Source organism: Hibiscus syriacus, unplaced genomic scaffold, assembly GCF_006381635.1.
Source record: "Hibiscus syriacus cultivar Baekdansim isolate YM2019G1 unplaced genomic scaffold, ASM638163v2 tig00116954_pilon, whole genome shotgun sequence".
NCBI classification, from domain to species: domain Eukaryota; kingdom Viridiplantae; phylum Streptophyta; class Magnoliopsida; order Malvales; family Malvaceae; genus Hibiscus; species Hibiscus syriacus.
Genome location: NW_024063483.1, coordinates 866,390 through 987,866, shown reverse-complemented (window position 1 = coordinate 987,866; position 121,477 = coordinate 866,390). Strand labels below are relative to the sequence as shown.

Sequence of the window (121,477 nt, the reverse complement as noted above, 5' to 3'; positions counted from 1 at the left end):
TCTTTTGAGAATCCGACGATTACAAGAGTTGTTTTATTTTTTATAAATTTTAATCAAATCAAAATCAATTACATACATATTAAAATAGATCTCTTTAGACATTGAATTCAAATGATCATTACACAATTATGAGAAAAACATTCAAGTCCACAGTTCTAACTGATAGATCTAAAGTGTATAAGATTCAATTCAATTTTCAAATTTTTTTTATAGTCAATCGCTTTTGGATTGGTTGACATAAATTATCAATTTTATTCACACTAACTTCGGATTTTGAGATTTTAAATTTTATTTTGAAAATTAATTTTATTTTACAACTTCTAAATATTATTTGATGAAAATTTAAAATATTTTTCACATTTTGAGACTCGTGAGAATCAAATTCATAGTAATAACGCGCGCATTTTGAGAGATAATATTGGGATGAACACATTTAGAGAATTAATGATTTAATTTCCCGAATGGTAGAGAGAACATATTTAGTTCTTTTAAAAACACTCATTTTTTAATGTACATATTTTTTGTTACTCTCCTATAATATTTATCTAAATTATTATAAAAATTGACCATTCTAAAAATTAAAATCTAAAAATCATATCCACTTAACACTTAAATATTTTCAGTGCTGAACTTGTAATCAGTTGACCAAAAAGGCACAGATTCGGTAGACTACACAGTGGTAAACACTATCAAATCCCAGTGTTGGGATTGTTACCAGCAAGGATAAGGGAAATTTCCAAGCCTCGGCTGAAAGCTTGGTTGAACATCAGCCTTGTCTGGAATGTCGACACGAACGGGAACCAAGAGAAGAATGCTACCGGAACAAATATTAGCATTCCCATTCCGGCATCGTATAATCGCGCTATTGACCGAATTGATTTCCACAACCCTATCTTTTTCACCAATGGTTTCCAAGCCTCAGCAATCTGCAATTTATATTATATGATTCCATTGTGAATAAAAATAGACGGAAATCATTATCGGGATCTCAGTGCGCGGCCCGGTGTTTAAATGAATATGCTAGGAGAAATGTGAAGAGGAACTTACAGAGGATTCCCCATCCGGTCGGTACAAATGCTAAGATGCAAGCAAATATGTCAGGGATAGTCAAAGGTGAAAATACAACTGCAGCAGCTAAACCGGCTATTGCAAGCAAGAAGGCGAGCCCTTGGATGAAGCGCAGCAGCAGCTGGAAATTAACTGAAATCTTCTGGCTGAAGGTGAATACCTGTTCAAATCGGAGACAAAATGCATTTATGAACCGAAGGGCATTCATCAGTTCGAAAGCAACACCGATTATGAAGTACAATTGTATGTGTATGATATATCACGAACCTTGAAGAGGAGTAGAAGAACAGCAAGTACGATCCAGGAAAAGCCATAAACCTACAGAGTTACAGGAAATTCAAGTTACACAAACTAATCCTCTTTATATTCTTCAAATGGTTCAAATGTTCTGCAACCGATCCCAAAGCGCAAGCATTTATATTCGACAAAACATAAAACATACTGCTCTTCTGATCATTTTTCTACTCTTTTATGTTTGTGTTCCGGTCTTTTCTTCACAACCATGCATTTATTCACGATAAATCCCTCCCGAAGCCATAAATAAGGAACATATATAGACACGAAAAGTACATCGACCACGACTTCATTGCCAAGGGCACATCTTGTGCCTTCCAATGTAGAAAATACAAAGAATTTAAAGTTCTCTGAGACTGATCTCACAGAAATGGCAATGGAGAAACAGGTCAAGAAAATTTACAGCACAAAGTGGCAAATAAACATTTTAACAATCAATAATGAGTATAGCTGTTACCGTCAATGAAGTATCTGTTCCTTGTACATCTAGCTTGTAGACAATGCCATACTGGAAGATGAAGAATCTCAGACTCAAAATAGTCTCCAATATTCTTCCTCTCAGGGTGCGAATGTGCGACTGTAGATGCAAACAAAAAAAGCTGTTACTCCAAGAAAAGTTGGATTTATGTTTTCTACTCTTTGATAGGCTGAACAAATTCGACACTGAAAAATTAAGAACGGATTTCCAAAATTTAGTGAATTTATGATATATAGTTTGGTATGGTACTTAACTAGGGATGAGAATTTCATAACATGTAAGAAATTTGCTTGCATAATATATGTATTTTTGTACCAGATTTCTATACATAACATGCATCTATGAAGTTATGTATACAACAACATAATTAAGAATTTATATTTGAGAAATGACATGGTACAGAACAGATGCTTGAGCTCCGTGTATCAGAAATGCAACCAACATCTACATGCATCTACGACATAATGTATTCTATGAGCATAATGCATTTTGTTACGAATCAGCTGAATATTTAATCATTGTTGAGGAAACTATCACAGGTTAATGTTTATGAATAACTAACACGTATTGTCTAAGCATAAAAAATAATACCAGTTCTTCATCCCACCAAGCTTCCCAGCTTTCTTCTCCCTTTACTCCAATTCCACCTCTGTAAAATAGCCAATTTGTCCAATCTCTGAAGTCCTCCACAATCCTTTAAAGAAAAACAGGCAAAAGAAGTAACGAATTAGGTATGACCCCACATCCAAAGAGAGATAAATAAAGGAACATTGCCTACTTTTGCCACTCGAATCCAGAAGGATTGAACAAATAGGGGGCAAAAAGCCATGAAAGAGCCATAAACCAACTGCTAATTGAAAGAAGAATGTAGGCCAATGCACCATCATTATACCCATATGCAAGGTATACCACCAACAACAGCACAACTTCTAGCCTGAGTGCACCACAAGAGCTTAACTTAATATGGCTCGTTCAGTAAAATAAACATACACGCAGACAAACATATGTAAGAGAGATATACCCTTTAACAAAATGACTGCGAGAATATAGTCTGTAGTTCTCAGAAAATTTAATATGGCGTACCACAAAACCCCTACCAGTAGCTTGATACTGTCAAGAAACAAGTAATCAAACATATCACTCACAAGATCCTTTTTTTTTTGTAAAAAATGGAACGGAGAAATCAGGTACAGTGAGACAAAACGTACCCTGGCACCTCCATGCAGTATTGTCCGACCAAAATAATGAGTTCTTGTACCCAGAGAGAATGTGAAAAAAACAGTGCAAAGCTGTAACTGCATTGTGATAAAACTGACAACGGCCTGCAAAATCAAGCATATCATTGTTTCACTAACAAATAAAATATATTAAAAAACATGTTCTGCAGACAGAGTCTAACTACTTAATCCATAAAACTGACATTAGAATGGATTCATTACTAGTGATTTAGGATATAAAAATTTATCATATTAACAAGAAAATAGATATCAATTAAATGGAACATATAAAGGCATATAGAGGCAACAATAAGAGAGAAAAGGAAACAATCTAACAATAATAGGAAAACTTTCAAAAACATTAAGTTCATTATAACAAGTCACATGGGCATCCAAAGGATTGAGGTACAAGAGGATAAACCAATTACCCTTAAGAAGCCTTGCTCTAAGATGAAGCCCAAAATCATTGGCACAGCCGTGAAGATACCAATTTGAAACAGAAACTGAGTACTTAGAGCAGCTTCAAGAGCAGTGTTATCAGTTATCCGAGCTCTTATTTGCATTGTTTCACCAACTCCAGAGAGAGCCTGGAACAAAAATTTTGGATTAATACCCAGCTAAGCAACCATACATGCATACACATACAAGCGCACTGCGCATATACCCATGTAAGTGAAAACAACCACACAATATTGAAGAACAACTGAAAAATAGAAAAAACAGTAAAGCCAACCGCTACAGTGAACTTAAATAAATAAAACACAGCTTTCAGACTGAAAAATATACATAAGGTATAATTCCAGTATAGAAGGAAAGACATCACCAACAGACATCTAGATTTTGCATTCAAGGAATCACCTAGTTTGAGTTAATTGTAGTTAATACTTGTAGATTTAGTTATATGGCAATGTCTATGGGTGTGATTGGGCTTTAACTATAAGTTCGTTAGCTCACAATCCTTTGTTTTTTTTTAAAATATAATTGATGTGTTTTGTATATGTGAACAAGAAATTTTGTAAATTGTACATGGTAGAAATCAAGTGAACTATGCTAGTTCAAATCTAGCATTTTAAACCACCCGAAGAAAACTATCATTTACTTTCAGCCTTCTCTCATTTCCTAAATAAAAAAGATTTAAGTTTATCAATCAAGGAAATATCTTATTTCGATTCAACATGTTTGAAGCTTGACCAAGGGAACATAAAAATGTAAAAGAGAGAGAGAGAGGGACCTTGGACGTTGAAATGCAAAAGACTTAAAATGATTAATAAATCTAAGATCACATACATGCTATGATTCCAATTATACAATCATATGAAATTGAGCAGAGAGTACATCTGAAAATCTTACTTACCAAATAAGCCCTTCCATAAAGGAAAATATATATAGTCCATACAGTTAACTGCAAGAAGAAAAATAACCTTGTTCAGCAATGAAAATACAAATTTTAATAACATAGATGCATCATGATGCATGAAAGCATTAACTGCATTAAGTTTTCTTGCATGGAGGAAAGCCCATCTATAGCCAACATTTTGAAGAGAACCAAAGCATATAAGAAAGAGTGCATCAAAAATTAAATGGCACCAAAACTGCATGAAACTCTTAGCCTATAACAGGCACATATTTTTTTATTAATAACAATGTCCCATTTTTACAATAAACCCATTTTGTAGGGAACAAGCATGCATAGAACCAATATATAGAGCTAAAATACGCTGAGGACAAACATTAATATTACAACATGAACATTGAATCATAAAATTCACTTTATGTAATATATATACGTGTGTACTTGTAATAAACACATGTTTATACATGGCCCAGTTAAAATGTAACAGTCGCATACCATTGTACAAAAATAGTATCCCACGGTGGTAAAGTAGAATGACAACATTCTGAAAAAGTCAAAGAGCTGCCCAAGCCTGTATACATCTCGACTAAGAACCTGTTCACCATTACCACCAGCAACCTTCCCTTCAAACACAGCAATCTGATTGAGCCCAACATCTCTTCCTTTGCCAACCTACAAATTCAAGTCCATAACTCACATTTCGATGCTGTGTAAATTGAAAAGAAGATATGATATAGAATAAGTATTCTAAAACTTAAAACAGAAAGAAATAATCCAAATTCTAAAATATCAAAATCAAATACTAAAAATACCAAAAAAATAATATAAAAAAAGACCATAAATCCAAGAACACCCAACTAAGATGGCATGCATCCTAACTAGCCTAAGAACCTAATGAGATGCAAAAAAGAGAAATACAATCCTAAAGCCCTAATACTAGGAAAAGAAATGATACTAATTAATATAAAAATAACCAAGATATTCTAAAACATAATAATAGTTAAGCAACAGAAGTTCATAATTTAATTCCCCACTTGCCATATGTCCATCCCCGTAGACACCAGGGTGAGGGGAAGCATTTACCTGAATATACTCATGATGAGTGATATTCCCTTGGCGTAAAGTTGAATTGAACCCTACAAATGAATACCCCACGTTTATTAAGTAGAAAATGACCAGAAAAAATTCAAACCAACCTCAAATAATTGATACATAGTATACAAGATACCACACGACTATCTGACTTCTCAAACTCAAACTTCTTCATTTCTGATCTTTATCCTAGATACTTTATTGAAATTTTTTTAGTAAAATGTCAGATTTAAAGTTTTTGAGGATGTATTATGAAAATTAATTTAAAAACAAAACGGAAATAAAAAGGCAGATATGAAAAAACTTGACGAAGAAAAGTTATAACTGGACTAATATTTGGAACATAACAGAATATGAAGCAATGGTCAGTTTCCGATAGCTTCAACCGTTGGAACAGAAATATAGAGAAGAGGGGTTGTTAAAATTCATCCCACCCACACCATACAACACCAATCGTTTCGCTTCATGAGAGGACTTAAAAAAATACTATCAAATATGTTGCCAATAGTGCAGAGACTTAAATTTGACAAGATTCGTTTACCAGTCTACTATATCATTTCTTATTGGGTAAAAAGTGCATACCAGCATAGATGTCTTCACTTATGTTTATGATACGAGAGGCCTTACTGATACCACCCTTGTGATATGGAAAACCCTATCAAAACATCTGGATGGCCATAATGCATCCGAACCCTGAAAATTAAGTGGCATATCAATTTCAATTAGCCCGAAGTTGGAGTCTAAAATGTTACGCAACAAACCACTGGTACAAATATTCACTTACTTCAGAGGAGTTGCCAAAACACGTTGACCTAGAGTTACAAAGCTGCCTTCTTGGTTGGACATAAAAGAAGCTAAAGAGGAGACACTGTAAATCAATTGTAACGTAAACCCGTTAAGAAAATCATAATAACATTTAAAAAACAGAGAAGATTAATACAAGCTTACCTTCCAGTAAATACATGTTCCCGGACACCAAGATAGTAGCAGGACGTATGCCATGATCACGATCAAATTCTTCCAAAAGGTTTCTCACCTTCAAGGCTTCCTCAAAATAGTTATCCTGTATCAAGATAATAATAAAAAACATAGAATCAAACGATCACAACAATTGCAAAGATACTTTCCAATTTTTATAACAAAAAGTGTAATATGAATATGATTCACATTGTAATAAACAACATTATTGATTTATTATTTAACATGAACTCACTAAAACATCATGGCTTTTTCATAAATCTAAAGAAATGCAAACTATCACTTAATATGTGAGTGATGCACAATCAAAACGTGTAAATTTAGATCCTATGGCACACATAAAATCTCTAACGAGCTCCTGTCAATATTAGAATTTAAAATTTGATTCTTTCACATTCAGGTAAAAAGAATGCTCTTAGAGCAAGAAAAACTGTCTGAGAAAACCACAATCTGTCACCTGATTCATGTCAATTGTCTGAATCGCATTGCCTCGAGTAAAAACAACTGCATGGTTTTGATTCTCAGGTTTGCCTTCTCCAAGTTTTGGATCTCCGGGCAATTTTATAGCATAGATTTCCTGAAAAACCAAAAAACATGATCAAATTATTGATATTAGTCAACTAATTAAACTTAAATTCACAATTATTTTTCAACTAAAGCTTCTGTGTTAACAAAACATACCAACTACATTAAATCAGAACAGCATATTAGTAGAGCGGAAATACTACATCAGCGCTCCAAAGAGTTACCGAGTGTGACAAACAAAATAGTCTCTGACAGAAACGGAAAATAAAAAAAAAAACAATGGTTGAGAAAGCCATCTAACCTTAAACATCCAGGTTTGTAGAGAAGTAGGGTTTAGGGTTACTAAAAATATGGAAATCAACCAAGTGAAATTTTAGGGTTTATGTTCAAATATGTTAAGGGCAAAATAATAATCAACATCAAAACATCTTATAAACAAGAAAGATCATTAGGTTTGCGAGCTGCTAGATTCAAGTATTAAGATACTTTTTTTATAAGAATTTCAGGCCTCGTTAAAAACCGCCTTCTTGATTAATGGAGTTTATATGAACTCCTTAATCAGTGGAAGGAGAAAAAGAGTGCCTTAGGATTTTATTGAACCATAAAATTACATAAGATACAACCATCATACACCCCACCAACCAAATAAACTTGAAACAACCATAAAACACCCAAAATATAAGAATAGAATAGAATCAACTAATTCATTCTTTAGCTAAGGCATCAACCTCTAGATTGGCTGACCTATTAACCCATCTGACAACACCTTCTAAAACATTAAGCCTATGAACAATATCTTTGATATAAAACGCATAAACATCAGGAACTAGATCCTCTTTCTTAATCCAGTCTACCGCAACTTTGCTGTCGCTTTCAATAATCAGACGACCCTTCCTCTCTCGTAAATTCGCATAGAACATTAGACCCTTTTGAATAGCTTTTAATTCCATAAAAGTTGGAGGGCCCGGACCAGCAGTTTCCTTGAAAGAACTAAAAGTCAAACCCGAGGAGTCCTTTAGAACACCTCCTATCCCACTCTTCTTCCAATCTCTTGTAGTAGCCGCATCAACATTTAACTTTACAAAACCTTGAGGAGGAGACCAAGGAAATATAGATACAAGCCGATTAGGATAAAGAGAGCACAAATCCCCTAATGAAGGGTCTGAAATAAGAGAATCCTTAGGAATAGACACCTCTTTGTACTTAGCAAGGAACCAAGAAGCTAGTCTAAACCTTGCTAGGAAAAAATATTCAGCCAAATCCAGCTTTCCCCCTTCAAACACAATGAGATTCCTAGCTTTCCAAGTAGTCCAAATAACTGCCCCAGGAATAAAAGACCAAATTGTAGAGGAAGACTTCAAATCAGCCCAAGCAAGTAGGAATATTTTCGCATTAACATGCAAAACAGACTTAATCTTCCAGAAATTCAAAAATTTGTTCCAAATCATCCACACCACCGAACACGTGAAAAACAAGTGCGATGGAGACTCCACCTCCCTCTTAAAAAGAGGGCACATAATGTCTACAATTGCTTGTATTCCCCTTTTAACAAGTTCTGACCTAACAGCCAGCTTCCCTAACACCACCTGCCACATAAAGGACTCCACTCTAGGTGGAATCTGGCCCCTCCAAATAATCTTCTTCCAGAAATATACCTCTTCCGAATCCGAAATAATGGCTGAACAAATCTTAGTGCAGATTTAACAGTATATACCCCATCTCCAGTACCTTTCCAAATCACCCCATCACATAACTCCGTAGATAGAGAAACATAGGAGATAGCATTCATCAAGTTAACCCACTGTTCTACTTCCCAGTCGTTTAAATTTCTTCTAAACTGCACATCCCAACTCCAACCAGATGAGCTTTAATTCCCAAATTCAACCAGTTTACCCATTCTGTTTGTGGAAATGGAGAACAATCGAGGGAAAATAATTAGAAGAGGAAAGTCCAACGCCCAATTATCCTGCCAGAACCTAATCAATCTGCCATCCCCAACTCGGAAAGAATACAAACTTCTAAACTTAGAGCCAATACTGTTTCTTTAAAGTGATTCAAAACCACCAATCTCCAAATCCAAGATACTCTTTGTGGGACTTTTGTTGTCAAACATTAACCAAGATGGATCCATATTGTATTTAGAACAAATGAATTCCCTCCAAACAGACCCCCTTTCATTAGCATACCTCCAATACCATTTTGCTAGAAGAGCTCTATTCATGAAAACAAGGTTTCTAACACCTAAACCCCCCTCGAATTAAGATACTTGAATTCATCTTTCTTGATAACAACAACAGAGTCGGAACTTAAGTTTTGGAGTCATACTCGAGTAGCGTGCAAAGACAAGTGTCATGTCTACACCTCTATTCATACATATCAGCCTAAGCCTCACCCATTTAATCCTTAGGGTATAGTGTTTCTCGTCAAATTTCTATCAGCAAAATCATATTCCAATGAAATCTCTCAGGCCCACTATGATTACAGTACAATTTTTTTTAATAAGTAGAGACCTAGTTAAAAAACCCCTTTGTGATTACTAGAATACCATAAGGAGTTCCAGAAATCAAAGGAAGGAGGAAAAGAGTGCCTCAAATTTTATTAATTAAAGAGTAGTACAATGCATATGATTATAACCAAACTTACCCCCATACACTAGATAAAACCGAGAGAAAAAAAACAAAACCCAACCAAAACTCCCTAACTTAGCCAATTCCATACTTTGCTAAAACGTCTACCTCTAAGTTTATTGGCCTAGCAATCCAACGAATAATGCCCTCCAAATTCCTCATCTTTTCCGCAATTTCTTTAGAAATTGAAACATACAAACTTGGGCATTTATCCAGATTCTTAATCCACTCCACATACAACTTAGTATCACTCTCAATAATCAGCCGTCTCTTAGAGCACCAGCTAGAAGATTCAAAGAAAATTAAACCATGTTTAATGGCCTTTAATTCCATTAAAGGAGGACCCGGACCAGCAGCTTCTTGAAAAGATCCTAGCACTGTGCCAGACTCGTCTCTTAGAATCCCACCTAAGCCGCTAGCCTTCCAATCACCTTTGACAACAACATCCACATTCAACTTTAGAAATCTCACCGGGGGAGGGGGCCAGGAAATTTGATTTGCTATCTGACTTTCTGGAACAGAACATAAATCTCCAAGAGATGGATCACTAATGAGGGAATCCATCAAAATGGGAATATTAGTGAATTTAGCTAAGAACCAAGATGCTAATCTGATCCTTGTTGTGAAGAACAATTGAATCGGATTGAACACTCCCATCTCGAAAACAATGGCATTCCTACACTTTCAAAATGTCCACAAAACTACACCAAGAATAAAGGTCCAAATAGTTGAATGAGGCACCAATTCCTCCCAAGCTGAAAGAAAGCAGTGTGCATTTTTATGTATGACAACTGATATTTTCCACAAATTCAGAAATCTATTTCACAATCCCCACGCAACAGTGCAAGAGAAGAATAAATGTGAGGAGGACTCCAATTCCAGCTTGCATAAGGGACACAATGGATCCAATATCCACGATACACCTCTCTTTTAATAATTCAGCCCTTACAACCAGTTTTTGATGAACAACTTTCCACATGAAAGTCTTCACCCTTGAAGGCACTAACCCCTTCCATATGTAACCCTTCCAAAAATGATCTAAATCTGAATCTATGGAGCATATTTTCATACAGGAGCCGAGTAAAAACCATCCCCATTTCCTCTCCAAATTAGACTCGCGAATTTTCAGAGAGAATTATATTATTAATTGTTGCCAACAAATCAGCCCCATTGATCAAACTCCCAATCGCTCAAATTCCTTCTTATCTCAATATGCCAAAACCAGCCTGAAGTTCCAAATTCACCAAACTCCCTAAACTTTCCATTTTAATTAGTAGTGATGGCAAAAAGTCTACGGAAAACTTCTTTAAGGGTGGATTCTAAAACCCAAATGTCATGCCAAAAGCGAATATTCTCACCATTACCCCAAATATTGCTTAATTGATTCTCTCTAAAAACCCCAAATATGTCAATGAACCTTTTATTTACAAAATGTTCTTTGACTTCAAAAATGCTATCATCCCAACAACTCAGTAAACCTCCTGCCGATCCTTCAACTGGAGAGACCATGTAACCCTAAAGATTTTCCCCCCGATTCTTCTTAAAATCGATTTTGGTAAAATGTCCACTTTGGTTTCTTGTAGAAAAAGAAAGGACAAATTCTTCTTGGATACCAAACTCTGTATTGCACGTTGTTTCTCTTTTCTTCCCAGGCCCTTTATATTCCAAATGATGAAAAATATATGAAAAACCTACTAACAAACATGGCATTGTCCTCCCCTAGCTACTCCCGATCCTTTCTCCAGGCTAATTATTTTTTCCAGAAAGGCCTCATTCGTCCCATCCTTAAAAGAAATTCCCAACAACTTATTAATTTCCCATGTAGCCAATGCTTCCTCCAAGTACATCGAGAAGGAAGAGGAAGACATTGTGGAATTACTGACCTGGTCCAACGCATCCCTTATTAATGTTCTTCTGTTTCTTCTATTCTCTTTCCCATTGGCTTTACCAGTTCAACAACCTGCCAATGGACTTCCTTCACAAGGATTTGATTGAGTTCGGTGCTCTGTTAGACCCTGAGAATTAATATCACCGTTTTCAACTATGTCAATTCCTTCCCCCGATTCTGCCAAAGAGTTATTATGACCCGTACTAAATTCGTCTACCTTCTCCCATGTTCAAAGTCACCCACTGCTTGAACAGGTTTCCTCCTGTCTCTGATCGAAGCCATATCCTCCTCTCTCTAGATCTACTGTACACTCTGTTAAAGAATCCTCTCTCCCTCCTCCCATTCGGGGCACTCTATGGATAATCGGCTTGAAGAAGGGTACAACGATCTCCACCGAAAAATATCCCTTAAACGTATCTCCTGGTTACCCTCAAGTATTCCTTCTTTTATCGGCTCCACTGCAACTAATCCTTCTTCTGCAACGTTTCCTCCCCCACGTAAAACTCCTTCAGAGTCGTCCTATTGCAAATTTGTTTGAGACAAGGCCCGATCGTCACTCTGTTTAACAAACCCATACAATGTTATGTTTACTGCAGGCCTAGAAGGTTTAATTCTCAAAACAGGGGAACTGGGCTCACAATTTTCCTCAGATTGGGCTTGAACATTAAGATCCCGATTTACAACCTTCATAATATCGAGACCCTCATAATCCCCGATGTCGATGGTATTTCTCCCAATAACGAGATCTGACACCCCATCATTAATATGTTCCTTATCTCTACTCTGCATCAATAATTGTTGTCCTCCTTGTTCAATCCACATGTCCACCCTTAAACGTGCTTCCTCGATTGACTGTTCAATTTCATCTCCTGCCAGTGTCATTCGACCGCCTTCATCTTCCTCCGACGATGCATCCTCAATGAATTAGTCATCTGAGACTCTCCGATGTCTTTCCCAGAAAATCACTCGACTTTTTGAACACCAAACCTATCTTACCTTAAAGGATCTACAAAACGATATTATAGTAATCATATTCGGAACGTCAAAAGGGCTCGCCACCCTCACCAACAATTTCGTCGCCGACAAATCCTCCCTATTCTTTGTCTACTCCTAAATGCAGACCATCGTCCCCTACCTCCCATCAAGCCTCTCCAAGGATGATTCGTGCCAGCATAGAAGAGGAATTCCATATAATTCGATCGAACAATACGCCATTGGGACTCCATCTTCATTCAGAAGGGGAGCTAACCAGTCAAACCAGAAAAGTAACTCCTCTTTCTTATTCGTCCATACCTCCGATAGCTCTTCAATCGACTTGAAAATGATGATACAGGAGTTCCATACATAACCCTAGCTAGCGATCTTTGCTTCAAATCCCTCACTAGCCAAAGCATGTTGCACCAAGTCCAACTCAAAAGATGATTTGACGATCCATGTTAGGGTGCGTTTGGTTCACGGAATGTAAGATTACCAGTGGGAATAAAAGATTACCAGGGAATAGGATTACTGAGAATGTTGTATTTTGTGTTTGGTTGGTTTAGCAGGAATGTAAGATTACCGTGTTTGGTTAAAGGAATAAAAGATTATTAGAATGTATATTTGACCAAATTGTCCTTATTATATATTTGTATAATATTACAAATTGTAAAATATTTATATATTTTCTTTAAAAAATTAAATTCATAATATTTATATAATTTTTTTTACAAAATTAAAAATATAAAAAAGGTTTAATGAAAGGATAATTTTTTTTTAACCCCTGAACTTCATATAAAATTTTAATTATAGACTTTTCTTTTGTAAATCTAAAATAATTTAAGGATAAATTTGTAATTTAACCTTCGTAGAATTTTTATTATTCAATGACAGAAGAAGGATATTTTTGAAAAAAATAAAAATTTAAGGACATTTTAGTCCAAAACGCCGGTAATGTTACAATACCTAAGGGAATGGAGGTAATGACATTCCCGGTAATATACCCAAAAAAATCTACTATTGGTAATAAAACATTACCGGGAATGAGATTCCCGGCCAACCAAACATGGGAATGTAGGATTCCCATCCCATGGGAATCCCACAATCCTTGAACCAAACACCCCTTAGAGAACGTTTCATCCAACTCGATTCCTCTGAAGGGATACGCATCTCTCAAACGTTCCTCATCCCTGTTGCAGCTTGCATAATGCCTTCCCCATTCTCCCTAGTTTCAAATTCACCCCACGACCTTCTATCCGAGATCAATGCTTCTTTGAAAGATCTATCATCCCTTGTGCTTCTCGGAGACTCGACTCTCTCTGAACCTCTTTTTTTCATCTTTATTCGACTTCTTAGCATCCGCCTGGGCTCTGCCTGCACCCACTGCCCTTGTTCGAGAGTTTTGATACTTTGCAGCCCCCACTGAGACTCTCCTCCCATCAATCCACGTTCCATTAACATTCTCAATAGGCATCCTTAGACCAACCTCATTAGCAAACTGAACAAAAGTGAACGTGGAGGTTTTGTATTTTGGTTTGTTCGTTACACTTGGATGAAGACCCTTACGACTAAACCATGGTAATGGAAAAGTTCCCTTAAAGCTCGCCTTGAAACTCTCTTACTCGGATTATCCACGAACGCTGTCTATTCCTCACCGGAGGAAGAATGACCTATCAAATCCTCTCTCGCTCCACCTCTACCTCTCTCAGTCATGTTGTACATGGGTCGTAATCCTTTGTTCTACTTGAAATAAGAACATATGATTACAGTACAATTAAAGTCGCCACTTCTTCTAAGTCTCATCCCAAAATTGTCACTTATTAGTATCATCTAAGCCTATTTGTGGTTGCATAAGCAGTAATGATATTTAAAGGCTTGTCACCTAATATGAGTTTTAAGGAGCTAAGATCCTATCTCCCTTCTTATTCATATCTCTAATTACTCCATTCCTCTTCATATCTCTACCTCTATGAAAATTTTTGACCTTATTCACCTATGGTTTAGCTTTATCCTATGTCCATTGAGTATCTTGAAGGAATAAAATGTAGATATTCCTACTAATCATAGCCTCCACTACCTCTATATACATGCTTAGAATAGACCTTAAGTACCAAGTTGCTAACTGCAAAGAACACTCAATCATTTTCTACACATAATTAGTTAAAAGCAAAACAGAAAAATAAAAACAAACCTTATCTTTCCCATTGATATCGGCTTTCACAAGCTTCGAATGGTACTCTGTGTGTACTTCACCGTCCTTTAACGTCTCCACAACATCAATGAAAGCAACACGAAGGGCTTCATTTCTAACATCAAAGAATTATGAGAAAAATATAACCAGACATAAGCAAAGAATTCGCTGCAGAATAAACAATAAATGCTAGAAAAGAAAGAATAACTATATGCAACTCATGAATGAGAAAACAAAGATGAATAAAATACAACCCACCTTTGCATCAGCAATGCAATATCAGCAGCTTCAGGCTTCTGCTCCTCTTTTTGTTTTCCATATATTTGACATGTGACAACATATGTAAACTTCAGATCTGCCCGTGCACGAGCTTCGGGGGATAGCTCAAAACCTTGGGTATTGGTTGTCTCCAACCTAGATAGGGCAGCCTCCGTATCTGATATTTCAAGGATAAATATATAAACAAAATGCAAGGGGGGAAATCCTGTTATTGTTGAAGGGACTAACCTAGAGCTTTTTCTCTCTCCAAATAGCTTTGAAGCATAAGAGCTTTTCTATAATACATCATGCCACGAACTGCAGATCCCAAACAAATATAAAGTTGAATGTAAAAATATGATTACACGAACTTATTTTTACTCAAGAAAAGCATCTAGAACGAAAAAACAAAACAGATTGATGGAACCAAGAAAAAAAATCCTCAACCAAAGAATCAAATGTTGGAAAAGAATATTCAAAAGAAGAGTCGTGTAACAAAATCACAATCGCAAACTTCGTAGTCAGGTAGTCGGCGGATGGTAACAGAAACTGATGCATTTAGTGATATACATTAAAGAAACTAAAATTCAAGGCTTAAACAAGTTAGACATAAGTGAGAACGGGAAAGTTTTACCAGTTCTTGCCAGTGTTTGACCTCGATAAGAGGCCCAAAAACGAAGTTCAAGGATGTCATTAGGACTATCATAAAGTTCAGTTTCTGCTGCATTTTCATCACGACCAATCCTAGCGAGGAAATTCTTCCACTCATCTGCAGTAAATAAGAGAGTTCATCAAACCAGCATATTATAATCTAGAATAAGCTTCGATACCATAAAAAATTCATCACTTCGACTACAACATTGAGACAAATGATTATAAGAATGAACTGACTATCAAATCGGCATGAAGAAGGTGCTAACAAAGTGTAAGAAAAGAAAAGAAATGGGTTGACTTCAATTACGTAGACCAATTTGCAAATAAATAAAAGATGCCAAACAATTGAATCTTGAGAAAGAATAAATAGGTGTTATAGTCTATATTTAACAATTACAAAAATGTGTGCCACTTGTTTTTGTAGGAGGGTGCAAGTAGTTCAATCCTGATAGAATGTTAACTCATACATCTAGATTATGTATTTTATTAAATTTTGAATGAATATAAAATCAACATGCAATTGAAATTCTCCCACTATATAAAATTTATTAGAAAATACACTGTTATTATAAATCCTCATGGAAAAACATAAAATACAGTAATTTTCAGCTTGTAACATGGAAAATTGATATGGAAAATACCTGGATATATCTTCTGGAGGTAAAACAAAATAGATATCCCATCCTCATTCTTCTTTAACAGTTCATTCATGCTATAAAGCACAATCTCAGAGTATGGGGTAAACACACTACAAAATTTTATTGAAAATAAGAATGAGAACAAGGAATCAACCAAGAATATATACAAATACCTCAAAATGCAAAACAGATGAATAAAGAAAAAACTATAACCTGAACGACAGCATCTCATGGACAGGTCTTGCAGGGGGCATATCCATGAAAAGTGAATTTGTGAAGAACTCTAGTCTACGCCTAGCCTCCAGATTTTTAGGAACATTTGAAGCTGATTCTTTGATTGTTAATAGAGAATACAATCTTTTCACTTGTGCTTTCTGTATTAACGGAAGTAGTGTAATATCACTAGAAGCAAAACACAAAAAACAAAAGTTATCTTAACACTAACGGTCTAACATACCAACTCAGGATCTCTAGGCCAATTCAACTTTGCAAATAATCGACCTTCAGTCCTAGCTTTTAATATGTTCTGCCACTGTTCATAGTGTTCCCTGGAATGTTCAACAAAATTTACATATTAGCAGAAAGCACATCATCTATGGATGAACAGACATGAAATCAGGTACAACAAGGATGAGGCGACATAAATCTCCAAAAAAATGTAGGACACAACAAAGCTGGGTTACGAGAACTAAAATATAATAAATATATATGCGTATAATAAATAATTTTATTAATTTTGAATGGAAATATATCCAATAAGCCCTAAAATTTTAAACTTAATCGATATCTGTATTTGGTTTATAAAAAAATTAGCCTGATAATCGTTAAACTTAAAAGTTATTATCCAACAGAATTTTAAGCCGTCTAATAAAAACCCATTAAACTCAAATCCATTTGACCCACAGCTCCATATTATACCCAGGTTCCGTCCACTTTACATATTATTCACTTGCTTCCTAACAATGTGGCAGCCGGAATCACCAGGTTGAGCAAAAGAACTACTCATCTCTTTTCACTTCATTAATGCATTATCTTTTCCTCAGCTTTTTATCACTATATAGTCTCAACAGCATAGATCTAAGGCCCCAAGGAAAAAACGTAGCTTAGTTCTCCAGGCTTCTTTATATTTTCATAGTTGAGGTGTTCTTTAATTTCTGAGAGGGGCTATGGGAGTTAGGGCTCACTTTCGGAGAAAATTTAGGCAAAAATTCCTTCATTCTATGTCTGTTGCATTTTTCCCATATCAAAGAGTGTATTGACAATTTCCAATTTTTATATCTGTTTGTTGCGTCTCTGAGTGTCCAATATGCATTCCGGGGACACTAATACACACAGCACTGTCGTGAGAAGGAAGCTGTGCCCATGCTTCATAGCATGTTAGATATCCCACACCTAAGCAAAGACTAAGATATTTGACTGACCTCATATTGATGGCAAGGACATCATGCCGTACAACATCATATAAATCTTGAACAGCCTTAACAGCACCTTTTTCATGCTCTGGCTTTTCAGCCTGATTCTGTTTAAGCCACAATGAAACCAAAGGAAAAGAATAAGTATAAAAAATTCCAACAACTAATCCAGGGAAAGCCAAACATAAAAAAAAAATCCATGTTCAGATCACCCAACCCATCTAGAGTCAAGTTTTCTCAACCATGTTTTTCCATCATAATAGAGAGCAGAAAAGTATGAAGAGAGAAAACCAAAAAAAATGACAATGAAAACTAAACTAAAAGAAAGTAAATCACTGGCATAAAAGGAATAAAGCAAAACCATGACTATAATTTTGCTTTTATACTACAATATATCAAGCATAGAAGAAATAAAACCAACCAGAATTCCAAGAGAGCAGTAACACGTGAAATAACCAGTTGCAGCTTGTTTAGCTGAAAATCATCACTGATAGTCTTCTTCTCTATACTGGCTTCAATGCCCTCGTATATCCTCTCAACCCTATGAGAATAGAAAATAGATACAATATAAATACATTATAAAAACATAAATTCTTCACAAAACGCTAACAACTTGTAGAAACTTACCACGTCCTTCCTTCAGCTTCAAGTATTTCTGTCAGTATAAACCGAAGGGCATGATAGCATTCCTGAACTGCATACTTCATATACTCATCCCTTGAAATCCTTTCCCAGAGCTCATCTTGCAAATCTCTACTCTCAGCAGCAATATCTTTAGCCAAAAATATCTGCAATAGAACATTGAAGATGAAACCAGGCACAAGTTTAGTAAATCTCTATTGAAAACAATTAATCATTTTAACACAATAAAAGAATAAAAATATAACATAAAAGGGATATAATATTATGACAGAAAAGTATGACCTTGCTGGAAAGAAGAAAAAGGGGCCACTGAACCAAAGGGAGACTCCCTGTATTTTTAGGCATAAAAAGTAATTCCATTTCACTGAAACAAAGGAAAAGAAGTGAATAACCAGAAACAAATTTCATACAGAAGAACAACTGCATATCAACAATATGGACCCTCCAAATATGCAACCACCTACAAGCCAATGCAAATGAATATATTATACCAAGAAGAAATAAATCAACAGCACTCACAAGTTAGTTAAATAATCCTCTTCCCTCAGATTTTTTATAATTTCATTCCAAAATGGAGAGAAACGAGCAGCATCGAACTTGTTCTTCTCCACAACCTATACAAACACAAATCAGTTACCTAGATTAAAGGGAAATCATGGATGAACAACAAAACCCTTGGTCCTCTAGATTAAAAGGAAACCATGGTGTGAAGCAGCAATATCACCAAAGTTAAAAGGGAAGTTGGATCAAACTAATTTATTTTTCTTAGCTAGAGTAAGGCTTGCATCTTGGTTCCTAGCTAAGTTTGCAGATTCGGTCATTTCCTTGGATTCCCTTATCAGTGACCCTTCCCTTGGGGATTCATGTTTCCCTCCAAACAAATAAATTGTCTCTACCATCCCGTGGTCCCTCCCTCCTAAGGGCTTTGTTAAATTGAATGTGGATGCAGCTACTAGTTCTGACTGGAAGAGCAGTGGAATTGCAGGCATCCTAAGGGATGAAGAAGGTCTACTTTTAGGTTCTTTTAAGACGGCTTCTGGTCCGGGTCCACCTATTCTGATGGAGTTAAAGGCTGTTAAGGAGGGTTTAAATTTCTTTCACTCAGTGAGAGGAGGTATTAAGGGTCGGTTGATTATAGAATCAGATTGTAAAATGGTAGTGGATTGGATTAAGGATGGATCTTGTTGTCCTGCTGTCTATGCCTCCATTGTTAGGGAGGTAGTTGTTAAACTCAAAGAAGTCGAGGGAGTTATTAGATGGGTGGCTAGGACAGCCAATATTGAGGCTGATGGGTTGGCTAAGTCTGGTATTGGTTAATTTTTCTTTGTTGTTGGGATATCTTATTTTGGGTTTTTAGGTTGTTTGTAAGGGTTTTATCTTATTATTGTATCTTATGTTTCTTTATTAATAAAGTTTAAGGCACTCTTTTCCTCCTTCCTCCGATTTAGGAATTCAATATGAGTTCCTTAAATCATGAAGGGGTTTTTTAATGAGGCCTCAATTCCTATAAAAAAAAACACAACTTCTAGACCATCAATAACTACGAAAAGCATAGTCATCTTCAAAAACTAATATTCTATTGTTTCTTAGTTATAACCAATTATGATAAGGATACGATGCCTTACCTGGCTAGAAGAGGATGCTGAAGCACTGCAATTTAAAAAATCCATTTCAATTAAAAAAAAAACCCTATATAAATCACTTCAAAAGAACTGCAATTGCTGTAAAAAGTTTGAGGCAGACCTAACAGTATGGAGTCTCTTCATAAAAGCTGCTGGGAACTCCTCAAAAAGCTTTTGGACAGCATCCAAAGATCTAATCTGCAATTTCATGTTGATGCATCAGTGCACAAGAAGTTATAGATGCACAAAAAGGATCTTGAAAACGGTAAAACGTTCATACAAAATAGATATAGGTTGTTTGAAAACTACATACCTCCCCGAGACGATCTCGTGCCCCAAGAAGGAATCCCCACACAGCAGATACAACGGTATAAAAAATGTAAATGTCTAACAGGTACATCTGTGAAAAAGAAGGGGGGAAATACATAGATAACGCTAATACAAATGGGAACTATTCGAGGGAAAAAAGCTGAAACGTATCCATTATATATTAACAAGGCATCCACCTAAAATACAACCAAATCTAACACATATATTAAAATTTTATTTAGAGCCCTCCTAGATATACATGTATAATTCATTCCCATTACATCATTAAGTAAATCCCTTTCTATAGCTTAAAATGACACCATGAGCCACTCAAGACATAACTATCAAGTAGCTCAAAGTTTGAACCTAATCAAGTCAACAGGTTTTGTCATCCTACTTCAAATTTAATAAATATAATCCTTACACTTATAATGTAGGTTTGAAGACAATTGGCAACAGTTTTAAAGCTGTGAACGCTATTTTGGATGGCATAGCACTTTGGTGAGAACGCAACATGCAATGATGTTTCTTTTTTTTTTTGATAGAATAAGGCCTCATTAAAACCCCCCTTCTTATCCTCCATGTTACAAACATAACATGAAGGACATTGGAAGGAGGGAAAGAGTGCCATTAATAGGAACAATAATACACCTCCACATCTCTACAACAACAACTTCTTACACAACAAAACAACCATAATTCTGAAAGCATAAAACACCCTAATACACTTTTAATAGTAACAACCAAGACAACACCTTAACAGTTACACAACTAAAATCAGCCTATGCCAGCTTTGGCTAATTCATCAGCTTCCCAATTAGCTGCTCTCGAGATATGCCTTGTGATAATACCCTTCATCTCCACAGTAGAAGCTATATCCGTTACCAAGGATTGGAACAAAGTAGAACTAAGGATCGGATTATTAATCCACTTCAGAGCATTTGAAGAGTCTGATTCCAAAATAAACCTCTGTTTTGAATAGAAATCAGTTTCAACTTCCTCAATAAGAATCACCCTCTTTTAATAGCCAAAAGCTCCGCGAGCAGAGGAGGACCTCCCCCAACCTTCTCTGAAAAAGACCCAAGCACCAACCCGCTGCCATCCCTAATCAAGCCACCTATACCACCCTTATCCCAATCTTTAACCATTGCACCATCAACGTTTACTTTTAAAAACCCTTCCGGAGGAGGACTCCACCTGGAAGAAGGAAGATTCTTCTTATGCGAATTGCCCAGTTGATCTGCAAGTTTTAAATCACCCATCAAGAATTGAAATGAAAGTGAACATCCTTAACTGATGTTTCAAACCAAGAAACAGTTCTGAAACGTGTAATGAAGAACAACAACACTGGATCAACCTTCCCATTCTGAAAAATCACTTCATTCCTACATTTCCAAACAGACCACAATACTGCTCTTGGAATAAACTTCCATATGTGAGATCGTGGCACTAGATCATCCCAGGCCATAAAGAAATCCATCAACGAACCAGGAACCACAAAGAAAACATTCCATAAATTTAAAAACTTAGCCCACAAGGCCCATACCACTTCGCAGTGAAGAAACAAATGAGCGACCGACTCATTAAACTTCCTGCACATAGGGCAGACAGAGTCTTCAACCCCAGTTACTCCTCTCTTCAGCAGTTCCTCTTTCACCGCAACTCTATGATGAGCAAGTTGCCAAACGAAAGATTCCACACGTGGTGGAGCTATTCCTTTCCAAACATATCTTTCCCAATTGCTTTCTAATTCAACATTACCTTCTCTATCAAAATAAGCATTCACACATGATTTTGCTGTAAACAAGCCCTCTCCATTTCCCAACCAAATCCAACAATCTTCCTCAACTAGGGACAAAGAAGAGTTGTTCAACAGAGAAATAATTTACAGCCACTGTTCAACCTCCCAATCTACCAAATTCCTTCTCGTTTGAATATCCCAAACCCAACCCGCATCAGAATGCAATCTGAATTCTGCAACCTTACCCTCTTTATTATTCGAAAGAGCAAATAACCTTGGAAACCTATCTTTAAGAGGAACCGAACCCAACCAAACATCATGCCAAAACTTAACTGTTTCTCCATTTCCTGCTCTAACACACAAATTTCTCCTAAAACAGTCCCCAAATGCATCACATGAGAAGAAATTCTTAACATTCCTCTCCAAATCCAAGAAGTACGAGCTGTCCAAGAATTCCGAATCATCAAAGAATTAGGATCCAAATTGTAGACACAGCACAAAACAGATTTCCACCAAGAGTTTTTCTCTGCAGCAAATTTCCACACCCATTTCCCCAAAAGAGCCCTGTTTAATAACAACAGATTCGGGATCCCTAAACCCCCCAACTTCTTAGGCTTACACACCAAATCCCACTTAATCCAATGAATGTTCTTTTTCTCTGATGCTCCCCCCCATAAAAACGATGCCATGATAGAGTTTAATTTGTTGAGAACGCTACTAGGGATTCGAAAAATAGAAAGGTAGTATATTGGAAGAGAGCACAAAACGGATTTGACCAAGACAACCCTTCCAGCCAGAGATAAAGACTTGGCCTTCCAACCAGCCAAACTCTTATAAAATTTTTGAACTACCGGTTCCCACATGGAAAAGGAATTCCTCTTGGCCCCCAATGGAAGACCTAAATACTCCGATGGAAAAACTCCCTTTACACACCCTATTTCCTTTGCCCATGAAACTAACTCCTCTCCCACGTTAATTCCAAAAATTCTACTCTTGGACAAATTCAACTTCAAACCCACCAGCAGTTCATAAATTAGAAGCACCCTCCTAATATTCACCAAGTCATGACTAGAAGCCTTACTAAAAATTATTAAGTCATTCGCGAATTGCAAATGAGATAGCATGAAAGAACGATCATTAAAGCCTAATTGAAAACCCGAGAAAAGCCCCTTGTTCACTGCTTTCACCAACATTAAATGTAGCAATTTCCCTCCCAAATTAAACAACAAAGGGGATAACGAGCAGCCCTGCCTTAGACCTCTAGTAATGTTGATTTTCTCCGTAGGAGTGCCATTTACCAAGACTGAAATAGAAGCTGTTGAAACACATTTATACATCCAAGAACTCCATCTAGCTCCAAATCCCATTTTACTCATTATTTTCAACAAGATCTTCCAATCAACCGAATCAAAAGCTCTTTTGAAGTCCACCTTAAAGACAACTCCCTTCAATCCTTTTTTCCTCCAACAATCAATGCCTTCATTTGCTATAAACGCACAATCTAAAATATGTCTCCCCGGAATAAATGCGAATTGTGATGGACTAATAACATCATTAATACACAAGCTTAATCTTCTAGCTAGAACTTTTGAAAGAATTTTGTAGAAACCCCCAACAAGACTAATAGGCCTAAAGTCTTCAAGCCCCTCCGGATTGTCCCTCTTTGGAATAAGAGAGAGGAAAGAGTGGTTTGTTTCTATGTCCCATTCCTTACCCTCATAAAATTCCTTAAAAAACAGCAGCAAAACTTCCTTCAGATTTGGCCAAAACTTCTTAAAAAAGCCTAAATTCAGTCCATCAGGACCAGGTGCTTTGTTACTATCCGAATTAGCGATTACACCCCAAATTTCCTCTTCGGAGAAGGGCTTCTCGAGGGCCATACTCTACTGTTCCGAAAGCTTTAAAAAATCCAAGTCCAGTTCTTCAACTTCCAATGTATTGTCCTGGTTTAACAACCCCTTGAAAAAGTGAACCACCGAATCTTTAATTAGATTTGGATCTGAACTGTCTTCATTATCAACTTTGATGGATTTGATGTTATTTCTCCTCCCTCTACCTCTTGCACACTGATGGAAAAATCTGGTGCTTTTATCCCCATTCAAATTCCACTTCAATCTTGACTTTTGAAACCAAATCAGTTCGTCTTTTTTATACAAGTCCCACAGCTCTTTCTTTGCTACCACTAGGTTCTTCATAGACACCAGGGAGAGACCTTGTTGCAAATTAAGTTCCATCACCTGAATTTCTTTTTCCAACCTATTTATTTTCCCAGGAATCTCAAGATAGCCCTTCCCAGACCATTTCTTCACTGCTCCCTGCACTCCTTTAGTACACTAGAGATTGGTTGCCTATTCTCCACATCACAAAGCTTGACAAGTTCTCCTTCCATCATCTTACAAAACCCATCCTCTTCCAAGACATAATTAAACAATTTGAAAGGTTTAGGGCCCCAATTCCAGCCCCTATTTTCCAGCAAGATGCTGTTATGGTCAGAAACAGACCTTTCAAAGAGTCTTTGAGAGATCATAGGAAACAAAGATAAAAATCTTTGGTCCACTAGGAATCGATCTAGCTGCTCATAAGTTGGGATATCTCTATTGTTGCACCATGTAAATCTGCCTCCAACCATAGGCAAATCCAGAAGATTAGCTTTGCTCACAAAATCTTTGAAAGCAAACATTGTAGCTAAGTTAACTGCACCTCCGATCTTCTCTTCCTGTGACATTACCACATTGAAATCTCCTCCTAGATACATTGGACAGTCTATATTCTCTAAGAATGATAACAGCTCCCCAAAAAACGCCTCCTTTTCTGAATCAACACTAGGACCATACACATTTATGAACCAACATGCTCCTTGTGCCTCATCACTAATACCTTTAACTGCTACATATCTCCTATGGATGACCTCCTCTATACCTTACACTCTACCTCATTCCACAAAGTATCAAACCTTCAGCAGAACCTTCAGATGCTGAATTACCGATGCTGTCAACAAATTACCTCCCATTTTCCTCACAACCGACGGGTCAACACTTCCTTTTTCGATTCCTGAATGAAAAAAATTAAAGGCTTTATCTTATCAACAATCCTCCTTACAGCTCTAGCCTTTATCCTCCTACCCAAACCTCTAACATTCCAAGTCAATAAATTCCAACTAATCATCTATATCCTATCAAAACCTTGTAAACCATCCCCCTTAATTTCCCCCATGTACTCCTCTCCCTTAATCAATGGAATTGCTCTGTTCATAAAAGCTTTTTTCCCCCCTCTAAATGTGACCCCCAACAATTTACTAACATTCCAGCTCTCTAATGCCTCTGTCCCCTCCTCCTCCTCATTGCTATTTACATAATCCGAACTTGTACCTAAACAGCTCCTAGTTCCCCTTGACCTAGATCTTGAATAAACATGTTTGTATATGCCCCTTCTCAATTTACTCCCATATACAGTCCCCGAATTCCTTTTGGAGGTCAGGGAAACAGATCCCACTTGCACAGAAGTTTGCCCTTGCAGAGCATTATTTTATGTTATTTCGAAACAGTCACCCTTGCTTAGACTCTCCTCCTCTTGCTCCAGCCCACTCCTGAAATTTAAAACCGGGCCCCTAATAGGCCCATTTTCGCAGTCAACTATATCATCCTCCCTAAGGACATCTCCCAAACTTTTCTCATTTTCTCTCCCCTCATTAATTTCTTCCGACTTATCCCGCTGTGTAGAGACATCACCTACTTCTGTCACTTCTTTGCACAAGTCAATTGTATTTTCCCTTCCTATGTTTAAATTCAAACCTCCCTCGGTAGTTGTGTTTTTGCCATGTTGAGAACTTCTAACCCCATAATCCTATTTTTGGTTACTGACAACTCCTGAACTGCCTCCTGCTCTTCTTGCCGAATCTGCACGTCTTCATTGCTCCACTCCGAAGAGCTTTCCTCCCATGGATTCTCTGCAGCTTCTTCTATCTCCATATCTGATAATTCTGGGAAAAATTCCTCAGCACCATCAACTTTAATTTTAATCATGAATTTTCTCCCATACGTAGTGATGATGGTTTGATTTGGAATGTCAAAAGGACTCTCAACCCTTAGTAGCAGCTGCGCCACTCTGCAATCCACTCTATGCGCAGTTTGATCTTGGATTTTTACAACCTTACCCCATCTGGATTCTAAGCTAGTAAAGAACGGGACCGACCAGCAATTTAATGGGACACCAATTATTGAAATCGCACAATAAGCTAATGGGATACCCCCCTCCTCTACCACCGGCTCCAATATATCAAACCAGAACGTTAGAGCATCCCATTTTTCTTCCATTGCAATTCTTCTCTCATCCACCGACTGAAACACCACCAGACACGCATTCTTCGCACATCCCCACCTTATCACCTTAACTTTGAAGCCCTCATTTCGTAAGGCTTTCTGCACAAATTCTACTTCAAAAATCTCTTTGCAAATGCCAGTAAGTGAAGATCTCAACCATAATCTCTCTTCCATCGGAATAAAGACATCCAAAGATTTCTTCTCTTCCTGTGTATTCTTTTGACTGTTTACTTGATGACCTTCTGGAACTTTTTTCACCCCAACCACAATGTCTCTATAAGTTCTTCCATCATTGAACTTGTTCATTCGTTCCATTTTCTCATTCACTTGCGCTGAAGAAGCCATTCGACTGCCCTTCCACTCTCCTTTTTCTACCCTTTTGAAGCCCTCCTCAGTATTCCCTTGACGATTCTTCATCCCAGCTAACTTGTCATATTTAGCTACTGAAACAGAAACTATCTTCCCATCAATCCTGACATTGTTCATTTTCTCCACCGCATTGCACAGATCCTTCTTGCTAGCAAAATGGACAAATGCAAACGTACAATCCTTGTATTTTGGTCTGTTATTAATAAAAGGAATAAACACCCTAATAACTTTTCCATGATAACTAAAAAGTTCCCCTAATGTTTCAGATCACAATAAATAATCATCAACAATTTTTTTTGGATTCTCATTTCATAAATAAGCATCAATAATTTTTTTTGGATTCTAGAAAACAATTTGTTATATTTTCTATTAATAATAAATGCTTCTTTCTGCTAACCTGAATGGCCTAGCTAAAAGATTAAGGTTTGCATGCCACGTCAAACATAAGGACACATGGTCAAAACTGATGACACAAACATGAGCGAGTCTAGAAGCCAAAGAGTCGGAAAGCTCCCCATTAAAAACCTCATTCTTAGTTGGCTCTTGTGAAAGAGGCAACTAGCGGAAGGAGGAAAAGAGTACCTCATCTTATTGATAAACCATAATTACATAAGATTACAGCTTACATAATAAACATCCCGAAATAAAATACAGAACAAAACAAAAATAAAACTCTAAACATCAAACAATCCCCTCCTTAGCTAACTTGTTTGCCTCCCAATTACAGCTCCTAGGAATCCATTTAACAATAATACCCCTAACAGAAACTAAGGCCCCAATTTCCCCAACCAAAGTACTAAAAAACATTGGGGCAGAAAATGGCATAAAAATCCAATCAACTGTTGTTTTACAATCACTCTCTAGGATTAGTCTTCCCTTCAATGCCCATTCAGAAGAAAGGAATACATCAATTCCTAGTTTAATAGCTTTCAGCTCAGCAAACGTAGGAGGATCAGGTCCCACAGCAGTAGAGAAAGTGGTTAAAGTAGAACAATTCAAATCTTTCAAAACTTCTCCAATTCCACCCTGCAGCCCATCACCTCTTACCGCCCCATCAACATTGAATTTAAAAAAATCAGAAGGAGGCAGAGACCAACAGTGAACCTTCTTCTTCTTCTTAGAGGATTTAATAGGAATTTTGTCTGCAAGCGATGGATCCCCTACTAGTAAATCAACCTGAATATTAGCATGAGGGAATTTAACTAAAAACCATTTAGCCAGCCTAAATCTGGAAATGAAGAACAGATATGAACTGTCAAATTTCCAGTTTTCAAACACCACCGAATTCCTAGCTTTTCATAAGGACCACAAAACAACTTCGGGGATAAACTTCCAAATAGTAGAATACTCCCTTAGATAAGACCAAGAACAAAGTAGGGAAAAAGGTTCTTGGGGCAAAACTGAAGAGATATCCCAAAACCTTAAGAATCTATTCCACAGCTCTTCTGCAACCGAGCAAGAGATAAAAGATGTTGAATTGTTTCCTCATACTTATGACATAAAGGACATAGAACATCTTCCAGAGTAACCTCTCTTTTCTTCAGTTCCACTCTAACGGCCAATTTCTGGTGAGTACTCTGCCATAGAAATGTTTCCACTCTAGGAGGAGCCAATCCAGACCACACCCACTTCTTCCACTGAAAAGTACCTCCAGTTCTGCAGGAAAAAGTCATTCTACAAGACTTAACCGAGAACAAACCGTCACCTTTCCCCGACCACGCGAGAAAATCATCCACTGATTCAGACAGGACTATATTATCAATCAAAAGCATTAAAGAAATCCACTGATCCAATTCCCAATCACATAAATTCCTCCTTAGCTGAATATTCCAAACCCAACCATTATTTTCAAAGCAACCAAATTCAGCCACTTTTCCCCTTTTATTAGTCGATAGAGCAAAAATCCTAGGAAATTGATTCTTTAAGGAAGAGCCATTAACCCAAACATCATTCCAAAATTCAATTGACCTACCATTCCCCACTTGGATCTTCGAATTGGACCTCAAGTACTCTCCTATCTCGTCCTTTTTCTCATAATTATTCAGAATACCTCTCCATATCCATGAATCTTGAGGAGAAACGACCTTGCATATTGATAGAGATAAATTACTGACATTATGCTTGCAGCAAAGTAATTTTTTCCAGTGAGAGTCTTTCTCATTTGCATACTTCCAAACCCATTTCCCAAGCAAAACTCTATTAACCAAACTCAAGTCTAAGACTCCCAAGCCACCCTCTTCATAAGGTTGACACACCGTACTCCAATTTACCCAATGAATCCATTTCTTGGTTGTTCCTTCACCCCAAAGGAATCTATACATTAATGAATTTAGTTTCTGGTTTACCTTTAACGGAATTTTGAAAATAGAGAGGTAGAAAATAGGTAAGGAGGACAACACCAATTTCACCAACACCAATATTCCAGCGATAAAGAGGAAACTTTCCAACCTGCTAATCTGTTGTAAACTTTCTGCAATACTAACTCCCACAACAACTGAATTTTTCTTTGCGCCTATCGGTAAACCAAGATGAGTCATAGGAAAATATCCCACCCCACAACCTGCTTCGAATTTGTAACATCCCGAAACAAGAGCAAGTGACTAAAATGGAAGTTTTGGAAATTTTAAGTCTGATTTTGAAAGATTTGAAAGATTTATTTTATTGTTCAGTAAATAACTAATGGAATAAGGGGTATAATGGTCATTTGACAAAGAAAGATTTTTATCTTCCCTTATAAAAGAAGTAGACACGTGGAGAGGAGAAGAAAAATTAGAAGACTCTGGAGATGCTTGGTTTTCTTCTTCCTTTCTTCCCGTGGCTCCATTGGTAACGTAAGATTATGTCAAGTGATTGTTTCCTTTCAATTTGAAGTTGAGTTTAATTCTTGAGATGATAATTAAGCTTAACGAAAGCTTAATTCGTCTTAAAACCATAAGATGAAGGAGTTAAGAGAAATCAAAGACTAGAAGTTTTTAAATGAAATTTTGGAAATTAGAATTTGAAGTTAAATTTGACTTGTCAATAGTTGAATTAAGAGATTTCGAGTGATAGAATTGAATTTAGAACATATAGAAAATTTGGTATGATTCTTGAATTTCATTTGGAAGATAAGATTTCGAGGATAAAGATGTGATAAATGAGAATAAATGAGTTTAAGCATGAGTATGTAAGTTAAGAATAAGAAAGGGGATGATATATGAAGCAATTAAGCTGAAAAGACTGAATTTTCGTGCATAAAATGGAATTTCTGGGTTGTGTGCGTCGATGCATCTTCAATGTGTATCGATGCACTCTCAAATAAATAAACATCGAATGCAATTAGTGCATCGATGCATAAGGAGTGCATCGATGCACCCCCTTAAAATGAAACATCGAATGTAATTTGTGTACCTATGCATGGATAGTGCATCGATGCAAATGTTAAGGAATGCATCGATGCACTGTAGAATGTACCGATGCACTTCAAGGGGAAAATAGAATTAGACCTTTCTTTTGGTCCAAGAAATGATAGATTAGAATACATCAATTGGATACTGATATGTATCAATGTATGATTATGTAGATATCAAGCACGAACAAGTTCCGTGACGACTATCATATTAAGATTCGATCGAAAGAAATAAATCATAAAAAGGGGATTGGAACTTAGTGAGGCCAAGGTGAGTGCATACGGATATTAAATATGACTCGATGGGAAATTAGACTTGCGATAAGTATGTTTCCTACATGTTGAAATATATGATTGCATGAGTAGAATAATGATTAGAATTGATATTGTGTGATATGACAGACACAGTTCAGATTAAGGCTCATGTCTCGGATTATTTCAAAAAAGCTTATAATACAATTAATAAGCTGGAAGTGGGAGAATTTGAACTTATTTTTGCAAAGCTATCTGCTGTGCAAAGGGATTGTCTTGAGGAGATTTTTAAAGAACAAGAAGTTTGGGAAGCAATTTCTTCATCAGCTAGCGATAAAGCTCCTGGACCATATGGTTTTACTATAGGATTTTTCAAGAAGTATTAGCCTATGTTAAAGGAGCAGATCATGAAATTTGTCTTATATTGGAAGAAAATGGGACCATAGGGTTAATCATGCATTCATTTCCCTAATCCTTAAGAAACTTAATCCAGAAAGTTTAGAAGATTACAAGTCAATTAGCCTTGTTTTTTTTTTGATAGAAGATGAGGCCTCATAAAAAACCTCCTTTTTACCCTCCATGTTATGAAAGTAACATGAAGGGTAATGAAAGGAGGAAAAGAGCGCCTATAATTTTATTAAACAGAAGAAAAGTACATTACCCACTCTACAACAAAATAAACCTTCCCAGAAAGCATAAGACTTAAAAACCACTATCAGTTGGAAAACGTAGACACAAATTACATAATACTAAGAACAAAAACCTGCAGAAACAAAATGAAACATACACTCCAACTCCTCAAATACAAAGGCAGCTAATCAACCAATACCATCTTTAGCTAAATTGTCCGCTTCCCAATTGGCAGCCCTCAAGATTAGCCTTAACATAATATCCATCCCTTCCATAATAGAGACGATCTCCTTCACCAATCAATTAGCCTTGTTGGTAGTTTATACAAGATCATTTCTAAAGTTCTATCCAAAAGATTGGTTTCTTGTATAAAAGATTGGGTTAGCCTTAATCAGTTCACATTTATTCCTGGTAGGCAACTACTAGATTGTGCATTCCTAGCTAATGAAGGTATAGATTAGTATTATTATTATAGTTTTACAAGCTTGAGCCATGGTGAGAGAGAGCGTCTTAGGAGGTCCGTCCTCCGACGAGGATTGGACGGTGTTTGTAGTTAATCTTAGCAAGAGAGTCACTTGGTGAACATTAAAGGATATTTTTAGTCAACAGGGTAGTGTTATGAGAGTTTACATCCCGAATAGGTCTAACAAGCCAAATTATAGAGATCATACGTTTGCGTTCGTTCAGTTTGCGAAGGAGGATGAAATGAAGAAGGCGATTGAGAATGTTAATGGTATTTGGATTGATAGGAAGAAAGTTTCGGTATGTGTAGCTACATATCGGAGGCAGAAGCACTTGCAAGTAGTTGGAAGAAAGTCCAGAAAAGATGAAGATAAGTTGAGTGAGGGAGCGAACTGGAGGAGTAAAGTTGGATCTCAGTCTTTCAGTCGTTTGAGGGATGAAAGGTCTTATAAGGATGCTTTAGTCTCGTCTGATGGGATGAGGAAAGGTCCGGTGGAGGAAAAGATTAGGGTGGGTCACCCTTGTAAAGATGTTGTAATGAGAAATCTTTGGGAGATGCATATTCCCTCAGATGAATGGGATTGGGTGAAGAGATCATTGACTGGGATTATCAAACCACACTTTGATTTGGAGTTAGTGTTGAAGGGATTGGCAAGCGATGGGATCAAGGTTAAGGGAGCTAAGTGGGGTTATGCGTGGAACTCTTGCATATTGACCTTTGATTCGGTGGAAGATTTTAAAGAGGCGTGGTCGAGCAGATTAGAGGAATTATCCTTCTGGTTTGATTGGATTGATTCTCTTGTGAATGATGATGGGGTACCGATGGCGTTTTGTTCGGTTGAGTTAGTTGGAATCCCCTTATTATGCTGAAATCTCTTTTATGGAGAAACTTGTCTCAAGGTGGGGGAAGCTAGTCTGTATCAACGATTCGACGGTGCAAAGAGACGACATGGCGGTGGCAAGGGCCTTGCTGAGGGTGGCCAGTCCCTTTGATGTACAGGAGTCTGTTATTGTGGGCTCGTATGGGAGATCTTTCAAGGTCAAAATTAATGTGGGGTCGGTCTATATAAAACGGGAAAGTTTCTCAGTAGGAAACTCAACGGTGGCCGGCGAGGATATGTTCAGAGATGATGAAGTTTCAGAGGAGGAAGAAGACAGGTGCTCTTATGGGGTTGGTAGACCAGACTTGCCAGCTGTGGATACTAGGGACAGTGTTGATAGATGGTTAGTAGGGGATGTGAGTACACCTGTATCAGGCGGCAAAGGGGGTCAAAATTTAATGTGGCAGGAGGGAGGAGGTCAACATAGTGGACTAAAGATTTCAGACTGTCTAGCAGAGGATTTGAATTTGAGAGGGAATTATCAGGGTATTGGGATTAGGTGTAATTTTTCCAATGAAAGTGATAAAGCCCAATCAGAGGACTTGAGTGAGCCCATTAGACTATCAACTGCTGGGCCAGTTGTCATTTTAAATCGACTGGGCTGTGGTAGACTTATAGAATCTCGGGTGGAGGAACTAGGAGACTCACAGAAAAAGGAGATGGACAAATCAAATAGGCAGGATCAGGATATAGCTTCGTCTGAATCCAACTCAAATTTGCTTGTTGGGTGGAATTAACGTCAGTCTACAGGCTAAGTTTACAAATGAGGATATGGTAGAGGAAAGATTAATTCGGGAGAAGGAAGTTGGTAGTGTAGAAGGAACAGAGGTGGAAAGGGTTGAAATTCCAATGCTATTGGCTGGTAATCAGGGGCGGAGTATTAACAAGGAGTCCATTTCTTATGGTTTAAAAGAGGTTTTCTTAAGAACAAGATGTTAATTTTGTTTCCATGATCGAATTTATGAAAGACTAGATAGAGGTCTAGATAGGGAAAATATGGATCAAAACAGTGATAATTCTGTGTCCCGCACAAATCTGTCGAAGCAAGATTGGAAGCTGCTGCTACTAGGGATGTGTGATATGTGGGGAATCTCTTCAAAGGGGGTAATCATGTTTTGGAAGAGGAGATCTTGAAGATGGAGCTAAAAGGGCCTCTTAGAAGCTCTTGACTGATTTACAGGATGGAAAGGTTTGGTGCTATTGTTAATTATGTCACAAATCAAATTGATTTCATGGAACGTTAGGGGCTTGGTAGAAAGGAAAATCAAGAGCAGTTGCAAGATTAGTTTCAAAAATCAAACCGATGATTATGTTTCTTCAGGAAACTAACTTGAATAAATGCCAAAAAAGATTGTTGAGGAAGTTAGGGGGTAACTTCTTGAAAGGTTTTAGTTTTCAGCCGGCTACTGGTTTTGCAGGGAGCTTAATATGTTGTGGAATGAAAATATGTTTGAAGTAAGCAGGGATTTTAAACACAATAGATTCATTCGTTATCAGGAAAGGTTAAGAGTCTCAACTTTGATTGTTGTTTTATTATGGTATGGACCGTCGGTTGAGGCTGATAAAGAGGAATTTTTAAGAGAGCTGATGTGTTTTATACAACAACTTGATTTGCTTGTATGCCTAGGAGGGGATTTCAACGCTTATCTTGATCCTGAGGAGAAGATTGGAGTTGCTCAGAATTGGCATTCAGTGGAGTTATTCTCCAACTTTGTCCTAAATTTAAACCTTATGGATCTACCTTTAGTTGGAGGGAGATTTACTTGGTGCAATAATAGAGAAGCTCTCACGTGGATTAGATTAGATCGTTTTCTATTAAGTGGTGCGTTTTTTCAGGTATTTCCAAAGTTATCCAGAAAGTGTTGCCAAAATCTATTGATCATAATCCTATACTACTTGAAGAAGATCTCAAAAATTGGGGCCCAAACCTTTCCGGTTTTTAACTACTTACTAGAGGAGGATGGGTTTAATGGGTGGTTCAAAATGTTGTGCATGATCTAAAAAGGGAGAATGCCCGAAGGGGTATGCTGAGTATTCTTCAGGGAACAAAGAAAGCGATTAAAATGTGGCCAAATAGTAACAATATGGGAATTTCAGAACAGATATCAGAGCTGGAAAACAGGATAAATGACTTGGAATTAAAGTCTTAGGGTAGGGGAATTTCTGCACAAGAAAGGGGTCAACTATTATCTTGGAGGAATGATTTGTGGAGTTTGCATAGGAAGGAGGGAATATTGGTTCCAAAAATCACGTCTTAAATGGATTAAGAAAGGGGATAGAAATACCAGATTCTATCACTATGTGCTCTTAATAGGAATAGAATGAATGCTATTTCGTCTTTGAAAGTGGCTAGGATAGATATCTTTGATCCTACTCTGATTAGATCAGCTATCTTTGATTTTTTTTCTCTGATGCTCCCCCCCATAAAAACGATGCCATGATAGATTTAATTGTTGAGAACGCTACTAGGGATCGAAAATAAAAGGTAGTATATTGGAAGAGAGCACAAAACATTTGACCAAGACAGCCCTTCCAGCCAGAGATAAAGACTTGGCCTTCCAACCAGCCAAACTCTTATAAAATTTTTGAACTACCGGTTCCCACATGAAAAGGAATTCCTCTTGGCCCCCAATGGAAGACCTAAATCTCCGATGGAAAAACTCCCTTACACACCCTATTTCCTTTGCCCATGAAACTAACTCCTCTCCACGTTAATTCCAAAAATTCTACTCTTGGACAAATTCAACTTCAAACCCACCAGCAGTTCATAAATTAGAAGCACCCTCCTAATATTCACCAAGTCATGACTAGAAGCCTTACTAAAATTATTAAGTCATCCGCGAATTGCAAATGAGATAGCATGAAAGAACGATCATTAAAGCCTAATTGAAAACCCGAGAAAGCCCCTTGTTCACTGCTTTCACCACATTAAATGTAGCAATTTCCCTCCCAAATTAAACAACAAAGGGGATAACGCAAATTAAACAACATTAAATGATTCGGTTGAGTGGCCTATCTTATTCAGAATTTTGAAGGTTATGGGTTTTGGGGAAAAATGGATCTCATGGATTAAATGGTGTTTCTTCTGCCTCTATTTCGGTGTTAGTTAATGGTTCACCTACTGAGGAATTCAATATTAGCAAAGGGCTGAGACAAGGGTGCAGTCTATCCCCTCTCCTGTTCAATTTAGTGGGGGAATTATTAAATCTTATGTTGACTAAGGCTGTTAATATAGGTCTGTTTCAAGGGTTCAGTATGGTAGGGTTGTAATTCCTTTCAGTTGTCACACCTACAGTTTGCAGAGATAATGCAAATTCTAAATATTAGGAGAGTATTGAGGGTTTTCGATGCTATGTTGGGTTACACTTAAACTTGTCTAAGTGTTCATTATTTGGGGTTAATATGGAAGCTGACAGAGTTAAAGATTGGGCTATGAAAGCGACCTGTGGAGGGGTCTTTTCCAATGTCTTATCTTGGTTTACCGATGGAACTAGGAAAAATTCAGAGGGTATATGGGAACCGGTTTTCAAGATCCCTCTAAAAGTGACTCGAAGTTGAATCGTTGATGGCTAACCTTTGGGTGAAGATCTGAAAAAACGAATTCACTGGGTGATTGAATCGGTTAGTAAACCAATTGAAGAGGGTGGCCTGGGAATTCTTGACTTAAGGTTGATTAATAGGGTCCTACTTGGGAAATGGGTTTGGAAATTTGCTAATGAAAAATATAGTGTGTGGAAGAATATGATTTGTTGCAAAAACAACGTGAGCAGTATGTCTCTTTCAATTTCAAATGCGGCTTCACCTTTAGACTCTGGATATGGAGAGGTATCCTCAGTAACTATGCTAAGAATGATCAGATTAGTGATGTTTGAGACAGAATTCAAAGAGAATTTGGGAAATGGTCGGCGATTGCTTTTTGGGTGTGATGTTTGGATTACTAATATGCCTTTAAAAAACCATTTCCCCAGAATATTTGCTTTGTCGACGAATAAATGGGGGCTGATTTCTGAGTTTGGGGAGTATGAAGATGATGTCTGGGTTTGGAACATTCAACTTAGAAGAAATTTGTATGATTGGGAATTGAACCAGTGGATCGCTTTAATGTCATTGATCGACAAAATTTCGCTGGAACGATCTGTGGATGACTTCATGGGATGGTCAGGAAGGGGGATGGCATGTTTTCGGTCAATCCTGTAGACAGTCATTACAAGGTAGGTCGAAGAGAGTTATGAGTGGAAGAAGTGGGTTTGGGATGGATTGGCACCTCCTAGAGTACAAACTTTTCTATGGCAGATCTGTCATCAAAAATTAGCAGTTAGAGTGGAATTGAAGAAAATAGGGATTCAGATTTCGGATGTTTTGTGTTCATTATTGCACACCTATTCCTATCGTGCACTTTGCCTCTGATTTGTGGAGCAATTCCTAAAGTTATGGATATCTCTTCGTTGTTGCCTCAAGACCCTTTGCTATTCTGTGCTCGTGGTCGAACCTATGTCATAATTCACTTATTTGGAGGTTTATTCCGGCTGTCATCTTCTGGTCTATTTGGAAGGCAAGAATTTTGGTTGTTTTTGAAAACGTCAGCGTTGACTCTAATGTTTGTTCTTTATCACTAAATTTAGATTGGCGAAATGGTTCTTAGCTAAATACCCTGGGGTTCGGATTCAGACCGACCTTCTAATAGGGGATCCTAAGCGGGTGATAAACTCCTCCATAGTACGATTACTAAGAAGGTTATTGGCTGAGTCCTCCACCATCGGATATGTTCAAACTAATGTTGATGGGGCAGTGATTGGAGATGGTGCAGGGGGTATTGTGGTTTTGAGAGACTCCTTTAGTTGCTCTTTAGCTAATTTTTCTGCAGTTTGGGTCGGTCTCCCTATAGTGACTGAACTGAAAACTATAAGAATGGATTGGTTTTTTCTTTCTTCCAATTGGGCTAACAAGGGTAGACTATTTTGGAAAGTGATAGCAAATGTGCAGTGGATGGATTTTAAAGCTACAACCTGCTCCTACTTTTTTCAGTGATTTGGTGGAGGAAATTGGAGTTCTTGTTATGCTAAGGGCGTCGTTCTTAGATGGGTTCCTAGGAGTTGCATGGAGGCGACAGGATAGCTAAGCAGGGGATTGGTTGAGTGTTGCAGGCTTTCTGTTGAGTCTGATGACCTAGCTGAGGATGGGTTAGGCTAAGGGGTCTTTGTTTCCCAACGCTATTTGTATTAATGTCCTGTTTTATTATCGAGGGTTAGAGTGTTATGTATATCTTATGTTATTCAGGGCTAGAATGTATATGTAATTCTGGTCTATTAATAAATTGAGGTACTCTTTTCCTCCCTCAATTAGTTGCCACTTTTCAAAAGTCAACTATGAGGGAGGTTTTTAATGATACCTCCTATTCCTATAAAAAAAAGTATAGATTATTGGAGGAAGCAAGGTAGGAAGGGGTAGTCTTCAAAATTGATTTTCGAAGAGCCTATGATACGGTTGAATGGTCGATTCTTCTTAAAGTAATGAAAGCTATGGGTTTTGGAGAGAAATGGGTTTCTTGGATTGAATATTGTCTATCTTCTGCCTTAATTTCGGTTTTAGTAAATGGTTCTCCTACTGAGGAGTTCCCAATGACAAAAGGGTTAAGACAAGGCTACAGTCTTTCCCCTCTGATGTTTAATCTAATTGGTGAACTCCTACATCTAATGCTGATTAAAGCTTCTGATTTGGGACTTTTCCAGGGGTTTGATATTGGTAGATCAGCTAATCCTTTCCTTTTGACTCACCTACAGTTCGCTGATGACTTGATTCTGTTTTGCCATGACTCTTACTAACATCCAGAACATCAAAAGAGTGCTCAGAATTTCAGTTTAATGACAGGGTTGCATTTAAACCTATCTAAGAGTAAACTGTTTGGTATAAATGTTGAAGTTGCTACCTTAAATGAACGGGCGAATGATATTGGATGCTCAGTGGGTTGTTTTCCTATGGATTATCTTGGCTTACCTATAGGTGCAAAGAAAAACTCTGAAGTACTTTGGGAGTCGGTTTTATAGAATTTTAACAATAAGTTAGCTGATTGGAAGGCTTCTTCACTGTCAATGGTGGGCAGATTAGTGCTTATAAAATCGATATTATCATCGTTACAGATTTTTTTCTTATCCATTTTCAGAATGCCGCTCAAAGGCAGAAGTTAATACATTGATGGCCACTTCTTTTGGGGGAAAGCTCAAACAAAATCGAATGCACTGGGTTAGTTGGCAGGCAGTTTGTAAACCTTTGGAAGATGGTGGATTGGGAATTTTGAATTTGAATATCACAAATAGGGCTTTGTTGGGTAAATGGGTGTGGAATTTTGCAAATGAGAAAGATTCACTTTGGAAAAGGATGATATGCATCAAACACAATGCTAGTACTTTATCTCTGTCAATTAGCAACGTTGTTTCGACTCAAGATTCCTGGATTTGGAAAGGAATTGTGAACAATTATTTGAAAGATGATGACATTGGAGAATGTTTGAGATCGAATACTAAGACTCAATTGGGAAATGACAAGTCTATTTCGTTTTGGAATGATGTTTAGGTCAATGATCTACCCTTGAAGATTCAATTTGCCAGGATATTTGCATTATCAAACAATAAAAGGGGTAAGGTGGTAGATTTTGGTTGCTTTGATGAAAATGGATGGGTGTGGAATGTTCAAACAAGAAGCTTATGTGATTGGGAATTGGACCAATGGATCGAACTAATGGCAACACTAAATTGTTTTAATTTATCTGATTCAATGGAGGATTTTCTTTCTTGGTCAGGAAGGGGGATGGTCTGTTCTCGGTGAAATCCTGCAGGGTGGTCTATCAATAGTCAAGGAGTGGTTTTCTTGGAAAAGATGGGTTTGGTCAGGTTTCGCTCCACCTAGAGTAGAAACCTTCCTTTGGCAAATTACACAAGAAATTGGCAGTCAGAAATGAGCTGAAGAAAAGGGGGTTCCTATGGAAGACACACTATGTCCACTATGTAAAAAGAATGAAGAAACAGTCCAGCATCTTTTTTTCTCATGTTCAGTTGCAGGGGATATTTGGAACAGATTGTTGAAGATTTGGGACATCTATACAGCTTTGCCTAATGATCCACATGTTTTGCTAAGTTCATGGTCTGATTTAAACAAAAACTCGAACATATGGAAATTCATTCCGGGAGTAGTTCTTTGGTCTATTTGGAAAGCAAGGAATTCAGTTGTGTTTGATAATTCTAGCCTTGATATGACCTCTTTTTCCTAATAAGATTTAGGTTGGCTAAATGGTTTTTAGCTAAGTTTCCCAATATCCATACAAGTTGATTTGTTGGTAGGGGACCCCTACAGATTTTATAAATTTAATGTTGATGGGGTTGTCAAGTCTGATGGGATGGCTAGAGGAATTGGAGGGATTTTTTAGAGATTGTAATAGCATCATCCTATCGACTTTCTCTGTTAGTATTGGTCCAGGCCCTCCCCCGTTGGCTGAACTAAAAGCTATTAAGAAAGGCTTAGACTTTTTTCTATTATCATAATGGGCTGTAAAGGGAAGATTGATCTTAGAAAGTGACTGTAAATCTGTTGTAGACTAGATTTTGTTGCCTAATTCTATTCCTAGTTTCTTCAGTTCACTTGTTGAGGATATTGTGTCCTTAGTTCAAGAGAGGGCGGTTATTATTCGATGGATTCCTAGGGGATGTAATTGGGAAGCAGATAAATTAGCTAAGGATGGGATTGGTTGATTGTAAGGGTATTTTTATAGGGTGTTTTAAGATTATAGTTTTATTCTGATGCCCTAAATGTATTGGTGTACTTTATTATAATAGTTTCTCTATTCAATAAACTAAGGTACTCTTTTCCTCCTTCCGCTAGTTACTCTTTCCTAGAGGTAACTAAGAGGGAGGTTTTTAATGAGGCCTATTATTCCTATAAAAAAATATTGTGTGATATGATTATATGCATTAATATTAGTATATGTTTGTCATGATATATGTGTGTTATTGGTTATTGCATACGTTATATGATATATGTGAATATATGTTATGGTAAATGTGGATGAATATAAAGATACATATGTATTTTATATGTATATGAAAAGATATAAAAACAAGAAACAAGTCAAGTGATAAAGGAATATGAAATTGTATGAAACGTGGCATAAGTTATGTGATTAAATGAGAAATGATATGAGCATATGTATATGTGATTATGAATGACAGGAATATGAGAAAAGGTATATGTGACACGTAAATTATATGGAAGTGAACTACGTGACTATGTGATCATATGAAATGTGATAAGAAGCTATGTGCCTATGTGATAAGAATATGTGAAATGATATAAAGATAATGCCCATGTTATATGTTATGAGATCTAGAGATATAGTTGGCATGCCAAGAGTCGAGGGATTAACAGTGGTCCTTCGGTACACAGTGGTCCTACGGGACAAATTCTACGCGCCCCTAATGGGAATTTTACGAGCTGTGGTGACAGCATAGTGCACAACCTCTATGTACTCACGTATCTTTAGCTCTCAGAAATGTTCATGGGCTAAACAAAGATATAGCAATAAATACATTGCATGTGAAGAATATGCTTTTGTGATATGATGATATTTGTATTGTTTGGTTTATGAGTCATATATGCTGGTGGAAAGATTAGGACAAGATATAAACTTATATAATGTTAATAATTGGTTAGTGAAATAAGATTAATGAAGTAAATGATGAGTGATTTGTATCTTTGTACATTTAATTAAAGAAATGTTATATGTTTTGTGATAGCATGATATGATATTTCATGCATGGTTAAAAAGTTAAAGTTCTCTTATAAGTTTAATGCCTCACTAAGTCATAGACTTAGCGTGTGATTGTTTACACGTAGGTTACAGAAGCGAGAAGAGAAGCGAGGAAGAGCAAGACAGGTCAGCATCTCCCTTACAAAGTTTCAGATCAGAAAATAGATGATTTAAATGTATTTGATTATTTTGAATATAGTTGGCATGTACTAATTGATTGAGTTGAATATGCTCTGAATGGTTTGTAAAACAATTTGATAGTATTAATTACTGTAAAGTAATTAATTTTCTCAAATGAGGAAATTAAGATTTCAGTGGCTTTGTAAACAACAGAGTTTTGAAAAGTCAATGTAACAACTCAAACTCGGATCCGGGTCGGATACGGGTTGGGGTGTTACAGAATTCCCATCTTTTAAAATGTCCTCTTCCATATTAACACCAACAGCTTACTCTTAGACAGATTAAGGTGGAGCCCTGATATTAAGCTAAACACCCTCAACACTCCTGATATTGAGAATTTGAGTTGAAGAATCTCTGCAGAATATGATTAGAACATCTGCAAACTGTAAATGAGTCAAATTGAAAAGATTATCTTCCTTACCAATACTGAACCCTTCGAAAAGACCAAGATCAGTAGCCTTACTCAACATTAAATTCAAGAGTTCCCCACTATATTAAACAGGAGAGGGGACAAACTACAGCTTTGTCTCAACCCCTTGCCCATCTGAAATTCTTCTGTTGGAGATCCATTAACTAGAACCGAGATTGAAGCAGATGAAATACAATAATCAATCCAAGAAATCCATTTGTCCCCAAAACCCATAAACTTCATTAATCTCAATATAATTGGCCATTCCACTGAATCATAGGCTCTACGAAAATCAACTTTGAAAACAACTCCTTTCCTTCTTTTTTTCCTCCAAAAATCTATGGATTCATTGACCATAAGCAAATCAAGCAGTTGCCTACCTGGAATAAAGGCAAACTGCGAAGGGCTAATTAAACCTTTAATAACTGAAACCAGCCTTCTCGATAAGATTTTGGAGATTATTTTGTATAAGCTGCCAACTAGGCTTATTGGTCTGTAGTCTTCAATCCTTCAAGATTAATTTCTTAGGAATCAATGTTATAAATGCATGATTGACCCCATGCTCCAACTCCTCCCTATGTGAAAATCATCCATAAACTTCATAAGATGATCCTTCAGGACAGGCCAAAATTTCTTAAAACCCATCGTGAAACCGTCTAGACTCGGGGCTTTGGCACTGTCCGAATGAAAGACTACTTCCCACACTTCCTGTTCTGAAAAATTTTCTCAAGACCATTCTTCTGCTCCTCTGTTAATTTCACAAAATTAAGATGATTTCCTCCACTGGAGCTATCTGGTCTGTGTTTGTTGATAATCTTAGCAGAAACGTTCATAGGAGAACATTATGGGAACTTTGTAATCACCATGGAAAGGTTACAAAGGTATATATCCCAAGTGTGAATAACCGAGGTACAAGTTGAACACCTTTGCTTTCGTCCATTTCGTGAGGGTGATCTGCTCAATGCTGTTAAGAAGTTGACCAATGCCATGGTTGACGATAGAGAATCTCAGTGCGAGTTGCAAAATATCCTAAACCTCATGATCAGAGCAGATTGGAAGCAGTCAGAGCGGGGGATTGATTAGTCAGAGAAACAACTCTTTAGGGCGTCTTGAAGAAAGGAAAGCGATCTTCGATAAATTTTGTGACGGGAGATATATAGAGACATGGTGGTTGGAGACAAAACAAGGAAAATGGAGAATCAAGTAAAGGGTAACGACAGTCCAGGGGGTTCGAAGGGCCAGTTGAATGTCTTCATTCCCTTGGAAGAAAGAGATTGGATTAAAACGTCAATGACTGGTATTTGCAAGAACAATCATGGAGTGGGGTAAGTTCAAGATCCCATGTTTAATGATGGGGTTAACGCCAAGGTGGCCAGATGGGTATTTGCGAAGAATGCATATATAATTATGTTCCCGTTGGAGGACGATCGGAATTAAGCTTTAGAGAAGAAAAATGTTCTAAATTCATGGTTTGATTGGTTATCTCATGTTATTCAAGAAGGGGTTCCATTAGCCTTTTGCATTGTTTCGTTAATGGGTGTTCCCCTCAATTGTTGGAGTGAAGGTTTTTTCTCCAGTTTAGCGAATAGATGGGGGCCGCTGGTGAAGATAAAAGAAAGAACGTTGAAGAAAGCTGATTGTTGTGTATCCCAGATGCTTCTGAAGTGGCGAACGTGTTTGATGTGCCTAGTTCAATCTCGATCACAACTAATGGGAGATTGTACTTGATAAAAATAAAGGTAGAAGCAACAGAGGATTTTTTTTCCAGACACGTGAATAAGGAGGAAGAAGATGGCTTCGATGATGGATGGCAAGAGGAGTTGTCGGAAAGTTATCGGTGTCTGGGGACAGTTGGGGAGAGGGCGATGGAAGATCAACGAACAAAGATGGTTTCTAAGGAAAAGGTGGAGACATGGATTAATGAAAATCTGATGGGTGGCAGCCTTGGGAATGATTGTGTTGTTAATGATGCTGGTGGCTCGAAGGGAAAAAGTTGGAAGCCTTAATGAGCAATGAGCTAGATTCTTCTGGGGTCCACACGAATATGGATGTGTTGCAGATGGGTATGTGGGCGGGAACAAGGAATTGAGGACAGTAGCCTTGATGGGCTAATTATTAATAGACAAAAGAATGGGCCTCTTCGAGTTATTCAAACAAAGCAAATATAGTTCTTCTTTGAAGGGGCAAGTAGGGAGTTAAGTCAAAGAAGCTTTTCTCAAAGTGACGTGGAGCATGTGCAAGAGAATCGAAGCTATTGAGTGAAAACAATGGTAATATGGGAGGTGAGGAAAGAAGTGCTTGATCAGGACATCAAAATGGGTTTCTACACCGGATCGTGGTCGACTTTCAAGAAGAAGTGCTTCCGATGCATGAAGGAAACTGTTTTTTTCAAAAGTGTATTGCAGATCAAGAAATAGGAGTAGGTCGGAAGTCAGAAGAATTGGGAATTCTGGTGAATCAAATAATCAAATAAGCAAGATGAGGCGGTGGAAGAAACGGTAGTTGTTTGGGACACTAGTAATCTGTTTGGAGTAACTTTTAGAGGGAAGAAGGCTTTCGTTAAACAAGTGGCCGCTATCGCAAAGGTGAGTTTGGGGGGAAACTAATTGTCCCAGATTGTGTGAAGGGTTTCGTTACTATTCAAAATGGTTAAGTTATCAATTATTTCGTGGGATATTAGGGATTTGGGTCGAAAAGAAAAATCTAAAGCGATGAGAGGGTTGGTTGATGGAAGAAGGCCTTCTGTGTTGTTTATTCAAGATTCGAAATTGGAGTATGCAAAACAGTCGCGGTTGAGGAGGATTAGAGGCAAGGATTGGATTGTGCTCTGCATCAAATCAGTGGATATTAACAGAAGGCTTTTAGCTATCAGGGGTACATTGATTGGGTCCCTGGAGGAGTGTTGTTTTATTAACGTCTATGGGCATTGTCTAGATTCTAAAAAAGAAGCTTTCTTTGGTGAGTTGTTGTCTTTTATTGAGCAGGTTGACTGCCCTATATGTATGGGAGGAGATTTTAATGTAATTTTGGCAAAGGAAGAGAAGTTAGGGAGGGGTTTCCATTTTTCTTCAAAGAGATTTTTCTGTTATTTTGTATGTCGAGCAGGATTGGTTGATCTGCAATTAATAGGAGGTCGATTCACATGGAGTAATAATAGGGACCAAGCATCCTTTGTGATGATGAATCGCTTTCTGATTGATCAAAGATTTTTAACTCAGTTTCCTAAGGTAAGTCAAATCATGCTTCCTAGGTCGCTGTCGGATCACAATGCTATAATATTGGAGGATGGCGAGTCGAACTGGGGGCCTAAACCGTTCAGGATGTTCAACTATGTGTTGGAAAAAGGTTTTAAAGATATGATGACAGAGGAATTGGAAAAGGTTATAGAAGATAGAGAGGGAGGAGGTATTTGCGAGGTTTTGAATGGTGCGAAGATAAAGATTAGAAGATGGTAAAAGAATGGGTTCAGAGAACTTTCGGGCAGAATAAAGAATTTGGAGAAATCAGTCCATGAAATGGAATTAGCAGTGCAGCAAGGTTCTCCTTCAGTCACACTATAATTACTGACAAAGAAGAAGAGGGAATTGTGAGAACTGTATAAAAAGGATGAACAAATATGGTTCCAAAAATCGAGGGTTAAGTGGAACTTAGAAGGGGATAGGAACTCTCGGTTTTTCCATCAGATTGCTACAAACAGGGGGAGAGTGAATTGTATTAAGTCATTGAAAGTGAGATAAGTTACCTCCTAACCGGGTATGATTAAAAAATGAGTGGCAGATTTCTTTAGAAATGCTTTCAATCGAAAAATAACGCTCGAGGTTGAAGAGATGAACCTGAATTTCCCGAAGTTTTCGGAGGATCAGATTTCTTCGTTGGAAAATCCATTTTCAGAAAAGGAAGTATGGGAGGCAATAGCTGCATTAGGCATGCACAAAGTCAGTTAATAAACCGATCCGGTTTTTTCACCTAGCCAAAAAACCGGATTTTAAAAAAACCGGTTCAGAACCTAACCAGTTTGGAGGGTCGGATGGTAAACCGTTTCTGTTTGAAAAAAACCGATTTTAAAAAAAAAAACGTTGGTGGTCTATTTAGAAAAAAAAACTGTCACAAAAACCCCCCAACGACTATATTAACGGCTAGTTTTTAAAACTCAGCCGGATTTTTTTCGGATAAAAAACAGTTTTTTATCCGATTTTTTTCAAACCGGTTTTTAATCCGGTAAAATATCCGATCGTCCAATTTTTTCCCAAACCGATTATACTATCCGATTTTTAAATATCCGATCCGGTTTAAAAAAATCGATTTTTCCCAAATCCGATTTCGGATATTTTTTGCGCAAAATCGGATATTCGGATTTTGTTGTGCACCTCTAGTTGCGATGGACAGCAACAAAGCTCCTGGTCCGTATGGGTCAAATATGGGGTTCTTCAAAATCTTTTGGCACAGTTTGAAAATTGATATAATGAAATTATTTGTTGATTTCTTCAGGGAAAGGTCTGGGATAAGGAGGTGAATCATTCGTTTTTAACCATTATCCCCAAGAAGATGAATCCAGAATGTTTAGAAGATTATAGGTCAATCAGTCTTGTGGGGGGTTGTATAAAATCCTGTCAAAGGTATTATCAAGAAGGTTACGGTCTTGCATGGATGGGCTCATCGGTTAATCTCAATTTGTGTTCATACCGGAGAGGCAGATCATGGACTGTATGTTTATTGCAAATGAAGCCATTGAATTTTGGAGGAAGAAGGGGTTGAAGGTGTTGGTTTTTAAGGTGAATTTCAAGAAAGCGTACAATTCCGTGGACTAGGGGATGCTACTACAAATTATGAATCTTATGGGCTTTGGTAGGAGATGTGTTCGTGGATTGAGCTATGTCCATCACCCGACATCCATTTCCGTTCTGGATAATGGGTCTCCCACAGAAGGGTTCAAGATTTCGGAAGGGCTTTGCCATGGGTGTTCACTCTTTAATATTATAGGTGAGTTGTTGAACCTTTTGTTAACTAAAGCGGTGAGCGTGGGGCTGTTCAGAGGGTTTGATATTGATGGTCAGGGGCGTTCTCTAATGCTTTCACACTTGCAGTTTGCTGACGATTTAATCATTTTCTACAATGCCTCCTTTGGGGAACTGACAAACATTAGTCGGGTTTTGTTAGTCTTTGAATTGATGCTAGTTTGCAATTGAATATGACTAAGAGCAAGATTTTTGGAATTAATATGGAGGATGATACTATTAATGGTTGGGCCAGTTCATTGGGTAGTTTGGTGGGTTCATTTCCGACATATTATTTAAGGCTTCCCCTTGGGGCAAAAAGGAACTCGGTCTTTATTTGGGACCCTGTTATTCAAAGGTTCTAAAAGAAGTTAGCAGGATGGAAGGTGGCAACTTTGTCACTAGCACGTTTTGATTAAGTTTGTTTTAAGCTCTCTGCCAATATACTGTCTTTATTCGAAATTCCTTCATGTGTTCTAAAGAAGCTAAATGCTATTATGGCGCGATTCTTATGGGGGGCCGTCTGACAGGAAAGTTTTCCATTGGGTAAAGTGGGAGTCGATGTGCAAACCAAAGGAAATAGGCGGCCTGGGTATAGCAAATTTGGATATGATGAATAGAGCTCTTTTGGGGAAGTGGATGTGGAATTTTGTTTCCGAGAAAGAGTCATTGTGGAAAAGGGTCATATGCCATGTCAATAATCTTGATTTCAATTCCTTTGCTGTCACAAATTGATTTCCTTGAGAGCTTTTTGGATATGGAAAGGGATAGTGAAGAACTGCTATGCATGTGATGATTTTGGTGTTTGTTTTAAGGGTAATACTCGCATCAAGGTCGGCAATGGTGAATCATTTTTGTTTTAGCATGACGCGTGGTTAGATGGTGTGCCTTTGAAATATCGATTTACAAGATTATTTATCCTCTTGATAACAAAGATGGATGAATTGTTGATTTTAGGACAAGGAGCTCGTCGGGGTGATGCTAGGATATTCAGATGCGGAGGAACTTGGCAGATTGGGAGATGGAGTAGTTGATTCAATTGTATTCAGCGTTAGGCAATTTTCAACCTTCTGAGCTAACTGATGATAGTTATGTTTGGGTTGGACAGGGTGATGGTTGTTTCTCGATGAAATCGTTCATGAGACTTATGTTTGATAGGTCTGAAGCTAACTCCTTGTGGTCAAAATATGTGTGGCTTGGGGTTGCTCCTCGTGTGGAGTCTTTTGAGTGGAAGGTGGCTCATAAGAAGGTGGCAATTAAAGTCGAGTTAGTAAAGCGTGGTGTAAGGGGGATCGAGGATTAGACGTGTCCTTTGAGTGGAGTTTTTTTCAGAATCTGTTACTCATTTGTTTGTTTCCTGCACAGTTTCTTGGGGTCTTTGGACGGGTTCGTTAGTATATGGAACATCTCTTTCGCGGTTCCAGAGAGCTTGGTTGTTTTACTCTCGGCTTGGTATGGGTTGGTTCCGAATTCAGTCATTTGGACCTTTATTCCTGGAGCAATATTGTGGTCAGTTTGGAAACAAAGGAATGAAATGGTTTTCAATAAAGGGAATCTCGATCGTGTTCAGCTCTTTTTCTTGGTTAGATACAGAGCGGCAACATGGTTTTCGGCAAAGTTTCAAAACCATTTGATCCCTTTGGATAGTCTAGTGGGTGATCTTACGTTAGCAGATTCCTATCAATGGTCAAGGAAGCTTAATTCAGTTCGTGAAGGTTGGTGTCCTCCTCCGACAGGCTTTCTTAAGGTCAATGTGGATGGGGCTATGGATGGTTTTTGGCATAAGGGTGGCATAGGTGGATTGCTTCGGGACGAGAAGGGTGTCATGTTGGATTCGATTTTAGAGAAAGTTGGTTCGGGCCCTCCAATTTTGGCAGAATTCTTGGCTATTAAGAGAGGGGTCTACAGCTCTTTTTGGATTCGGAGTGGGCTTCAAGGGGAAGGCTAATTTTAGAATCTGATTATCTAGTGGCTCTAGAATGGATTAAAAATCCAGCTTCTTGTACTCTTTTGTTTAAAGTTGTGGTGAATGACATTGCTAGTGTAGTGATAAATAGGGGTGTGGTCATTAGGCATATTAAGAGAGGTGCCAATTGCAAGGCAGATGAGTTTGTCAAATTGGGAATTGGGTAGGCTTGACGAGGGGGTAATATGTAGGGATTGGTTGGTAGTTTGAATTGGGTTTTGTTGTTTGGTGGTAGGAGTATGATTGTAATTGGTCTAATGTACTGCTGTTGTAGCTGGTTTTTTAGTAATAAATTTATTGGCACTCTTTTCTCCATCCAATGTTCGTTGATCTACCTATGTAGATTGGCGGTTATAATGGGAGGTTTAACGAGGCCATCTTTCAATCAAAAAAAAAATCAGATGTGCTTAAAAGCAATAGAAAGATCACATTCATTACAATTGAGATGAAGAAATAAAACCACCAAATTCAATCTCAGCCTTACCAAGAAACCAAGGGCTCCAGTATTTGAACCATTAGACATCCAAATCAAGACATAGAATAGAGCTAGCAAACGGACCAAATTTACACCACCTATTAGGGTAAAAAGGACTACCAGTATTTGATATCTTTAGAGGCATCAGGATTTCGAACTTACAGCTATTACTGGAGACCATATGCAAACCACTGTCAGAGCATTATGGTTATCTGCAGCCAAAGAGAGACTCTATGAGACAACCAATGTGCATTTGATTATAACAAACAAAAGTTTATCATCTTACACTACTACAAGCACAATTACAATGAGAACTTCCAACAAAAATTCAAAGCATGAGAGGAAATAGGACACAAACTCCAGGCAGAAAGTAACATAATGATTATATGGCTTTAAATATTTATATATGGGCCACAAAACTGACAGAACAAATTTCAAGTTTAGGTTCATAAGCTGTTTCTTCCATGGTAATTGATAGGAAAAGGTTCTAGAACCAAATATTTAAAGAAATACATATATTTAATGCATCATAGAAAATTATGACATGAACATGCAAATCACGTACGTCTAGATACGAAATCATGCCAAGAATATTCTATAGAATCCATAGTTATGATTATCCTTGTCGGCTCCACCAGTGGCTTAATCTGCAAAATTAGGGTGGACCGTTAAAAAGATATTTTATATAAAAGATCAATATCCACCTTAAGTCCGGTAAATGCCTCATACCTGGGCAAAATAGGCAAATGCAAACTTTCCACTCAAGATTATGAACCAGAAAACCATATATCTGTATTACAAGGAGTCGTAAAACATTAAATGATTACTTCAAGCATTCAAAGGAAAGGAAAATCTTCTACCAATGAACATAATAAGGGTACGTAAATCAGGGAATCTCAAGGTCAGAGATTAGAGATTACTTAATAAAGTCCGTAGTCCTCTCATACATGCCACGTCCAACGTAGTACCGTTCCTTTAAGAAAAAATACAACAAACAATAAGATAATAGTAAAGAGATGAATTAGAAAAAACTAATGCAATAAGAAACAAAAACCTGACGCATCCACTTGATAAAGCGAATCAAAGACCAGTGATCACACATATTGGTCAAACGATGGCATGCAGGTATCCGCATGAGAAAACTTATGAAAAAATGGATACCACCATAGATGCCTATAACAATCAAATACAATCTGTAAACAACAGAGTTTGAATTTGGATTACTCTCTTCCTGCAAAGCTCTCCTGCATTAGTAATAGATAAATGTTAAAGGAAAGTTAACAATTTATATAAACAAATATAGGGACAAGCTGAAACAAGAATTGATGTCAAAAGAGAATTATTCGGCAAATTGACTAAGAACATACACATAAAGGAAAGATACAAGGACTGATGCAATGCTAAACCAAACAAATCGAAGAAAAATTCTGGAAACAGCAAGGCGTCGTGTGGTTGAATATGCACCATACATCATGAGGACATCCAAGACACCTATATCATGAAACAAGAACTTATAAGCAAAACATTTTAGCAGAGTACAAAATGAACTCATCATTGAAAGCAGCACCAAAAATAAATATTTGAAATAACCAGCAAGTGAAACCTACTTTCAATAAACTTCATTACTACAAAAGTTGGACCAAGACTCAAAACTTCCCGTAAAGTCTTCGCATTCAGATTTCCATTATTGAAGGCAATGATTGTGAGACCCTAAAAAAGAGAATCAACCAGACCGGAAACTAATTAAGATGAGATAATGATAACTATGAATAATTTAATAGCTCTCATGTGAAAGAGAAAAACTACTAAAAGATGAGAGAACTCTAGAACTAAATGGAAAAAAAAATAACTATTGGACATTAGAAAAGATAATGTCTACTTAAGGTTCCAAGTTAACTCTAGAGAGAGACATGAGTGAGAAAGCTAGAGAGAGAGTGAACGTTGAGTTCGAAAGGAATACTTCTTTAGACAGAGGTAAAGCGGAGTCAAGAGGAGTTACGTGGGTAGCGTTCGTAGATAATCTTAGTAAGGGAGTGCATAGAAGTGCTTTATGGAAACATTTTAGTTTTCATGGCAAGGTGATTAAGGTGTTTATCCCGTTAGTTAATAGGAGACCTAACTATAAGGTCAGTACGTTTGCCTTTGTGCATTTTGCAAGTAAGGAGGATTTGCTGAAGGCAGTGGAGTGTATGAATAACGTAGTGATCGATGGGAGGAGGGTAATGGTGACGATTGCAAAATATCAGAGGAATAGTGTTGCGAGGAACTTGAACCGTAATATTGTGGTGGGGTCAAGAGATGCATGTGCAGAGGAGTCCAAAAGGAAAAAACTAATACCTGTAGTGGATGATGTAGGGAAGAAGGAACTGTTAAATAAGTTTCATGATGGTAGGACATATAAGGATACAGTATTGGGGGTGAAAAAAGTTGATGACCAGCAGATGAGTAACGTTGGAGATAAGAGGGAGGTAAAAAGTCTCTGCAAATGTTTATTCCAATGGAGGAGAGGATATGGCTAAGGTCATCTTTATCAGGAATTTGTAAGGGGATTTTTGAAGTAGAATTTGTGAAGAGGGCATTAAGGACTGAGGGTTTCAAGGTCAAGGTGGTAAGATGGGGATATGCAAAAAATGCATATTTGATAGTCTTTCACTCAGTGGAGGAGAAAAAAGCAACGATGGAAGATAAGTGGGAGGAATTGTCCTTCTAGTTCGAATGGTTGGAACCTGTTGTGGATAAGAATAGTGTTTCATTAGCCTATTGTGCAGTTTCCTTGATAGGTGTTCCATTAAATTGTTGGACGGTTCCATTCTTTACAAACTTCGCATTGAGATGGGGCAAGCTAGTAAAGATCCAGGAGCAGACAGTTCAAAAAACGGATTGTAGAGTGGCACAGTTGTTGTTAAGGGTGGAGAGTCCTTTTGATATTCCTTCTCAGGTCTCAGTCTGGAAGATCGTTTATCATTAAAATTAGGGTGGAAGGGAGTGAAGATTTTTTTCCGGTCTTGGATGATATGGGACGGAACAGTGGATCCTTGGGAGAACTCACCGGACTGGAGCCAGGGGGATGTTCAGGAAGGACACGAAGAGCAGTTGGGTCAGCAGTCCATGTCAGATTCTCAGGACAGGGTTGAAGCATGGGTTCGGGGTGCTCAACAAGGAGATGATACGTTTATCGATAGAAATTTGAAAGGAAAAGTAAGCTCAAAAAAATGTTGGATGTTGACTTTAGTTCTGAGGAGACAATAGCAGGTGGTGTTCCCAGTCAACAGGGAGTGTCAGAAGATTTTAATGAAGGGAGAGAAAAGGAGAGGAGCACTGGAGATATCATATTGGTCCAGGACACGGTTGTCCATGAAAATGGGCTTAGTACTAGCATGGATAGGAGTCTAACAAATGGGCATGTTCAAGGGAATTTAAGATCAAATTGTGTTGCTATTAATTCTGTAGAAGTAACTAATGATGAAGAAGCTGGTTTAAAGTTGTAGAACGGGTCTGTCTCTCAGGTGATGCGTCGTCATTCTGGGAAATGCGCGTCAGTAAGTAAAATCGAGAGAGGTTTTTATAAGAATGTATATACCAGGAGGTGGGAAGTTAAGAGTTGCAATGGTAAGGAATCTGAATCCTTTGCAGTGAATGAGACAGAGGGGGTGGCAGAGGCTTTGGAATGTTTCCAAGTTGCTGGGTGTGAAGTTCAAAGGAGGAGAGAAAAATGGTTCCTATGGTTAATGAAAGAAACTCGAAAGAGGGAAGGTAGTTGTTACTGGGAAGTAAGGTTATTGTATGTTAATGATGGTTGAGCGGTCGTTGTTGTCTTGGAACGTTAGAGGGTTGGGTAGAAGGGTGAAAGCTCGAGCAATTAGGAGATTTGTTGTTGAGAAGAAACCTACAATTGTATTTTTGCAAGAGTCAAAATTGGAGGTTGTCAGTCATATGTTGGTGAGGAAAATGGGGGGTAAAATACTTACTGGTTCAGCCATATCTCCTTCAGTAGGCTCTGCTGGTGGTCTTATAACCTTGTGGAATCAGAAGGAGTTTGTGGTGAAGGATGTAGTCATTAATAGTAGATTTGTAGTAATAAAAGGGACTTTGGAAGGAGTACCAGGAAGTTGCTGTTTTATTAATGTGTATGGCCCTAGTGTGGATGCAGATAAAGAGATGTTTTTCAGGGAGATATTATCATTTTTGGATAATGTTGATTGTCCATTATGCTTAGGTGGAGATTTTAATGCAGTGTTGTCACAGGAAGAGAAAGAAGGAGGGGCTGTGAATTTGGTAACAATAATATGTCTAGAGACTTTGTGAGTAAGGTCAATTTGTTTGATTTGCCTTTGTCTGGCGGTCGATTTACATGGTGTAATAATAGGGAAGCTCCCATGTTTGAGAGGTTGGATCGATTTTTGGTGGATCATAGATTACTAGCTTGTTTTCCAAAGATAAGTCAGTCATTGCAGCCAAGGTCTGTTTCAGATCACAATATTATTCTGTAGGAGAACAAAGAATGGAATTGGGGGCAGAAACCGTTCAGACTGTTTAACTATGTACTGGAGGAGGATGGGTTTAGTGAGATGATAGAGAAGGAGCTAGTTAAACTTTGTAAAGAGGAAAAAGGGAAGCCCATGTCTAAGGTGCTAAAACGGGTGAAGGGTGTGGTAAAGAAATGGTCTGGGAGGGGTTATTTAGAGTTACCCGGAAAAATCAGATTATTGGAGAAAGAAATCCAGGAATTGGAATTGGAATTGCAACAAGGTCTTCCTTCAGTGTCAATGAAATCAATAATTGAAGCAAAGAAAGAACTATGGGAGCTACAAAAGAAAGAAGAATCGATTTGGTTGCAAAAATCAAGACTGAAATGGAGAATGGATGGTGATAAGAACACCAGATTTTTTCATCATAGTGCTGCAGTTAGAGGAAGAAAAAATGGTATTAAGTCCCTCAAAGTGGGTAATGAAGTAGTAGAAGATCCTACCTTAATTAGAGCTTCAGTGGTGGAGTTTTTAAATGGTCTGTTTAGTCAGAATAATTCTTTGGAGGCTGAGGAATTACATCTGGATTTTCTAAAATTATCGGTAGGACAGAGTTTACCACTTGAGAAGCCATTTTCAGAGGAGGAAGTTTGGGAAGCAATTGCCAGCTCGGACAGCAACAAAGCTCCTGGGCCGGATGGTCTGAATTTAGGTTTTTTTAAGAAATTCTGGTCTTCTTTGAAAAAGGATATTATGCTGTTTTTTAAGGACTTTTATGCAGGGAAGGAATGGGACTTGGAGGTGAATCATTCATTTACTTCCCTTATACCTAAGAAGGATAATCCGAAGGGGATGGAGGACTTTAGGCCTATTAGCCTTGTGGGAAGATTATATAAAATTTTGTCAAATGTCCTAGCTAGAAGATTCAGTTTGTGCATTAATGAGATAATCAGTCCATCTCAATTTGCGTTTATTTGAGGGAGGAATATTTTGGACTGTTCGTTTATAGCAAATGAAGGAATTGATTATTGGAGGAAGAGAGGATTGGAGGGGGTAGTCTTTAAGGTGGATTTCAAGAGAGCCTATGATTCGGTAGATTGGTTGGATTTGTTTAAAATTATGGGTAAAATGGGGTTTGGTGAAAAATGGTGCTCTTAGATGTATCAGTGTATGTCAACTGCTTCTATTTCAGTTTTACTAAATGGAACTCCTACGGACAGAATTCACACTAAAAGAGGACTTAGACAGGGTTGCTCGCTATCCCCCTTGTTATTCAATTTGGGTGGTGAATTGCTTCATTTGTTGTTAACTAAAGCTGTGAATTTGGGATTGTTTTCGGGCTTCGAGTTAGGAGTTCAAGAAAGTTCTTTCAAGCTATCGCATTTGCAGTTTGCGGATGACATTATTTTTTCCAAAGCATCAATCCGGGATTTGAAGAATATTAGAAGGGTGTTACTGATTTATGAGTTATTGGTGGGGCTGAAGATTAATTTAGTTAAGAGCAGAATTTTTGGAATAAATGTTGAGGAGGAAGTGTTAGCTGGTTGTTCTAATGAAATTGGCTGCTCAGTGGGTAATTTTCCAGCAGAGTATCTAGGATTGCCTTTGGGGTCTAAGAGAAACTCTGTTGCAATGTGGGAGCCAATTATACAGAGATTTCATAATAAGTTGACTGGTTGGAAGGTAAATTTTCTAGCGTTAGCAGGTAGGGTGGTGTTGGTTAAAGCAGTGTTGTGCTCCCGTCCCACTTATTTCCTTTCTATTTTTAGAATTCCAAAAACTGTGCTGCAGAAATTAAATTCGATCATGGTTGTTTTTTTATGGGGGGGTTCGACAGATAGAAGAAACATACATTGGGTGAATTGAAATTTGGTCAGTAAGCCGAGAAGGTTGGGGGGTCTTGGGATCCCGAATTTAGCTATTCTGAACAGAGAACTGATGGGAAAGTGGGTTTGGAAGTTTGCCTCTTAAAAGGATTCTCGGTGGAAGAGGGTGGTTTGCTGTGTGAACAATTTGGATCTGAATTCCAAAATGTTGGAGAATACTTTGACAGCTCGAGCCTCTTGGATTTGGAGAGTGATTAATAACTTCTTTTCTAGTGATGAGTTTGGAGATTGCTTTAGGAGAAATATGCGTTTGAAAGCTGGTAACGGTCATTCGGTGGAGTTTTGGCATGATGTTTGGTTGGGAGAAATCCCTCTTAAAGACTTGTTCCCTAGATTGTATGCACTTTCGAATAATAAAGTGGGTAAAGTGGTGGAGTTTAGGGTGAGTAATGCGGTAGGATGGATGTGGGATATTCAAATGAGAAGAAATCTAGCGGATTGGGAGATTGAACAATGGTTGCAGCTGATTTATATGTTGAACAACATCTCACTATCTCTTGATGAAGACGATTACTGGATTTGGTTAGGGAATGGAGAGGGTTGTTTTTCAACTAAGTCTTGTATCAACAATTTTTTTGATACGGCTGGTAATCAGGGGTTTCAGGATAAGTGGGTCATACATATTTGGGTCGGATAGCTCCTCCACGTGTTGAAACTTTCATATGGCAAGTTGCTCATCAGAGAGTAGCGGTTAAAGAGGAATTGTTGAAGCGAGGAGTGGCTGAGATTGAAGACTCTTTATGTTCGTTGTGTGGCAGGTTTGTGGAATCTGTTTCTCATCTGTTTCTGCACTGTGAGGTAGTTTGGGGTTTGTGGGCTAGATTTGCGAATTTGTGGAATGTTTCTTTGGTGATTCCTAATAACATCTTAGACTTTATTATTATGTGGGATGAGATATTACAGAATTCCAGTATTTGGAAATTTATCCTAAGGGCGGTGTTGTGGACTATTTGGAAATGTAGGAATGAAGTTATCTTCATGAAAGGAAAGCTGGATGTGGTGAGGATGTTCTTTATTGCTCGATTTCGAATAGTCTCTTGGTTTACTGCTAGTTTTGATGTTGTGCAGATTCCTTTCGACTCTTTAGTGGGTGACTTAACTCTTGCTGATTCGGTTGGGAGACAGAAAAAAAGTGGATCCCAACCTTCATGTTGGGTTCCTCCACCAGACGGGTTCATAAAGATTAATGTTGGTGGGGCGATGGTGAGTGGTAGGAATAAAGGTGGTATAGGTGGACTCATAAGGGACAGCAGAGGTGTGTTGATTCACTGGTTCTCTGATAAGGTTGGGGGGTCCTCCGATTTTGGTAAAATTATTGGCGATAAAGAGGGGGTTGTACGTGTTGTCTGATTCAGGTGTTGGCCTTAATAAGAGGATTATTTTAGAATCAGATTCAAGTAATGCTTTGAAGTGGATCAAGAATCCGGAACTAAGCTCCCCTATGTTTCTATCCTTGGTGAAGGAGATCGTTTCTATAATGGAAGGGAAGGATATTATGTTAAGGCAAATCTTGAGAGCTGCTAACTGGGAAGCGGACAGACTAGCTAAGGATGGTATTGGATGATCGTTAGGCTTTGTTTTTGGGTGTGTTAGGGTGCTAGTCTCCCTGGCATTTCTACAGGGATTTTGTTTTCAGTCTTATGTATTCAGTGTTAAGGTTTCAGCAATAAGAGGTGGTTAAGTCTTATGTAATTGGGTTAAGGCTTTTAAAGTATGATGTAAGGGATAACAGTGTATTATTCTCCTGATTAATAAAAGTAGTAGGCACTCTTTTCCCTCTTCCTTTGTCCTTCATGTTACTATTGTAATATGGAGGGCAAGTCGAGGGTTTTTAACGAGGTCTAATATTCTATCAGGAAAAAAAGGTTCCAAGTTTTAACCCCTGAATAAGGAGATAGCTAAGAGGGGAGGGGGCAAGGGAGAAACGACCGGAGATGGAACAGAGAAAAGTAGCATTTTATTGGCATGTGCTCTCAGAAGTTTTATATGCCAAATCGAAGAAGAACGATGGACGAAAGAATGAAATAACAGAGATAAATGCACATGGAAACAAGCCACCATTTAGAATTGCAAACCTGAAACATCATAAAGAGAAATATCCACAACCGATGAAAACTATGGTAAAGATGAAAAAATGTCCGATGCTCAACAAATGAAGTTTTTCCCCGACGTTGACCTCCTCCCAATTTAAGTGGATTCTGAAAAAGAGAAGGATTAAAAGGAACATAAAAGCCATTTGCAGCTTAAATAAACAATCAAGATCCACAAGAACCAAAAGAAAATGACATATTGATTAAAGATTAGGCTTGTCAAACAGAATCCCCAACAAGACAGGGATACGTAAGAGAGCAAATTACAAGAATCATAGTGATAAATATGAAAGAGCCATGATACATATTGCAATGTTCAGGTCTCTATTTAATGTTCATTGGAATACTATATGAACAGTTCACTTTATGATTTGATAAATATCAAAATGCACTTAGAAGCTCATATTTTTCTTCCACGATAAAGGTTCTCAAGTATAACAGAAATAGAGAAAAGGGTGATTAAGGATAGCTGCAGTAGGATGCTAACAAAAATGCATACACGACTATAAATCTAACCCGCCTAAAACAATATTTAAGCTAAAAAATCAAACAGGATTACATTAGCATTCTAAAAATGAATAATATGCCATCAAGATCCATTAACTTGAAACCACTATAACTTCAAGTACAATATTAAAAGCAGACAATTGTCTGAAGAAAATATGTAAATTTCAATCACACCTGAAAACGCTGAAGGAAAAAAACTCTTGCCAAAAAAAATGTGCTTTGAGCATATCTTAGTTTTTAGTTATATTGCGCATTGAAAGTGTTAGGTTTATAACTAATTTCAATAAAGTATAAGATTTTTTTCATTTGGAATATTCTTGAAGGGTCATCCATCAAACCCATGTCTGAATATGCATCCAACATAGGCGTTGGACATGGATACTTCAAGTAAAATTAAGAATAGGAGCAACAGAAAAGTAAGAGCACACATATAACAAGATATCATCATCAACTTGAATACACGCTCTAATTGGAGGTGATCAAATAGACGCTAACCTTTGACCTTGGTGTTGGCTTCTGGAAAAACGAAGTTTTGCGCCAAGGCCAGCTAAGTTCGAAACAATGAAGTGACCTGAAAAAGAGTTGGATGGTCAAGCATCAAAGCACATGAGAGACCTCTAAAAGAGTTTTAATATAATTTAGACATATATAAAATGGCCGTGCAACCTAAAAACTTTTAGCTATAGCTGGAAAGGCCCTTGTTATATTACAACTAGCCTATCAAATTATTCTAACATTACAAAGAACTTCTAGTCATTGAAAATTTAGGAAGCTAAGACGTTGTCTAAGTCATGCATAACAAGATGAAAAAGTCGTACAATTTCACAAAGAGTGCCAATGTTGCCAAGATCTTACCAAAAGTACTCATTAAAATCATCATAATTTCTCCATGCAGAATGTGGTGCTCGGCCATTCTCATTGTTCTTAGCTTCCTGTATTCCAAATTTAAATACACATGTCAAACAAATAGAAGAAAAAAGGTAGCATGGTCTTCATGAGGAAACAGTTGTCAGTGAGTAAATACGGGTCATGACGGCCATTGATATTCAACAAAACATAATTGAGGTAATACATAATTTGCCTTTAGAAAACACAGAAAAGAAATATGGATAGATAGCACCTCTCTACTGAAATTCACAAGTTAAAAGACAATAGGGAAAAAGGAATTAATATGATTAATAGAGTTCATCAGGAAAAAAAATGAAAACCAACAAGAAAAACCGTTGACGATACTCAAAATTCAAATTTAGTCATGAGTAAAAGCACATATATGTAAACTGCTCATCTTAAACAACTTCTACATCAACTAAGAAACTTGGGCAAACCAGTAACTGAATTGGCAATATAAATAAAGTAGGTAAGAAGTTGCTGCTGGGAGATAGTGACATACCGCAGCAACAACCTCATAAAGCGGAGTGATAACTTGATCAAGGAATGATACTACACCATCTTTAGAACAGCTATTGGCTGGTTGAGCAATCTGCTGCCTTAGAATTTCATCCATTTCCCTCGCCATCTATGAACCAACATTAAGTTCAGACACAAGTACAAGCTTAAAAACAGCACTTCACATTAAAAATAAAATCAAATGCTTGAAGAAAAATTGATATGAACAGAATATGTGTATTCAAAGCAATATAAAAGCATCAGAACATTGAGTCAAACTATACTAGTGAAAAAGGAAATAAGGAAAAGATGTCCACAAGCAATAAAATTATACCAATATACCCACAAAGATCAACAAAGCCATGTTATGAACATATCTGCTTATATCATATACATCAGTCAAGGCTTCACTTACATGATGAAATATGTAGCACAAGCATTCTGGAAGGAATCTAACGTTGGCAGCCTCACCCCAAATTAGGAAGTACAAAGAAACAAAGAGTATTTTCTTCTCCTTGCTAACAGCATCCAGACTGTACGGGAAGTAGCAGCCCATAGCTCATAATCATCACAGCTCATTAACAGATACCACAAACAAGACAAAAAATTAACTAAAAGGAAGTGGAATGCCTCACTTGCTCCAAACAGGTTGAATGCACAAGTAGTTGCACCATTTGATGTAGTTATCAAGAGACTTCATAAACACCCTCTGCACTGCAGCTTCATCCAATTTCTGAGGAAAAATCAAGGTAAAATCTGGATCATATGATCTAAATGAAAATAATTGCATGTCTTATATACCAGCCCTTAAACAAAAGTATATGAGTAGTTGCAGGATCCAATGGAAGCATACAAAATCATTTAGCAGCCACAAAAGCCCATCAATAAAATCAATGTTATATATCTTGCCCCAATCGGCAAATGAGAAATCTAAACTAAAATATTCAATTCAAAAACAAATAGACATCATTTAACAGCAGCACGCATGTCTCAGACCTTAAGCAGTTAAAACAGAAAGAAAAAAAAACACTTGACATATATGTCATACAAGAAGCAACTTTAGCCAAATAACAGGATCATGACCGAGATTATAGTGATCCTGATGTTGGGTCACTTTTGACAGTAGAAAAACCATCTTATTCAGAATCATTTTTTTAATAAGTAATCTTATTCAGAATCATTAAAAAAAATAAAAGTTAACCATTGTAGCACAATTGAATAGCCCGAAGGCCTGAAGTTGCAAGACTAGGATTCATCACAAAAGATGTTATTTATCAGTATAGATTGACAAAATGTTATTTTCTCCAATTTAGAATTGAACCTGTACAAAATTGAGAATTAAAGTTAAAAGGGTGGATTGCAATTTTATCTATTTTGATCAACAAAGTGGAAAATAATTTTAGCGTAAGCTAAGGAGATAAATAAATGGATAAAGATTGTGAAAGTGGCACTAATCTTGCAAGCCATTTAGAGTTGAACCTTTGAAATTGATATGTGCTCAATTACATGGTATGGTACTTTGATCTCACATAGGGAAGCACGGCATACCTTTCAGGGGTTTATATGGACCTGGGATATAATTGGATAAACTCATTACAATTAATCCTTTCTTTTCCACCCTTTAACCAAACAAAGATGGTTAAAATTCTTTCCTTTCCTAATCCTAATTAATCCTAATAATCCGAAAGGCTTCCTGCTTTCATGGTTGCAACTTAGACCTTACTTGGGTATTTGGAGATTTATTCCAGGAGCTGTTTTGTGGTCTGTTTGGCTGTGCCGGAACCAGATTGTATTTGAGAAAGGCAAGATGGACAAAGAAAATCTGTTTTTTTTGGTGAGGTATAGGGTGGCATCATGGTTTTTAGCAAAAAAATAAGGATTTGTCTTATTCATATGGATAGCCTTGTGGGTGATCTTACTTTGGCGGATATGAATAAATCCCCTTCTAACTTTCGACTGTCAAGATTAAAATGGTGTCCCCCTCCTTCCGGTTACTTTAAGATGAATGTTGATGGGGCTGTCAACTTTGACTGGAAAAAGAGTGGTATTGGTGGAGTTCTTAAAGATGCTGGTAATAACAAATTGGTTTCCTTCTCTACAGCCTTAGGACCTTGTTCTCCTATTCTTGCAGAGATTTATGCAATCAAAACCGGGGTAGATGTGTTTTTTGATTCAGTTTGGAGGGACAAAGGAAATCTTATTTTAGAGAGTGACTCGCTTCTTGCAGTTAAGTGGATCAACACCCCGGATCTTTGCCCGGTTCACCTTGTTGATTTTATTTCAGAAATTCAGAAGTCAATGGTGCTTTATATGTTATTATTAAGCATATCAGCAGAGGTATGAATGTGGAAGCTGATTGTCTAGCTAAGTCAGGAATTGGTTAGTGACTGTGGAGGATATTGTTAGTAGCTGTGCCTTGGTTTCTTTGGTTGTTTCTTTGATTTGGCAATTATTTGTAATGTTTGGTTCTTATGTAATTGTTGGTTATTAATATACTAAGGCACTCTTTTCCTCCTTCCGCTACTTGTCTCCTTAATAGAGACAACTATGAGGGAGGTTTTTAATGAGGCCTTCTATTCCTATCAAAAAATAAATAAATGTATCATTAACCTTCTTTAACCTTCCTCTCTTTTACAAACCTTTCCTTTCTTTTCTTTTCTTCTATTGTTGTTAATCCAAACATAGCATAAAGGTATCTATCAGCTATCCTCTCAATCAAAATGAGTTGTTAACAAGGGAAAACCAACACCAAAACTGGCAACTTTGTTGGATAAAGTGGGGACAAGATTGCACCCCCACTAGCAATAATACCTTTCCAACTTACAGGCAGCAATGAGATAAAAAGTGTTTATGCAAGATGATCAAAATTGAAACTCTAAAACCATCCCCTGTTGGCTTTATCTTCTTGATTCACAAATTTATTAATGTTTAGATCCCAACTTGGCCTTTGGCCAGTTCTTTTCCCCACTCATCTCATCTTTGTGCAGTAATAAAATCAAGATTCATCTTCAAACTTCAAATTCAAACTTGAAGTACCATGAATCCAAACTTATTGCTCTTCTTATTCCATCTTGGTCAAACAATAATAAAATCTAAATCAAGCCCTTTAAATTTCAAAATGCTAGTTATAGCTACTACCACACAGGGTAGGTCAACAGAGACAAGCCACCTCCAATAAACCACCACTCTTGAACTTTGAACTGTAAAAACTTGCATGACAAAAAAAGACCAAAAACACATAACTAAAATTAAGAGCATGGCCCCAGCTCGTTGAACACATACAACGTGCAAATTTAACAAAAAGATACCCAATAAAATCATCGCAAGAGATGAAACTCCCTTCTAGAGCAATGAGGTTAAGAGAAGCAGGGTGTTGGATGGCGAGGTATTGGGAGCTGGATAGCTCACTCAAGTAACAGGTTTGAAAGTGAGTGCTACTACCTCTCCCAAGTCCCGACATTGCAAAATCCAGGACCTCTTAAGTGCCAATCATGAAGCATTCAACAATCATCAAAAGGCCAAAAATAAAACAAAGTATCAGTGTTAAGGTTTCAGCAGAAGAGGTGTTTAAGTCTTATGTAATTAGGGTTAAGGCTTTTAAAGTATGATGTAAGGGATGGCAGTGTATTATTCTCCTGATTAATAAAAGCAGTAGGCACTCTTTTCCCTCTTCCTTTGTCCTTCATGTTACTATTGTAATATGGAGGGCAAGTCGAGAGTTTTTAACGAGGCCTAATATTCTATCAAAAAAACATTACAAAATCATAACTTACCGGTTCAGGTTCTTCAGGAATACCAAGTCGAGATTGTTCATTAGCAAGCAGGAGCACTATATGTTCACGTTGATTAGAAACATTGTCTTTCTGAAAATGAAAAGGTATATGAATCAAGTATTTAACAACAAATAATAAATATATCAAACATTAAAAAGTTAACACTAGAAAGATACTTTTAATGCATGATATGTTTGACATGAGGGTGCATAAGAAAGTAGAAACAATACCTCAACATAAATAATTGAAACAAACAAGATAATCATGGATCAAGAAATTATATTTTAGTTGAACATGGTGGCCTAACAGACCATTTTTAGTTTTCACAAGTAAATGATCAAATACGGCACAATGTTAACTCACAGAATGAAGCAAATACAAGTCTTACACATTCCTCAAGTCTGTATCTCTTAGGCTAAGTAGAAAGAACAACCACCACAAGCAAAACAAAAGTCAATATATGTTCAACCCAGTAGGAAACATGAGCAACAGGATCACCTTATGGTTGACTGGCAGTTAAATTTGGACATATAAACCAAGAGACATTAAGAGACTGATAGTTTCTGCATACCCTAAATCATCCAAGAGGTAATCGGGTTTCACAACCTGAAACTAGGGATAAACAAGCAAGAAACCAGAACAACGCTGACAGCATACAAAGGTAAATCGCCAGACAAGCAGAAGATAAGAAACTAACCCATCCTAGCCTTCAAAAACAGATGCTTATATGGGATACTAATCTTATCTAGTAATCTGGTTTAAACCTAGGAAAACCAGAAGCCCACAAAAAAAAAAAAAATAAAAAAAAAAGCATAAAGGAAACACAATATAATCCATTTCATCATAGATGTACAAACCTGAAATCCAAAAACATAATGCAGAAAATCCATAAGATCGGGACTCCTTGTATCAGGAATAGAAAAATCACTAGGCAATTTTGGCAAGCCCCTAAAGTGCTTTAACGCTGACACTGCTGCTCGTACCTGCCCATAAAATTTTGTAGTTTAATAGATTTTCAAAGACTACACTCTAGTATGAGGTCTAAAAGGGAAAAAATATCTAACCTCAGGGAATGTCACAATAGCATTTGTTATGGTAGGAGCATCCAGTGGGAATGGGATAATGTTATATGCAATCAGGTCCTCTGTCATGGCTGCATCTGAATCAATGACACGTTTCAACTGCTCAAAAGAAATTGCAGCTACATGAGCAGTAGCTAGAATAAGATTATATTGCTGCTGAACAGCATACTACGGAATATCATGACATAATCTTCAACAAATAAAAGAGATTGCATTGATAAAATGAAAGCATATACATGAAAATAAATAAAACTGAAGCCCAATGCAAGTTAAATGCAAATTATATTAACACAACAGCCTAGAGAGATCCTACCAATTATGAGTTTGTGGTTAAATAGTATGTGCTGCCAACACAACATATTGGATGCTTGGAGTTACTAATTTGGATTCAGAAATTAAATTCCACAATGAACATTAAACGAAGGCCTTCATACAACTAATTACATCAAGGGTAAAACGTGATCTTTGCAACAAGACCTGATTCATTGTTTAAAAGAAAAGCCTTTTAATTTTCTAACACAATTTCCACTCCTTCCATAAAATGTAACTAAATCAAAAAAAAAAGTGACAAAAATCAAACTCAAGATCTATCAGCTTCCTAACATATATGAACATCTATGGGCACGGTCACAAGCTAATCATGTGATAATATCTGCATAGGTTGTCGAATAGGCATTAGAAATGAGATGGTATGGATTAAACGTAAATCTCTTGAAACTGATGTTGTGAGAGTGTTATCTGTGTAAATACACACAAGAAAGAATCATTTAAAATATTTTTAATCGATAACTAAAGATTGAACCACCAACCTCTTCAGGGATTTCCTCCGTCAACTGCTCCAAGACCATCCCTAAAACTCTTAGAGTTCCATAAACTTTCTTCCTCTTCACTGTCTTCCGCTCCAACCTAGATTAAGAAAACATGAGAGAATAAACAGCTTAAAAATAAAGAATAAAAAAAGGAGATCCATCTACAAAGTCAACATGAAAGTTACTGAGACTAACCCTATCCATCTAAAACGTTATTGTAAAAATCTTACTCATCATGAGTGACAGAGTTATATTCATAACAAATATCTTATAAAATTAAGAGAGTTAAAGATTAAACCAACAATAAATGCATAACATAGCAAACAACAATTAGATCATCTTCATTCTAACACTTAGATGTGGTGAACCTAGAGTAGACATCAATTTCACTTTGTATTCTTTAAACAGTGAAGCTAACAAAAATGATCTACACAATAAAAACATTCACCTAATTCATTTCAATTACAAAATCATGCATGTGACAAAAAAGACGTTGAACCAAGCCAACTATAACATGTATGATTCAAGACTCACAGTCAAATCAGAAAAAGTTACCCAATATACTCATTCCAAGACTCCAGGAACAAACAAATAACAAATTAAAAGCCATTGTTAAAACGGCATGGTTTCAATTTAAGATACATACTCCCCAAGGTTGCCACTAAAAACACCCGACTCCCTCAGCATCCTTTCTTCTTCTCGGAGCTTGTCAACATTGTTCTTCTCTCTATAAAGCTTATAGAACTCTTGCAAGCGAGCAATATCTTGGCTCCTATCTATGGTCCCAAGCTCTCTTTTTGCTAGCTTTTGCTGAAAATTTGAAGAATGTGTCAGGAATTGCAAGTTACATCACATAGAAACATTGAGGATAACAATTCTATATAATATATCTTTATAAAAATGCAATAAATATTCATAAAACAACAAAACAACCACATTCCAGACTAGCTATCTCCAAGACACTCCAACATGCAAACCTCATAAACACCAACATGAACCAAGAGGCATACAAGTGTAATAATGTAATATTTCATCATATTGAAGCGGAAATAAAGTAAATCTCACAACAATTAAATTGAAATCATCGTGAGCACATAAATTCATAAAAAAAAGCCTTTCCACCTATTAACAATTGGTTTCAGGTGGTCAATCATGCTTTTATTACATTGATCCCTAAGAAATTAAATCATGAATGCATTGAAGATTACAGACCTATAAGTCTAGTTGGTAGCCTGTACAAAATTATCTCCAAAATCTTATCGAGAAGACTGATTTCGGTGATTAAAGATTTGATCAGCCCATCGCAGTTCGCTTTTATTCAAGGTAGGCAGCTGCTGGATTGTGCTTTTATGGCCAATGAATCTATTGATTATTGGAGGAAAAAAGGAAGGAAAGGAGTGGTTTTTAAAGTCGATTTTCAGAGAGCCTATGAATCAACGGAATGGCCAATTATTCTGAGATTATTGAAAGTAATGGGTTTTGGGGACAAATGGATCTCTTGGATGGATTATTGTATTTCTTCTGCTTCAATATCGGTTATAGTTATTGGATCTCCAACACCAGAATTTCATATGGGTAAGGGGTTGAGACAAGGTTGTAGTTTGTCCCCTCTTTTGTTCAACATTGTTGGCGAGCTCTTAAATCTAATGTTGAGTAAGGCTGTTGTTCTTGGCCTTTTCGAAGGATTCAGTATTGGTAAGGTTGGGAATCTTTTTAATTTGACACACCTACAGTTTGCAGACAATCTAATCATATTCTGCAGAGACTCCTCCACCCAAATTCTTAATATTAAGAGAGTTTTGAGGGTGTTCAGTTTAATTACAGGGCTTCATCTTAACTTGTCCAAGAGTAAACTGTTTGGGATTAATATGGCAGAAGACTGTCTACAAGATTTTGCACTGGAAGCTGGTTGTGGGGTTGGATCTTTTCCTATGATTTATCTAGGTTTACTGATTGGGACAAATAAAAATTCTGAATTATTATGAGAGCCCATTTTACAGAAAGTTTACACGAGATTAGCAGGTTGGAAAGCAGCTTCCCTATCGATGGCTGGAAGATTGGTGTTGGTAAAATCAGTGTTGTCATCCCTACCTATTTTCTACCTCTCTATTTTTAAGATTCCGGTGAAGGTAAATCAGAAACTAAATTCAGCAATGGCCAGATTTCTTTGGGGTGAAGTTTCAGACAAGAAAAGGGTGCATTGGGTGAATTGGAATACGGTATGTCAACAATTTGAAGAAGGTGGCTTAGGAGTTTTGGATTTGAGTTTGGTTAATAGAGTTTTGCTTGGGAAATGGGTTTGGAAGTATGCGAATGAGAAAAACTCTCAATGGAAAAAATTAATTTGTTGTACGCATAATGTCAGTACGTTATCTTTGTCAATAGGCAAAGTTGTTTCTCCTCATGATTCTTGGTTATGGAGAGGGATTCTGAGTAACTATGAGAAAAAGGACGAGATTGGAGAGTGTTTGAGGTCCAATTCGAAGATACAAGTGGGGAACGGTAGGTCAATTGAGTTTTGGAATGATATTTGGGTCATGGATCTTCTCTAAAGATTCAATTCCCTAGGATTTTTGCCCTTTCTACTAATAAAGAGGGTAAAGTGGCTGAATTTGGTGCCTTTGAAATTAATGGTTGGGTGTGGAATATTAAGCTAAGGAGAAATCTTTGCAATTGGGAGTTTGAGCAGTGGTGTGCTTTAATGTGTTTGATTCAGAATATTGCCTTGAATGAATCTGTGGAGGATTTTCTGGCTTGGTCGGGGAAAGGCAAAGGCTTGTATTCGGCAAAATCGGGTAGACGGACTATTTCAAGCAGGATGGGAACTTCTTTTCAGTGGAAGAAATGGGTGTGGTCTGGAATGGCTCCTCCTAGAGTGGAAACATTTCTATGGCAGATTACTCATCAAAAATTGGCGGTTAGAGTGGAATTGAAGAAAAGAGGGATTACGGTAGAAGATGTTTTGTGTCCTTTATGTCATAAATATGAGGAAACAATCCATCATCTGTTTATTTCTTGCTCGGTTGCAGAGGAGTTGTGGTACAGATTTCTAAGATTGTGGGATATCTCTTCAGTTATGCCCCAAGAACCTTCTTTGTTCGTGGTCTTATCTAAGGGAGCATTCTACTATTTGGAAGTTTATTCCAGGAGTAGTTCTATGGTCTTTATGGAAAGCTAGGAACTCAGTGGTGTTTGAAAACTAGAAACTAGACACTTCTTCTTTGTTCTTCATTTTCAGGTTTAGATTAGCTAAATGGTTTTTAGCGAAATTCCCTCATGTTAATATTCAGGTTGACATACTAGTAGGGGATCCACCGTTGGCAGACACATTTCCTACTACATCCTATAAAACGAAGAAGGCTATCTACTGGTCTCCACCTCCTACTGATTTCTTTAAATTCAATGTTGATGGAGGGATGAGAGGTGATGGGCTGCAGGGTGGAATTGGTGGAGTCTTGAAAGATTTGAATTGCTATATTTTAAACTCTTTTTCTATAGCGGTGGGTCATGGTCCTCCTATGTTAGCTGAGCTGAAAGCTATTAAACAAGGAATTGATTTATTCCTTTCTTCTGAATGGGCTTCGAAGGGAAGACTAATCCTAGAGACTGATTGTAAATCAGCAGTTGATTGGATTCTGTTACCAGTTTCTGCCCCTACGTTTTTCAGTAATTTGGTTGGGGAAATCGAGACCTTAGTTGCTGCTAGGGGTATTATTGTTAGATGGATTCCTAGGAGTTGCAATTCGGAGGCAGATAAGTTAGCTAAGGAGGGGATTGGTTGATGTTTATAGCTTTATGGTTGGTTTGGTTTGCACTTTATTTCGGGAAGTTTATTACGTAAGATGTAAGATTATGTAATTCTGGTTTATTAATAAGATGAGGTACTCTTTTCCTCTTTCCAATGTTGCCTCTTCCACAAGAGCCAACTAAGAAGGAGGTTTTTAATGAGACCTCCTATTCCTATAAAAAAAACAATTAGTTTCAGGTTTCTATAAAAAAAATTGGTTTCAGGTTGGATGCCCATTTTAACATTAAACATGCCATCAAAGCTCAGCACTAGGGTTTCAAAAAACGGTCCGCGACCGCGATTTTGTCCGCGATATAGCGGTTTCGTCGCTGTCCGAGTTACCCGCGACGGCCGCAATCACGGTAAATCCGAAATAACCGAAAACGCGACCGCGATCGCGATTTGAAACCCTGCTCAGCACTGCTTCTATTGATGCAAAGTTGATACAACATGAGAGGCTTCTAATGCATACATGTGATCATACCACCTGATAGGACTGTTGCCCCAACACATAAGCCATATATTGAGGTGAAAAAGTAGATTCCACGTCCATTAAATTCGGGGTAATTAGGGCACATAAATATAATAATGGCCTCCACGTGTTGCCGATTGGTTTTAGATTAGATGCCAATTTTAAATTTTAGCGCATTATAAAATAATCACTTTAATTATTCATAGACCTTTTAGCAAGCCCTATTTGAAGAATGTATATTGAGCCTAAACTTGCATAATGGAATGCAAATGGTAACTGCAACCAACAGAAAAAGTGTAACAACCAACAAGCGCATGCTAGTCTAAATCCACACACAAACTGGTTACAGGAGAAACTACCCATGCTCATTCTTGCAATAGAAATTCTTGCTTTGTGTACTGAGAAGAGGAAGATACTAGCATTTTTCATAGATTTGAAATATACCTTGATCACAGACATTAGACCAGTCTTGAATTGTAAAACGCCTCTGCCTTCACTATTAGGATCCAGATTTTGAGCAAGTGAATAGGCATGCTCACATACTTCAAAAAAAAAAAATCAGTCAAAAACATTAAACAGATTTTCGTAAAGACCTATGATATTTCCCTAAAGTAAAATAATAGATTCACTGTTAACAAATTCATATGCAGAATAAATAATCCTCGTCGCTCACATGATTGAAATTCTGGTTATTTTATATCAGCATTGTCCAAGTGTCTTTTACTTTTTATGCTCAACATGTAAGCTATCATCAGTTGGACTCAAAAGCATATTTTGACTGTAAGAAATATAGCATTCTGAAAGTGTTCAAGTTATATCGGATGTGTTACCATTAGCCAATCCTTAATCTTCCAACCAGAACTCGAAACCCTCTAAGAGATTAAGGCCATAACTCATTCACCAAAAAATTAGTAAAAGAAAAAACCTAGGGTACTAAAAACTTCCACTAAAATTGAGGATCGTGTCTTCTCGTCCACAAGCTAATACTTGGTGTATGACATACGACTTCATTAGCCATGCAGCTTGAAAATAATACCACTAATAAAAGTGGCACATGCATATTTTATAAATATGCAGTATTCTTGGGACATAAGCTTTGGACCTTTGACATATCATCCAAAAAAAATTAAATAATTTGGACATGTCAGCACCGATACCTATGATTTACAATCATAAACATAAATAAGCAACAAAAATCAGCAGAAATGATGGATCAGATGATAGAATAACAAAATATTCATACAAAGTTATCGTACAAACCAAAGGAGAAGGAAATAAACATACAAATTCTCGATACGTTAGGTTCTTCATCCTGAATTTCATCTGCAACTCTCAGAATTGTATCGATATCTCTATTGTTTGCAAGAGACGAAGGAACGTATCCAGCAATTCCACCAGCAGGCTGACCTACTGTACCCATCCCAAATCTTTCCCTTCTTAATGCCGCCCGTACTAACCGCTCCCATAGCTCTTCCGCTCTTGACATTTTGGTATGGATAAGTCACACGAATTCTACAACAGCAGATGATAGAAATAGCACTGTTAAGAAATATGTAAAAAAAAAGAGCTCGAGCTCAAAAAATGTTTTCTACTTTCTATTGATCTGTTTTCATAAATTTCCCGAGAAACAAACAGATCACTATAAGTTACATCAGAGATTAGTTGCGAATGAAGATCGAAAAAAGGAAATGACGTACCAGATAGCTGTAAGCAAAACCCTAGAGACCGAGTTGGAACAAGAGTTCAATATGTGAACAAGGGAGGTTTCGATTAGAGCTTTTTTAAACAGCAAAACAACGCGATGGAAGAGTTCAACAAAGTAAAGAGATGAAAATTATCTAGCTAAAGGAAAAAGTCGAACCCGTTTACCGGCAACAACCGGTTGCACACGCCTTTGAAATATATGAGTGACGCGGTGAAGAAAACTCTGTCACGTGATAACTATTGACTTCGGGCTTAAGGCCTTAAGGTGCGTTTGGTTCACGGAAAGTAAAATTATCTGTGGAATAAAAGATTATCATGGAATAGGATTACTGAGAATGTTGTATTTTATTTTTGGTTGGTTTAGCAGTAATGTAAGATTACCGTATTTGGTTAAAGAAATAAAATATTATTAGAATGTATATTTGACCAAATATATTTGTATAATATTACAAATTGTAAAATATTTATATATTTTATTTAAAAAATTAAATTCATAATATTTATATAATTTTTTTATAAAATTAAAAATATAAAAAATATTTAATGAAAGGGTAAAAAAAATTAATCTCTGAACTTCATATAAAATTTTAATTATAGACTTTTTTTTGTAAATCTAAAATAATTTAAGGATAAATTTGTAATTTAACATTCGTATAATTTTTATTATTCAATGACAGAAGAATAGTGTTTTTGGAAAAAAAAATAAAAATTTAAGGGTATTTTAGTTCAAAACGTCGGTAATGTTACAATACCTAAGAAAATGGAGATAATGATATTCCCGGTAATATATCCAAAAAATCTATTATTAGTAATAAAACATTATCGGGAATGAGATTTCCGGCCAACCAAACATGGGAATGTGGGATTCCCATCCCATGAGAATCCCACAATCGTTGAATTAAGAAATAGGTGTCATCTTTGCACTTGCCCCATCGGTTTGTTTAGATAAGATATATCTTTTTGGTATTAATAATAGGTTTAATTAAAAAAAGTGATTAATTTTTTTAATTTAAAGTATTTAAAGTTTTTATATTGCAAATGTCTAATATTTGGAATTATCATTTAAGATATGTGAGTATTAGTGGCCATTAAAAAAATTATTATTCAATTAGTATTTAACACGTAGTATGTTGTTTAATTTCCTTTAATTTCAATTTTTAAAAACAAATTTATTAATTAAGAAAACTAAAATCCTTAAATTACCTAAAATTCGTACCATAACTTTCATATCTTTAAATTTTATATTTTATCGTAGAATCAAATATCAGCGATCATCCCATTTTATGTCGATATTTCACCAATTAGTTACCCTTTGTTGTCGCTTGAGATTGCACATCTTCTTTAAACTCTTTTGCACAAAATCATTTTTTATCCGATTGTTCGTCATCACCGATGAGGTTACACTGTCGTTTACACCCGAACCTCCTATCTTCGCTTGCCACTTGATCTCCAATCTTTAATGAGTTTTGGATATTTAAGAAAAAATTGAGAAAAAAATATTTTTTATAAAATTTGAAAAATATTTTTTATTTTCAAAATATTCATATAATATGTAAATTGATGGATTTTTTTCAAGTATTAATGGTATGATCTCAAAATAACAACAAAAATAATACTTTAAACACTGATAATGGATAAATCACTAAAACATCTATTTTGACTGACAAAAACTTTAGATGTCTAAAATATAATTTAGACAATTATTTTTCAGTTAAACTGGTCTAATATTATCATTTATGTGCAACATGATATCTAATTTTTTTACAGTTAGATACCTAAAATTTATACTATTACAATTAGAAACCTATTCTTTTAGATGCAATTAAATACTCAAATTTTATTTTATTATTTGCAATTAATTGTCTAACATTCATTTTAAATAACATGTTTTCATAATTATTTTAACGTTTACTTCTTACTATGTAACATATTTTCTCTTCAAGTAAATAATATTAAAATTATATTAGATGCAATATCAAATTTAGTACGTGATAGGTTAAAATGCGACATATTATCATTGATAATATGCATACTAAATATATATAATATTTGAATCAAATTTTCTAAATGAGAATATTATTCTCTTCTACTATTAATAACATTCAAAAAATTTGAGAAAATGATTTTTAGATTAATTAAGATAGATTGAAAACAAAGATAATAAAAAAATCTAAAAGATTATACTTTTAGTTGTTCTATTTTGGTACTTAAATTTTAAGTTTTCAAAATCACACATAACGTTTGGTTTAGAATTCATTTTGGTATCCCGCTGTTAAAAATTTAATGGTGTTGTTGACGTGTCATCATAAGATAATGTCACATTATCATTGAAAAGGTTAAAATATTATCACATCATTAATTATGTTAATTTTTTTAACGATGGGTATCAAACTAAAATATAAACTAAATGTTAGATATAATTTAAAAAATAATAAAATTTAATATATCAAAAGAGAATAAAAGTAATAATTTAGCTAGTAAACGAGCAATTTACCCTTAAAATAAAATAGATTGGAAACTAATATGTAAAATATATACTACATTATTAATTAAACTCGAAAACACATGTAAAAGAAAAGGTAAAATATACGGATGGTCCCTATTTTTCTAGTCCATCTAATTTTAGTTACCGATTCAAACAAAAAGTGATTTTGATCACTTATGTTATCGATTCAAATAAAAAGTGATTTTGATCACTTCTATTATCGATTCATTCGATTTTGGCCCATTGACAGTAACTCCGTTAACCTATTACTTCTTCTTCTTCTTCAAATAAAAAGTGATTTTGAACACTTATATTATCTATTAATTCGATTTTGATCACTCATGTTATCGATTAGTTCGATTTTGGTCCCTTGACAGTAACCCTGTTAACTCGTTACTTCTTCTTCTTCTTCTAAATATCGTTATTAACACTAACAAGTAAAATGAAAAGCCTAAACAGAACATACTCGAAGCTAATGGGAGTGTAAGAACAATGTAGCAAACTTGAACAAAGTAACATCATATACTTCTCAGATTAGCGTATATGAGCTTTAACTATGTAATAGTTAGTGGGAGCAAAGAAACCGAACCATAAAAGTAATTTCTGTGTAAAACAATACCCCTGAAAAACACTTTTTTAGTAATCATATTGCTTACTGCAGGAATTTTTTACAAATCTAAAGAAGCATATAAACATAAAATTAAACACAACAGTACACTCCAAAACTTGTCCTTGGTGTGTAAGCGTTAAATGCCTTCTGCTAAAAAATAGTGGTGTGAACAAATAAGGTATGATAAAACTTACTATGAAAAAAAAGACAAAATTTTCTGATATATGTGCAAAAGATCACTCTGGGTAGTGGGTACGGACCGGATGAAATTATGTTCAATGGTGGAAGCAATTGCAAAAGCTTGGCTTAAAAATCAAAACACGGCGAATGGATTACGCGTGCATCGTCCATCCACGTGCGGCGAGTGCCTTTATCACCTGGCTAGCAGCCTCTATGGGGTCACTTAATGGTAACAGCTCCAGCTCTTAGATATCTGTAAAAAAACATTTTCAAGCGTTAAGGCATTATCTTTGTTCCCAAGCATTTTCAAGCATTTCAAGGCACTGGATTTAAAGTAGTGGAAGAAGAAGACAACGACGACTTGGATTATTTATTTATTTTTTAATTTTCAGTTCAGACTAAACATAAGAGATCAAAATCATTTTTTCAACAGGTGACTAAAACCAGATGGGCCGAAAATATAAGGACCGTCCGTATAGTTTAGCCTAAAAGAAACCTAGCTAATATCACTGAAAGAGCTGCTACGCCTACCAGCAAAAACTGCGCTGAATCTTTGTTTCCTTTGCTACTTGCTACATATATAATCGTTTTATTGATTTGCTTTTAGCTTTGGCTTTGGCTTTGGCTTTAGCTTTGGCTTTGGCTTCTCCGTCGGCACTTTGAACAAAAACAATACCCCTTTACAAAATCACCTTGATCTCATCGAACTTCCTCTATATTTATTCTCCTTTTGTTTTCCTTCTCTCCATTCTCCACGTTGGCTCTCTCTGCCTCTCAAAGGTTTGTATCTTTCATTTTCATCAAGTTTCATGCTCTATATTCCGGTGGCTAGTCCATACTCAAAATTTGGAAGCTTTCATGGTCTCTGATATGGGTTTCTTCTCATATTTATGGGAAATATGCAAAATAGATTCATATTTGACGTTGTGGTAGAATGTATCTATTTCTTAGAGGTTGAAAGTGGGGACTTTTGGGCTTTCAGTAAGGTAAAATAGATGGAAGCTTTGTTTGGTTAATTTCATATTAGTTTGTGTCTTTGAGGAATTTCTTCATATATTTATCGACCAACATTTTATTCACCACTAACTGGTTTAGTTCATTTTCTTTGCTTCGTCATCATTTATGTGAATTAAATAAGTTGTAATCTATGGATGGATGGACATTTTAGTTTAGTTGATAAGAGCAAAATGAAATATATTTTTAAAGCACAATATGTGTTATTATACATACTCTGTATGTGTTTGTTTTGAGAAAGTCCTGATTCGTTTTTTTCTTTGTGCATAATTTTTGTTTCTGCTGTGAAATATCAGTTTTTGAAAATGGCGTCAGCAGCAGTTTCCGGCCTGCAACTAGCTTCGGCAAGACCCTGCATTGCATCCTCTCGCAGGGTATTTAAGGCAGGTGCTGCCACTCTGGATGCCAATTCCAAAGCTGTGTCATGGACTAAGTTAGCAAGTGTTCGCAATTTATCACAATCTTTAGAGCCTTTACGGCGTGAGTTTGCATCATCTTCAGTGAAGTTTAAGAAGGTTGTGACAAAGGCAATGTCTGAATCTAGTAAAATAAGCCTGTTGCTGGGTTGCCAATTGACTTGAAAGGTTTGACTTGCTATTTGTTGTACTTCTTCCCTGTGTTCTCGTATTAGTCGCTTTTGAAACCCATCTGTCTGATTTCCTTAAACTGATCCTACATATGCCTCCTTTCGTAGAAAAATATTTAGAAAAAAAAATTATGTCTACTACATTCTCTCCTTGACCATTTTTGTCATTGGGAGTTTTCATTAACTTGTAAAGCTGTCTACCAAACTGGAAGGCTGTTGTCCCAATGAATTCCACGAAGCTATTTTAGTTCTTTAATAGTTTTTGACAATCTTATTAAACATTAGGAATGCTGTTTTATGCAAGGTAAGAGAGCATTTATTGCTGGTGTAGCTGATGACAATGGATATGGTTGGGCAATAGCGAAATCTCTTGCTGCTGCAGGTGCTGAAATTCTAGTTGGAACATGGGTGCCTGTAAGTAAATTAAATCTTTGTAGTCCTTATCTAAGTTTTTGTAGGTCTTGACAAAAATGTAGCATGCTGAATTGCTGACAATAAAGTTGTCCTTGTAGGCTTTGAACATATTTGAAACCAGCTTGCGACGTGGAAAGTTTGATGAATCACGAGTGTAAGAGCTGGTTATATTTTGCAACATATTGGATACTTCCTTAAATTAATGGTTTTTTTTCCTGACAGAAGTTGACATTTCAGATTGCCCGATGGCTCTTTAATGGAGATTACCAAAGTATATCCCCTAGATGCAGTCTTTGACAACCCTGATGATGTACCCGAAGATGTAAGGGATACGTTTATGACACTCTAGAGAATATAATGTTGACAAGTTCAAATATCCTTTTACACTTTTTATCTTTGTTATTACTGCAGATAAAATCAAACAAGCGATATGCAGGATCTTCGAATTGGACTGTCAAGGTATGTGCCAAAATTCTTTCTGTAAGTGCATGTCTAGGGACTTTTAAACCCTAAAATTTTATTTTGGTAGTAGACTTGAGCTCACATTCAGACCACCTATTGTGGCATAAAAAAATTTAAGGATTTTTGGTCTCTTTCTATATGTACTTTTGAATGCTTAGCAGATGAGATTTATGAGTATGTTATTTTAATTCTTATATGTCGCAGGAAGTTGCTGAATCCGTTAAACAGGACTTTTGTGGCATAAATAATTAAAGGATTTTTGGTCCCTTTCTATATGTACTTTTGTATGCTTAGCAGATGAGATTTATGAGTATGTTATTTTAATTCTTATGTGTCGCAGGAAGTTGCTGAATCCGTGAAACAGGACTTTGGCAGCATTGACATTCTTGTGCATTCACTGGCTAACGGACCAGAGGTACATGAGTTTTCAGCCTCTCAATGCTAATTGGTTTCATCTTTATTCTTTATTCTTAACAAACAATTACTTCTTCACAGGTTAGCAAACCTCTGTTGGAGACATCTCGTAATGGATATCTTGCAGCTTTATCTGCTTCTAGTTACTCCTATGTTTCTTTACTCAAATATTTTGTCCCATTGATGAATCCAGGCATGTCTTCTTGTGGGTTCTAGTTTATAATTAGGTTCACTTTACATCTTATGTTGCTCTGCTGTCAAATAGACGACTTAGTGCTTGGATATGTGTTTCTGAAATAAGCTTATTGCTGATACAGGAGGTTCTTCACTTTCTCTTACATACATTGCTTCCGAGCGAATAATACCTGGGTATGTTTGCTATGCTTTGTTTCCTTATTGTACTGAAAGTAGAGCCAATACTTCTTGTTAAGCAACTGAAGTCTAAAACGATGTGATAATACACAGATATGGTGGAGGTATGAGTTCTGCTAAAGCTGCACTAGAAAGTGATACAAGAGTGAGTTCCTCAAATTAGGGTCAACACAATATCTGCCGGTAAGAAATCGCCATTGTTCACATCTTCTATCAACATTTGGAATATCATAATCTTAAAATTGCTGCCTTTTACTGATCCATGACTTGCAATTCCAATGCTTTTTTTCTGGATGTTGCCATAAGATAATTTGGTACTTATAATATTTTGACAGAATAAAATGTTTTGATGACGTTGAATATCCTGTATACAAAAAATTATTTTATGAACTTATCTCACCACATCATCCATGGTCCCGGCCAATGAAAACCATCCATTTCACCTTTTTCCCTCCATGTCATCAACTTTCCAAGGATGAATATTCACTTTTTTCACCATGTAAACATGGAGTGGGTGGTTACTTGGAAGTTCATTTTAAGTGGATGACATGGATAAAAAATGGTGAAGTAGGAAGCTTCTACTGATTGGGACCATGAATGATGTGATGAGGAGAGTCCATGAAATAAGTGTGGCATAATTTAGCATATTTGCGAACTACAAGGCCGGTGCCAATTTCTGTTGAAGTAGATTAGTGATATATGCCCGTGTCAAGAAGGGATAAAGAGGATGAAGGAATAAGTATATACTAGGAAATCTCCTTTCATATGTAGTTTCTCACTAAGGGATAGTTGAGGGGAATAATTTTGACGGACGTTCTCGTATTGTGCTTAGGAATTAACTAGCCTAGTCATTGGACTTTATAAGTCAAATTATTCATTGCTTTTCCTTGAACTTTTATGCTTCAGCCACATTCGTTTGCCCGGTACATAATACATAGGATAAAAAGCACAGGTTTTTTGGATTCGAGAATATCCTTGGAGATTGTTCCTTTTGAATCTTACAGTAATTTGTAAGTTCCTTCTGTTTTCTGGTCTACAGGTCCACTAAGAAGTCGTGCTGCAAAAGCAATTGGATTTATCGATACAATGATTGAATATTCAATTGCCAACGCACCTCTACAAAAAGAACTATCAGCAGGTTATTTGGTGAACAATAATTTTTTTAAGTGTCACGCATTTTGTTTTCTTGATTGCTGAATTAAAGAAATTGTTGATGAAACAGATGAGGTAGGTAACGCTGCTGCCTTCTTGTCATCACCATTGGCTTCTGCTATCACTGGTGCTGTCATATATGTCGATAATGGTCTGAATGCGATGGGTGTTGGAGTTGACAGTCCCATATTTAAAGACCTTAACATTCCTGGAGACAAGCATTAGGAGTAGCTGCCAGGGTACAGAGATAACAAACTTAATGCTGAATGTTCAACGTAGGACGTTTACTGTTGATACCTTACCGGTCTAGGACATTTCAATCAGCAACCCCATTTTGCCATGAGAATCTAATGCTCTGCCTCTTTTCTTTTGTTTAGACTCTTCAAGTTCTTTTTTGATAGACATTCTAGCATAACTGACGTTTATCACATTAGTGTGCTGCCAAAGATTGAACTTTCTTGAGCGGACAAGTTTCATTAATAAATCGATTTGCTTTATCATTGTGTTTTCAGCTTATGCCCATTTTTACATGTATCTGTAATTTGCAGGAAGTTGGACCAATGTCATGGATACTCCTTTGTTGAAAACCGGAATAAATACAGAAGATAAACATCTAAATGGTCAAATATATGTGAACTAGCATCTAAAAGATTCATAATACAGGCATTTTCCTACCTTAAATTTTAAATTAAAGTTACAATAAAACTAAATCCAGTGAGTCAGATAACTAAAAGGTTAAGTCATTTACCTTAGCTGGTCGAAGGTCAAAAGGATTAAACAAGATACAAGCACTAAAAGTGGACGCTGCTGCTGCTGTTGCTACTGCTACTGAATATACAAAAGCTGTGGCTAAAATCGCAGATCGTTAACCGCCCAATCTTGCTTTGCTGACTATCACTCGTTGGTCGGTCATTTATTGCCATCAGACCCTTCGTTCATCCTACCTTCACCCATCTCATCATACTGCTGTTTTCTCCATGCTCTTTCTTGATCCATTGATTGCCCTTGTGAGAATCGGTGCTCTCCATCTGCTTTTAAGCCAAACAAATAAATACATAAAAATAACAAATGCCCTGCTTTCTCACATGGCTTTAAATATGTCAATCACCCTTTTTCCTGCTGTTGAAGTTACAGGAACAGAAATAAATTGAAAAGTCAAATAATGAGACAGACTTAAGACAGAAGCTGTGAACTACATGATGTATCCTCCCCTGTTTGAAATTTGTATCATTGCATTCATTATTATGAGAATAGAAATCAATAATTGACTGTAAATTTGTACACCTTAGGCACAGGTAAATTGAGCATCCAAAAGCTATAACCATATATACAATAGATGATGATGCATCCTTACTTTTACTAGTATCATATCGTAATTGTATATAATTAGTAATTACCACTTTCATTGTCAGATGCATCTTCAAGCCTCGCAATTGCATCAACTAGGGCTTGTTCGTGCTCCTACAATGAAAAAATATCCATCATGATTGCTGCAACAGCTTATGCAGAACAAGACCAAAAATTGACAATACTTACTTTCAGCACTTTCTTTGCTTTCTCAATCTCTACAGGATCAGGATGGCTTGCACCAAAAACTTTTTCCACCTGTTGAAATTTACACACAATTAAGGAAAAAAAGGTACACACCACATGAGACAATTGCAGTCTATAGATAATCTTCCAATATCAATTATACCTCCTTAATTAGAGTATCTGTATGAAGTATCTCAATATCACCCAAAGCCTTTTTCCCAATGCCATTTTGCTTAGAAGGAATATCTTTTTTGGCACCTTGGAACTCCCCCTACCTCTTCCTGCTCCAACAACCCCACCACCACGAGCCATGGACTTCTTACCCCCTTGGCCTGGTCCTGGACGACCACCTCTACGGGTTATTCCAGGATCTTCACCTTCCCATCTAATGTCTTCAGGAGATATCTACCATTATACATATAACAAATCAATGGATGGAAAAAAAGCATAACCCAAAGAACTTTTTTCTAATATTTATTGTCTGATTGAAAAAAAGACGGGGAAAATAGAATTTCATTTTTAGTCTCTTATTGCTCTATGAGGTATGAGCATCAAGTAATAAAAAGTACAAACAGATGGTAAAAGACATCCTACGAAGTACCAAAAACAATGAGACATTATAATTATCAGAATTATGAATTCAGCACGCAATAATACAAGCCTAAGACAATGTTAATACCATGATCATAGATACAACAGTTCCAAAAACATGGACCCTATCCTATAATTGTAATGCACAACCGTTAATTAAAGAGCAAACTGGGAAGATACACAGAAGGTTGATGAAAAAGAGTGGAGATATAACTTCAATAAAGCTATTTATTTGGAGGTTGGAACAATAACTTTGTCATATAATGCTGAATTACATGATCCACATTCACATTAGTAGATAATAGATATAACAAAATAATGCAAAGGGAACCTTCTAAATTTACAATTCCAGACATAAACTGGTTGCAAATTCATGAAAATCATATTGATCATTGGCTATGCTTAACAATACACTAGAACTCTACAAGATATAAACCATGCCTCAGGAAATATATGGGTTCAAGAGGCAAGGATGGACAAACACATATATTCTGTAATATATGATAAACAAACTGAGAAACATATGCAACAAGCTTAAGAGTTGATTTGTTTAAAAAGGTACTTACATACTTACTGAAGGTAAATCGGTTCATAAAAGCAACAATGTATTGTATGAAATAGCATAAAGATACAACAATTCTACCTCTTTGAGATTGACCCATTCCCAGGTTTCATTTGCCGTATTAATATCATACACCAAAGCATGCCGCCCCTATCAATGTTGAGACATAGGATTACAAAGAGCTCCATTAAGTAACAGTTTAAAGTATTATTAACAGTGAAGTATACCTCAACTCGATTATAGTCTGTTATAACAGCCTCATAGAAATGGTTATCTTCAGGCCACCTGGTCCAAACTTTCCTTCCAATTAATGGATCATACGGTGCTGCTTCAGCAGTTTCATTTGTTGCAAAAGCCCCTGAAGAAGAACGATTTGGAGCCTGGGGCCTTCCAGGAAGACCTGTGGAAGGGTACTGCGTCGACTTCAATGAGGATGCAACAAAAGATACATAATCAGTATGTGATAAAAACAGAATATTCGTATCTCAATCATTACATTTCTTATGTCACTTGAAACCATTTAACTCACTGATTTTGACTTCTTGCTCTTTGCTCCTGGGGGAGGACCCCGTCTCATGGTCAATGAAGATGGATGCATAGATGGATGCAATGCAGGAGATGGTCCACCCATAGATAATGAAGCTACAGACTGTGACGTTTTTTGCTTCTTGCGCGATCCTGATACACTTGGACTAGGTAAAGGGTCATGAATAGGCTGACTGGTACTGAGCATTCCAGGCTGAAGCCCACTCATCGTTCTCCATTCCCTAACAGTAATGATTGGTCATAGTTCCCATCATATTTCAGAGATAACCAGAAATCGGTAATAAAAGCTTCTCAGAAGAGCATGACACTGGTATAATCAGACCTTATCCTACGAATCATGTCATCAGCATTAACCCTCAATAGAAGCTCCCTATGTTCCTCATCAGATACTCTCAACTCCTTTCTGAGCTCCGTAATTAAACTTTCCTTCTCCTGAGAGAGAATATATTAAAACCTATGAAATAATCTTAAATGTCACAAAATATTGAATAATATACCCAAGATAAAGCATCTGATTGAGCTTTGAAGGCCCGTAAAACCGAACAGTATGCTTCCTGCTCAATGAGATGGATTTGAGTTTCCATGTCACCATGCATTCGAGGCAAAGGTGCAGAACCTGCAACTGCTGATCTTCCATTCCCAGCAGCAGAGCGACTCCCTCTTTGAAACCTATTTTGATGTGAAGGAGGGAGGTCATCATCTGTTCCTGCAGTTGCGTAAGCTCATAAGATTCATTATTTAAGGATATAGGATATCACAATATCTATGGAAGGGTTCAAAAGGAATAATATACCCATTATAATAAAAGGAAATCTGAGGTACAGAATCTTTCATGAAGTTACAAGCTGTTAAATTGTTTCTTGAAATTGCTCATTAATGAACATTTCAGAACACTTCAAACAATGTCGAAATTGCAACATGAACAAAGACAAACGGGTGAGAAAGGAAAAGGGAGTTCCAATCTTTGGCGAATACAAGCTACTGTAAGATTGAAAAGCATGTTTCATGAACCCTAGATACTCAAGATTAGCCAACGAAAGCCATATAACTTTTGTGTCAATAAACCAAACTAAAGAAACCAATTTCTTTTCATCTCAAAACCATCAGATTACAACAAAAATAAAGATAAACTGAAACAAACCCGTGAACTCAACTCACCGCTGCTATCAGAAAGCACATAGTCCATGACAGCTCCTTCAAATTTCAACCTTCACTAATGCTATGAAAACACTTTGATCCAATAGAAGAACCAGAATCAAGCTACTAAATGTTGAGAAAGACAAGGTAAGAATACCTGGAAACAATCAACAAAAACCAAAATAGTCATAAATTCCGCTAAATGAGAACATCAATCAACTAAACTGGCTACAAACACCGTCCAGATTTTTTGTGCTACAAGACTTCACAACTGTTGATTATACTCTAGGCCCTAGCTGAATGCAAGATCCTTACAGCATGCCTTTAAAATATTATGCTTACAAATTATAGTTGCAACTTTTTTTCTTCAAACTAGCTATGGAAACAGTACAAATAGAAAGTAAGTGATTGGTGATTTCGGCATTTTACAATTTAAAATCTGTGAGGTTTTGTCAATACTCCTTAATTATGCATCAAATGCCAAATTACTGATGTATCAATTAGCTACAATTTCAACTACTTTTTTGCTAGTATAAACTACATTCGGACATGGAAGCAAATAACATCTAGAAACATTACCAATTAATTCTTTTAGAACAAGAAATAAATGATTTTCTACTTTAGCATATAGCTATTATGTTAAGATTGGCATTGAAATTTAGCCATCAGACAACTTTTAAGTACATTGATGATTTTGCCTTCTATTATTTACTTGTACTCTATTGCAACTTGCTTTTTATGAAGTAGAAAGCAAATAGCCAACGACCAAATAAACATGAATTCAAGTAAATCCGTTGAAACAAAACTCCTAATGACGAAAAGTACGATCTTAACTATGAAGACAATTCAAAGTCACAAACTTTCAACTCTAATCAAGCCTCACAATTATTTAACCAGTCTCGCCGCCAAAATACTAAACAGGAAAAAAACTAAAAAAAAAAAATCAGTTTTATGCGTTCACAGAAAACAAACCCTAAATCCACGAAAACTACGCTCCCGTAGTTTTTCGAAGAAAATCACAAAATCTTAGACACTCACCTTTCCTGTCCGAAGGCCTCCTATTTAGAGAATGGAAAGCAAATCATTTTACCCAAAATTCGCTTCAAATAAGCTTCGAGAGCAATAAAATTCGACGAATCTTTTTTGAAAGCTTAACTCCGAGAAGCTCCGACACTGTAAAAGACGAAAATTTCTCGGAAAATTCCTTCAAATCCTGAACAAAAAGAAAAATTGAATCAAATAAGCTCCCTGAAAAGTTGATTCGATAACCCAACACGTTCCCTTTAGGACTAAATTCTGATACGATATTTAAAATTATGCTTAAATTTGAGAAACTATTGGGATTTCAAGGGAATTACGAGAGATTTGGAGATGAAAATTAGGGATGGAACTAGGGTTTAGAGAGTGAATTTTTTTTTGACGATATTTGGTTTGGATTGCGAGAGAGATTGCGAGAGAGAACTCGGACTTGAAATCTATTTTTTTATTATTATTTTGTTTAGTTAATAATTCATTTTGGGTTCCGCCCTTTACGACCAGATTAATGTCGTTTGATTAATATTTACAAATTTGGATAAACTATACCTGAAGTCAGTCAATTATTAGTTTGGTAACAAATGGATCACACTTTTTCTAATAGTTATAATTTAATCTGTCAATTAAAAAATTATTACAAATAGACCATTTAATCATTAAATATTAGACTAAATAGTGACATGGCATAGTATAATTATAATAATATTATCTAAAATTTATATATTCTGTTCATTTAATTTTAATTTAAAATATTAAATAAATTTATTTTTTATATTAAAAATTTAACCATTTTTCTTTTAAATTTTTTTCTCCCATAAAAGGTATACTCTTTTTTGTTATTTATAGTTATTCTCCACATCTTATCTGATATTCAATTTAATTAATGATGATATTATATTTGTTATTCTGTATGAATATCATATAATATAGTTGGCAAAAAAAAATCTTATGGAATCTATTTTTTCATATACATTTAAAGGATATTATCTTTCATATTTAATTAATATTTTCGAAGTATTTATTACATGTTATATTCATTGATGTAGGACTTTCAATTTAATTTTTGGGTCATAAGTACTGTTATACAAATATTTTATAAGGTTACACGCAGAGTTTACTTAGCCATATTATTGGTTATTCGTTGATGTAGGACTTTTATCAATAACTTGTTGCTACTTTATGATAGAATTCAGTTATCCAACTATTACTTTGATATAATAAATTTATTTGATTTAACAATATCATAAAAAATGATTAAATTGACGAATTTAAAAAATATTATTAAATTACTTTAAATTAAGATTGAATTTATAATTTTTAAGATAAAAATTATTATTATATCAAACTATATTAGATTTTCATTTTAGTTTTAATCGTTAAATTATTTGTTGGTTATAAATTTGTAATTTTTTTTATAAAAAAATTAATTTGCCTTACAATCGAGTTTATAATTGAGTTAAAGTTGATAATCAAGTTGTAAGTTTCACACGTGTGAGAAGCTTGGTTGGATGGGAAGGTTGCGTATATTCAACAGATCGACAATTCAACCGATCTCTCTCAAATTTAATTAAAGAAAAAGAAAAATGAGATTTAATCTCTCTCCAAAATCACCGCTCCTCACACTCTCTTCTTCCTCTCTCGCTTCTCTTTGCCTCCGCCCTTTCCTTCCCTCTTCCCCCAGATTCCCTTTTTACCCTCCCCTTGCACGCCACTTGCCCACCGGCCGCAGCCTTCGCATGGACTCGTCTTCACCGGTTCCCCCCTCCGCCCTCTCGGTCGACTTCGTCGCCGACGGTTTGAAAAAACAAAGCTTAAGTGAACACGATAATAATAACAAGAAGAAAAGTGTTAAATTGAGCCTCGAAGATCTTAATTGGGACCATTCATTCGTTAGAGAGCTCCCAGGTGACCCTAGAAGCGATTCAATTCCACGTCAGGTTTAATTTATACCTTTATGCTTTTTTTCTTTTGGTTGAATTGAAATACATGGAAATCATGTATATATATATATATATATATATATATATATTATTTGTTTTGCTATTATAATTTCAAAATGCTGGCAAGGACTAGAAATGTTTTATATTTCATTCTTGTTTGTAGGTTTTCCACTCATGTTATACGAAAATCTTACCATCAGCTGAAGTAGAGAATCCGAAGCTTGTTGCCTGGTCAGATTCAGCGGCTGAGTTGCTTGATTTGGACCCTAAAGAGTAAGTCTTGCCTTTTGATCTCGAAACATATTGGTGAATGAATAATGGTGAGCCATCTAGGTTGTCCGTATTCTGAATTTAGACGCTAGCGGTAATTTAAAAAAAAAAAACCTGAGAGGCGTTTAATTAGGGCATGCCTCTTCCATCTCTTAAAAGCCATTGTCTGGCACCGCCTCTTCATCTTGGTGTAGACCATAATTACACTGATTCTGCATATGGGAACTTGGATTGTATTTCATGGAATGTTTAACTTTCAACATCTGTGTGAGAAAATTGAACAAGGGGAAGTGTGGGGAAATCCTGGGGATAAATTTGTGAAGATATCAGTGAGATCTTATGCCAGTGACTTCTTATTCCTTTCTATATTTTACATCATCTCTATTTTTCTAATTAAAGCATTTGAAAGTGAGTTGGATTAATTGTCATATATAGGATACTTGATCCTATGGAGAGAGATCGGAGTCGAAACTCCTTATGGATAAGATTATTTTGAATAAGTTGAAGGTATATTGTCATGTATGCACCGGAATAAGATAAAACTATGATCATTGACTCATCAACCTTTTGTTGTAATACCTAATATATTATCCTATTAAGAAAAAGCCTTTGTAAGATTAATTCATTGCACATAATCTTGAGAAACATATATTTTGTCCAAGGGATTAACTATATAGGTCTTTCTTCGAGTTGCAGATTTGAAAGACCAGATTTCCCCCTTAAATTTTCAGGGGCTTCTCCTTTGGCAGGAGCGTAAGTATTTTTTGAGTTTTTTTTTTTTTTGAATTACTACCAGCTTCTTTCTTAATCATGCTCCATTTGGTCCTCATTGGTATTCCCTATGACAGGGTGTCATATGCTCAGTGCTATGGAGGACATCAGTTTGGCACATGGGCTGGTCAACTGGGTGACGGCCGTGCTATTACTCTTGGGGAGATTCTGAATTCAAAATTAGAAAGGTGGGAACTGCAGCTTAAAGGAGCAGGGAAGACACCTTATAGTCGATTTGCAGATGGGCTTGCAGTTTTACGGAGTAGTATCCGTGAATTTCTTTGCAGTGAAGCAATTCATTGTTCATTGATTTTTTATTATTAAGATAACCACAGGCTAACAGGAAAATTGTATAACTCTTTACATCTTTTACTGCAGTGGCAATCCAAAGGATGAGCCTGGTTCAGTTGTTTGCAGAGTTTCCCAGTCCTTTCTGCGGTTTGGTTCATACCAAATACACGGTTCCAGAGGAGGAGAGGACCTTGGTATTGTACGTTCTTTGGCAGACTATGCCATTAGACATCACTTCCCTCATATCGAGAACATGAGCAAAAGTGAGAGCTTGTCTTTGAGCCCTGGTGACAATGATCAATCAGTTGTGGATTTGACTTCAAACAAGTATGCAGGTAAACACATGGATTCACTTTGGTTGCGAAATGGCAGGGAGTTGGCTTTACTCATGGTGTGCTGAACACAGACAACATGAGCATTTTAGGTCTCACCATTGATTATGGTCCTTTTGGATTTTTGGATTCTTTTGATCCGAGTTACACTCCAAATACTACCGATCTTCCTGGGAGAAGATACTGTTTTGCAAATCAGCCTGATATTGGTTTATGGAATATTGCACGATTTGCCTCGACTTTGATGGCTGCAGACTTGATAAGTGATAAAGAAGCTAACTATGCCATGGAAAAGTATGTCAGTCTGATTTGTGTTCTCTTTTATTTGTAATAATACTAAAATATTCCGTGGTAGACTGTTAATGCATTGTCCTGACACAGGTATGGGACAAAATTTATGGATGAGTATCAAGCAATACTGAGCCAAAAACTTGGCCTCCAAAAATATAATAAACAGCTTGTTAATAAACTTCTTGGTAATTTGGCCGTTGATAAAGTGGACTACACAAACTTCTTTCGGGCACTTTCCAATATCAAAGCAGATCCCGGCATTCCCGTGGATGAGTTGCTGGTGCCACTGAAGTCTGTTCTGCTAGACATTGGCAAGGAACGCAAGGAGGCGTGGACCGATTGGGTACAATCCTACATTCAAGAGGTATACTTGGTTTTTGGTCATACGAATATGCCCTTATTCAAGTGATAACCTTGATTATAGCTGAAATCTCACAAGATCTCTTTTCCCTTCAGCTTGTTCCCAGTGGCATCTCGGATGAGGAGAGGAAAGCTTCCATGGACTCGGTGAACCCTAAATATGTTCTCAGGAACTACCTATGCCAGAGTGCTATTGATGCAGCTGAAATGGGTGATTTCGAAGAAGTCCGGAGGCTGCTTAAAGTAATGGAGAGGCCATATGACGAGCAACCGGGAATGGAAAAATACGCACGTTTGCCTCCGGCATGGGCTTATCGGCCAGGTGTGTGCATGCTATCTTGTTCCTCGTGAGTTTATCACTCAAAGTTATGCTATACAAAAATCACTATACCAACAAAATATAAAAAAATTGAAGATTGCACTTCTGTATATATAATAGTGGAAAAGACTATTTTGATTTCCCTTTTCCTCGTAATAAAGTGTTGTAGTGCTTGTAGACCCTTGTTGACTTTTATGTTGTATGCATATATTTATGCTTTGACTATGCCATTAAATTCTGATATTTATAGCCCATTTGTTGTAATAACATACTTGAGAAATAAAAAAAAAATTATTAGCAAGCATTGATTTGTTTTGTGTAATGTAGGGTATTGTTTGGACTTGAGTCTTTGTAGGTTTTATTTGGGTTGCATTTGATTCTAACTTGTTTTTCATTCATAACGTTATAAGTATTTAAACTAATAAAAAATCTAAATTATTATTAAATAAAATATTGGGAGAATTTAAGTTCACCTTTTCGATCGATCATCCATATTTATAGGATTTTTTTAATTCTTTAAATTGAATAGTCTAACTCGTGTGAACTTCTTTTCCTTGGTGTTCCAACGTGGAAGATTATGTTTATAGTTTTCGCGTTGCATTTATTCAAAATAAAGAAATATCTTAAATTCTTATAAACAATTACAATTATAATTGCAAATTAAGCACATAATTAGAACAATTACTTATAATCATTGAAACAAAACTAACAACTTAAATCACATATAAGGAAAGATTAAATTCTAATAAAAAAATTCAAATAATGATAGATACAAACAAATCTGATTGCATTAGCAAAGAATCTCAAAAGGGATCATATTATTAAAAGATCACCAACAAATTGTATATTAGACTCGAGCGACGTAAAAAACTATCAACGAACGCATAATAAGTATCTAAATCTAATTTAAGGGTCAAAAAACAGGGAAGATCAACAATATAACAGATAAACGTCATTTTGATCAGTCGTGGCGATGTATAATCAACTCTTAGAAAATGATAAACGAAAAACAATGGTCAAATGTTCGAAAAATGTGTCAAAAGACAGAAGAAAATGTGTCATAAAGACAGAGAAAATTTTGTCATACAAACAAATTTATTGAAAAAAATAAAAGGATAATAAATAATATCGATGGTCGGCAACTAACATTAGAATTAGTGTCGTCGTTGATTGACAAAGAGAAATAAAAATAGATAAACAATTTATTAATGAGAGAAAACTAGAAGAGACAATTATTATCTTTTGCATTTAATTTTTTATACTTGTCAATTTTTATAATTGAATAATATATGTCGATTATAATGTCAATTTTTATATATATATCTCGGTCGATCATTCCCTTTGTTTTTTTGTGTTGATCCATCGACGACGAGGACCTCAAAAAATTAAATTAAGCGAGTGCTCTCAGTATGCACCACTTCATTGGAATGTAAACAAGTAAATAAATTGAAAATATTGGGTTTCTCTTCCACAAGTCAATGACAAAAAAAAGAAAGACATTTCACTTTGACTTTAAGCATAAGCTAAATTTACAATGTTTATCTCCAAATTTTAGGGACTATTTGTTTGACTTTGAATGAAATTTTTTAGCGTTGAATACTGAATTGTTTAACATTTAGTGTATTTATTTCTCATTTTTAAATAATTCAGTATTGATTGATTCAGTAAAACAATATTAAATGATTCAGTATCAAAGTACATTCTAATTGATTCAGAGTCATTATCAAATAGCATGTCATATTCAGAACTAATTCATACAGAGTCTCTAAATTATTCTACGTTTAATCATTTTGAAGTAAACAAATAGTCATTTCAATGGACACCCATCGAACTCCAGCAATGTCTTTCCCTCTCTTTCCTCTCGTTTCTTCTCTAATTTTGCTACTCTTCTTTAGCGACGCCCAAACCATCGTCGGAAATATAACAACTGGCGCTTCTCTTACTGCCACCGAGAACAACAACTCTTCAGGTGATTTTGTCACACCCCAATATGGGATTAGATTTCTTTCAATTTAAATATGTGAAATAATATGAAGTTGGTTTTCAATTAATTATTTTATCATATCATTATATTATTAAACAAATTGAGAATGATATAGTAGGTAGAAGTGGACAAATTGTTGGGTTGGCATTCCATGATTGAAAAAAAAATATTATACAAAATCAAACATGAAGACAAAAGTATGTGGAGTCTGACAAAGAAAGCAACCAAATGAAGTGAAGACTTTGTATCATATACGTGTAGCTTGTTGTGTTAATAATCTAAGGGTAAAAAGGGGCACGTAGAAGAGGAAAAATGATAAAGAAACCAAACCAATAATAATGGAACAGATAAATCCAAGCAGAGCTATGAGTGATGTGAATTTGTTTATTATTATTATTTTTATAATATGGAAAAATGGAGACCACAAGTGAGGGAAATCAATCAACCACTCCTTACCTATTCGATATCTTCTTTCTGTACAAATAAAAAAATGGCTTCAACCGAGAACGTTAGTTGCAGGCAATCAAATACCTCTCGGCTACAAGATTTGATGCCAAGTTCTTGGTGTATTTGGAAATGGGATGGTACAATCTTTTATACATGCACGTGTATTAACTCCATCAAAACATGAGAAAGCTAAAGTTGGCTTCTTAAATCGTTAAGCAACTTCGAAGGTTTCATCGAGTGGAAATTCCAGGTTCTAAAGAATCTCAACTATGAGTTGACCTCTTCAAATTCTTTGAGAAAGGAATATAGGTTCTTGGATGGGACGAGCAACATGCACGTTTAATTTTGATGGAGAAGATGATGAATTTTTGCAGAACATGAGTTCTCCGAGACTAAGCAATTCATTTGAAAAGAAAGCCGATGCCAACTGGGAAAGAAGAAATATGTTAATCCTATATCATGAAACATGCATCAGAAAAGGAAGCTATGGAGGGTTTCTAGCCAACGTCAATCTGTCGTAGCTAAGTCTGCCGCCCTTGGAGCTTCCTTAATTCAGAATCGGTCAAAGGGTCCAAACGATGCATCAATCACCAGAAGAATAAAAGAAAAAAATAGAAATTGTGAAGGTTGTGTGAAATGGAGAAGTGGTTTCATAATTACATTTGAAAATCACGTGTGTGTGGGGTGTTGAGATAGTAAGATGGACAAATCATAGTTTCAACCCTCTATGTTTGGTAAGGTTCTAACTTGTCCATCAGTTTTAATAAAATTTCAACCAAGTTATGATAGTTTAAATTAATTCAATCTAGTACATGATTTTAGTTTCTATATATTTTAACGACTATGAAAGTTTTAGTTTTATCATTTGGTTCCCGAACTATTAAATTAGTTTCTATTAATCATTTTTTATTATGAGGGGAATTATATTGGATTCAAGTTCGCGTATTTGATGGTCCGGGTTCGTGAGAGAAAAATTGGAATCTCGACCTTGTACCTCCCGATCCATCCGTATGCTTTGCTATGTATTCGAGACATTATGGACCGTGGAATTAAAGTTCGAGAACAAGCGAATGGAGTTTAAATGGTCGATCAGAATGACACGGAAATTGAGGTAATACTTTACTACCTCTTTATGCTTTATGGAACATGTTGATATTGGTAAATGCATGAATAAGATAACGTTGGTCACTTTTGTGGAGTTGAATAATTTATTCACTCGATATGAATGTAGTAGAAATTCCGTAACTGAATACGGATCGAATGACTAATATAAGAGATTGAGGAATTGTTAGAATTAAATTACAAGTTTGTGATAAGTGATAAAGAAATCAGCCCTGGATTTGTAACTTATATTTTATATCATCAAAGGTTAAATGTTAAAGGTACTTATATGAGAAATTATGAGAATATTTCGATTAGGTAAAATTACGAAATTACCCTTATGTTGGAAAATGACAAGAATTGTCCCTGGAAGTGGATTAGTAAATCTGAAAAGACATATTGATCTGATAAATTTATTGATGTGCATAAGAAATGTTAGTTTTACTTGGAAATTATGGATAACCGATTTTTAACCTCAATAGGGATTTTGCAAGATACTAGAAGTTTGTTAAGGAATCATTTCAAGATCAGAGAATGTTCGAGGAAACAACTAACCATAGGATCTTTAAATTATAAGTATGCTCGTTAAGAGTTAATACCGAAATCATCTGGTTAAGAAATTACGAAAATGCCCTTGAAAGGTAAAAATAGCTCGAGTTGACCCTGATGAGAAAGCTCTTAGAGGATTTGTACTTAACTCAATGAATTACGTATTTAATTGTTAAGATCCTGTCTTTGTACATAAAATTTCTGATAACCTATTGGTAACATCTGAGAAGACAATCGATCTGAAAATCTTCGAGTTAAGAATAAATTATCGAGGGTGCTCTTTTGTAAGAATTATTTGAAAGGTCTGGAATAAATGATAAGTTGGAATTAAATAATAAGACAGAATTGAAGGAAATAATTGAAATACACCGGATCTGTAAAATGACCAGAATACCCCTGTAATGAAAAAGACTCTAGAATATTACCAAACTCAGGAATGATTGGATATCCTCGAGCTCTGAAAAGAATGGAATAAAACTGGGCACCAGAATGACCAAAATACCCTTATGACCTAAAATTAGTAGAAGTGTTGGATTAATTAAGGAATCCAAATAAACATGGATATGGTACTGCTCTTAAAAGTTATGGATCACATATTAAGCCGAGCAATCAATGCTAGTGTATGTCAGTACCTGAATGTATAGATGTTACTTGAATGCGTGTTCGTCTTCTCAAGTGTGGTTCAATGATAATTTTAAAAGTACTCAACTCAACTCTAGGTCGCATTCGATAATAAGAAATGAATATTTGTTAGACAAATCAACCACGAAGACCAAATTAAATTAAACAGAAGTACAATATATATATGAAATTCAGAAACGTCTGGATTATCTGGAAAGCTCTGAAGTAATCGGGATAGACTTGACTGATAAACGAACTGAGTAACCTCAATGACTGAGGATTAAATAGGTGATTTGATGAGTTTGGGAACACTGTTGAACTTACATGATGAATTATCCTTATGGGTCATAAAACATGAATCAAGTACGTATGTATTTCCTGATATCGTTGAAATATAGAAATGAAATAAAGACTATTGAAAGATCTATTCAGCGATGATTACGAAGATGATTTATGGACAAGAATTTTGGTATTAAAGAGTAAATATTCTGAAAAGGCAGTAAATTGACGGGTCAACATGCATTAGTTCAGAGAGCTTGTTCAGTTCGAATTGTTCGATAAACCGATCGATTAACATGGATTGTAAATGTCTTGAAGCTTCGTTTCTCTTTTATTAGCTCAAATCACTCTGGGCATTCTGGAACTCTTTCCTGATGCACATGAATCATAGTGGAATTCTAAAGTATCAACTTTAAATGTCTGATTAGATCGGTTAATAATCGATTCTCTCCAAATAGGACCTTGTTCTTAGAATCCGATCAAAATTGCGAGCTTCATGTTATCCTTACCGATAATTACAAAATGCCTCTGAAAAATACTTGGATCCTAGTGTTCTCTAATTATTATTGAACTGTTTTATTGGTTTTAATATGAGGTACACTGAGTTCTTTGGTTACTGTTTTATTGATGCACCAATTTAATGTGATGATTTATGGAATTTGTGTCAGGGTGCAATTGAACTTTTGGATTGAATTACAATAGTATAGCTATGATCAAGCTAATAAACAGAATGAGCCTAATGTGACTCTTGGGGCCCCAAGATACATTAGGTTGGCTTCCCTTGCTGCGTGCTTAGGGTAAGCTATATGGACTTGGACTTACGGGCTTAAGGATACAAGCTATAAAGCTTATCATTAGGCTGGGTTTCTTTTTGTTGTGTGCTTAGAGTAAGCTATATGGAAAATAGTTTTGGAAATTATTACTGATGGTGTATAAGAAAAGAGTTTAAACTATGATTTTCAAAAGTTAAACTCTTTTATGAATTTATGAGATTTACTGGACTATGATTTTGTTTATTGTACCTATTATGATTTTATTGTATTGTTTGAACACATTAGACATCCTATTCGATATCCTAAAAACGTGATACTATGAATGCTTCCTATGAACTGAGATATTCATGGATTCTATTCGATGAACTACCAGTGGAACCTCAGATTATTCTGAAAATTTGTATATGTCTGATTCAATAAGAAAATTATGACTTTCCATTTATCTGCATGTCCTTTAGCATCATCAGGTAGTTCTGTATTACTGAGTTTTCCGAAGCTCACTCTATTACTCATCATTGCAAGTTAAAAGAATTGTATCAGTGCAGTTATCGATATCAATAAGGGAGTTCTTCCGGCGTTGCTTACAGAGTATGGTACATGTGATTAGGGGGCATGTAATTGTATTTTGTTTTATAAACTAGTATGAAAACATGTTTTATTTCCGAACAATGATAAATCAATTTGTTAGTTACATGTTTTAATAAAAGTTTTAAATTTTCTAAGATTTTTACAGTGGTTCACTCCGGTGGCCCTAATGTGACACTCCAGATCGGATCGGGTTATTCGCATCGGTTTGAGGGGGTTACATTTAGTGGTATCAGAGCTATGGTTTTAGTCAAAATTTTCATGATAGATCGGTCGGTCGAATGTTAAAATATGTCTAATCAGTACATGCCCCTAGACTACAATCGTACTTCTCTGAGCCGGAACTCCAAGGTTGAGTCTCTATCTGTAATGAACAAACTAAGTTTTCATCCATTAGGACTCTATCGTTTTATAAAGGAATACCAGTAACATCTGTCTAAACGCTGTAAAGTACCTCATGAGCCATGTGAGAGTTACTCATCTGAGAAATTTTGACCCGACTCCAGAAATTAAATTGGGATATGCTGCTGCACTATGAGCCTATTCTCATGACCAAGACTGAATTGATTACTCAAGGTCATTTTCATTCGGATTCTTTTATTGAAAAAAAAGAAGAAATGTTCTGATAAGAATGTATACTCAACCGGTTAAGGATTAGTGAAGGATCTGTATTTCTATAAATCTACTTGAAGATATGAAAAGAATTGATGGAAGTTTCATTTCTGCAATTCTGTGACATGAATGAATTTCGAGGACAAAATTATTTTAAGGAGGGGAGAATTGTCACACCCTAATATGGTGTTAGATTTCTTTCAATTTAAATATGTGAAATAATATGAAGTTGGTTTTCAATTAATTATTTTATCATATCATTATATTATTAAACAAATTGAGAATGATATAGTAGGTAGAAGTGGACAAATTGTTGGGTTGGCATTCCATGATTGAAAAAAAATATTATACAAAATCAAACATGAAGACAAAAGTATGTGGAATCTGACAAAGAAAGCAACCAAATGAAGTGAAGACTTTGTATCATATACGTGTAGCTTGTTGTGTTAATAATCTAAGGGTAAAAAGGGGCATGTAAAAGAGGAAAAATGATAAAGAAACCAAACCAATAATAATGGAACAGATAAATCCAAGCAGAGCTATGAGTGATGTGAATTTGTTTATTATTATTACTTTTATAATATGGAAAAATGGAGACCACAAGTGAGGGAAATCAATCAACCACTCCTTGCCTATTCGATATCTTCTTTCTGTACAAATAAAAAAATGGCTTCAACCGAGAACGTTAGTTGCAGGCAATCAAATACCTCTCGGCTACAAGATTTGGTGCCAGGTTGCTTGGTGTATTTGGAAATGGGATGGTACAATCTTTTATACATGCACGTGTATTAACTCCATCAAACATGAGAAAACTAAAGTTGGCTTCTTAAATCGTTAAGCAACTTCGAAGGTTTCATCGAGTGGAAATTCCAGGTTCTAAAGAATCTCAACTATGAGTTGACCTCTTCAAATTCTTTGAGAAAGGAATATAGGTTCTTGGATGGGACGAGCAACAGGCACGTTTAATTTTGATGGAGAAGATGATGAATTTTTGCAGAACATGAGTTCTCCGAGACTGAGCAATTTATTTGAAAAGAAAGCCGATGCTAACTGGGATAGAAGAAATATGTTAATCCTATATCATGAAACATGCATCAGAAAAGGAAGCTATGGAGGGTTTCTAGCCAACGTCAATCTGTCGTAGCTAAGTCTGCCGCCCTTGGAGCTTCCTCAATTCAGAATCGGTCAAAGGGTCCAAACGATGCATCAATCACCAGAAGAATAAAAGAAAAAAATAGAAATTGTGAAGGTTGCGTGAAATAGAGAAGTGGTTTCATAATTACATTTGAAAATCACGTGTGTGTGGGGTGTTGAGATAGTAAGATGGACAAATCATAGTTTCAACCCTCTATGTTTGGTAAGGTTCTAACTTGTCCATCAGTTTTAATAAAATTTCAACCAAGTTATGATAGTTTAAATTAATTCAATCTAATACATGATTTTAGTTTTTATATATTTTAACGACTATGAAAGTTTTAGTTTTATCATTTGGTTCCCGATCTATTAAATTAGTTTCTATTAATTATTTTTTATTATGAGGGGAATTATATTGGATTCAAGTTTGCGTATTTGATGGTCCGGGTTCGTGAGAGAAAAATTGGAATCTCGACCTTGTACCTCCCGATCCATCCGTATGCTTTGATATGTATTCGAGACATTATGGACCGTGGAATTAAAGTTCGAGAACAAGCGAATGGAGTTTAAATGGTCGATCAAATGACACGGAAATTGAGGTAATACTTTACTACCTCTTTATGCTTTATGGAACATGTTGATATTGGTAAATGCATGAATAAGATAACGTTGTCACTTTTGTGGAGTTGAATAATTTATTCACTCGAGGGTAGAAATTCCGTAACTGAATACGGATCGAATGACTAATATAAGAGATTGAGGAATTGTTAGAATTAAATTACAAGTTTGTGATAAGTGATAAAGAAATCAGCCCTGGATTTGTAACTTATATTTTATATCATCAAAGGTTAAATGTTAAAGGTACTTATATGAGAAATTATGAGAATATTTCGATTAGGTAAAATTACGAAATTACCCTTATGTTGGAAAATGACAAGAATTGTCCCTAGAAGTGGATTAGTAAATCTGAAAAGACATATTGATCTGATAAATTTATTGATGTGCATAAGAAATGTTAGTTTTACTTGAAAATTATGGATAGCCGGTTTTTAACCTCAATAGGGATTTTGCAAGATACTAGAAGTTTGTTAAAGTATCATTTCAAGATCAGAGAATGTTCGAGGAAACAACTAACCATAGGATCTTTAAATTATAAGTATGCTCGTTAAGAGTTAATACCGAAATCATCTGGTTAAGAAATTACGAAAATGCCCTTGAAAGGTAAAAATAGCTCGAGTTGACCCTGAATGAGAAAGCTCTTAGAGGATTTATACTTAACTCAATGAATTACGTATTTAATTGTTAAGATCCTGTCTTTGTACATAAAATTTCTGATAACCTAGTGGTAACATCTGAGAAGACAATCGATCTGAAAATCTTCGAGTTAAGAATAAATTATCGAGGGTGCTCTTTTGTAAGAATTATTTGAAAGGTCTGGAATAAATGATAAGTTGGAATTAAATAATAAGACAGAATTAAAGGAAATAATTGAAATACACCGGATCTGTAAAATGACCAGAATACCCCTGTAATGAAAAAGACTCTAGAATATTACCAAGCTCAGGAATGATTGGATATCCTCGAGCTCTGAAAAGAATGGAATAAAACTGGGCACCAGAATGACCAAAATACCCTTATGACCTAAAATTAGTAGAAGTGTTGGATTAATTAAGGAATCCAAATAAACACATGGATATGGTACTGCTCTTAAAAGTTATGGATCACATATTAAGCCGAGCAATCAATGCTAGTGTATATGTCAGTACCTGAAATGTATAGATGTTACTTGAATGCGTGTTCGTCTTCTCAAGTGTGGTTCAATGATAATTTTAAAAGTACCCAACTCAACTCTAAGTCGCATTCGATAATAAGAAATGAATATTTGTTAGACAAATCAACCACGAAGACCAAATTAAATTAAACGGAAGTACAATATATATATGAAATTCAAAAACGTCTGGATTATCTGGAAAGCTCTGAAGTAATCGGGATAGACTTGACTGATAAAACGAACTGAGTAACCTCAATGACTGAGGATTAAATAGGTGATTTGATGAGTTTGGGAACACTGTTGAACTTACATGATGAATTATCCTTATGGGTCATAAAACATGAATCAAGTACGTATGTATTTCCTGATATCGTTGAAATATGGAAATGAAATAAAGACTATTGGAAGATCTATTCAGCGATGATTACGAAGATGATTTATGGACAAGAATTTTGGTATTAAAGAGTAAATACTCTGAAAAGGCAGTAAATTGACGGGTCAACATGCATTAGTTCAGAGAGCTTGTTCAGTTCGAATTGTTTGATAAACCGATCGATTAACATGGATTGTAAATGTCTTGAAGCTTCGTTTCTCCTTTATTAGCTCAAATCACTCTGGGCATTCTGGAACTCTTTCCTGATGCACATGAATCATAGTGGAATTCTAAAGTATCAACTTTAAATGTCTGATTAGATCGGTTAATAATCGATTCTCTCCAATAGGACCTTGTTCTTAGAATCCGATCAAATTGCACGAGCTTCATGTTATCCTTACCGATAATTACAAAATGCCTCTCTGAAAAATACTTGGATCCTCTAGTGTGTTCCCTAATTATTATTGAACTGTTTTATTGGTTTTAATATGAGGTACACTGAGTTCTTTGGTTACTGTTTTATTGATGCACCAATTTAATGTGATGATTTATGGAATTTGTGTCAGGGTGTAATTGAACTTTTGGATTGAATTACAAGAGTATAGCTATGATCAAGCTAATAAACAGAATGAGCCAAATGTAACTCTTGGGGCCCCAAGATACATTAGGTTGGCTTCCCTTGCTGCGTGCTTAGGGTAAGCTATATGGACTTGGACTTACGGGCTTAAGGATACAAGCTCTAAAGCTTATCATTAGGTTAGGTTTCTTTTTGTTGTGTGCTTAGAGTAAGCTATATGGAAAATAGTTTTGGAAATTATTACTGATGGTGTACAAGAAAAGAGTTTAAACTATGATTTTCAAAAGTTAAACTCTTTTATGAATTTATGAGATTTACTGGACTATGATTTGTTTATTGTACCTATTATGATTTTATTGTATTGTTGGAACACATTAGACATCCTATTCGATATCCTAAAAACGTGATACTATGAATGCTTCCTATAAACTGAGATATTCATGGATTCTATTCGATGAACTACCAGTGGAACCTCAGATTATTCTGAAAATTTGTATATGTCTGATTCAATAAGAAAATTATGACTTTCCATTTATCTGCATGTCCTTTAGCATCATCAGGTAGTTCTGTATTACTGAGCTTTCCGAAACTCACTATATTACTCATAATTGCAAGTTAAAAGAATTGTATCAGTGCAGTTATCGATATCAATAAGGGAGTTCTTCCGGCGTTGCTTACAGAGTATGGTACATGTGATTAGGGGGCATGTAATTGTATTTTGTTTTATATACGAGTATGAAAATATGTTTTATTTCCGAACAATGATAAATCAATTTGTTAGTTACATGTTTTAATAAAAGTTTTAAATTTTCTAAGATTTTTACAGTGGTTCACTCCGGTGGCCCTAATGTGACACTCCAGATCGGATCGGGTTATTCGCATCGGTTTGAGGGGGTTACATTTAGTGGTATCAGAGCTATGGTTTTAGTCAAAATTTTCATGATAGATCGGCGGTCGAATGTTAAAATATGTCTAATCAGTACATGCCCCTAGACTACAATCGTATTCTCTGAGCCGGAACTCCAAGGTTGAGTCTCTATCTGTAATGAACAAGCTAAGTTTTCATCCATTAGGACTCTATCGTTTTATAAAGGAATACCAGTAACATCTGTCTAAACGCTGTAAAGTACCTCATGAGCCATGTGAGAGTTACTCATCTGAGAAATTTTGACCCGACTCCAGAAATTAAATTGGGATATGCTGCTGCACTATGAGCCTATTCTCATGACCAAGACTGAATTGATTACTCAAGGTCATTTTCATTCGGATTCTTTTATTGAAAAAAAAGAAATGTTCTGATAAGAATGTATACTCAACCGGTTAAGGATTAGTGAAGGATCTGTATTTCTATAAATCTACTTGAAGATGCTGCTGCACTATGACCTATTCTCATGACCAAGACTGAATTGATTACTCAAGGTCATTTTCATTCGGATTCTTTTATTGAAAAAAAGAAATGTTCTGAAGAATGTATACTCAACCGGTTAAGGATTAGTGAGGATGTATTTCTAAATCTACTTGAAGATATGAAAAGAATTGATGGAAGTTTCATTTCTGCAATTCTGTGACATGAATGAATTTCGAGGACAAAATTATTTTAAGGAGGGGAGAATTGTCACACCCTAATATGGTGTTAGATTTCTTTCAATTTAAATATGTGAAATAATATGAAGTTGGTTTTCAATTAATTATTTTATCATCATTATATTATTAAACAAATTGAGAATGATATAGTAGGTAGAAGTGGACAAATTGTTGGGTTGGCATTCCATGATTGAAAAAAATATTATACAAAATCAAACATGAAGACAAAAGTATGTGGAATCTGACAAAGAAAGCACCAAATGAGTGAAGACTTTGTATCATATACTGTAGCTTGTTGTGTTTAATAATCTAAGGGTAAAAGGGCATGTAAAGAGGAAAAATGATAAAGAAACCAACCAATAATAATGGAACAGATAAATCCAAGCAAGCTATGAGTGATGAATTTGTTTATTATTATTACTTTTATAATATGGAAAAATGGACCAGTGAGGGAAATCAATCAACCACTCCTTGCCTATTCGATATCTTCTTTCTGTACAAATAAAATGGCTTCAACCGAGACGTTAGTTGCAGGCAATCAATACCTCTCGGCTACAAGATTTGGTGCCAGGTTGCTTGGTGTATTGGAAATGGGATGGTACAATCTTTTACATGCACGTGTATTAACTCCATCAAACATGAGAAAACTAAAGTTGGCTTCTTAAATCGTTAAGCAACTTCGAAGGTTTCATCGAGTGGAAATTCCAGGTTCTAAAGAATCTCAACTATGATTGACCTCTTCAAATTCTTTGAGAAAGGAATATAGGTTCTTGGATGGGACGAGCAACAGGCACGTTTAATTTTGATGGAGAAGATGATGAATTTTTGCAGAACATGAGTTCTCCGAGACTGAGCAATTTATTTGAAAAGAAAGCCGATGCTAACTGGGATAGAAGAAATATGTTAATCCTATATCATGAAACATGCATCAGAAAAGGAAGCTATGGAGGGTTTCTAGCCAACGTCAATCTGTCGTAGCTAAGTCTGCCGCCCTTGGAGCTTCCTCAATTCAGATCGGTCAAGGGTCCAAACGATGCATCAATCACCAGAAGAATAAAAAAAAATAGAAATTGTGAAGGTTGCGTGAAATAGAGAAGTGGTTTCATAATTACATTTGAAAATCACGTGTGTGTGGGGTGTTGAGATAGTAAGATGGACAAATCATAGTTTCAACCCTCTATGTTTGGTAAGGTTCTAACTTGTCCATCAGTTTTAATAAAATTTCAACCAATTTATGATAGTTTAAATTAATTCAATCTAATACATGATTTTAGTTTTTATATATTTTAACGACTATGAAAGTTTTAGTTTTATCATTTGGTTCCCGATCTATTAAATTAGTTTCTATTAATCATTTTTTTATGGAGGGGAATATATTGGATTCAAGTTTGCGTATTTGATGGTCCGGGTTCGTGAGAGAAAATTGGAATCTCGACCTTGTACCTCCCGATCCATCCGTATGCTTTGCTATGTATTCGAGACATTATGGACCGTGGAATTAAAGTTCGAGAACAAGCGAATGGAGTTTAAATGGTCGATCAGAATGACACGGAAATTGAGGTAATACTTTACTACCTCTTTATGCTTTATGGAACATGTTGATATTGGTAAATGCATGAATAAGATAACGTTGGTCACTTTTGTGGAGTTGAATAATTTATTCACTCGATATGAATGTGGTAGAAATTCCGTAACTGAATACGGATCGAATGACTAATATAAGAGATTGAGGAATTGTTAGAATTAAATTACAAGTTTGTGATAAGTGATAAAGAAATCAGCCCTGGATTTGTAACTTATATTTTATATCATCAAAGGTTAAATGTTAAAGGTACTTATATGAAATTATGAGAATATTTCGATTAGTTAAATGTTAAAGGTACTTATGAGAAATTATGAGAATATTTCGATTAGGTAAAATTACGAAATTACCCTTATGTTGGAAATGACAAGAATTGTCCCTGAAGTGGATTAGTAAATCTGAAAAGACATATTGATCTGATAAATTTATTGATGTGCATAAGAAATGTGAATGTTCGAGGAAACAACTAACCATAGGATCTTTAAATTATAAGTATGCTCGTTAAGAGTTAATACCGAATCATCTGGTTAAGAAATTACGAAAATGCCCTTGAAAGGTAAAAATAGCTCGAGTTAACCCTGAATGAGAAAGTTCTTGGAGGATTTGTACTTAACTCAATGAATTACGTATTTAATTGTTAAGATCCTGTCTTTGTACATAAAATTTCTGATAACCTATTGGTAACATCTGAGAAGACAATCGATCTGAAAATCTTCGAGTTAAATAAATTATCGAGGGTGCTCTTTTGTAAGAATTATTTGAAAGGTCTGAATAAATGATAAGTTGTAATTAAATAATAAGACAGAATTGAATGAAATAATTGAAATACACCGGATCTGTAAAATGACCAGAATACCCCTGTAATGAAAAAGACTCTAGAATATTACCAAGCTCAGGAATGATTGGATATCCTCGAGCTCTGAAAATATGGAATAAAAATGGGCACCAGAATGACCAAAACCCTTATGACCTAAAATTAGTAGAAGTGTTGGATTAATTAAGGAATCCAAATAAACATGGATATGGTACTGCTCTTAAAAGTTATGGATCACATATTAAGCCGAACAATCAATGCTAGTGTATATGTCAGTACCTGAAATGTATAAATGTTACTTGAATGCGTGTTCGTCTTCTCAAGTGTGGTTCAATGATAATTTTAAAAGTACTCAGCTCAACTCAACTCTAGGTCGCATTCGATAATAAGAAATGAATATTTGTTAGACAAATCAACCACGAAGACTAAATTAAATTAAACGGTAGTACAATATATATATCAAATTCAGAATCGTTTGGATTATCTGGAAAACTCTGAAGTAATCGGGATAGACTTGACTAATAAACAAACTGAGTAACCTCAATGACTGAGGAACCTCAATGACTGAGGATTAATAGGTGATTGATGAGTTTGGGAACACTGTGAACTTACATGATGAATTATCTTTATGGGTCATAAAACATGAATCAGTACGTATGTATTTCCTGATATCGTTGAAATATGGAAATGAAATAAAGACTATTGGAAGATCTATTCAGCGATGATTACGAGATGATTTATGACAAGAATTTTGTTATTAAAGAGTAAATACTCTGAAAAGGCAGTAAATTGACGGGTCAACATGCATTAGTTCAGAGAGCTTGTTCAGTTCGAATTGTTCGTAAACCGATCGATTAACATGGATTGTAAATGTCTTGAAGCTTCGTTTCTCCTTTATTAGCTCAATCACTCGGGCATTCTGGAACTCTTTCCTGATGCACATGAATCATAGTGGAATTCTAAAGTATCAACTTTAAATGTGATTAGATCGGTAATAATCGATTCTCTCCAATAGGACCTTGTTCTTAGAATCCGATCAATTGCACGAGCTTCATGTTATCCTTACTGATAATTACAAAATGCCTCTGAAAAATACTTGGATCCTCTAGTGTGTTTCCTAATTATTATTGAACTGTTTTATTGGTTTTAATATGAGGTACACTGAGTTCTTTGGTTACTGTTTTATTGATGCACCAATTAATGTGATGATTTATGGAATTTGTGTCAGGTGCATTGAACTTTTGGATTGAGTTACAATGTATAGCTCTGATCAAGCTAATAAACAGAATGACCTAATGTGACTCTTGGGCCCCAAGATACATTAGGTTGGCCCCTTGCTGCGTGCTTAGGGTAAGCTATATGGACTTGGACTTATGGGCTTAAGGATACAAGCTCTAAGCTATCATTAGGTTGGTTTTTTTTTGTTGTGTGCTTAGAGTAAGTATATGAAAATAGTTTGAAAATTATTACTGATGGTGTACAAGAAAAGAGTTTAAACTATGATTTTCAAAAGTTAAACTCTTTTATGAATTTATGAGATTTACTGGACTATGATTTGTTTATTGTACATATTATGATTTTATTGTATTGTTTGAACACACTAGACATCCCATTCGATATCCTAAAAACGTGATACTATGAATGCTTCCTATGAACTGAGATATTCATGGATTCTATTCGATGAACTACCAGTGGAACCTCAGATTATTCTGAAAATTTGTATACGTCTGATTCAATAAGAAAATTATGACTTCCATTTATCTGCATGTCCTTTAGCATCATCAGGTAGTTCTGTATTACTGAGCTTTCCGAAGCTCACTCTATTACTCATCATTGCAGGTTAAAAGAATTGTATAAGTGTAGTTATCGATAATAATAAGAGAGTTCTTCCGGCGTTGCTTACAGAGTATGGTACATGTGATTAGGGGGCATGTAATTGTATTTTGTTTTATATACGAGTATGAAAACATGTTTTATTTCCGAACAATGATAAATCAATTTGTTAGTTATATGTTTTAATAAAAGTTTTAAATTTTCTGAGATTTTTATAGTGGGTCACTCCGGTGGCCCTAATGTGATACTCTAGATCGGATCGTATTATCTACATCGGTTTGAGGGGTTACAGATTTCGCCTTCGGTTTCCACCAGTTAAACACCAACCAAAACCTCTTCTTGCTCGCCATTTGGTACGACAAAATCCCAGAAAAAAACTCTAGTTTGGTACGCCAATGGCGACAACCCTGCACCCCGTGGATCGAAATTACAACTTTACGCTGATAAAGGGCTTGTACTTACTTCCCCCCCAAGGTGAACAGCTATGGAGTTCAGGGATCAGAGATGGAGCTCTTGTTAATGGCGGTTTAATGGATGATAATGGGAATTTCATGGTTTTAGGAAGCAATTCCACGCTTTGGGAAAGCTTTAAATTTCCTGTTGATACTATTTTGCCGACGCAGATTTTGGATAAAGGGATGGTGGTTTCAGCTAAGCAATCGGAGACCAGTTTTTCCATTGGGAGATATATATTGGTGTTTCAATGTGATGGTAATCTTGTTTCAACGACAATAAACTTGCTTAGTGATCATCTTAATGAGCCTTACTATTCAACTGGTACGGCTGCTGGTGTTTCATCGAGTCCTGGTGTCCAGTTTGTTTTCAATGAATCAGGGTACTTTTTGGTTTCCCGAGAAAATGGAGAAATTTACCTTTTGACACAGAGAATAACAGCCTCGGCTAAAGATTTTTATTTCCGAGCAACTATTGGTTTCGACGGCGTTTTTGCGCATTATTTGCATCCGAAATCGGCTTCGAATGACAGTGATGCGAAGTGGACTAGTGTCTGGTTCGTGCCGGATAATATCTACTCGGCGAGTTTGGTCAGTGCGAGTAGTGGTGTGTGTGGTTTCAGTAGTATTTGCAGTCTTGGTGGCGGCGGAAGGCCTACATTTGCGTGTCCGAAGGGATATACATTAATCAATCTGAATGACGAATACAGTGACTGTAAGCCGAATTCGACTCTCAGCTGTGGTGATGAACCATCAGGAGTACCTGTTGAAGACTTGTATGACTTTGAAGAGCTTATAAACGTGGACTGGCCATTAGCTGATTATGCACTCTTGGAGCCTTTTACTGAAAATCAATGTCGAAATTCTTGCTTGCATGATTGTATGTGCTCCGTAGCGATCTTCAGACTTGGTGATAAGTGTTGGAAGAAGAAGCTGCCATTGTCGAACGGACGAGTCGATCCTGGTCTTAACGGAGGAAAGGCTCTTCTCAAAGTGCGGAAAGACCCTTATATTCCATGTCAAGGAAATAAGAACAAGAGAGAACTTTGATCTTTGCATTTTCAGGACTTTTAGGTAGCTTTGTATTCATCAACGGCATTTTGATTGCTGCAATTTGTGTCGGATTTTACTTGATCAACCGAAAGAAACTCGAAACATTGCCCTCAATTGAAGGTGTTTTTGAAACGAATTTGCGTTGCTTTACTTACAAAGAGCTTGTTCATGCCACAAGTGAGTTCAAAGAAGAGTTGTGAAGGGGTGCATTTGGGGTTGTTTACAAAGGGTCACTGCAATTTCAAACAAGTTCTACAATTCAAGTTGCAGTGAAACGGTTGAACACTACGGTGCGCGATAGCGAGAAGGAATTCAAGGCCGAAGTGAACGTAATTGGCCGTACTCATCACAAGAACCTCGTTCGATTGCTTGGATTCTGCGACAAATGAGATCATAAGTTATTGGTTTATGAGTATTTGAGCAATGGCACATTAGCAAGCTTCCTGTTCGGTGACCCGAAACCGAGTTGGAACCAGAGGGCTCAAATTGCTTTCGGGATCGCAAGGGGACTCCAATATCTACACGAAGAATGCAGCACACAGATTATTCATTGTGACATAAAGCCCCAGAACATCCTGCTAGACGAGCAGAACAATGCAAGAATTGCAGATTTCGGATTGGCAAAGCTTTTGTTGTTGAATCAGAGCCATACCAATACCGCCATCCGAGGCACGAAAGGATATGTTGCTCCAGAATGGTTTCGGAACCTCCCGGTAACCGTAAAAGTCGATGTTTATAGCTTCGGACTGCTGTTTCTAGAAATCATATGTTGCAGAAGAAACGTAGACATGGATAGCAGCATAAAAGAGACGACTATATTAACGGAATGGGCTTACGACTGCTACTGCCATGGCGCATTCGACAAACTGGTCCGGAATGAGGCCGACACCATGAACAACATAGGAACGGTCTAGAGGTTCGTGCAAGTTGCCATCTGGTGCATCCAAGAAGACCCTGCACTGAGACCTACCATGAAAATGGTCACACGGATGCTTGAAGGAGTTCTAGAAGTGCCAATTCCGCCATGTCCATGTCCATGTCCATGTCCGTATACTATAACTGTTTGAAACGCTGGTTTTTTATTTATGGATTATTATATATTTCGGTTTATTTGATAATCTCTCGTCGGTTTGCTCGATTGGTTATATTCAAACCGAATAAATAAATAAAATCTAAACTAATATATATACCGATGTCAAATCCAAATACCTAATTAGAGATCGCATGCGTAGGCTTTTTTTTTGGTCGATTGAACTCGAATATTATACTTCGTCCGCCTGTCATCAGGGCAGAACTAAAATCAAATATCGAAGGATTAAATTGTTATATATAAAAAAGAAAACTACTCTTTTAAATATTTAAATTTAAAAATTAGGAAAAATAAAGTTTTTATGAAACTAATATTTAAATTTAAAAGGATTAAATCAAAAGCCCTTAATAGATTCATCCATGCATGTCTTTAGATCTGTTCCAATCAAAGATTTAGAGAGACTCCATTCGATTTAAATTCGATGATTTTTAAGTAAAAATACGCACCTAACCCAATACACACATATATAAAAAATCTATTATTTTTATTCGTTAAAATAGAAACTTAATTGAAAAAATAATTATCTCTGAATATATCAAAGATAATTCTTGACTCAAATCAAAGAATTTTATTTTAAACTCGACTCGAACTTATCCTTAAAAATTTAATCTGAACCTGAATTTATTTTTAAAAAATTAAACCTGAATCTCAAACAAATATCTGTACAAGACACCGATGTTATATATATCCCAACCTTATTAAACTCAAAATATAAATCAAATTCGAAATTTTAAATTGGAAGAAAAATATACAAATTTATTGTTTGGGATTCATATTCATACACTTATTGTATTTAAAAAATATATATTCATACACTTATATATGTCTAGAAGGTTTATATACTCTTTTACATCTCTCTTATAATAATATCGTTAATTATAATCTTTTTTTCTCTATAATGTAATGTAATATAATAATAATTTTAATTTCAAAATTTAAAATAATTAATTTATCATAAACAATAACTTTATATTGAATATTATTATTATTTAATCTTATTTTACTCGTTCCTTTTTTATATAACATCATATCGTTATCATGGCCAGAATTATGCTCTCTACTCCCAATATTCAAGCAATTGCATAAAAAAACAATTGGTTGAAACATGGAATAAACTCTAGAGCAAGAAAAATGGTGGTTTAAGCTTAACAAATAGCATAACCCTTAGCTAAATAGCTGCCTATTCCTTCAACCTCTCTATCAATTCATCTCTTTCTTTTTCAGCAATTATTCCTTCTGTTTTCTTCATTAATCCTGTTTTTTTTTGGCGTTGGGTTTTGTCATTTTCAGTCCAAAATCCATAACCCAGCCATAATTATCAATCTCATATCTCTATATCGACCCCTTCTTAGCTGTGGAACTTCCTTTTTTTAAGTAAAGGGAATCGAGATAAGAGAAACAAGCGAATTTCCCCACATGGATTCTCAGGTTATGGTGGCGCTTGCTCTTTCTCTCGTTGGTGGATTCAGTACTTCTCTAGGTCAGTTTACAGTTTTCTTCTTCATCTATATTCCTCCATCCCCTATTTTTATAAGCTGTTTCTTTATCAGTAAAACCTTAATTGTTTCATTTTTTTTAATGTATGTGGTTCTGGGTACTTTTGAGTGTGTTTGGTTGTTTTCTTTTCCTGCTTGTTTATGGGTAAAATTTGTTCCATGTGAGATAATCTTCAATTTTTGAAGTGTATTTGTCACAGCTAAAGTTATCTAATGCTTGTTTCTTGGATTTTACCTATACAAAATGTAATGGACTTGTGCTAAAGTTCCAATCCTTCGAAATCGTAATATGAATTACCATTGTTGGCATTTGGTAAAAACATGGTCATTGTGGGTTTATCGTTTAACAATAAAATTTCATGCTAAGAAGAATTTCCAATTTTAATAGTAATTTATATAAAGTTTTAATTCCCAACCAAGTTAAGACATGGTTTTATTTTATTTACTCGGGCTTATGTGCGAGTGTTGGATACAAATCCGGAGTACCATTGCTTTTTATGTTATATTTTCATAGAGATTCCGAAAGCGACATTTACTGGTCTTGGTGTTATACGACGAGAAAGAATGTTAGAGACCATAAACCCTGTTTATTGCAGGGAACCCTTGCTTTCTTGTGTTAAATGGATATTGGAAATAGATAACTGATTGTGGTTACACGTGACATTAACTTCTAGCCTTTGTAGTTAGTTGCCTGTTGAGATTAAAAGCCTCTGATAACGTATTGGAAACTAGGTGGCTTGTTGTGCTCAACTGCTGCTTTTGGTTAGAAAGTATGGGAATATTTTTTGCTTCAAATAGTTATGCAGAAAGCACACCATTGCATCTCTGGTACCCCATCTATCACCACCAGTTTCACTAATGGTTTTGATTTTATCGTTGATGGTAGTCCTAAATTGCTTATTGTTGTGTATTTGGTCTCGAATTTGTTTAGTTTACACCATAGTGATGTTGTACTGAAAAGTTTTGTAGATGAATTGAACACTTAAAGCACAAAACTATATGTTATTCTCTTGAAATGTATTGCATCTTCTTTTTTCTTTTTCCCCATTTTTTCCCTTTTCTTCATTACTTATTTGTTCATTTACATACAATAAACATTATGCAACTATTTCCGAAAAAGGTTTTGCAATTTATTCTAATGGCTTGTCTTTCCGTTTGGAACAGGTGCCCTTTTCGTAATTCTTAGTCAAGCTCCCAATTTGAAAATGCTTGGGCTTTTACAGGTAATGCTACAAGTTCTGATCTCAAAGAAGAAAGATGAATCTTCATCCAAATATCAGTTACTTAGTGACATTTTCCTAATGGGTATTAATGCTAAAATTTCCAATGTTAAATTTCAAGGGTTGAATTCTTTTAGTACTAACTTTTGCATGATGCTAACAATTAAATATTGAATGGATTTATTTCTATTTTATTTTCTTCAAAATTGATTGATGCTCTTTTTAAAGATTTTATGATTAACAAGATACTTTTACTATCATAGGATAGTGTAGTGAAAGATTAAAAGTTCTGAATACATTAATTTTGTCCTAGCTATGTATCATTTTCAATAAATTAAGTGATTTCTGAAATAACTTAACCAAACTCACTGAGGGGGGTAAAACTCATCTTGTTTAGCAAAGAATTAGATTTTAAAAAGGATAGTAGCCATGAATATTTCTTGGTGTGGTTTTTATTTGTTTAGCTGCCTTTTTCCTTCCCGTTTGTCTTTGTTAGCTTTATTTTCTAAAAGTTAATAAAAAGTTGTCCAGTTTATGTTTATTTAATCCAAGGATGATTGGTGACATTTTAAAGAAATAGATAGATTATATTCTGATATCGTCTAATGCCCTGGTGTCTCTTTCATGCAGGGTTTTGCTGCAGGTCTAATGTTGAGCATATCGTTCCTTGATTTAGCTCATAATGCTATGAACTCGATTGGGTTCTTGAAAGGAAACCTCTGGGTTAGCTATATCTTACCAGTTTCATTCTGATTGTCATGCACGACCTTTCTAGTTCATGATTCATTTATGTTTTCTCGGTATCTAATATTTCTTTCTGCAACAATGCAGTTTTTTGCTGGTGTTATCTTCTTTGCTGTGGTTGCCAATTTTATACCCGAGCCAACTCTACCTCACAGTTCTGAGGTTAAAGGCAAAAAGGTTTGGATGCTTTTTATTTGTTATCTGACTGAATGAGTGTTCAAATTTTTTTTAACGCAATGCATCTTTATCTAAACCAAAAAATATCAAAATATTCATTGACTGTTTGATAATGCATTGGAGAGCAGAGAAGTGGTGATGAAGGGGGCAAAGATGTGATGAAAAAGCATCGACGTCAGGTTTTTTTTAGTGGAATTATTACAGCAATAGGTAAAGCTGTCTTGTAGTAGAATTTGGTTCTAATTTTTAGGTCATCTGATTTGAACTTTTTGGAAAATTTTAGTATGTTTGAATATATGGTTTTAACTCTTTGCAAAAAAAAAAAGGAACAAGCTTGGGTTACCAGTTTGAATGACTGAATTTTTCTTTAATGAATGGCAGGCATAAGCTTGCATAATTTTCCGGAGGGAATGGCAGTTTTCCTTGGATCCATGAAGGTGGGCAGTCCCAACCTGCATTATCATGAAAACGATCATTGTTTTCAAATAGTTGTGAACGATGATTGTTTTCATAATAATGCACCTTTATTATCTGATGATTTTTCAATGTTCAAGATTATTGATGTGCCGAGTATGATGATTGAACAATTCTTTATTTTAGATTTCATTTATAGCAATTAAGAACAACTATTCTTTCACTCCCTCCCTTTCTCTTTGGGAGTGGGATAGGTTCTTAAGCCTATAAAGCCTCGGAACTTAAATTTCTTACTTATTCCCACAATATTTTATACTTATGCTAATGAATCTATTTTTCTTGCCTAATGGTTGTCATATAGGGCCTTCGTGTTGGTCTTAATTTAGCTTTGGCCATTGCTTTGCACAACATCCCAGAGGTACATATTCTTTTTTCCGCTAATTTTGAAGCCGACCTTGAAAGCAACCCACTTACTGTTCGGCTCACAGTTTAACTAGTTCAAAATAACCAAAATAAATTGTTTTCTCATAATATATATATATATATATATCATATTTAGTATTTTATGATAACAATGAGCATTTTGGTTCATTCATGATTGTATTATGACCGACTTATCAACTACCAAAGCGAAGTTTATATCCCATAACTGATAGATAAATATACAAACTTAGTAAAGTATTGTGTTTCTTAAAACTTTGTGACCATTTTATAGGGTGTTGCTGTCGCCCTTCCGGTTTACTTTGCTACTCAAAGGTGAGAATTTTTATTGAGACACTGGTCAATTCAGCTTCTCGAAATACAGGGTCCATGGGACAATCACATGGTGTGGGTGCTAACCAATGTTGGATGAGCTATTTTTTATTCCATTTTTAAGTACGCGAATGAACTAGAACTTATTGGTATGACGAATCTGTTGTAACTGGTTTGTTTGTATTACTCGTCAGCAAGTGGCAGGCATTCAAATTGGCAACGCTTTCTGGTTTTGCAGAGCCACTTGGTGTCGTAATTGTCGGTAAGAGGACTGCCTTTTCTTAAAGTACCACGAAAAGATTAAAAAAATGTTAAAATAATAAATGTAAAACATAAAATCTAAGAAGGTTTTCTTCTGAATGAGTTTAATGTTTATATTTGGTCTGAATATAACCTATACTGTCGTAGTTCACAGGGAATTCAGAGCTTATTTGCTTTCAAGATTATCTTTTCTATCGATGTCAGATTATATGACCTTGTTTATTTGTCTTTTTCTTGTACCACAGCGTATCTGTTTCCGAGCAACTTAAGCCCTGAAATTCTTGAGGGCTTGTTAGGATCAGGTTTGTAGTACTGTTGATCACTCGTATTGGATCTGATTCTAGAAAAAGAATCTAGTTTCCCATGCTCTATGTTATCATCTAGTGAAAATCTCTTACTCTAAATCTATGTCAAAATTTCAGTTGGTGGGGTGATGGCCTTCCTAACATTACACGAAATGCTGCCATTGGCATTCGATTACGCGGGGCAGAAACAAGCTGTCAAGGCTGTTTTCTTCGGAATGGCATTCATGTCTGCAAGGTAATAAAATTTAAGGTCTGTTTGTTTGCCGTAAAATGAATTACGGAATTGGTTTTCCCCGAAATCTCGTGTTTGTTTCATGTAATTCGTTTTTTGGAAAAAGTTTTCTCGTGTTTGTTTCACGTAATTCGTTTTTCGGAAAATGTTTTCCAGTGTTTGGTTGGAGGAAAACTGGTTGGTCAACGTAATTCATTTTCCTGTTCAACAGAATTTACGGTTTGATTTTCTATAAGTCATTTTCCGAACTTTTCACTTCAAAGAATAAATACACAAAATAATTTTATTTTTATGAATTTAATATTAATAAAATATTTAAAATATATTTATTAATATTTATAATAATATAATATTATATTTTTATTTTAATAAATATATAATAAATTTTTTATATATTTAATAATAAATAATATTATTTATATATTTAATATTTATAAAATAATCTAATAATATTTTAATAAAGATATTTAAAATATACTAATTAATATTTTTAAAATATAATATAACACTATTACTTTAATAAATAAATAAATAATATAATTTATAATATTTTTATTTCACTAAAATATACCAATATTAATATTTTTATTAATAAAATTATAAAAATAATATTTAATAATAAATAAATTATTTTAATATTTTAAAATAATAATATTAAGTTTTATGATAAATAATATTATTTATTGAATTTAATATTTGTAATAAATAATTTTTAAAAAACTCATCAACTAATGAAAAAAAATGTTTAAATAACATCTTCCAAACATCATAAAACGTTTTTCAAATGTTTTTCAAAAAAATGTAATTCATTTTACGAAAAACATTTTCCAGAAATGTAATTATTTTTTCAGATTTTAAATTCTAGTATTTCATTTTACAGTAATTCATTTTTCCGAAAATCAATTACAACCAAACAAACAGACCCTTATAGCAAAATAGTTTATTGTTTCCAAAACGGGTTCAAACGTTTCTAAACTTCGTTAAGCTCATATAGACATATGTAGTTCGATCATCATTATCACATCGAATGGTTAATGATGCACAAAGCATGTCTTTGAACTCATGTAGGAAAAACAACGTTTAGCAGAATTATGTTTTCCGGTTAGTTTTGAACTTTAACATTATCTCTTCTACGGTTTTCGTGCAGCCTGTACTTTCTCGAACTAAGCTTACCCAAGGAGTTGAACTTGTAGCCTGTTTCCATGAAGCTTTAAACAAAATTGTTGTAAAATTCCGAAACCAATGTCTTGTTATGCATACTGATATTGATTGCTTTCTGCGATCTTGTAGCCACTCTGGAAGATCTTATAATACCCCAAAATTGCAATGTAGATAATATCAATTTGTTCCTTTTAACAATTGAAATGAAAATAAATAAATAAAATAGATTTGTCCATCGGTCGGATTACTTTTTATCCCGGTAAGCTCGGCTTGAACTAGCGCAGAACTAGATTAAGGTTTCTGTAATCCAAGGTTGGTCATTGTTTGGTTTTAATCGAATTAATAGATCAAATTAAAATTTAATTTGGTTAATCGATTGGATAATTAGATGATTTAACAATTAAGAATTTTTTTTAAAGTTTGATTAATTCAATTTTAGATTGGTTAATTGATCAAAGTAATCGAAAATATTAAATATCTGATATGTTATATATATTATATCAATGTTTTTCAAAAAAAATTAATTTGATTTAGATTTAGTTAAATCACTAATCGAATTAACGGATTGAATAGCTCTAGTTAAATCTACCACAATTCCGGGCATGCTTTGTATAAAAATTGAAAATGTTGATAATATGTAGATAGTCATGCTTATAAAAATTTTCAAATCCATTTATAGTATTTATTATTATTTTGGCAAATAAGGGAGTGGAGAAGGCAAAGGTTTTTTTTTATTTAGGGTGGCCAAGGGCAAAGTGAAGCCTCTTGGAAAACCTATCATTAAAAGCATATTCAAGGCGCAAAAGGCCGAAAGGCGAGTCCATTCGGACACCAATTCCAATTCCATATCCACTCCCACGTTTATTCCTCGCCCCCGCCGGATTCCCTACAAACACACCAAACATTCAATATAACCGGAACATTTTATCATCATAACTTCTCTAATCTGTCTTTTTTCTGACCGAAACATGAAAGAAAAATGGACCGGAACATATAGCTTACCGGGCACAGTGGGGCCTGAGCATAGATCGTGTCCATAATCGGAAAAAAGAACTCCTTGCACAGGCCCCAGCTACACGAGCAGATAAATCGAATGAATATAAATTAAGCCGTGTAAAGCTCAAAACCGAGTAGAATCAAGGTGGAATTTGGGAAGGTATAAAACACAACCATGCAGAATTGTTAAACACCTACCAACTTTAAAGAAACTTCACTGGTGCCAACTACGTATGATCTACCGGAGCCTACGGCACCTTCTTTGTAACCTCTCACGGTGTTTGTTCCCCCAATGGCAAATGCTTCATGAGGAGGAAAATTACCCACCACATGCCCACCGGACAATCTATTAAACAAAAACCGGCAGTAGTCAGCAAACTATGATAATCTCTCCCGCTTTCTCTCCTCGATAATTTTATTTTTCAAGGAGAAATATCAAAGCTCGGGATCAAACCCGGAAGACAAGTTATCACATGTCGCAAGCACAAAAATACATGATATGCTATAAGCATAATACCTTAGAAGAAGGCGAGCAGGACCGAGTTTAACACCTTTACTCGCACGAGCATTCACTCTGTTGAAGTACAACCAGTTGGTCCTGACCGGAAGCCCTTGTTCCATGTTTATTGTAAACTGCAAAGGTAACAGAAATGAGACCCATCCATATATCAAGAGATGGAAAAGCACTGGGTGCAGACGCTAATCATGGACGATCCTTTGTTACCGGAACCAGTATAGATGCTCTCGAATTTGACCAGTAACATATCGTCATACGGCTTACCACTACATTAAGAAAAGAGGATTTCATAGAAGATGAGAAACAAACTAAACCATAGAAAGTATTAACAACAGCAAATTAATGCAGAGTGATCCATCTTACAGAAGCTACACAACAAGCATCAAAGGTACAAACCTTGCTGTAAGTGGGCTGCCATAGAAGTCTTTAGTAATTGGGTTTCCTTTTTCGTCACAAGCACCGGCACGCTAAAATATTATGATCAAATATTAAAAACAAATCATATTACTGATAAGCCTTAATCCTCCCAAAAAAGAATATCAATTCGGAATGAAAACTAAATTTAAGACACTACTTTTCACAAACTTTGTTTTGAAGAAAACTGAAAATGGATGCCTAGCTGACAAGAAAAAGAATGCTATCAAATAAAGTAACATGCTGTACCTGAAAAAAGAGCCCAGCCGTTCCACTCGATTTGGGCCTGAGTGGTCGACTAAACTCTACACAGGCTGTTATACGGCCAATGCTCAGACTGCTATTATCTTGTTGGCTACCATGAACAAGTGTCCCAGAGGTTCTTGAGTTCTAACAAAAGCAAAATAGCTCAGATGATAATCGACCTTCAATCACACAAAATGCAAATTCAAAACCCACCTGGACAGTTATTGTTCTAGATGTTCGCTTGTCATTTCCTTCAATCCATGGGTCTGTGTAGTTAATGCGGAATGTAGAGTCAATTTGGCCTTTCTCTAAGGAAACATTAAGCTTTTGGTTTTTCCCAAGCAAATTTCTCTCGGAGTAGGCAAAACTGTAAATGGAAAATAACATAGTATGAGACAAGCTAAACAGCATATCACATGGGATGACAATTTGGGGAATTAAGAAAAGCTGAAAGTTCACGGTGACAAAACTAGACCATATATGCCCAGTAACATATCTGAAAGCATGCTCCGAGAAACAATAATAGAACAAGAAACTAAGATGATGAAAATAAATAAATGGAATGAAAAAGTATCTAATAATCATTGGGAATACGATTTTCTCCTTCAGTACTATCTACTATGCAAATAATGGCTTGACAAGAGAAAAGAAACCACTGTCCACAAGGCTGACAACCAAAGGAAATGACCACAGATACTCATGACCAATGTGATATTACCTTCCAAAGAGTCCTGATAAAGGGTCACTTGTGATCCTACAAAATAAAAAAATTGCTTGATAAATGCTCATTTAGCAACTCCACGGTATAATAAGCATGAAATTTGGTAACTAAATTAGGTGAGAGTAGAAGCTAGTGCATGTAGTATTGCAATTCAACTGGTCTTACCCACTTGATATTCCAGCACCAGCAGAAAAACGACCAGTTGGACGTTCAACAACATTCATTGTTAAATCAACCTTGCCATCTACAATGTTGCACAATCAGAACAATAATGGACAAGTAAATACAAAGAAAAATGCACAAAATATTAACATGATTAATATTTGTCCATAACAATATGGCTAAGTTTAGGGTAATGCTGAGGATCTCATCCTAAAAACAATTATTGCGTACATAATATTTACAGATAATCTTAGTACATAATAATATTTCATAACAAAATTCCATAGAGGCATAGACTATTTGTTATAGCATTATCAAGTGTCTGAAATTCAGCTTCAAATAAGGTAATGTCCTCAGCATGAAACATTGACTAAAAACTCAGAATGAGATTGCACATCAAATACATTTTCCAGGAATTAGCTTAAACATTTTGTCAGCCAGCTAAGTGTGCCTCTTAATACAACTTGCAGTATTTGTATGCATGTGTTTTTAAAAGACATCCTCACTCACCTCCAGCTGGTCGAGGAAGGATACTGACATCTCCCAGCCCCATAATTGACACAGTATTCACATCCCTTTTTCCTTGAATCATACTATACTCCTGTAGGATTATAATTCATATGAAGCAATGCAAGCTAGTCAGGAAAAATTATGCTTTCCATGGCCATACTCTAGGTTCAGAATAGACAATTTATGATGACTTATCATCAATTAAATGCCAATTTATGCACAAATAGCTAGATCTAGAGTCACACCTGCCCCTTCTTGGTTGTGAGTTGCCTAAGAATTGTATCAGGCTTTGTCTTTCCCTTAGTTGGTTCACCACTGAGACAAAACCGAAGCATTTCTGTCATATATCCTAATACTAATAAATTGAAAAGTTTGACATGCATGTTTGTGAAAGCACCTATTTACGTAAATAAACATCCAAGTGCGGGAAAAGCAAACGAAGGCAGGCTCTTACGTCTTTCGATCAAGGAAACGTACGTATATATCATTGACCTCTGCTTCTGCAACTTTTAACCTAATAATACCTCCAGAAAACATATCAACTCCGGAAACCTATAAGGTCAACAAACAGTTTTTTTAACATGATTATATTCAAAGATCAACTAAGAAAACATTTGCATCACCAGATCAAAGAATGCAAAGCACTAACCAAACCAAAAAGACCACGGTCCATATACCATCCATTGATGGAACTAATTACTTCATCTAAGCTCTTGAGATTTATCACTTTTCCTGCTCAACTTGATACCATAAGTGAAAATAATGAAGGTCTACTATGACCAAAATTAGAAAGCAGTTCATCAATAGGATAATATAAAACATATGTACATCCAGCAATGCAGAGGGAAAACCTACCATGCCAATCACGAAAAGCGTCCTCAAGAAACTTTGATGGCAGAACATTGGCTCCTTCACAGACCAACGCATGGAAGTCTTGGTTTGGTTCAACCTTAAACCACAAGAACCCAATTTTATTAAAATCAGTTCTATCCATGACTAAGATATAGGCTTGTATTGCTCAAAAACAGGAACAATTTGACAATGAAAATAAACTATCACACATGTGAAAGACCAACCAAAACGAACATTGCTCCTTTTCCATGCGGTATCTCATTGTATGAAGTTTTCCTAACAACACTCTTCATGTGCTCTGATTTTCTGAAGACAGACGCCCAGGGATTTAAATTGTGGTGACGGCCGCGATTTCAGTTGTGTTGCATTTGCGGCGAATGTGGACATAACATATACTATTATGGTCACAGCAGGTATAGCGGTCATTATTTTTTTTAAATGCACAATTTATTGTAAAACATAATAATTTTAATTGCCGCAACGGGCTGATGGATTTTTTTTTAATTTTACTATGACGGAACAATAACGGGAATATCGGCCCTTATTGCCGCTATTGACCCTTACCCATTAAATTGCAGTCGTGATCCACAGCTTTTGTGTGATTTTGCAGCAATTTAAGTCCGCAAGCTATTTAAATCCAGCAGACGAAACAAAGGCAGAAGGAAGGGAACACAATGCAGGTAATTCAACTGATACAGATGTTTTCTACTTCAATAGAAAAGTAGCTAAGAATGAACTTCAAACACTCAAAAGCTCTAATTAAAACGAAATAGCTTAAGATAACATACTTGAAACACCAATTTGATATCGCGAGTCAACGGCCACAGGCGTACAAGAGGAGAAGTAACCGCTATGAATGATCCGGTCCACATCTTCCTGGACCTCCCGGGTCGTCGATGCCGAGTTGGCTCCGCAAGCTTTCAACACGGTAAGAGCTTCCATTTCGAGGTCTTTCCTATCCAACTCCTCTCCATCTTTATTCCTAACCAGAACCTCGCTTACCAGGACCCTCTCCTCCTGAACTCGACCTGCCGTTGTTAAATGCTCGTCCTGATTCAACTCTGTCGAGTTCGGTTGAGTCAGAGACAACACGGCGGAATTTAATAGAGGCGATGGCGATCTACTGATACTGTGTTTCTCAGACGCGAGAGACAGCGATGCAGAGCATAATAAGGGAGATGTTGTGACATTCGAGCGTGATCCTAACTCGGACTGAGTTGACAGAGTGCATAATAGAGTCGAGTGATCTTTAGCATAGTTGGAACGATTCCTGAGCAAGTCAATGAGTTGAAAGGCCAGGTGACGAGTTCCGGCGAGCTGAGAGGCTAGAATTTGCGAGGGAGAAAGGCTGGAAGAAGGAAGAGGGATTTTGAGGGAAGAAGAAGTGAACGAAGCGCCATCGTTTTGATGCATTTGCGGATGCACAAACTGGAGATTTGTGAAATGAAATTTGGGATAGAGTATGGTTGCAAGAAACTTCGAAAGCAACAATAAATGACTGATCGAGTGATGTGGGAAATAATTTTGCGTTTGAACCATGATGGTAAAATTTACATACAAGTCCTTGTACTATAGCAAGGAATGCTTCTTGACCTCTCTCTCTTTGTAAAATACAAGGATATAATATATCAAAAGTCAATGAACTATATTCAAATAATCGTTTTGGTCATTAAGTTTTCAAATATCGTTTTGGTTATTGAAATTTAAAAAATAAAAAATGGTTATTTTATAACAGTTCGATAAATTTAATAATCTCTCTCTTTGTAAAATACAAGGATATAATATCAAAAGTCAATGAACTATATTCAAATAATCGTTTTGGTCATTAAGTTTTCAAATATCGTTTTGGTTATTGAAATTTAAAAAATAAAAAATGGTTATTTTATAACAGTTCGATAAATTTAATAATTATTTTGTAACTTTTAGAAACCCAATGATCAAAACAATCATTTGAACATAGTTTAATGATTTCTAATGTACTTTACCCAAAATATAAATGTTACTTTTTTAAATTGTAAGTTATCTGTAGGAATTTAAAACTTTGGAACCGCTGTGTTCAATCTTATAAATAGCTGGTGAAATTAACTGAATGCAACTTCAAACTTAATAAAAGCTTCACTCTGTCCTGTTTATAAATTCGGGTTTGGTTCTGAGGCGGGTTCTTTGCAAAACAGTGCAGTTCATTGTTGGTTGAAGGTAACGAGTTCGGTATCCGGTCCGGTTACAACGATATCTAAACCTAGTGGTATCAGATTTTGTCTATGTTCCGGCATTTACTGGTTATAAACCAGTTCCCGTGGCATAATAATTCTTTGTTACTCGATGTCTATGTCGAGTGTTATGTAGGAACATACAATGCATCGAGGCG

General features: G+C 35.9%; 3 protein-coding genes and 4 pseudogenes across 4 annotated transcripts; 4 read left to right on the top strand and 3 right to left on the bottom strand.

Annotated features, from left to right (window-relative positions):
- Nucleotides 1–584: 584 nt before the first annotated feature.
- On the bottom strand, nucleotides 585–71,147 carry LOC120189406 (callose synthase 9-like). The gene is given in 55 exon segments (XM_039192695.1): nucleotides 585–926; nucleotides 1,046–1,228; nucleotides 1,336–1,386; nucleotides 1,820–1,939; nucleotides 2,432–2,534; nucleotides 2,619–2,774; nucleotides 2,862–2,950; nucleotides 3,049–3,162; nucleotides 3,486–3,644; nucleotides 4,412–4,459; nucleotides 4,907–5,083; nucleotides 5,495–5,547; nucleotides 6,086–6,142; nucleotides 6,145–6,168; nucleotides 6,171–6,196; nucleotides 6,288–6,371; nucleotides 6,452–6,485; nucleotides 6,488–6,566; nucleotides 6,939–7,058; nucleotides 14,688–14,802; nucleotides 14,946–15,123; nucleotides 15,195–15,263; nucleotides 15,580–15,714; nucleotides 16,241–16,347; nucleotides 16,451–16,611; nucleotides 16,695–16,785; nucleotides 17,659–17,756; nucleotides 18,067–18,190; nucleotides 18,277–18,437; nucleotides 18,574–18,655; nucleotides 18,811–18,905; nucleotides 19,917–19,941; nucleotides 20,035–20,111; nucleotides 20,227–20,313; nucleotides 49,248–49,297; nucleotides 49,651–49,732; nucleotides 49,815–49,875; nucleotides 50,006–50,058; nucleotides 50,140–50,329; nucleotides 50,453–50,576; nucleotides 50,693–50,795; nucleotides 57,513–57,635; nucleotides 58,530–58,605; nucleotides 58,890–58,966; nucleotides 59,425–59,550; nucleotides 59,836–59,953; nucleotides 60,056–60,153; nucleotides 63,194–63,283; nucleotides 64,051–64,176; nucleotides 64,258–64,374; nucleotides 65,085–65,181; nucleotides 65,731–65,894; nucleotides 69,788–69,885; nucleotides 70,628–70,855; nucleotides 71,041–71,147. Coding segments are annotated over 54 exon segments (5,694 nt in total). The 5' UTR covers nucleotides 70,830–70,855; nucleotides 71,041–71,147; the 3' UTR covers nucleotides 585–689.
- A 4,441-nt stretch (nucleotides 71,148–75,588) lies between these two features.
- On the top strand, nucleotides 75,589–79,240 carry LOC120189418 (annotated as a pseudogene).
- A 220-nt stretch (nucleotides 79,241–79,460) lies between these two features.
- LOC120189417 lies at nucleotides 79,461–84,545 on the bottom strand (annotated as a pseudogene).
- A 1,170-nt stretch (nucleotides 84,546–85,715) lies between these two features.
- On the top strand, nucleotides 85,716–89,021 carry LOC120189416 (annotated as a pseudogene).
- Nucleotides 89,022–90,585: 1,564 nt separating this feature from the next.
- On the top strand, nucleotides 90,586–107,752 carry LOC120189358 (G-type lectin S-receptor-like serine/threonine-protein kinase LECRK3). The gene is made up of 4 exons (XM_039192661.1): nucleotides 90,586–90,683; nucleotides 105,617–106,749; nucleotides 106,851–107,015; nucleotides 107,274–107,752. The coding sequence occupies exons 2-4, from the start codon at nucleotides 105,729–105,731 to the stop codon at nucleotides 107,750–107,752; spliced, it is 1,665 nt and encodes a 554-aa protein (XP_039048592.1). The 5' UTR covers nucleotides 90,586–90,683; nucleotides 105,617–105,728.
- A 1,218-nt stretch (nucleotides 107,753–108,970) lies between these two features.
- On the top strand, nucleotides 108,971–114,900 carry LOC120189263 (zinc transporter ZTP29-like). 2 transcript variants are annotated; one of them, XM_039192573.1, is made up of 12 exons: nucleotides 108,971–109,408; nucleotides 110,589–110,647; nucleotides 111,275–111,367; nucleotides 111,476–111,565; nucleotides 111,694–111,775; nucleotides 111,947–112,002; nucleotides 112,341–112,397; nucleotides 112,695–112,735; nucleotides 112,927–112,994; nucleotides 113,239–113,295; nucleotides 113,416–113,533; nucleotides 114,678–114,900. In XM_039192573.1, the coding sequence occupies exons 1-12, from the start codon at nucleotides 109,345–109,347 to the stop codon at nucleotides 114,721–114,723; spliced, it is 831 nt and encodes a 276-aa protein (XP_039048504.1). In that variant the 5' UTR covers nucleotides 108,971–109,344; the 3' UTR covers nucleotides 114,724–114,900. The 2 variants fall into 2 exon arrangements, with proteins under 2 accessions (XP_039048504.1, XP_039048505.1); XM_039192574.1 differs by lacking the exon at nucleotides 111,275–111,367.
- Nucleotides 114,901–115,392: 492 nt separating this feature from the next.
- Nucleotides 115,393–120,556, bottom strand: LOC120189251 (annotated as a pseudogene).
- Between the last annotated feature and the right edge of the window lie 921 nt (nucleotides 120,557–121,477).

Coding starts and splice junctions, on each gene's coding strand:
- LOC120189358 (XM_039192661.1), top strand. CDS start 105,729: ATGGCGACAACCCTGCACCCCGTGGATCGAAATTACAACTTTACGCTG. Junction 106,750..106,850: donor GAACGGACGAGTCGATCCTG/GTCTTAACGGAG, acceptor TTGCATTTTCAG/GACTTTTAGGTAGCTTTGTA. Junction 107,016..107,273: donor AGAGCTTGTTCATGCCACAA/GTGAGTTCAAAG, acceptor ATGGCACATTAG/CAAGCTTCCTGTTCGGTGAC.
- LOC120189263 (XM_039192573.1), top strand. CDS start 109,345: ATGGATTCTCAGGTTATGGTGGCGCTTGCTCTTTCTCTCGTTGGTGGA. Junction 112,003..112,340: donor TTTTCCTTGGATCCATGAAG/GTGGGCAGTCCC, acceptor GTTGTCATATAG/GGCCTTCGTGTTGGTCTTAA. Junction 112,736..112,926: donor GTTTACTTTGCTACTCAAAG/GTGAGAATTTTT, acceptor ATTACTCGTCAG/CAAGTGGCAGGCATTCAAAT.